The following is a 144179-nucleotide window of genomic DNA, read 5'->3' on the forward strand; positions in this document are numbered from 1 at the left end:
ATGGTCCAGATTGGCTCTTCACGAGTTGCTGCAATAATTTCCACAAGAAGTGGATGCACTACTTGCATTGCCCATTCTCTTCACACTTCACGTCTACATGTACCAATATTGCCATTATACTACTTGCCACAGCATACCACCTATGTGGAATGAACCTAGAGAACCTATCAACTGAATCTTATAAATGGTTACATATCCTCTAGATCTAACCCTCTCTCCTTGAAAAATCTCTTAGTGCAAAGAGAAGTCACATTTCCTATGTGACTAGCGCGATGTTGTCATCTTTGTGTGACACCTCCAAGCACCGTGCCTCTCAGAACTATGGTGCCTTCCTCCTCCGAGTGCATAGCTCCTTCCTCTATAATTCCATATCTCAATAATGCTTTCTTCTCCCAGGTCTCAACTCTATGTTCTCTCTTGTCTGAGCAAAGCACAACACTTTTATGATCAACCCATATTCCATCCCAAGTCTTCATATTTGTTTCACAAATATGACTAACAAGCAATGGATCTTTATCACGCAACTCCTCGAGCCATGTGGGTGCATTGTATATTATGGAATAAATCCATATAAATGCATTTGATTCCAAATCGACCATACTAGCTACTCACAATTGATGGCATCCTCTTCAAGCAATGTCTTTGTGCAATGTAAAATATGCTTCTTGAAATTACGTAGCTGATCTATGCTTTCTATTATGGTTCACATCTCTATCTCATGTAACCTATTTATATGCTCTAAAAATTGCACTCAGAGAATATGGTTAATAACTTTTTATTGCTTCATTGTCAACCCATGCTTATGTATACCATGTGTTGAATCTTCCATGTTGCTTGTAGGAAAAAATGTCTATCGAAAAAAAATATTGACAAGTTTTAAACCCAAACACAAGTTAACATTATATTGAAAATATGATTATGAAAGAGAAACAACACAACAAAAGCCACCTCTCTCTTTAAGAGAGTCTAGGGATTTGAATCTTGGAGTGCCTTGTGAGCACAGGGACCAAGGACCACTCCATAAGCTAGACTTGTGTGGAGGCTAAACACCACATAAATCCAAATGTAAGCTTTAATAAAAAAATTAATTCTAATATTTTTTTTCCAAAAATATTATTATTAAGTTTTAAAATAATAACTAAACTCAATTTAACATCATATTCAAAATATAACTATGAAAGAGACACAACACAACAAAAGCCACCTCCCTCTTTGAGAGAGTCCAAGGATCTGAACCTTGGAGTGGTTCCATCTATAGCTCCCATGCCTTGTGCGCATAGGGGCCAATGACTACTCTGCAAGCCAGGCCTATGGGGAGACCAAATGCCACATAAATCCAAATGTAAGCCCTTTTTAAAAAAATTGATTCTAATATTTTGCTCAAAAAGATTATTATTAAATTTTAAAATAATAATTAAGCTCAATTTAGCATTATATTAAAAATATAATTATGAAAGAGACACAACACAACAAAGGCCACCTCCCTCTTTGAGAGAGTCCAAGGATCCAAATCTTGGACATCTAGCTCCCGTTGCCTTGTGAGCATAGGGGCCAAGGACTACTTCGCAAGCTAGGCCTATGTGGAGGCTAAATGCAATGTAAATCTAAATGTAAGCTTTAATAAAAAATTTAGATTCAAATATTTTTTTCCCAAAAGGATTACTATTAAATTTTAAAATAATAATTAAAGTCAATTTAACATCAAACACAACACAACAAAAGCCACCTCCCTCTTTGAGAGAGTCCAAGGATCTGAATCTTAGAGTGGTCCCATCTAGCTCTTGTGCCTTATGAGCACATGGGCCAAGGACTAGTCTACAATCCAAGCCTGAGTGGAGGCTAAACGCCACATAAATATTTTTCTAAATTAAAATATCTTATTAATTTATATCTAATCCCACAAAAATCTTTATTTAAATTGAAATGTCTTATTGATTTATATCTAATCCCACATATATATCTATTTGAAAATAAATCCATGCTTTAATTTTAATTTAAAAATACAACTTTGTGGCTTTTTGGAGTGGTCCCATCTAGCTCCCATGCCTTGTGAGCATAGGGGTCAAGGACTACAAACCACGTCCATGTTTGAGAGAGTCCAAGGATATAAATCTTAAAGTGGTCCCACTAGCCCCCGTAACTTGAGCATAGGGGCCATGGACTACTCTGCGATCCAAGCCTGGGTGAACACTAAACTCCACATAAATAATTTTTTATTTAAAATCTCTTATTAATTCATATATGATACCACATAAATTATAATCAGATTAAAATCTCTTACTAATTTATATCTAATGTCACATAAACCTTCAATTAAACTTAAATCGATTCTTTAATTTTAATTTAAAAATAGAAAGCCAAATGGTCCCATCTAACTAGATGATATGCGCAAAGTACTACTTCAAGCCACAATAGTAAAACCAAAATCAAAAAATGAAGAAAGTTCTCCAAGCCAATATAGTAATAGAAAGGACATTATTACTATTTCAAAATTTGAAAGGTAACAAGCATGACAAATTTTGAAAGTGTAGGATATTCTTTTACATTATTCTAAACAATATTTCCATAAATTCAAAATTCGAAAGCTAACAAAAGATCTTATAAAGTGCAGGAAACTTTAAACTTTTGAAATTCAAAATTTGAAAGATAACAAGCCTGACATTGCAAATACATTACATTCTTTCACATTCTTCTAAGCATTCTTTCCATTTTCTAAACAATCACGTCACTTTCCTCTTTTTCTCTCCCTCCCTTTCATTCCCTCTCTTCAAAGTTCTCTTACCATACTCTCCTCTCCTCCCTTCAAGTTCACTTTGCTTCGTAACATAAGTTTCCATTCTTTCCTTTCAGAATCCTTTTTTTCAATTCTCTTTATCCCACTCTTTCCTTTCGCAATCCCTCCCTCTCACTCACCTTGTCCTTTCTTTTGCTTTTCTATCCATATGTTTTTTTCCTTTTGATCTCTCCCTTTCTCAATATTTTCTCTACCTCTCTTTTTTTTTTCTTTTCTTTTTCATTTCCTTCCTTTCAAACTCTCTTTTCTAATTTGCCTTTTCATTCTATCCATTTCTTCCTCTCTGTTATTTTTTTTTTAATATATTCCTTTCTCTTTTAAAAATTTTGCCTTTAGATTCTATCCATTTCTTCCTCTCTGTTTATTTAAAAAAATTTAAAACAACAAAAGGAAATATAATAGACGATAGCTCCCCTTCTCTTCTCATCATCTCCCCTCTCCACTCCCATCCCTACCCATTAAAAAATATTAATTAATTTATTTATCTTTAAAAGAGGCTGAGAGGAAGCCCCTCCCCTTCTTGGAGAGTAGCCCTCCCTCATGGGGAGGCAGAATTATGGAGAGGAGGAATTTTGCCTCCCCTTTGATGAAATTCCCCTCAAAGAGGAGGGAAGCCTCCTCCTCCATCCCTCCTCCATGGCACAATTGCGGCCGTGCCATGAAGGAAGAGGGAGCTTTGAGGCTCCCCTCATGGACGAAGGGGGAGCTTTGAGGCTCCCCTACTCCTCTCCTTCCTATTCATGTGTTCTTTCTCCCCCCTCCTCCATCCTTCCTCTTTCCTTTTCCTCCCTCTTCTCCCTCCTTCTGTTCTGTTTCATTCCCTCTCCCTTTCCTGTATGTGTAGAGAAAGTAAATCAAGATGGAAGTAAAAGCTATAAGAAGGTGGAAACTTTCTTACCTGGAATTTTGGAAGCTCCACGATCTTCTTCTTCTTCTTGGATTTCACCTCTTTTACCTCCAACAAAACCTCTAGATCTTCTAACTAAGAAGTGAATATGAAGGAGGAGTCTTCTAAATATATAGTGAGAGTTTAACTAAACATAAACTAATCATTTTCTTTAAACCCTGTTTAAATATATACACTCTCTTATTTCACTCCAACACATACATATGGTGGGTAGTGGTAGGGACCATGGGTGTTCTCGGGCCGGGTCGGCGGGACAGCTCACGGGACCATCATCAACAATGTCAAGAGAGGCGCTGGTGCATTAGGATCAGGGTAGACAAGGTCGAGAGCGACACGGGAGCATCTTGGCCGATCTCTTGACTTATTGAGATCCACATGGGAGCTCAAGGACTAGTTTTTATAGGATCGAGAACAAGACAAGGGCGTGAGCATTAATTTCATAATAGTCATGCCACATTACCTATCACATACCCCTCTCTAAACATAAACCTTCCCTCTCCCATATCCCACTCTAAACATAAGCATTCATTTTATACTCTCATATTTCACTCCAACACATACATATCATCACCATGGAGCAATGAGGTTGAGGGGTGGGATCGACATGAGAGCTTGAAAGGTCAATGCCAACAAGCCTGAGATTGACATGGAATGCATCGAGGCTATTCATCTCTACTTCCTTTCATAGGGAAAATTAGGGTTTCCCTTCCTACTCCTCTTCATTTCTCTCCCCATTACCTTTCTATTTTCCTCTTTCCTTGCACTTTTGTTTATACCATCATGTATTATCCTGAAACCTATACTGTTGAATTTAAATTATAAATCTCATTCGCGAAAACCTAAACTCTTTATTGGAAACCCATAGTTAAAAACAAAAGCCTCATAAATCGATATCACCATGCAATTTAAACTATAGGGAAGTAACTTAATTAAAATTTATAATTAATAAGTAGATTATTGAAAAGAGACTAATGTTCTTTGTCTTTGTTTCTACAGCTTGCTTGCAAAGGAAGCTCCCAAAGGAGATGGATACAAATTTTGTTAATGGGATGGAGGTGATCTTATGTTGCAAAAGAGAAGTAGTTGCATTTGCTACAATCCATGACAGTGATCCAAATTCTATTTGTCACTTTAAAAGACATGGCAAAGATAAGGTGGTAGTTATTGTATCAAAGATTCTTAATGCACATGTTGAGCTAAAGCATAAATGTGGAGATATGGAAATATTTAGAGATGTTATACCCTATAATACTTTCAACAAATAATTTATTGCATGGGACAGAGATGAGACTTTTCCAACACATGTCATCAGGAATACAAAGTGCATTTCTTTGGATTTCAATGGGAGATATTTTACAAATTATGTCATTTGCAAATAAGAACATAGCAAAATACCAAGTATTTAGATTTGAACAAGTGGAGTAGTTGTCATTTGTGCAAATGAGGTTCTCAAAGGTAGGTAAGGATTTGATATGGAGCATATAGCATGTGGTTTCCAATGATAAATAGTCGGTATACTACAATATCTGTGGACTTAACGAATATGCCAACATGCCAAGCTTTGTTTGTTCAGACATGGATGAGTTCATGGATATTGATAGCGCTGGTCTAAAACAAAGTTGTGGAGCTATGAAAATCATGCAAGATGTGGCAATCATCGATGTTCTTTTGGAAGTGGAGGAGTTTCAAGGCTCTCGGTACTCTCAAAGTACAATTATGAAATCCATGGAAGATGCATCAATGAGTGAAGTTCTCTCAAGAGTAGAGGAGTTTCAAGGCTCTCGACACTCTCAAAGTACATTTATTGCAAATGGCCCTAGGATTGTATCAAGCCCTCCAAGTTGTGGAGTTATAAAATCTAAACAAATAAGAAAAATAGGTATGTTTTCTTCGACTTTTCATGCTTTTGATCTTTTTTCTAAGTCTTTGCAAAGTCTACTTTCGATACTTTCACGGTTTTGAGGTTTTCCTAAGTTTTTTCTTTGCAAATACATTCACGCTGTTATAGAGAAAACAAGATCATATTTTGACATTGTAAGAGTTAGCACTTATTTTCTTACAATTGAAGAAGCAAAACTCGGGTTCACCGATTGTGCCACATCAAACCCTCGGTGCTCTACAAAGTTAGCCAAAGAGGTTTTCTAGTTTCATAGAAATGGGCCACCTTGCATACACTGTATCCCTCGTTCTAGGTAGCTCAACCTGTATAGTTGGTATATCCCCTTGCAGCTACTTTGCTACCTTGGTAACTCGGATACTTAGTGACTCGGCATACTATAATATTCCCTTGGCTTCTACTGGTGAGTTCTCCTATGTTGGCTTAACCCAAGGGCCAACACCTTGCCTCAACTTTCAAACATCATGCCCTCATGGTTGGGGTTAGGAAGGGCTCTGAACGAGAAACTGATCGACTGTAGAAGCTCTAGGATTGAAACCACAGGGCTTTTGAGACTTGTTAGGAGGCTTGGGAGGTTGAGGCTTCTCGTTAAACCTACAAGGGCCAAGTTTATCCGTTGTTGCAATACCAGGTGTAAAGTCTCATCATGGCTGCCTTAAAGAGCTTAGAGATAGAAATCAAATCGCACGTTTTTGGCTAGCTTTCCCTATATGGGTTCCTTCATAAATTTCTGTTCCTTCATCCCAAGTATCAAACTTTTGCCTTTCCCCTCACCCAAAGAGCTCCCAGCGCTGGTCCTCCTTCCATCAGGGCACCCTCTGCAATAAATGATACCATCACTGACAAGCAAATGTGTGTGAACGAAAGGCCATGGATATATGTGGGAGATATCAATAAAGGCAATCAGGGTGGGGACGCTAGTGTAACGCCCACATTTCAGCAAAATGATCGCACTCATAATCTATGATGCCAAAATTAGTGTCGAGGTGACACTGATAACACCTTGCCATAGATGGAGTGTTTTGCCACTTGGTAAGGGGATCACCATAGAGCTACATAAAGTTATCGCACAAGGCCTTCTTCTCCAAGATGTCACTACCGATTAGCTGTTTGAGAAGTCAGAGAAGAGCAACATAATACTGTGGAAGGGTCTCCATAGTCGGTCGATCGAGGCCCTTAATCTTCTCGGCAATCCCTTTGCATTCCGTTGGAACATGCTTTGCTACCAGGCTGTGCGATCCCTGATGGAAAGCTCAAAATTTCTCAAGGCACATTCATGAAGTAAGATAATAGGAATGACCGGTCCAACTTATGCATGTAATGGAGGTTGAGCAAAAGATGCACCCGCTTCCTCAGTATTACTTCAAAATATCGAGTGCCGAATGACAAGGTCATGTTGGAATGGTACTCGATGAGTCATTGCAGTAGAATCTCGATCAAGAGAGATACCATCATAAAAAATGGGTTCTAACTCCATCGTATCCAACTCGGCCTGATCAAAATGAGTCAGACTCGTTTGCACACCCTTATCAACTGGCTTGAGCCCAACAACATCGGCCGGGGACACTTGAATACCCAAACTACAAAATACGGGCTCAAGGTCCGAGTCTTCATCATGGTGTGTCTCCACCTATACCCGTCCTAGATTGAGGGTGAGGAGGGTCTGTGCCATATCCTTTTCTTTGGTTCCCCCAGTTGCCGCAATGGCCTTCAACCTTGTTTTTACCTTCTAACAGAAGGCTGACTTCTAGAGTGCAGAGCGGTAACCTGGATGCCTTTCCCTACTACAAAGTCTCCATCACCAGGTTCTCGAAGCTACGGCTGCTTTGAAAGATGCTCATCTCGGACTTGCAGCCGGTGAAGAAGCTATTGGATCTGCTCATACTCCTTTATGGGCTCTACTCAATTCTTATTTTGAATGCGAAGTTGAGCAAGTTCCTCGAGCTCACCTCAGAGCTTGTCATTCTTAACCCGAAATGCTATTTCAATCATTGTCTGCTCCAATACATGCTCCGTAGTAGATAGCGTTGGATGCTCATTGAGTTGAGCCATCTCTTTTGTCACCACTGCCAACTTTGATCTCAGGGCCTTCTCTGACGTGATCAGTTGGGCCCTCAACCTCGGTAACCACTCATTCTCTCATCGCAAGCTCTAGTGCTCAACTATGAGATCTACTTGTTTCTTTCGAAGAGTACTGCCTTCGATTACAAGCTGATCATGAATTGTTCTTTTGTCATCGAGCAACGTCTGAAGGTCATTTCTTTCGAGAACAATAGTGGAATGGTCAACCTTCAAAATGTCCAACTGCTCTCGAAAGAAGGTGACTATTTGCTCTTAATACTAAGTTTGCACAAATATATTATGTCCAAGTACCTATGGAGGGAGCCAATTATTTACCATCCATTCAAGGCCATGACTGCTAGTAGCATGTTCTCCTTGAGGGTTTGCCATTGCACCTCAGTGGCCTCTCTCTCTTGAACCCTATTTTGAAGAAGTAGGGGATTGACTCGTAGGTATTCTGCAGGAGGGGATAGGGAAAGGAATATTTGTGGGGGATAAGGGAAGACTATTGAGGTAGAGTCCTAATTCATTACTTAGGAAGAGGCGAGGGGTTCTACCTTTGGCTCCTCTGCTTGAGGTCCTTCAGCTACAACTAGGGATATCAAGTCCTCGGTGGGTTCACCTTCCAAAATTTAAGTATATCACATGCATTCAAAAGGAGGGGTATTTTAATTCCACTTTTGGAAAAAATTTACTAGGTTTACAATAACAAGAGGAGATTTCTAATTCAACTTTAGAAAAAAATCCATTACTTTATCAGTAAAGAGGGATACCTAGGATTTTTAGTGGAGCACCCCTCGAAACTGGGTCTACCATGCGTCTGTCTTGTGCTGAGACCCTTGCTGTTGATCCTCAGTATCCTCGAACCTCATGCTACTCCATTGTAGCTACTATGTGCGCCATGAACGTACAAGAAACATGTCCTGTGACCTTCTTCAATCCGATGAACTCAAAGATGAAGCAGAGATACTCGCGTAGATCCTTATCACCTGCTTTACTAATCAAATAGCCTTGGGTGGTGGAGTAGGCATCATGTGGTTTGTTGGTGGTAAGCATCAACTTCATGTCTAGCTTCTGAAACTTGAACACCCGACCCAACAAATCTTCCATAAGGCATACCTAAACACCTTCTATGATGTTGATGCTTGCGGAAGCTAGGAGTTCTTCTACCGGATCTGCCTTAAACACCTCTGTCCACTTAAGTTTTGCGAACTTGTATAACCCATTACAGTTCAAGGTAGTGATAAACTCAGTAGAGTAGAGGTCACTAATTGGATGAGGCACAGCCATGCATGTGCATCGTCATCCCTGTTCCGCCATGACGTTGAAGTAGTAGGACTCGAAGAGAACTAAGAGGGAGACGGAAGAGATAAGACACAGATATTGGCGCTCTATAGAGGCAAAGAGCTTACAAGAGGCGAGAAGCATAGCGATAGAAGTCCAAAAGGAGCCGATAAGGAGCAATATCTTGAAATAAAGAACAATGCACATAGTAGACGTTAGGAATTTAGAGTTGGCCACCTATACTGCAATGATTTTGCATTACACCCCCAATACCCCTATTCCTCCTTATAATTAGCTTCCATTAATGACCTCATGGTCTTAGTGAGAATGAGTTTGATAGTTTTATTAGTTAATTCAACACCACCATTTCCTCGAGCATAGTTTGTGGTTGACACAGTGTGCATAATTTTAAACTCAACATTGAGTAATTGCATAACTTCATTCATAAAATGAGATCCTGGATCACTAACAATCTGAATTGGCATCCATAGTTGCAAAACGATATGTTCAAAGAGAAACCGTGCTGTACTTCGAGCTCAATTGTCCCGAAGATCTTTATCTTCAACCCATTTAGTAGCATAATCAATGGCAACAACAACATATTTGTTACTTGTATGTCGATCTCACTTAAGAGGACCAATAAAATCAAGTCCCCATCTTTGAAAAGGTCGAGTAGGCTGCAACGGCATATGTTGATTCGTCTTGTTCACTGGCATGCATCACATTGTTGACATTTCTTGCCTACATCTACAAATAATGTTTCCCACCACAACCCGATTTGCAACACTTTGCAAGTTGTAAGTTCACCTTGGAAATGTCCACCGAAAGGTCCCAAGTGAGCTTCATGTAATACAACAACTCATTCATGAGGAAGAACCCATCGGCGTAACACACTAATTGCCTTCGTTTATCACGGGGCATCCCTTAGATAAATAGTCTACCAATTTGGCATACGCTATCTCAAGAAAATCAAGTGCAAACAGATATGCATTAGGCAACTCAACACCCACTCCAGAAGTCTCTTTAGGTGCGGGTGACTGAGATAAACAATCGGCACCAACATGAGCTTTAGCAGGTTTATGAATAATTTTAAAGTTGAACTCTTGTAGGAAGATTATCCAATGAACCAGTCTCCCCTGGATAACTGTCTTATTTACCAAATACAATAAGGCCTGATGATAAAACATAAAAGACAAATGGATTCCCAAATAACTAATGTCTCAATTTTTAAACACTGAAAATCATGCTAAGAGCCTCTGGTTCCGATACTACTGTAATTGGATTCAATGGGGGTGAGCAATCTGCTCGCATAATAGACTAGATAATTAAGCTTGCCATCTAGTTGAGCCAATATAACACCTAGAGCATAGCCTAAAGCATCCATATGTACATGAAAAATAATATCCCATCTTGGTTGTCTGAGTATGGAAGTAGTCATAGCTCAGTTTTTAACTTCATGGAAAACCTTTGACAGTTCAACTGTCCACTCGAATTCGGTATCCTTCTTTGTCAACTCATATAAAGGAGCTGCAATTTTGGCAAAATCTTTTACAAATCTTCTATAGAAACTTATGAAGCCCACAAACAATCTTAGCTATATCAAGCTATCAAGTTCCGGCATTGCTTGAATAGCACGAATTTTGCCTGGCTCGGTATGAATGCCTTCCTTCGAAATTACATGCCCGAGTAATACACCAACTCGAACATAAAAGATAGACTTGGCCGGGTTAAGAGATATACCTGGATGACGACATCGTTGAAAAATTTTCTCCAAAAGACCCAAATGATTGGCCTCTGAAGAGTAAACACAAAAATCATCGAGGTATATATCAATGAATTCTGTCAGGTAGTCACAAAAAGTTTCTACCATAAATTTCTGAAATATTAAAGGGGCATTTCACAAACCAAAAGGCATCACCGGAGTAGCATATGCTCCCCGCTCGATGATGAATGCATTCTTAGACTGGTCTTTAGGTGCCACAGTAATCTGGTTGTACCCACTATAGCCATCCATGAATGAGTACATCTCAGGTCCTACAACTTAATCAAGAATTCCATATGTAAACGGTATTGGAAATGGGTCGGGTACCATATGGGCATTTAATTTTCTATAATCCACACAAACACAAAGCTTGCCATTCTTCTTAGGTACCACGACAATTGGAAACAACCAATCACTTCAATGAATTACTTAAATAAATCATGCCTGAATAGTTGATCCATCTGTGCCTTGACCTATTTGGCATAGTTGGGATTCATGCAATACCTTTGCTGGCGGATAAGTATCTGGAACAAGTGGAATTCTGTGTTGAAAAATCTCAAGTGGAACTCCCCGGAGATCAAAATAAGTCCAAGCAAAGACATCGTTACAAGTCACAAACAAATCTTTGATGAGATTGAGTTGATCTAGTGTTAAGTTAGCATTGACAACGACCATGCGAGGATTGTCTTTTGTACTAAGCTTAAGTTCCTGTGTTGACTCAAGAATCAATTGGTCAGTACAATGGCAACAGATGTTTTGACAATTTCCCTTTCACCCACATTATCTTCCATGAAATGACTTGGATACATATCCTTTTGTATTGCGATCTGTTCAACCTTCATCTTACATTTTATATTAGTTGCCACTTGATATATGTCAAGTTCACCAATTGGAATGCTATGCAATTCCATGAGTTGAGACTCGACATCTTGGGGAAATTGACAACTATTTGGTATTTTTCGAGGATTAGTGGGAATACAAACATCCTTCCCTTCTAGCTTAATAATCGTTTCCTTAGATCCCCAATCATGCAATACCTTGGCACTTTTTAGCCATGGACTTCCTAACAAATTTGGATAAGCTTCTTGCTCCATTGCAATCACAATCAAACTGATGGTATAATAAATACCTCCAATAGAAATAACCACATCTTATAACAGACCTTTGGGCTCCACTGATCTCTGGTCAACCATTCGAACTCGAAACAGAGACAGCTTATAGTGTTTAACTTTAACCGAGTCGCAAGTTCTTCAGAAATAATATTCAATCCTGACCCACCATCTACTATCACACCTAGAATGGTTTGCTTTTTCACCTTAATTGTGATAATAGGAACCTCTTCATCTACCACAGGTGTGTCAAATGATAGACATAGTGACCAAAGCATCCACATCCTTTCATTTAAAATCAGATCCTTTGAACTGTTTTGTGAAAAACTCTTGACAATATGGAGCAAGACGCATCAACTCAATAAAAGTCAATGTTCATACTTCTAAAGGTTTACCATGCTCAAGCTAGCTCTACGCTTGTAACTGCAACATTTTCCATCTTCTCTACCTGCTTCTGTGACTTTGAATATTCACCTACCTCGGTGATAGTAATTGGTTGCTTGAGTGACAACTCAATTGCTGGAGCTTTACCCAAGCAATTTTAGTTGTGGTGTCTTTTTGTGCCTTCCAATCCAAATCAACAGGCATCGTTTCATCTTTGAAAGAAACTGCAATCCCCTTTGACCGAGTAACTACCCGAGCATCCACATATCTACTTTGACTGCCCTACATGCAGATCTACTTCTCCCCTTTCCATGTTATTCCTCAGAAATTTAGCATGCTCAGCCCATATGGGGCAAACATTCCTATAATGATTTTCTCCACACACAGCAATAGCATTTGACCTTTGAAGGATCAATCTTTTCTTTTCCATCTTTCCCTTTACCTTTGTTATCAGGTTGAGGTAGCCTTCCACCAGTTGTTTTTGCGTCAGTGGTCACTTGATGTGCAGCTACTATGCGATTCTTACCATTGAACGACCATTCAAAGTCATCATGCCCATATTTGGTACAAGTATTGCAGTACTTTGTTTTACACTGATCTTCTTTGTGACCATTTCTAGAATATTTACTACATTTCTCATTATAACCTGGCTTTCCTCGAATGCCCGGTTCTTTCAAGGCTTTCTTTACCCCTACTACACCATTTCTCGTTAAAACCTAGCTTTCCTCAAGTGCCCAGTTCTTTCAAGGCTTTCTTTACCCCTTTCATGAACACATCATCATTATCATTGTCAGCATCCTTTTTATCAATACCTTTTTCTTTCATTTACCCTTGAGACCCTCAGTCTTCTCCACGGCAACTGCTCGATCAAGCAATTCTTCATAAGTTCGAGTTGGATTTACAATTTCTGGCTTCCTCAAGTCAATTTGAGTACATCCAATGATCAACCATACTCGCATAGACTTATATCAGGTACAATTGATGACTGATTGATAAGAGCTCGCATTCGTAACACGAACTCTTGAACAGATTCTCCCTTATTTTGTTCTAACTCACTTAATCAAGTTCAAACATCTTCCTCAATGATCTCTTGTTGGAACCTTCGTAAGAAAGCTCCAAGCATAGCATCCCAATCAGCAAGTATCCAATGGAAAATTGATTTAACTACCTTTATGCACTCTTAACCAACGTACAAGCGAAATCCATGGACTCTACATCTGTAGTAGCACCATCAATATGACACTCATAAAGCACAAGTGCATGAGATGACCATAGCACAAAACATGGCATCCATACATAAAGCATTAAGGCACGTAGTAGAACAAAGCATCATGCATCAACCTACATCAAGCAAAGAAGAAAACGTCATCGACACCAAGTATTGAGAAGCAAAAACCTTGCCACCTTTAGACCACACGTTTGTAAATCAAACCTGACTACCTGAGAGTAGCCAGGTGAGCATCCAGGGGAGGATTTCATCTTGTAATACCCACACTTGACCACCTTAAGTAGCAATGTATGCACTAAGGAGAGGTGATGGAATGTAAACTCACATTTGACTACCTTGCGGTAGCCAATGGATCATGGCACCAAGGGAAGGTGTTGAGATATCGCGCCATGAGCACATATTAGAGGCTAAGGTACGGTATAGGAAAGAATTAAAGTAGGCACCCTAGGATGTGGACTACATGATGTGGAGATGTAAATCAAGGATATTCACAAGGAGAAATGTGGATGAGAGGATCCCACAAGTGTTGACTACTTTAAGGGAACTCTCTATATAAGAGGCCTATAATGTATTGTTGAGTAGAGAAGTGCACATACACTCAATATTATGTTTATGAGTCCAAGCTAATCTATATTGGAACCTAATTGAGTTGAGGTACATGTCATGAGCACTCTCTTCATCATGTTTCCACATAGGTTCCATCCACCTTAGAGCACTCCATAGATTCTGAGGCATGCATGTTTTAACATATAGCACTTGTAATGCTTTAACAGTCTCATTCCGAGTCTTTATTCCATAACTTTTTGCTCTCATGTTTAAGTTTGGAATGTGTACTACAACTTGAAGTATGACCCCCCTACATATATCCAAGGGATTCTTGACCATCGACGGTAAAACAAACCTGCGAGTGCAAATCAGCCCAATTTCAAATTGCATGATAGGGGTCTCACAAGAAACCTCAAACAAAGCACTGCACAAGGGAAAAAAGAGAAAATAACATTTGGTCATCTCATGCATACACAAGAGTAGAGGCAGAACTAATCTTCAAGGTGAGAAAAATGCTAGATGAGGAGGGAAAGAATGGGAATGCCTAGATGAATGCTTCCAAATGCTTAAACTTTTTGGGTATAATGCCTTTGGCTAATTCTACATTCGCGTGCGTGCATGCGTGAGTGCGTGTGTGTGTGTGTGTGTGTGTGTATCTATGATGCTTGCCATCAAGGAGATCTTCCTCAGTCATGCCTGAAAATAGTTTTTCTTTGCTTTTGATTTCCTGTTGAGGCTCTCTGCTTTTTTGAGACCCTCATGTAAATTTTGCTGATAATATAATCATGGATTTACCAAAAAAAAAAAAAAAAGTATGTGTGTGTGTGTGTGTGTGTGTGTGTGTGTGTGTGTGTGTAGGTAGGACTTGGCTAAGCCCTATTTCACTTTTTTTTAAATCCCAAGAAAATAAATCATCAGTATAAACATTGAGAATTTGAGCATAACAAGTGTCTATATAAACACCCATTAAAACATCAAAATTACATGCTACTACTCTAATGACCGTGTTAATTTCAACATTTATTTTAACATAATGTTTGTGCTTCTTTTTTTATACTTTTTCAATGTTTATTTCAAGGCTAATTTGAAATCTAGAAAATTTTACTAAGTCAATTTGCGTCGAAAAAAAACATTGAAATGAGAGTGAATTATAGCAATGTTGCATGCCTTATGATAGGCTTATTGCATCTCTAGAACTTGGTTGTTGATGGCAAGTCAATATAATGGAGGTGGCACAAGCCAGGAGAGGAGGATGGTGGTAGGTAAGATGATGACACATGGGAAAGAATGTCTTGATTATAGATTTTTCCATCTCACTGTGCATGCCCATATCTATTCCTCACGTATGGAATTTTTTGAGCTCAGTGTATGGAGCTTCGGAACACATATTTGTTGCCAATATTTCTTATTTAATCTCTGACGTCTTAGTCGCCTACTCTTATGTTTATTACTCAATGTAGCATAAGATTCACCAGTGTAGCATAGGACCTCGAGTCATATTTGTGTTACACATAGGCTTGAAGCGTGGCACACAGATTCGAATGCAATAGCTATAGCCACGGGACTCCTGCTTGTAGCAGAAAGCTGTCCTACAGAGAATGTGGTAATCAACCTTGCCCACATGCATTACAGGCACTAGTGTAAAAATTGCACCTTCGATCCGAGTGCTCCTTAATTGCCTAGTCAAATGCTCCACTAGATACTTACCTCTGCCGGAACAAACACCAGGCTTTGTAAGTGCTGTAGCTGGAAATGTGCTCCTCTTCCCCAAAATGCATAGAAGACTAGAAACGCTTTGCGGGAGGCTTAAATCCATCATCTGCCCTGATATGAGAAGGACGTAGGTGAGATTGTTACTATTTGAGAAATAGCTTCATTGCAATGGGTTATCTTCCTTACACCCTCATTCATAACACAACAAGGTCAGCATCTCTGAAGTGAACAAATCCAATAGTCATCTCTGAAGTGAAGAAATCCAATAGTCAAAGGATGCTAGGAATTGACAATACTTTGGATAAAGCGTACCTCAAAAGTGCTGGAATGGATTCATCGGGATCTTTTCCCCTCACATCCACCGCTGTAATTTCCTCCTTGTTTTCAGCATTGGTTGTTTCTTCAGCGGCCTTGCGAAACCCATATTGCAGTTCTTCTCCAACGTTCAGCAGCACAAATGAAGGATACTACTAACACGATGAACAATGCAAGAAACGACTCGTTAGGTACATATACTTGACAAAATAATAACAATTCCCCTAATCTATTTGCCACTCAATGGTACAGCATCCTTCAATACTGGAGAAAAATTAGTCGTTGCACAGAAAATAGATTTCTACGATAAAGCCGAGCATTAAAGACCTGTGTCATTCCCCATCGGATAACTGAAATACTTTAATAAAACTCACATTTTGATTTTTATGTCAACATCAAGACTCACATTTCACAAATCTTGTGAAGTTTTTTATTTTTATGTCAACATCTTTCAGAGGCCACAGGCCCTTTTGTCTCCACAACAAGTTCAATCCTAAAATTTTGAAAACCAAAGGTAAGAACAAAAGATCCACAGAGAGAGAGAGAGAGTCCATTTATGTCTACAGGAGACTAACAGGTCTATGGGACAGAAAAATACAGCTAATACATCCGATTAGGGAGGGCACAAGACAGCTCCCAAGGAGGGCAAAAGAGCAAGTCCGTGTTATTTAGAGTACCTACATTGTAATATGAAATTAGAAAGATAATTGACCATACATCACTTAAGACTGAGAGTCATTTGATTTGCTTGATGAGGGCTACACCCTCACAATATACTATCCATTTTCCATCCTTCCTAGCAGCCTTGACCTTGGCTAGTTCCGTTCAATTGAGCTCATATGAGTTCCTCGGTTATCCAAACTTTGGCACCTTTCCGCTCGTAAGATTGGCGAAGGAGGTTGATTCGTGTAAGGATAGCATGTCCTCTAGTGATACATGAAGTGAAGGTAGGGGATCCCATGATGTAATCTACTACACTAGTGCCCCCACCCCCCGTGTGGGAAGCAAGTAAAACCACCTGAAAAGGGCCATAGGTCAAGCCCGTTGTAGATGATGAGATCATGCATCCTGGCCAGATCAAGGAGCACGTGTCCATATGGTGTAACATGCCCGTGTCGGTCCGATGAGGGTCTAGTCATACCTGCTCCGTCTAGGTCCATGGTTGGTGGAAGCCCAGGAGTGGTGCAAATGTTATTCACGATGATGGAACCCTTCTTTCTTTTCCTTTGGCTGCTGCAAAATATGGTCTCGGCATACATTATCGTCCTATATGGCGCACTATTTCTCATATGCTTCAGTATTTTCAGCCAATACCTCCACTAGAGATTGAGGATAGGCTTCAGGATTGGACTCTTCATTTGCCGGGGTCGACATGCGTCCTACAAAGTGGTGGCGAAAGCGTCTACGAGGGATTTAGAACTCTAAAATCTCTCTTCGACAACAGGTTTTCTTGTGGAGAGTCTTGCTAGGAGTTTTTCCATAGTGCGCGCGCATGTGTCTGTGTGTGTGCGCGCGCGCACGCGCATGTGTGTGTGTGTGTGTGTGAGAGAGAGAATGTCCGTACGCCCATACGGTCGCCGTACGGTTTTCGGACGACTGTACCAGCAGCTAGGGTAGGCGCGCAGGCCCGTACGATTTCTCTGACCTCTGTTTTTCCGTACATACGTACACTTTTGTCAGTCCCTCCGTACAACACAGTTTTTCCAACGCCCCGTCAGCTTCTCCGTACAACCCAGCCTCTTCCGTACAAATTCCGTTGGTATTTTCGTGCAATCCATCGTTGTCTGTACAGACTTTTCCGTACAGCCCCGTTGGTGTTACGTACAGTCCATCCCCGTACAGTATCTTCTGTACAATCTCTGCCGTACAGTTCTGGGTTTTCTCCTCTTGTGCTTTTCCGTACAGTTCTCTGTCTACTTCATCTTTCACTCTATATCTCTCCGCACAGCTCTTTCTCCCTTGCCATATTTCAATCATGGCTTTAGGTTCGGATGTTTGTACATATGCTCGAAAAGAAAGACCCGCAGATGCCAAGCGCCATCCTTCACAGCCTGCATCACAAGATGATGAGCTTACTATGGAAGCTCAATATGTGTTTGATACACTTAAGGATGACTTTCAGCAGTCACGACAGGAATGGGGCAAACCAGTTCCAGAGGTCACATACAATTTGAAATTGCCATTCCACGTGAATCCTCTCAAGAAGCTATCTCAAACCGCGGTAATAATTTTCTTTCCAGGAAGAATCCCAGCAGCCAGTGATGTTGCACAGTGGATCAAGTCCATCCTTGGAGGATGATTTGTAGAGGGTGTCTATTTTGCATCTAGAGGCTTTTATGAGGTGCACTTATCAGATGCTTTGTGCAAGCAGAGGCTACTTGAGCTCTCTCCCCTCTTCTACGAGAAGCAGATGGTACATGCTATGCCTTGGTCCCCAAATAAGGATTACCAAAGTCTTATACGACATCATTGTCATGTATGGGTTGAGGTTGTTAACTTCCCAGATTACATGCATGAAGAATTGCCTGGCCTGGCTGCTTCTTTGGGACAGGTCATTTGTCCTCCACGCCCCATGGGAAACCGTAATAGGTTCTGCATCCTCTGGGACACTGATACACCTACCCCTCCTTCTATTGCAGTGGAAGTTGAGGGAGTGCAATTGGGGAAAAAGTATTTTGAATTGAAATCGGGTGTGTTTGCAGGAGCTTGCTTTGCCTGCCACAAGTTTGGGCATCTAGCCTCTCAATGCCCAATGGTTTTGCATCAACCCCCTCCTAACGCCTTGCCGCCCCAGACACGAGAAAAGAATGAGAACTTGCAAGCTAAGGCAGCAAATAGAAATGGAGCAAAGAATGCCAAACCAATCAATTAGGTGCAATCACTTGCTGGAAAAGGAAAAGAAAAAGAAAAAGAGAAGATGAAGGAATCTGTGGGAACAGATCGGGATGGTTTTCAACAGCCTAAGAAGGTGGTTGTATTGAAACAACGCCCCTTTCAATCTCGTCAATGGGATGCTTCTTCTCCCTCACCAGGACAGGCTTCCACTTCAGCTCCTGTCCTTCAAAATTGGGTTGTAGTTTTGTAGAAGGACATCCCCATATGTGATTCTGAAGAAGGGGAGAATGCTATATCTTTCATGGATCATGAAGGCATGCAGCCCATGCAGGCAGAGGCTTTGCCTCTCTGATATCTTGTTTCATACTTATACTTTTCTGTATATATCTCTTTCATGCATCAAACACTCAAGTGCTTTACATACAATGTACAGAGCCTCTGCAATGTCTCAAAGTGGAGGCTTTTTTGGAATTATGTACATAAAATGCAGCCAGCTATTGTTTGTTTGCAAGAGCATAATCAACACTCTAGGGCTGGTCATCATGATTACTTTGGCGGCTATGATATATATTATGCTGGTACCACTAACTACTCATGTGTATGCATAATGGTTAGACATGAGCTGGAGCCTCAGTTAGCCTTCAATGACAGCAGTGGCAGATGGATGGTTATACAATGTAATGTCAATGGTGATATTCTTGAGTTTGCATCAGTCTATGCCTCCCAGACCTCTGCCATGAGGGCTTCTTTATGGGATTCTTTAAGCAAATATCCATGGAGATCTAATGCATTTATCTGTGGAGATTTTAATAATTCCCCTCTGCCGAGAGATAACACCACTTCAAGATCTCATATGCTATCATCGGAAAGGCAGAAATGGGATAGCATGCTTCTTTCTGTGCAGGCTGAAGATTTATGGCTGCTTCTCCAAGGGTCAGTGCCTGGATATACTTTTCATCATAATGCATTTACTACATACTGGGCAAGACTTGACAGATGGTATTTGTTTTACCCACAACAATATGCAAATTTTAGCCCTCATCTCCTCATAGATTTCTCATTGGGCTTGTCAGATCATGCCCCATTATGGATAAATCTGCGACTTGGTATGCCACTGGATGATTTGCCACCTCTTTCCAGTAGATTACTGCGTGTTAATCAGGCTTATCTCCGACATCAATATTTCCAGCAAATGATCAGACTTGCAATTCATCCCTTGCTTTTGCATGCCCAAGAGGACATGGATTATGCTTGGGACAGTTTTGTCTCTCGTATACAGAATGTCATTGGGGAGTATGGCATATGACTAAATGGAGGAATGAGGTTAAATGGGCAAAAAGGACAGCACAACAATTGACTGAATTTTCAAATTTAAGGCCTTTCTCTGAATCAGAAAATGATTCCCTTTCACATGCTCGGATCAAACTGACTAATAATGATTAGAGGAAATTGCACAAATGGCAGATTAGAGCAAGAATGAAGCCCCTCATGGATAAGGGCTGCTCATCAAAAGCCTTCTTCCAGGGCCTGCATGCTACTCGAAAGAAAAACTCATGTCCAAGGGTAAGGAAGCTAGATGGCTCTTGGACGCACTCTTTCTCTGATCTCCAAGATGAATGCCAAAATTATTTTCAGAAATTGTTCTCTGCTCCTGGTTCCCCATCAAATCAAATGACTGCTGCGAGGACTGAATTTCTTCAATATGTTTCTGAGATAGTAGAAATGGATGATGCACTTACATTGGAGAGACCTTTTACTGACACAGAACTTGATAATGCATTATCCCACCTCAGCAAATACAAGTCCCCTGGCTGGGATGGCCTTACGGTGGAATTTTATATTTCTTTTTGGGATGATTTGAAAGATGTCCTTTTGCAAATGATCAATGTTGCCTGGCAAGAAAATCACTTGCCGCACCTTTGGAAGCATGGCATAATCAAACTTGTGCCCAAAAAACATCTGTGTGACCATATGTCAAATTGGAGGCCTATTACTTTGATGCCTGTAGTTTACAAACTCATTGCCAAAATGATTGTGTATAGGCTTCACGGGATACTGAATGCGGGCCTTCATCCTCATCAGTATGGGTTTGTGCCGCGAAGACAAATCCATGACAATATCTCCAATGCATTGACTGCAATTGAATATGCTAAGTACTCGCATCAAGATGTGCTCATATTGCAAGTAGATATTGCTAAGGCATTTGACACTGTTCAATGGGATTTTATCTCTCAAATCATGACAAAGTTGGGCTTTGGTCCCAAGATAGCAAATGCAATTTATTGGCTTTATTCTGGCTCTACTTCTCAGTGCATTCTTGGGGGTCATCTATCTCGGTCATGGACATTGGCTAGATCAGTTAGACAGGGCTGCCCTCTTAGTGCTCTCTTCTATGCCATTGCGACCCATCCCCTCTTGATGTATCTTGATCATATTACAAACACAAGACAGATGACTGGCCTTAAAATCCCTGGGGCTGCATCTTTTTTGGCACAAGCATATTCTGATGATTCCTTCTTTATGCCACAGAACTCTCCTCGGGAAGTTCACATGCTTATGACCACACTATCATTGTATGGATTAGCAGCGGGATTGCATGTCAATTTTGACAAATCTAAATTGCTTCCCCTGAAACAATGTGACTGGCATTCTATTCTCTGGCCAGGTCAGGTAGTGCATTCCAAAGATGTAGTCAGGCATTTGGGATATCCTATAGGATGGCATATCACCAGGAAGCAACAGTTAAAATGGATCTTCCAAAGACTTCAACATAAACTGGAATATTGGAAAATCTCTACTTGGCCACTTCATGTCAGGCTCAGAATAGTACAATGTCCTATGTTCATTTCTTTTTGCCTTTGCTACATTGGTCCTCCAAAGATATTTCAGCCTTTATGTCTCAAGCTATGGAGCTGTTATGGAGGACAAAAACTGCTGTGAAAGCATTGAGACTGATGAAGATGGAAATGGTGTGCTCTCCTAGGATGCATGATGGACTTAATGTTCTCAATATAAGATATCATGTACTTGCAAGGAAGGCGACTATGCTCCATACTTTTTTCCGTCAACAACAGCCATGGACTTGTATGATAGCATCCATGTGTGTCAACATGAGGACATGTGCTTATGGCCATTGGACTACTGATCATTGGGAGGTTGTCATTGGGAGATTTGTAGGGAAGATACCTGGCTGTCCTTTCTCTTCTGCTCTGATACTTGATTGGAAATAAGTACTTTCTAAGGTCAGATGGGCTCCCGATAATCGCTTAGGGACAAACTCAATGAGGAAAGAAAGTATTCATTGGAGTGCCATCTTTGACATTCCACTTGCTTTACAGGAACCTGTTCGGACATATAATCTCATGAAATTGGGAATTAGATACATCAATGATGTGGTAGATGATCAAGGCTATGTCTTATCTTTTCCTCATACCACTGCTTCCTATGCATTGGGAATGCATCATAGGTCGATATGGAAAAAAATTGCTGATTTGTTACTTCCTTTTCTACCTATTCCTCCTATGGCTGGCACAGAAAGGCTTATGGATTGGCAATTGCAACCCTCTGCTACATGCTCTCATCATGTTCCTCTGCCTGCCTTGACCTCCATCAAAGCCTACATGCTTCTTCAGCCTGCTCCATGGATTCAGCAATATGCTAATACTCTGTGGCATATCAGGAAGCCCCTCTCATGGTGGCGGAAGAATCTCCGGATATTATGGAAGTGTAAAATGCCTTTGAAACAAAGACTTTTTCTTTGGAGATGCATGACAGGCACATTGTCAGTGGGAATCACACTTGCCAAGCGTCACATTGCACCATCCACATGTTTACGATGTCAAGCTCCTTCAGAGACTATCCCTCATTTGCTTTGGCACTACCCGGGTTCTAGGAACCTCCTTGGGAGAATTTCAGATCATCTTCGGCTCCGTTTCCCGAGTCACAGATTTGGGAAACACTTTTGGTTATTTGGCAGATTTATGAGGTCTTTGTCTCAATACTCACTATTTCTCTCATGGGTTAGATATTGGGCTCTTTGGACAATCTGGAGTGAGCATAATTTGGCATACTTGGGTCGGCTGATTCACAAGTCATGTGAATCTTTCCGAGCCTCATTGCGGCAATCCTTACATGATGCCTGCCATGAGGGTGATATACATGCTTCTTGCATAGAGCTTTTCTTTCTATGTTTCTGATCTTTGGGATACTCTCCATTCTGAAGACTTCCCATCTTGTAAATTTCTGAGAATATAAATACACTGCACTGGATTTTACTATTTAAAAAATGTGTGTGTGTGTGTGTGTGTGTGTGTGTGTGGCAGCATGATTGCTCAAGCATATGCTGATGATTCATTCTTTACTCCAAAAAATACTCGGGCTGATCTGTCCATGATCATGCATGCTCTTTCTACATATGGATTGGCTGCTGGCCTTCGGGTAAATTTTCAAAAATCAAAATTGTTGCCTTTACATGCACAGGACTGGCACAACCTTTTGTGGCCTGGGGAAATTGTCCCTGCTTCTCAATTCATTCGACATCTTGGTTATCCTTTAGGCTGGGGACTCACCCGTTCACAACAAACTGATTGGGTGCTAGTAAAGTTGAGGGCAAAACTTGAATATTGGAAGCTTGCAACTTGGCCATTACATGTTCGTCTGCGAATTACACAATCCATTTTGATAGCATACATACAATTTTATCTGCCTCTTACTATGTTCACTAAGGCAGATTTAGTTTCATTTATGTCAGCTATCATGGAAATTTTCTGGCGTTCAAAACATGGCAAGAAAAGTCTCAGATTACTCTCCATGCATCGTCTCTGTTCTCCAAAGAAGCACGGGGGTCTGACATTCTTAATATTCAAATGCATTTACTTGCTCACAGGGGGTAAATGATGATGCAGTTTCTACAAGGAGATCAGCCTTGGGCTTTTATGATTCGCTCTCTCTTATTACATCTTCATACATCTGCTTTTGGGAATTGGCAGCCTACTCAGTGGGAATTTTTATTTGGTTCTATCCAAGGCAAGATCAGAGGATGCCCTTTTGTCTCTTCTCTGCTTCTTGATTGGAAACACATTCTTTCCCACTTGGAATGGAAAGGCAGGGACTCTCTCTCGGGCAACTCTTTGAGGGAAGAGAATCTCTTTTGGTCTAAAGTATTCCACCCACCTTTGGCCATACAAGAACCCCGACGTTCATATTTTCTCTCCTTCAAAGGCATTTCATCTGTGGCGGATGTACTTCAAGATGATGGCACAATTTTATCTTTTTCTTTGGCTGCTCGCAAATATCGCCTGGGAGCTCATTATCGTCCTTTATGGCATAAAATTTCAGCAATGGTCCAACCGTACTTGCCGGTACCTCATTTAGAAATTCAGCATCGGCTTGAGGATTGGATTTTGCGTTCTCCTTCCTCACATGTCCGTCCATTGAAGCTTTCACATATCACAGTGTCATCATTGTATAGAGTGTTATTACCTCCACCTTGGATTTCCAACAGAGCAAATACTGTTTGGCATATGGATCGTCCAATGAAGTGGTGGAGAAAAAGGCTGCGTCTCCTTTGGCATTACAAAGTCCCTCTTCGACAACAGCTTTTCCTATGGCGAGTTCTCCTTGGCATTTTTCCATCTGGATAGTTACTCGCACACAGACATATTGCTTCAGCTGTTTGTCACAGATGCTCGCACTCTACTGAATCAGTGCTCCACATCTTTTGGTCCTGTCCAAATACTTCTGATCTCATTGCTCTCATCAGACAGAGGCTTCGACAGCGATTTCCTACTGTTACTTTTGGCAGATTTTTCTGGTTGTTTGGATTTCATCCCCAGAGACAGGGTTTTGATTTATTTTTTGTATGGGTGCGATATTGGACCCTATGGACTTTATGGATGGATAGAAATCATAGAGTCTTTGGTGATCCACTATTTTCATCCTTCCTTTTTTTCAAACCATCTCTGCAACAATCATTCTACGATTGTTTTCAGACTCGTTTGATTGATCAGGATGTGTATACAGCCTATACTGAGATCTTTTCTTGAGTAGTAGCTACTTCGCTTTTTGAAGCAGCTATGAATGTAATTATTCTATAGCAATAAAGATTTCTTCTCACAAAAAAAAAAAGTGTGTGTGTGTGTGTGTGTGTGTGTGTGTGTCTGTTTCCTTCTGCCTCTGCTCCTCCTACTCATGTCTTTCTTCGACGGAAGCATGGTGGTTTCTTTGCCTTGCCTTCGAGTAAATCGGCAAAGCTGGATGTTTCCGATGACCCTTCTTCTTCCCTCCAGCTGGATCTTCTTCGCCAATTGTGCTCTGCCTCTGTCAAAGAAGTTCCGTCATCGGGTTCCCCGCTTGTTTGTTCCTTGGATTCTGCCCTTTTGGTCTCCGGTCTTCGAGAGGCTCAGCAATTTGGAATCTGCCTCTATTTTATGGGCAGGGTTTTATCTTCAGCTCATCTTTGTCATTGGGCTGATGTTGCAGTGGGTCTGGATTGTATTTCTTCCTTTGTCTTTCTAGGAAAAGGATTTTACTATGCCCACTAAGGTGGTAGAGCGCCTTGTCAGTCATGCTGGTGTTCCTAGAGCTGGCTTTTTGGCCTATGTGATGCCCTGGGATCCCTTATTTGATCCATCTGCCTCTCTTCTAACCCACTATCCAGTTTGGATTACCCTCACAGCGTTGCATGTGCCTCTTCTTCAGCATCTTCTTACTCTTGCAGCTTTTGTGGGCAGGCCTCTCCATCTTCCGAGACAGGATTTCTTGCAGGCTACCCGCGATGTTAGGCTCTGTATTTTATGGGATATGATGCAGCCCGTGCCATCTACTCTGGATCTTGATCTGGGATTTGTTCATCCAATGCGCATCAGGCTGCATTTTGCTTCTTTTCCTATAGCTTGTTATCGGTGTCGTCAGGTTGGTCATTTTGCACGTGCTTGCCCTTCTGCTTCCATGACCACTCCTCCTACTACTCCTTCAGCTGTGAAGATTACTTCTCCTCCTCCTCCGGTTTCTGCTAAGGCTTTACTGGATAAGCCTTCTTTTACTGCTCCGAAGCATTACTGGAGGAAGGTAGAAAAATCATAGGCCAATCTTTCTCTTACTGAAGAAGTTCACGATCCGACTCCTGTTGACCATCATCAGCCGCCTCCTCCTCAAGATATGGATGTGCCCCTTGCAGAGGGGATCATACACGATGTTGCACATGCTCCTTCTCAGGTTGATCCTTAGAGTGAAGCTGAAATGCTGAGTCCTGCTTTATCACATGCAGCTCTTTCGTCAGAGGATACAGATGTTGATCTAGCTCCTTTGCCTCTGATGCCTGTGCCAGAGTCTTCTTCTGTTCGGGATGCAAATGTGCCATTTTCATTGGATTCCTTTCATCCCATGTTACAACAGGTTTTTGACCCTGTGATTCAAAATTTTCGGGTGCCCGCCTATATTAAGAAGAATCACAAGGGCCAAAAACAGCTTGTTTTTATTAATGGTGTGGTTTCTACACTGCATCAGTTTCTACAAAGCAATAATCTAAAGCTGGAGGATGTTGTGTTTGATCCTCCTCTAGCTTGATATGTAACTTTTTATTTGGCTGCTTCATGACTTTTGCTCTGAGGCTTTACTTGTAAGTTTTTCCTTTGTACTTATTGGTGGGTTTTAACCGCTTTTTTAGGGTTTCCCACACAGTATAAGATTTCACCAAAAGAAAAGTGTGTCTATTTCAAAGAGTGTCTAAAGAGTGCTTGCAATCTCGTGTCTTTGATCATGATGTATATTTGTCCTACAATAAGATTTTCTCTTGATGTATTATAGCTCTCCCTTTCTGGAATAGCTTTATTTGTAATATAATGACTCAGATTCCACACACAAAAAAAAAAGTGTGTGTGTCTGTTTGGCGAATGATCGCCCAGCCAAGTGGTGGAGGAAAAGATTACATCAACTTTGGGCCTATAAAGTACCGCTTCGGCAACAGGTTTTCTTTTAGTGAGTTCTTTTGGGAGTGTTTCCATCTGGATAGCTATTGGCTCATCGACACATTGCTCCTACACTTTGCCACAAATGTTCTGCTTCTTCGGAGACTGTGCCTCACTTGTTTTGGCATTGTCCGTGCTCTCGTGAGTTTTTTGATCTGCTTCAATAGTGCCTGCAAGCGAGATTCCCATCTGTTCCGTTTGGGAAGTTCTTCTGGCTATTTGGGCTTCTAGCTATTTGGGTTTCATCCATCCAGACCGGAGTTTCATCTTTTTCTTCATTTAGGTTCGCTACTGGGCACTATGGACTTTATGGACATATAGGAATTGCAAAGTCTTTGGTGATCCTACTTTCTCTCTGTTTGGCTTTTCAGGCGTTCTCTGCAGCAATCTTTCTTTAATTGCTTGCAAACCCGCTGCATAGATCATGAGGTCTTTTTGGCAAATGTAATTGTAGCACCTTGTTTTGAGGTTGCTACTCGTGTAATATAATCAATCAAAGATTTCACCCAAAAAAAAGTGTGTGTGTGTGTGTGTGTGTGTGTGTTCGGCTTCGCATAGTACAATCCATTCTTGTGGCTTATATTCAATTTTATTTACCATTGATCATGTTCACCAAGGCAGATCTTGCTTCATGTCTACGATTATGGAAATCTTTTGGCGTTCCAAACATGGCAGAAAGAGTCTCAGGCTGCTTTCAGTGCATCAACTTTGTTCCCCTAAGATGCATGGTGGTTTGAACATCACGAATATCCAAGTGCACATCCTTGCTCACAGGGGGAGAATGTTGCTGCAATTTCTGGAAGGTGATCAGCGTTGGGCTCTTACGATTAGATCTCTGGTCACACATATTAGTATTTTTACCTTTGGTCACTGGCAAATCAATTACTCGGATTTCTTATTTGGTCGCATCGATGGCACTTTGCCTGGTTGCCCTTTGGTCTCCAGTTTGCTTCTTGATTGGAAGCATGTCCTTTCTCATTTGGAATGGCATGGTCGACAGTCTTTGCTGGGTAATTCTTTGCGAACTGAAAGCATTTGCTGGTCAACAGTTTTTCAGTCTCCATTGGCTTTACAGAAACCTCGCCGTTCCTACTTTGTCTCTTTTAAGGGCATCACTTCTGTTACTGATGTTATGCATTTACTGGTCGATAGTTTTTCAGTCTCCATTTACTACTTTGTTTCTTTTAAGGGCATCACTTCTAGCTCTATGCTACCTTTTTCTCTGGCAACCACACGGTATGGCTTGGGCTCTCATTATCGTGCTTTGTGGCAACAAATTGCTGATATGCTTTTGCCTTTTGTTCCAATTCCTCCTTTGCAACTTCAGGACAGGTTGGAGGATTGGACTTTGACTTCCCCAGGGTCCTCTTCTCGCCCTTTGAGGCGATCTCTGATTACGGTGCCTGCATTGTATAAAATCCTTTTGCCTCAACCTTGGGTTTCAGAGAAAGCCAATTCTATTTGGCAAATGCATCGCCCAACCAAGTGGTGAAGAAAGAGATTACAGCAGCTTTGAGCCTACAAAACTTCTCTTCGGCTTCTAGCAAGTGCTTCTGGGCATTTTTCCATCTCTGGACAGATGTTGGCTTGTAGACACATTGCTCCTGCTCATTGCCACAGATGTTTGAGTTCTCAAGAGACTGTGCCTCATTTTCCCGACTATTCCTTTTGGAAAGTCTTTCTGGCTCTTTGGTTTTCATCCACCCAGACCGGAGTATCACCTTTTCTTTATTTGGGTTCGCTATTGGGCACTCTGGACTTTATGGACAGACAGGAACTGTAAAGTCTTTAGTGATCCTATATTTTCCTTGTTTGGCTTTTTTAAGCATTCTCTACAACAATCCTTCTTCGATTGCGTGCAGACGCGTTGTATAGATCATGATGTATATCTAGCATAGACTGAGATTTTCAGCTGATGTATTTTGGGCTGCCTCGTTTTGAGGTCGCTACTCTTGTAATAAAAAGAATCAAAAGTTTTCACTAAAAAAAAAGGGGGGGTCTGAGTTTTTTAGAGCATCGTTAAGGCAATCTTTGTATGATGCTTGTCATCATGATGACTTGGATGTATCATCTTTGGAGGTGCTTTCACACTGCTTTTGGTTTTTTAGAATAGACTTTTCTTTAGACTATTCTCATTGTAAAAACTTTTTCTTCATATAGATACAGTGGTTTCACCCAAAAAAAAAAAATGTGTGTGTGTGTGTGTGTGTGTGTGTGTGTGTGGAGAGAGAGAGAGAGAGAGAGGTGGAAAAAGCGGGCGATGGAGCCCTCCTCCTCTGCCTCACCAGCCTCGTCTTCCTCCCCGTTCCTGTCCGTACAGCCACCTTCGTCGTCTACTTTGCCTTTCGTACAGCTGCCGTCAGCTGTACGGTCTTCCATACTGCTTCCGTGCAGCTCGCTACCCCCCGTACAGCTCCCGGTATAGTTTCCGTACCCCTTGCAGCTCCCCGTATGGCCTTCCGTGCCTGCTGTACGGCCACTTGCGCAGCCTCCTTCCTCCTCTTTTGTCTTCTCTGCCTCAGCGCCTCCATCTGCCTCTACCTCTCCTACTCGTGTTTTTCTTCGACGGAAACATGGTGGTTTGTCCGCCTCACCTTCGATCAAATCGGCAAAGCTGGATATTTCCGATGGCCCTTCTTCTTCCCTCCAGCTGGATCTTCTTCGCCAATTGTGCTCTACCTCAGTCGCAGAAGTTCCTTCCTCGAATTTTCCACTTGTTTGTTCCTTGGATTCAGCACTTTTGGTCTCTCGTCTTCAACAGACTCAGCAATTTGGAGTCTGCCTCTATTTCATGGGCAGGGTTTTATCTTCAACTCAGCTTCGTCATTGGGCTGATGTTGCCATGGGTCTAGATTGTATTTCTTCCTTTGTCTTTTTGGGCAAAGGATTTTATTACACTCACTGCTCTTCAACTGAGGTGGTAGAGCGCCTTGTCAGTCATGCTGGTGTTCCTGGGGCTGGTTTCTTCGCCTATGTCATGCCCTGGGATCCACTTTTCGATCCTTCTGCAACTCTTCTGACTCATTGTCCGGTTTGGATTACTCTCAAAGCGCTGCCTGTGCCTCTTCTTCAGCATCTTCCAACTCTTGTAGCTTTTTTGAATAGGCCTCTTCATGTTCTGAGACAGGAGTTCTTGCAAGCCTCCCGTGATGTTCGTCTTTGCATTTTGTGGGACATGACGCAATCCGTACCATCTACTCTGGATCTTGATTTGGGATTTGCCCATCCGATGCGCATCAGACTCCACTTTGCATCTTTTCCCACTGCAAGTTATCGGTGCCGACAGGTTGGTCATTTTGCGCGTGCTTGCCCTTCTACATCCAGGCCCAGTCCTCCTACTCCTTCAGCTGTCAAGGTTACTCTCCCTTCTCCTCCGGTTTCTGCTAAGGATTCTTTGGTGAAGCCCTCTACTGCTCTGAAGCACTACTGGAGGAAGGTTGATAAATCACAGGCAAATCTTCCTCTTGCTAAAGAAGCTCAGGATTGCACCCTTGTTGAGCACCATCAGTTTCCTTCTACTCAGGATATGGATGTACCCCTTGCAGAGGGCATTTTACAGGATGATATGTAGGCTCTCTCTCAGGATGCTGCTTCTGCTCTTACTCAGATTGATCCTCCGAATGAGGCTCAAATGCTAATCCATGTTTTATCAACTGCACCTTCTTCATCGGAAGATACGAATGTTGATTTAGCTTCTCTGCCTTTGCTGCCTGTGCCAGAGTTTTCTTCTGTCCGGGATGCAGAAGTACCCTTTTTACTAGAATCTTTTCATCCCATGTTACAACAAGTTTTTGACCCTCTGATTCAAAAGTTTCGCGTACCAGCCTATATTAAGAAGAATCACAAGGGCAAAAAACAGCTTGTTTTTATTGATGGTGTGGTTTCATCACTGCATCAGTTTTTACAGAGCAACAACTTGAAGCTGGAGGATGCCGTGTTTGATCCTCCAGGTTGATATGTCACTTTTACTTGGCTACCTCATGACTTTTGCTCTGAGGTTTTACTTGTAAAACTGTTTTTCTTGTACTTATTGGTGGGTTTTTACCTCTTTAAAGGTTTCCCACACAGAATATAAAGATTTCACTTATTCAAAAAAAAAGTGAGAGAGGGTGCGATGGAGACCTCCTCCTCTGCCCTGCCAGCCTCGTCTTCCTCCCCGTTTTCGTCCATATAGTCACCCTCGACGTCCCTGCTGCCTACCTTGCCTTCCGTACAGCTGTCGTCAGCTGTACGGCCTTCCGTACAATTTTCGTGCAGCGTACAGCCCCCCGTACAGCCCCCCGTACAGCTCCCCGTATAGCTTCCGTGCTCCCTCCACCTCCCCGTACGGCCTTTCGCGCCTGTTGTACAGCCATCCGTACAGGCTGTACGGTCAACTGCGCAGCCTCCTTCCTCCTCTTTTGTTTTCTCTGCTTCAGCGCCTCCTTTTGCCTCTACTCCTCCTACTCGTGTTTTTCTTCGGCGGAAGCATGGTGGTTTGCTTGCCTCACCTTAGATCAAATCGGCAAAGCTGGATGTTTCCGATGTCCCTTCTTCCCTCCAACTGGATCTTCTTCGCCAATTGTGCTCTGCCTCTGTCACAGAAGTTCCTTCATCCAGTTTCCCGCTTGTTTGTTCCTTAGATTCTGCCCTTTTGGTCTCTTGTCTTCGACAGGCTCAGCAATTTGGAGTCTGCCTCTATTTCATGGGCAAGGTTTTATCTTCAGCTCAGCTTCATCATTGGGCTGATGTTGCAGTGGGTCTGGATTGTATTTCTTCCTTTGTCTTTCTGGGCAAAGGATTTTACTATGCCCACTGCTCTTCGACTGAGGTGGTAGAGCGCCTTGTCAGTCATGCTGGTGTTCTCGGGGCTGGTTTCTTCGCTTATGTCATGCCCTAGGATCCACTTTTCGATCCTTCTGCAACCCTTCTGACTCACTGTCCGGTTTGGATTACTCTCAAAGCGCTGCCTGTGCCTCTTCTTTAGCATCTTCCAACTCTTACAACGTTTTTGGGAAGGCCCCTTTATGTTCCGAGACAGGAGTTCTTGCAAGCCTCCGATGATGTTCGTCTTTGTATTTTGTGGGATATGATGCAGCCCGTGCCATCTACTCTGGATCTTGATTTAGGATTTGCCCATCCGATGCACATCAGACTCCATTTTGCATCTTTTTCCACTGCATGTTATCGGTGCCGACAGGTTGGTCATTTTGCACGTGCTTGCCCTTCTACATCCAGGTCCATTCCTCCTGCTCCTTCTTCAGCTGTCAAGGTTACTCTCCCTTCTCCTCCGGTTTCTGCTATGGCTTCTTTGGTGAAGCCCTCTACTGCTCCGAAGCACTACTGGAGGAAGGTTGATAAATCACAGGCAAATCTTCCTCTTGCTGAAGAAGCTCAAGATTGCACCCTTGTTGAGCATCATCAGTTTCCTTCTACTCAGGATAGGGATGTACCCCTTGCAGAGGGCATTTACAGGATGATATGCATGCTCTCTTAGGATGCTGCCCCTGCTCTTACTCAGATTGATCCTCCGAATGAAGCTCAAATGCTAAACCCTGCTTGTTTCTCTGACTGTACGGATCAAATGCTACAGCTGCTTGTTTCTCCCTCAGTTTGACACCCTCGAGGTTCCTTTTGACGTCCGTTTTGTGTTCGTACGCTCTATTAGAAAATCCCACCCAAAAAAAAAAAACCGTATTGTCAAAAATCCGTACGATTTTGTCCGTACAGTCAGTACAGTTTTGTCCGTACAGTCGGGGAAGTCCGTACAATTTGCCTGTCAAAAAAAAATTTACTGTCAAAAATCCGTACAACTTTATCCGTACAGTCAGAAAATTCCGTACAGCTTTGTCCGTACAATCGGGGAAGTCCGTACAGTTTGCCTGTCAGAAAAAAAAATTCGTACTGTCGAAAATCCGTACGATTTTGTCTGTACAGCCAGTAAAAAACCGTACAGTTTTGTACCTGCTGTGCTTTTCTCCTTGTAAAGCGTTGCTGCTTCCAAGTTTTTTCCTTAACTCGAATGGCGGATTATTCCAATGAGAAAACCTTTCACAAAGACAAGTCGGTTTCCAACAAGAAACAAAAACAGGTGATGGATTCAGATGATTCCCTTCATGACTGTGCTGAGGCTCAGCTTGTTTATGAGGTTATGCATGAAGGGTTTGAAGACACCCGTAAAGGTTGGAAAGATCCACTTCCCACCACTGGCATTATGGTGAAAGTGGATGATATATTTGATTCAGTTAAGGAGTATGCAAAGCATGCCATTATAATTTTCTTCCTAGGACGAATGCCTGCTGCTGCAAATGTTGGGAATTGGTTGACTCGAACCTGGGTGGTTCTTATGTCAAAAAAGTTCATTATGCAACGAGGGGCTTTTTTGAGATCATCATGGCTGATGAGGAGCACCGTCAAGTTTTGCTGGAGCACTCTCCTCTTTTCTATGGCCAGCAGATGGTCCATGTTCTACCCTGGTCTCCCACCCGGGATTATCAGGCATTGATTCGGCATCGTTGCCCTATTTGGGTAGAAGTTGTGGATTTTCCTCAATGCTTGTCTTCTCTTCTACCTGAAATTGCAGCTTCCCTCGGTAAGGTGGTATGTCCGCCGCGACCCAATGGAAATTCGAATCGCTTCTGCATTTTGTGGGATACAGATCATCCCACTCCAGCTTCATACTCGGTTACTGTGAATAATGTTTCCATGGGGAGTGCCTTTTACAAGCTCAAGTGGGGGCTGTTTGCAGGTGCTTGCTTTGAATGCAAGCAATTTGGGCACATGGCTTCACAATGCCCTTCCCGAGCTCCACGGATGCCAGTGCAAGCTGAAATGGTTCAGCCTTTGAATAAGAATGCAAATGCCTCTTCTGTGGTCAAAAACAAAGGGGTCAAACAGTTTTTCTCTGTTCAAGACAAAGGCAAAGCCCCGACTGTCTCACATGGTAATGCTTCTTTTCCTGTGCCTTTGTCCTCTCCACCTCAGGGGAAGGGGGAAGTTTTTGTGACTGATGGATGGCAAACTCCTCGCAAAGTGATCTCCCCCAGGCAACCTTTGCCTCCTCGGACTTGGAGTGGTGCATCCTCTCATGGGAAAACACCTGCTGAAAACTCTGGTGTTGGCTTGACCTGGGCTGCTGTGACTGCAAATCGGACCTTGTTTCCTGAAGAAGAAGTTGCTGCACTTTTGTCCTCTCCTCAGGCTGATGCTTCATCTCAGGATAGAGGCCCGGACATTGAGGTGGAAATGCAGACGTAGACAGCCTGTTAGTTGCTGTACATACCTGTCCCATACTGTAAATATGCCTGAACATCTGCCATGGTAGATGGATTATTGTTCAATGCCTTGTTCAAGGGGAAATTTTTGAATTTGCATCGGTTTATGCCCCCAAGTCTTCTCGTGATAGAGCTTTGATCTGGGCTGCCATGCATACTTATCCATGGCGACAACATGCCTTCGTTTGTGGTGACTTAAATAATGCCCCTCAATCGGGTGACAACACCTCAGGCCACACTCATATGTTGGCTTCTGAAACACAGGCATGGTCTGATTTTTTGCTTCAGTTGCGCCTGGTTGATCTCTGGAAGGAATTACAGCCCATGCTTCCGGGTTATACCTTTCAGCATAATGCTCAATCTTCTTATCGGGCACGCTTGGACAAATGGTATCAGATTGATCCACACCATTGTGATGCCTTGACTTGTCAAATTTGGGTTGATCATGCTTTCACACATTCGGATCATGCTCCTCTTTGGTTGAGGCTTTCCTTACATGAATTTCCCACTGACAGATTGCCTTGCCGAAGGCTTTTGCTGATTAATAATAGTTATCTGGAGCATGCTGACTTTAAAGCCTTGGTCTTTGATGCTATTCAGCCTCTCTCTCGTCAGATACGCATTGGTTTGGATTATGCCTCGCACGCTTTTGTTGCTCGGATGCAAGCAGTTATTCGAGATTATCGCAAATCCTATATGCAAGCCACAAGGGAGACTGTAGCACATGCCAAATTTACATGTCAGAGTTTGACTGAGCTTGCTCATCTTCGCCCTTTGTCTTCAGAGAAAAGCATGCTCTTATGTCAGGCTCAATTCTCTCTTCAATCTAATGTTCGCAGAAAGCTTGCTAAATGGGAAACTCAATCCAGACAACGCGCATTTTTGGATAAAGGCTGCTCTTCCAAGCAATTTTTTAAGAGTTTACACTACAAAAGACAGGCTGCCAATATCTATCGGATCCGGATGCCTGACGGTTCTTGGTCAACATCTCGTTCAAAGCTTGATGATTTATGTGTGCAGCACTTCTCCACTCATTTTGGGCATCTGGATACTCTTTCTCCTCGGGTCGTGTCTGCACGTCAGCTTCTTTAGCAGCATATTCATCAAATTCTGTCTGATGCTCAGGCTTTGGAACTTGAACATCTCTTCACTGAAAGGGAATTGTCTGATGCACTGAGATCCTGTGGCAGATGGAAATCTCCAGGATGAGATGGTCTCACTGTTGAATTTTTTCTTGCATTCTGGGATCTTCTTAAATTCACCTTAGCTGCAAATGGTAAATACAGCATGGCGAAATCAGCTGATGCCTTTGTCATGGAAAAAGGGTCTTCTCAAGCTGATTCCAAAAAAGCAGCTATGTGATTCATTGGGTGATTGGAGGCCAATCACGCTCATGCCAGTCATTTACAAGATCATTGCCAAAATGGTGGTTGATCGGATTAAAGGTTATTTGCATGATGGGTTGCATCCCTCCCAATATGGCTTTGTTCCACGTCGCCGTATCACAGATAACATTGCAAATGCTTATATTGGGATTGAATATGCCAAATACATGCAGCAGGATGTTCTACTCTTGCAGGTAGATATTGCAAAAGCCTTTGACACAGTTCAATGGGATTTCATCTCGCAAACTATGCGAGCTTTGGGGTTTGGACAAAAAATGCAGCAGGTTATTTACTGGCTTTACAGAGATAGCAATGCGGCTTGCATTATTTCTGGGGATATCTCTGATGAGTGGACTCTTCGTTGTTCGGTCGCCAGGGATGCCCTCTCAGTGCTTTACTCTATGTCATTGCTACTCATCCTATGCTGCAATATATTGATCATCTTGTGGCTACAAGATCACTTCATGGCTTGGAATTAGATGCTAATCGCAGCATGGTTGCTCAAGCTTATGCTGATGATTCTTTCTTTACCCCGAAGAATACGCCCCATAATCTTGGTGCCTTGATGCAGGCCCCCTCTATTTATGGTTAGGCAGCTGGTCTTCATGTTAATTTTCAGAAGTCTAACCTGCTCCCTTTGCATTCCAAAGACTGGCATAGTCTATTATGGCCCGGGGATATCATTCCACCCACTCAGTTTGTTCGTCATCTTGGTTACCCTTTGGGGTGGGAACTCACTCGCCGACAACAAACTGATTGGGTTTTGGCTAAGTATCGAAAAAAGCTTGAGTATTGCAAACTGGCAACCTGGCCTTTGCACGTTCGTCTTCGAATAGTGCAGTCCATCCTTGTGGTAGATATTCAATCTTACTTGCCATTGCCATTCATGTCTGTCTTTATGGAACTCTTCTGGCGATCCAAACATGGCAGAAAAAGTCTCAGGCTGCTTTCGATGCATCACATTTGTTCTCCCAAGATGCATGGTGGATTAAACATCACAGATATTCATGTATATATTCTTACCCACAGGGGGAAAATATTGCTGCAATTTCTGCAAGGTGATCAGCCTTGGGCTCTTATGATTAGGACTTTAGTCACTCATATCAGTATTTCTGCGTTTGGTCATTGGCAACTCGATCACTGGGATTTCTTTTTTGGCTGCACTGATGGCACTTTTCCTGGATGCCCTTTTGTCTCCCGCTTGCTTCTTCTGGAAGCATGTTCTTTCTCATCTGGAATGGAATGGACGGCAATCTTTGCTTGGGAATTCTTTGAGAGCTGAAAGCATTCACTGGTCGAAAGTCTTTCAGCCTCCCTTGGCTTTACAGGAACCTCGACGTTCCTACTTTGTCTCGTTTAAAGGCATCACCTCGGTTGCTGATGTTATAGATGATGCTGGTACTGTGCTCCCCTTTTCTCTAGCAGCCACTACATATGGATTGGGCTCTCATTATTGTCCTTTGTGGCGACAAATTACTTCTATGCTTTCGCCCTTTGTTCCGATTCCTCCTTAGGAACTCCAGGACCGACTGGAAGATTGGACTTTGACTTCTCCAAGGTCCTCTTCTCGTCCTTTGAGGCTATCTCATATTACTGTACTTGAAGGTACGAAATGAAGAGAGAGAGAGAGAGTGCAGGTACAAGACGAGTCGATACGTCAAATCTTAGAACTTGTACCTAGACCTAGGACCAAGTGTCCTAGGTGTCACATAGTCCTATGTGGCCTAGAAGGCACTAACACTATAAGTGCCTACACTTATGCCCACAAGGCACATACCATAGCCTATAGGGCATCACTAGAACGACCAGAAGATGGCCTACAAACCCCCCTCCATGGGATGGGCCAAAGTACTCTAAAAACGTCTCAGAATACCTGGTAGTTTCTGGTCATGATGGCACATGTTCATCCAAAAGGATATAGCCACCTATGAATGTACAAGGAATGTCAGATCATGTAACAAAGGGAACCAAGTGTAAAGCCTGTCGGAAGACTTCGAACTTGGGACGAGGAAGTGCCTTTGTAAACATATCTGCGATGTTGTCCTCTGTGGGAAGATAGGACAACTCTATGTCTCCTGCTGACAACCGCTCCCGAACATAATGATAGTGAACTTGGCACTCTGGCTGTCAGTGTAGACAATAGTGGATGATGTCTGGCAAATACCAAGATCTGTAAGTAACTGTCGAAGCCAAACACACTCTACTGTAGCGGTGAAAGTTGCCCTGTACTCAGCCTCAAAGCTAGACGTGGCAACTGTCGGTTGCTTCTTGCTGAGCCAAGAAATACATGAATTGCCAAGCAAAAAACAATTGCCAGTATGTGACACTCTGGTGTCGGAACATCCTGCCCAGTCACTATCCGTGTAAGCATGCACGGTAAGTAAACCCTGATCACCGTAGAAGAGGGCTAAATCCTGAGTGCCTCTGAGATATCTGAAGACTCTCTTCACTGCCTGCGCTGAATCTGCTGAGCTGAGATACTGCATACTGCAAGTCAAGTCTAGTATGACATAAATAAATAAGCCATCCAGCAGCCTGCTGATAAAGAGTGATATCACATGGTGGGCTCCCATCATGAGCTGAGAATTTGAAGCCAGGGTCCAGTGGAGTAGAGATTGGCTTGCAATCCTCAAACTGAAAACGATCAAGGAGCTGTCCAATATACTTGGACTGAGACATCATGATACCCCCTACCCCCCTCAACATGAGCAAACTGAATGCCCAAATAATAATGGAGCCGTCCCATGTCTGACATGACAAAAATCTGCTGCAAATCAGCCTTGAAAGCTGCAATTTGCTGAGTATCCGGGCCCATGATAAGCATATCATCCACATATAAAATCAGCACTAAAAAATCAGATCCACTCCCACGGAAATAAAGAGTGGGTTCTGTGGGACTATTCTGAAAACCAAAGGATAGTAAGTGTGCATGAATTTTGGCATACCATGCCCTGGGTATCTGCTTCAAACCATAAAGGGCTTTTCTAAGCCGGCATACCTTATTTTCAGAATTAACAACCTCAAAGCCAGGACGTTGTGTGACATAAACTTCTTCCTGCAGATCCCCATGAAGAAAAGCAGTCTTGATGTCAAGTTGGTGCACTTGCCAATGATGATGATGGATGTGGGAGCAAATGTCTCCTCAAAGTCAATGCCTTGTTGTTGGGCATACCCTTTTGCAACAAGACGGGCTTTGTATCGATCTATGCTGCCATCAGATTTCCTTTTTAATTTGTAGACCCACCACGTTCCAATGGCATGCTTGCCAGGTGGGAAATCTACTAATTCCCATGTGTCATTTTTGGCAATAGATTGTAACTCAGCTTTCATTGCATCCATTCACTCTTTGCTGTAAAAAGCATCTTTATGGCACAAAGGCTCTTCACTGCAAGCTGTAGCAAGAAGTGCAAACTCAAGAAAGTGACCATGCTGTCTATTCCCTGATCTTGTCCGGGCAGCAAAAGGCTGATCTTGTTTGCTGTCCCTCAAGGTATCAAGAAGCCATCTGAGAACTTGCCTTTGCTGTCTATTGACAGCTCTTTCTTCAATGACTGCATCATGAGTAGTGGGATCATTTTGTGCCGGAAGAGAAACCTGCAAATCAGCATGAGGTTGAGGCTGGTTATTGCTTAGTGGAGGGCCTGCAGGAGGCTCATGTTGCTGCTCAAAATCCTCCTCTGATGATGGCAGAGGTAACCAAGAGTCAAAGGCATCAAACATGTCAACATCTGGCTTTGCTTTGCAGTCCACAAGAGGAGAAGCTGAATGTTCAGCAAAGATCACATCTCTACTGACAATAATCTTCCCAGTATTTGGTTGATATAACCGATACCCTCTGCTCTCTTGGCTGTAACCAATGAATATGCATTTGATTGCTTTGTCATCAAGCTTATGTCTCAGCTGAAATGGGACATGAACATATGCAAGAGACCCAAAAACTTTCATATGTGAAAGTGAAGGCTTCCTGCCTTTCCATGCTTCATAAGGTGTAATAGTCTTTAATGCCCATGTAGGTGATCTATTCAGCACATAGTTGGCACACATTACTGCATCAAGCCAAAATTTATCAGGCAAAGACTTGGCCTTGAGCATGCATCTGACCATGTCCATTGTGGACCTGTTTTTCCTTTTAGAAACAGGATTTTGCTGAGGAGTGTAAGGAGTAGTGCATGAGTGAATAATGCCCCGTGAGGATAGAAATGCATCAAACTCCTTTGACATATACTCACCCCCCCTATCTGTGTTGAGGGTGACAAGCTTGTTTCCTGATTCATTCTCAACCATATTCAGCCATCTCTGAAAGCATAAGAAAACTTCAGATTTGGCCTTTAAAGGATATACCCAGCAATACCTTGTGAAATCATCAAAAAGAGCCATGAAATACTTGTATCCTCCAATGGCATTTGTCCTCATTGGGCCACAGACATCACTGTGTACAAGCTGCAATTTCCTTTGTGAGAGTTTTGGACAATTCTTTTGAAAAGGAAATCGATGCATCTTACCCAAAAGACAACCCTCATACACATGTTTGGAAACTGTGTGAGTCTAAGGTACATCATTTGCCATCTGTTGTGAATGTAGCTTGAAAGAGCTCTATTGAGATGGCCCATTCTCTCATGCCAAAGATGAGTTTCAGCAAGCTGTGAATCTGAAATAGCCAATGCTTCAATAGAAAGTGCAGCTGAATGATGATCAAGGTAATAAAGCCCTTTTTCCAAAGTGCCACTGAGAACTATGGCATTGTCATCACGAAGATCATATACTAGGCATCTGTAGCCATCAAAAATTACTCTGAAACCTGAAGTAGCAATTGCTGAAATTGAAATCAAGTTGACTTCAATGCCAGGCACAAAAAGAACATTTGTCAGAGTGACAGGATGGCTGGAAATGGATGTGAGCTGCACATCTCCAACTCCTTTTACAGCATATGAAGCATTATTAGCACATGTAACAGTCCCCCCTCGAGGTGCATCAGCTAGAGAATGAAACAACTGTCTGCAAGATGTGACATGCTTGAAAGCACCACTATCAAAGTACCAGGACTAAGCATCATTAGCAGTAAAGAGTGCATCAGCTTTGGAGGGATCAAATGAGCAATGGACAGCCCATGCCCAATCATCCTGAAGAGCATTTGCATGTGAAGCATTTGCTGGCTCATGGGATTCAATGGCATGTGAGGCATTAACTGTCAATCCTGCTTTCTTTTTCTCCGAAGCAATGCGCTTCCTGCATTCTGAAATGTTATGTCCAGGCTTGCGACAATAGTTGCATCTTTTTTTCTTTCCCTTATCTGCTGTATTTTTAGATGCATGGGAGGAATTGCAGTTGCTATGCGTAGAGGAATTGCAGCTGCTGTGCGCAGATTTTGGCTTGCCCATAGGCTTGGAAGCCTTGCCTCTTCCTGTCTGCTGTGAAGCAAATGCATGATCAGGAATAATGGCTTGCCTGTTAGCTCTACTTTGCTCTTCCTGCAAAAGCAAAGTAACTAGCTGGTCAAAAGAATAGTGGTCTGGATTACCCATGGCCACTAATCGAAGGGCTGTAGCAAACCCTTGATATGTATCTGGCAGTCCATTCAATGTGGTACTGACAAGCTGTGAATTTGGCACCACCTCATCAATGTTGGCAAGATGTTCCATGAGGTCCTTGACCTTTGTCAAATATGCATCCATTGAGTCACCTTCATTCATATTCACTTCCTGTAATTGCCTTCTCAAATATGCAACACGAGCTTCATTGCGTATCTGATAGAGAGAAGCCAATTTATCCCAAGCATCCTTTGCTGTCTTGCAAGACCGGATGTGTGGAATAATGATTCTCTTGCATGATAAAGCAATGCATGAATGTGCATTTGCATCTCTTGCATCCCATCTTGACTGTTCTTGAGTTGGAAGAGCAGCAGCAGGAGTGCTAGAGGAAGAGGCATCAGGAGGAGTACCCCCTGCAGAAGAACCAGCAATAGAAACAACCACTGAAGCATTGGCTGGCCTCAGATCAGCCCCAGAAACAATATTCCACAAATGCTTTGCAACAAGAATATGTTTCATGAGATAAGACCACATCGGATAGTTGGTGCCATACAACTTATCATCTTCACGAAGAACTCCAAATAAATCTTGATTGTTCCCAGCCATAGCAACTATGATACCCTGTAAAAGACCTAAACACCCAAAAGCCTCAAGGCTATCACTGCAAAAAGCTGGCTGTCCCAAAAATGACAGCAAATAGCTGCAAATTTCTGACCCAAATCAAAGGGGAAATGCAGATCTTATCCAAATGTGACTGTGACATGCAATGTTCACTGCAAAAACAGCAAATTTGGCAAAAGCCCCATATTGAGGGCAAATAGGCCAAAAAGAGGGCAAATGTAGAAAAGCCCCAAATTTTGCTGAAATTTGCAAATGTGACCCAATGTATGATAATCTGACCCAATGTCCTGCAAATCTGACTGAATGTCCTGCAATCTGACCCAATGTACTGCAATTTAAACAAGAAATTGCAGACTAAATCCCAAAACTCCAATATTCTTGCAAGAAATTGCAATCAAAGGAGGTGAAAGGAAATTAAAGCCCCAAATTTGCCAATGTCCTGCAAAAGCCCCAAAACTGCAAATGTTTGTAGATGACTGCAATGAGACCAAGAACCTGATTCAAGCCAATGCCAAAACATGTACGGAACCTGTGGTGAGACTGTACGGAATATAAGTACAAGTTGTACGACTGAAGGTACGTGTGTACGAGAAGCTGCTACAAGCTGCTGACGACTGATATGTAGGTACGGTGCAAGTACCTTGTACAGAGTTCCTACGCATGTACAGTTGTACGGCGTAGGTACCTTGTACGGAGTTTCTACACAGGTACAACTGTACGGTGAAAGTACCTTGTACTCCTACGCAGGTACAGTTGTACGGCGTAGGTAGCTTGTACGACGAACTGAAGGTACGGCGATGCAAGTACGGACGTGCAGTACGGCAAAGCGACGCGCAGGTACGGACGTGCAGTACGAACACAAATACCAGGCCTTCCGTATGACTGTACGGAAGGGAATGCAGTTACAGCTTTTGTTTGGGAAGCTGGACGCCTGGATCTTGGACAGCAGCTGAAGAGCCTCGAACAGGCTGGGAATGTGTCGACCAGCAGAGCAGAAAACTCCCAATGAGCAATGGAGGACTCGGGGGCTGAGGAGACCTGAAAGACTAGAGCAATACCTGCTCTGATACCACTGAAGGTACGAAACAAAGAGAGAGAGAGAGAGAGAGAGAGAGAGTGCAAGTACAAGACGAGTCGATTCAGAGTAGTCACGTCAAATCTTAGATAACTTGAAAACACACAGGTACAAAGTACTTGTACCTAGACCTAGGACTAAGTTTCCTAGGTGTCACATAGGACTAAGTGTCCTATGTGGCCTAGAAGGCACTAACACTATAAGTGCCTACACTTATGCCTACAAGGCACATACCATGGCCTATAGGGCATCACTAGAACCACCAGAAGATGGCCTACAGTACCTGCATTGTATAAAATCCTTTTGCCTCAACCTTGGGTTTCAGAGAGAGGTGATTTTGTTTGGCGAATGCATCGCCCAGCCAAGTGGTGGAGGAAAAGATTACAGCAACTTTGGGCCTATAAAGTACCGCTTCGGCAACAAGTTTCCTTTTGGCGAGTTCTTTTGGGAGTGTTTCCATCTGGACGGCTATTAGCTCATAGACACATTGCTCCTGCACTTTGCCATAGATGTTCTGCTTCTTCAAAGACTGTGCCTCACTTGTTTTGGCATTGTCTGTGCTCTCGTGAGTTTTTTGATCTGCTTCAACAGCACCTGCGAGCGAGATTCCCATCTGTTCCGTTTGAGAAGTTCTTCTGGCTATTTGGGTTTCATCCATCCAGACCGGAGTTTCATCTTTTCTTCGTTTGGGTTTGCTACTGGGCACTGTGGACTTTATGGACATATAGGAATTGTAAAGTCTTTGCTGATCCTACTTTCTCTCTGTTTGGCTTTTTTAGGCATTCTCTGCAGCAATCTTTCTTTGATTGCTTGCAGACCCGCTGCATAGATCATGAGGTCTTTTTGGCATATACTGAAATTTTCAGTTAATGTAATTGTAGCACCTTTTTTTGAGGTTGCTACTCATATAATATAATCAATCAAAGATTTCACCTCAAAAAAAAAAAGTGTGTGTATGTGAGAGAGAGAGAGACAGAGACAGAGAGACAGAGAAAGAAAGTTTTATGAATGTCTTCGGGAGGCCTTGCAAGCCTCTGAGAGAGAGAGAGAGAGAGAGAGAGAGAGAGTTTAAAAACTTCAAGAATCATATTTTATCCTTTATCATGCATATGGCTACCTGGTATTTAGCAGCTGCAAGAAGTTTTTTTCTCCTTTCCTTCAGGGCAATCTCCAAATCAGACTCATTTTCCAACAGGATCTCTCCGATAGACTCCCACTTTGAAATAGGTTCACCCTACATGATAAGTAACATCAACAATATTCAATCCTGCTAGAGAGCATGACGCTAACTTATAACAACCATGACTAACAAGGAAAACTAATTGGATTTGAGAGAGATTCAAAACATCATGTATCTAAATGCCCATGAAATCAAAATCTGTTAAAATCCGGTCATTTGCATGTGTTTGAAGTTGATACTGCACATACATTTGTAGCCAATTTCTCAACTAGGGAATGATGGAAAGCTAGAGGAAGAGGGAGGGCCTTGTATGCTTCGGGGTGTGATCAAAATCTAGGATAGTGGATGAGTTGGGGAGAGGTAGAAATTAAATGTGGATTGGAGTTAATCATGTAATTAAATATTTGGGTGTTGATGTTTCCACTATTGTTCATGGTGGGCAGCATGCAAGTGGAGGCTGGTGCGGCCTTAGTACTCTAGATGAGTTCTTTTACTATGGATGGTAACTCGGAACCTTTTGTTTTTTATATAGGTTAATTTGTGTTTCTTGGGAGGTTGAGCTCATGCAGTTGCTAAGTACATTCTGTGTACTTCGCAGCCACGTGGAAAGACTCCCGTGGTGGAATAAGTGACTATTTCATCTTCCATCTGCAAAGCATGCTCTCATACTTGGCGGCCAGGGGGAAACATGTTACACTAAATTTTAGTTTGTGTAAGAGGGCGCTTTTAAATGGGTAGTTATAACCCCTATTCGCTATGGCGTCCAAAGGAAGAGAGGGTGTTGTGTGTTTTGGGGTGATAAAAATAAAGGAAATTGGATGAGTTGGGGGGGGAGTTATGTACTTAAATGTGGCTTGGAGTCAATCATGTATTAGGGGTAGGGGGTTAGAAAGGCTCCTTGAGCTCCCCAAAACACCCCCCCTAGCTCCCTTCTCCCAGCCTTCCCTTTAGTTCGCCTTCCCTTTCGCCCCTTTCCTTCCCCTGTTTTCCACCTTTTCTCAGCTCCTCTCCTCCACCTTTGCCTGGCGAAGGTGCTGCGATTGCTGCTTTCCCAGCCCATGTGGCTGGATCGAGGTATGCAGGACACAGTTTGTGCCTCCACAGCTCCCCCTTTGCACCCTTGCCAATTCATGCTGGCCTTTGGAACCTTCCCCTTCAGACCACGAAAATTTTTGGAGGTGGCCTGGCAGTGAGGCGCTGCAGGTCTTCTTGCAGGCCTGTTAGTGCCTTTCCTAGGAAGCCGGCTTGTAGGGTGCAGCTGTTTTCAAGTGGCCAGGGAAACTGTTTAGTGCACTGGGCTATCCCTTCAGCCAGGTGAGCACTTGGAGCCACTCTCTTTTGAGCCTGGCAGCCTTTTCTTTGTATTTTTGAACAGAGTTTTCTTGGGCCCCTTTGCAGCTCACTGTTCTCATCTTGGTGTGGCAACTTTAGCTCCTTTTTGGACAGCCCTCCCTTACCTTTTCTGCCCAAACTCGTGGCTGTCTTTCCTTACTTTCTCCTTTCCTTCTCCCTCCTTCTTCCACCGCCTCCCCCCCCCCCCCCCCTCCCCCCGTCCCCTCTTTGTAGCAGTGTGTTAATTGTCTTGCCTCGGAGAGGAAGTTTCTTGGTGGTGACCCTTGGTCTGCTCAGAGGAGTATAGGGCCATCCTTCCGTCCATTGGTTGCACTTTTGGCAAGATGCTGGAGTCTCCATCAGACACAACATCTTTGGTCGTGGTGAACGACAAGGTTTCTAGACTCGGGCTGGTTGTCAAGAGCCCAAAGTCCCTCCCGCAGTAGATTTATCTTGAGACCCTAGATGGGAGAGAACTCCGTCAGGGAATTGAGGTCTCAAGGTTACCAGGGCAGTGCCTACAGTGTAGATAGATGGGTGTCACCTCGCACGTGACTGCCCTATAGGAAACAGAAACGGGCCCCTCCCCCCCCCTCGCAAACTCGACCGAGACAATAGAGGGAGTGTCGGGCAGATAGGGCCCAACGTCCTCATAGGCACCAGTAGGAGTCCCAAACTCCTTGGGTGGATCCTCTGAGGGAGTTGAAAAATGAAAAAACCAAACAAGCACACCACGAACAAATGGGTAAGAGAATTTTGCATCCTGAACTAAGGAATGTGATGATTGCTTTTAATATTTTTGAGAAGTGGGGAATTGATGCTATCGGTCCAATGCCTATGACTGCCAGAGGCAATTGCTAACTACTTACCGCTATGGATTATTTATCTCGTTAGGCTAAAGCAAGAGCAGTACGGGCTGTAAATGCTAAATTTATTTGTCAGTTTGTGTATGAGGACATCTACTGCCGCTATGGGATGCCTTTGGAGTTGGTGTCTCACATAGGGCCTGGCTTTAGGAGTGAACTCATGGATTTGCTTTGTGTCAGATACATTTTTTGTTCTATCATATTTTGCCCACTCCCCCTGGCTGCAGACATTCATGTCTTGCAGTTCCAAGAACATATGTTGCAGTTCATCTGATGTATCTTCATTAACAAGACTCTCACCTTTGTCCTTCATCTTCATAGCAGGTCCACATGTGCTCACTTGCATGATCCACACAAAATATTTCTTCAACCTTAAGCCATTCACCCTGTTTCTATGCTGGCTGCCATCCAAGTCTGCCAGCTGATATGAACCATTACTTGTTCACCACACAAATAAAACCCTCCCACTTAGTCACAAACCTTTTCCTAGGTATGATCAAGCTTACTGTTATAACGAAGGACCATGTCCCCTTCCTTGTTTCAAATTAGCCCTCAACTGGTTACTTTCCTGAGTTAAGGCATCCTGTCCATTTCAGCCTCTTGTAAATCCAGCAGCCTATTCTTCAAGGCTGAATTTGGCTGGTCATCCATTTAATTAACATCTGCAAAGCTGGTATCTCAACATCTAGAGGTATGAAAGCCTCTTTCCCAAATACCAAATGAAAAGGGAAGAATTGAGTGCCTTCCTTCACAGCAACCCTGTAAGCCCATAGAGCAACATGCAAAGCAAGATCCCAACTCTCCCATGCAACCTCATCATTTTGCCTATAATATTTGAGACTTCACCATTGAAATGCTCATTCATTGCAAGGCACTGAGGATAGTGAGGAGTGGCATACATGTGCACTATCTTGTAGATATGGGTAGGCACTCAGAGTATGCACTGAGCCAAGGGATAGGCTTTGGGGGCACTAGGAGCTTGTTTTTCTCATTTGATCATGTTGGACATAAATATTTCGAAAAAAAAATAAATATAATGTGTTTCTTGCCGGGGCTTGAGGGACATGATGAGCATAAGTGATATCGCCAAAAAGATGACAACCAAAAAAAAAACACTATCTCTACTTTAAAGCCAAGCCAACCAATTAAAGCATCCATCATCTAGTCTTCAATGAAGATTAAAAAAGCTGTGATCCCATTTAGAAACGAAGCTCAAAAAACAAGGGTCTCATTCGGGATCAGAAAAGTGATGTGAGCCCAAGGTCTCCAATGTATAGGGTTTTTTTCTTCCAAAAAGATTACTTCATCAAGTATGAATGAAAGCCGCAAGAGCAAGCTCAGATGTGGGAGTACATCATGACATGCATGAAAGAAAAAACAGCTCAAAAAGAGCTAACAAAAATCCAAGGTGGAGGCTGAAAATGCCACCTCAACCCTGAAGAAGACTCAGAGAAGAAAGGAGACCCTGTCCAAACTCTGAAAAAAATATCTCTCCTTGCTGTAGCTACTCTGGAGGATCCCTGCAAGCTCACCCAGATGGCCATCAACGTGTGTATAATATCAGTACAAATACTGGCCATAGACTGGAAGGGTGTAAAAATGGTTTTTCGTTGTTTGGGTGTTGGTTTGTTAGCTAGTATGTAAAAAATGGATAATGATCTATGTGTGGGGTGTGTTATTTTGAAAGGGTTAGGTACCTTGGAGTTTTTCTTGTCAAGGACATGTTTGGAGGGGTGAGAGGGGTGTTATGGGTTGTGCATGGGATTATTACGTGACAAAAAAATGCTATCTTGGTGGGTGTATGTGTTGATGGCGTTCATGAGCTTGGGTAATGGGGAGAGGCTTCTGGATGATGAGTTGGCAATGGTACATGGAGCATATGTGTGAGATCATTCCAGATAAGAATTGGAGCAGAGCAATCGCCTGGGTGTGAGGTACGGGCTGTATGCACACAGGAGCTTTGAGGCTTGGGAGAGGGATTACGTATGGATCTCTCACAGATTGGAGCATCATGCTGGTGTATGCTTGTATGACAAGCTGTACGGATTTGTTTTTCTGTGGTACGGACTGCTTCCGTTGGTTGGTACGGATGGCTCACATGCTTCTTCGGGTCTGATTCATGGTTGTGTACGGACGCTGTATGTTGCTCGCACAGCTTGGAACCTGAGTATAGTTGTACATAGTGCAGCCACTTTGCATTGGTGACCACCTGTATGTAAGGGGGGAAGGGAAGTGGAAGAGAGCAAGAGAGTGAGAGTGAGAGAGACACACTAGTGCGGGTGTGAAGTGATAGTGAGCCACACCACAAACTCACTTATGTTTTATTAGGATTAGGTTTACCCTATGACTGTCTTAAGACAGTCATAGGTGTCCTATCTTTAATTCTTTAATTAAGGGTTGGCAATGTGCCTTTACCCCCAACACTGTATGTACGGACAACAGTTTGGCTTTTTGTGTTGGGTTTTTTTGTGTGTTACACAAGGAGACCTTGGACTGTTACATCACTTTTCTCATCCCGAATGAGACCCTTGTTTTTTGAGCTTCATTTCTAAATGGAATCACAGCTTTTATAATCTTCACTAAAGAGTAGATGATGGATGTTTGAATTGGTTTGACTTGGCTTTAAAAGTAAGATAGGTTTTTTTAAATCATCTTTTTGGCGATCATCACTTATGCTCATCATGTCCCTCAAGACCCTGCAAGAAACACATTATATTCTTCTCTTTGTTGAAATATTTACATCCAACATGATCAAATGAGGAAAAAAAACTCCTAGTGCCCCCAAAGCCTATCCCCTGGCTCAGTGCATACTGAGTGCCTACCCATATCTACAAGATAGTGCACAAAAGCCAAGTACAGTTTTTGTCCTATCAGTGCCTAGGATGATTTAGAGTAAGCTCTTAGACCCTCATCAGATAGTACAGGCAGAGTTCGCCATGACAACTCTCTAGGTTGATGCCACTTTTCAAACACCGACATTTATCCATAGAGTTTGGGCCTTACCCCACTAGAGACTACCGAGGCTGGATCTAGAGTCATCATCTACACGGCTAGCACAAAGCGGGTTTGATACAATATGGTTTGCATGCATATCCACATGATTTGCAAGTCATTGTATTCATATGCACCGGATTCCCCCCTTTCAGTACAGCATGGATGCACCTCTGGAGTCGAACCCACGAGACCATATCATACGGTTAGATCTAAATCCAACTTCTTACGCTCGGACTTCGGGGAGGGAGACTAGGAGTTCCCCACCAAGATCCAGTTCTAACACAACCACTTCTTGAGAGTATGAGAGGATGGATTCATCTTCAAACCCCAGTATCTCGAGGACAGAGAAGTCTCACATGCACTGAGGATTGCCATTGGACAGATGCGGGTATCATCCCACCAGCTGAGGATTGAGGCAGGGAGAGTTGCACGTGTAACCAGAGAGCAACGGATCTACAGGTTATGCACGTTGGGGGAGGTCGAGATAGAGGAGCATTTTCTATGTGTCTGCCCAGCCTACTATGAGCTCCACGGACAATTCCATTACTTCTTTCAGGAGGGGCATGGCTTTGGTCCACACTCATGGCTCATCCACATCCAGGACCACGTTTGCATTCGGCTTTATCTGAATGAGATGCAACAACACTGAGAGATCCTATTGCGTCATATCAAACAACAGGAGGAGGAGACCGCGCCACAAGATATTGAGGTAGACCCAGCACAGAGACATGTCACAAACTTTTATGCATTTAAGTCAGCTCCAAGACACAATGGGTGCAGGACGAGCTAGCTGATATGAGGCTAGTATGGATCAACAAAGATAGACATGACGCTAGCGAGCAAGGGATGCACAGACCACACATGACACGGAGAGTGACCAGAGCGCACACAATCGAGGTTCGTCCTATCTCAGCTCTCCTCATACGAGACAGCCAAATGAGGCGGCCTCTTGACATTCTCATCGGATCCATAGCACGAGACAACTCGATAGACACAAATAGGGGAGATCTTCATAGCCCAATGTAGAGCCACTACGATGCCGGGTTTCGGCTTTTGAGTCTTAGCTTTCAGTTTGCACTCGCCAGCTGAGGATCAAGGCAAGGAGGGCCGCATGCACACCTAGAGAGCAGCTTACTATAAGATCTGAGGACGATACCATTGCTTCTTCGGGACACTCTCCCGTTTGATCCATTTCCACGATCACATGTGTGTTGGCCTCTTCCTGGTGGTGATGTGGGACAGAGAGAGTCCCTGCTACACTAGATCAAATAGCAGGAGGTGACAATACCACAGGACACCGAACGGGCACGGAGACACATCACCGACTTCTATGCCTTCGAGTCAGCCTCAGGACACAAAGGGGAAGAGGAGGAGGACATGGCCCACATAAGGGCAGCATGGATCAACGGGAAGACACAACGCAAAGCAACGGAGAGTGAGCCACAGAGGATAACCGAAGCACGCGCGATGAGGTCCAGCCCATCGCTGCACTACTCAGAGGAGACCGACCAACCCAAGGTGTCACCCTTGATATGGCTCATTGTATACAAAGATCTTGGAGACCACGCCCCCCGCCCACTGTGAGAGACAACTCGACAGCTAAAGATACGTGACATCTTTGCGTCTCATCAGAGGGCTACACGACTCCCGGATATGTCCTTGGAGCTTTTGCACTACCTACTGAAGTCGCCTAAGAGTTTTTGAGATTTTGAGATTATTAGCTTAGCTTAGAACTCAACAAGGGCCTTAGTGAGCCCTTTGCTTCAGCCCATGGTAGCTTGTATGAGCTACTCTGCTAATTGTACTTTGTCTCATCCTTTTCTTTTCATTGTTACATCCAGATGTATTTGATTATGTATGATCAGACTTTGGATTCAGCACGGGTGATGATGCTCGTTTCAATAGCTCCACCCTTACTGTGATTTGTATCAGGTTTTCTTTCAGTCTCATAGACCCATCGGTCTTCCGAAGACTCTAATAAAATTTCTTTCTTTCTTTCTCATAGGCCCGCGAGGCCTTCTGAAGACGTTAATACCCTCTCTCTCTCTCTCTCTCTCTCTCTTTCTCTCTCTCTCTCTCTCTCTCTCTCTCTCTCTCTCTCTCTCTCTCAAATGCCCTTACTATACTCACATCCGAAAAGCATTTAGCTCTCTTCTCGAGGGACATAACAGACTGGCTGATATGCTACATAGCGGGTCAACCCCAGCTTTAGGAACGTTTGTCTATAAGCTTTTCAAGCACAGGAACTCACCTAAGACATAAAGGTAGTTTCTCTTAATACCCTCCCCTCCAAGGGAGGAGTCTTTGTGTACGAGGATTTTGTATTGCTCAGGTCCCATAGGCTGATTTTTGGTCTTCAGAGGACGATAATATCTTCTTCTTCTTCTTCTTCTTCTCTCTCTCTCTCTCTCTCTCTCTCTCTCTCTCTCTCTCTCAAATGGACACATGCAACGTCCACCTGATGGCCAAGATGTATGGGTCTGCTCTTGAAATGCACATCTATGAGAGGGAGGACATGAGAGCAACTACGCAATGAGGCTTTGGACGAGACCAATCCACACTAGATCACATCTTCACTCTCAGAGCCATCATCGAGGAGGCCAGATATCAGAAACAAAAAGTCTATGGATTCCTCTTTGGAGATTCTGACGAGCATTTTGGTGTGGCATATCAAGAGAGTCAGATGCACAAAGGCCTTGGATCATTCCCACGTCCACCCCTCTCACACTTTGGCCAGAATTTGGTCAGATACTATAAATACGTTGATGGACACTTGGATGTGCATGCAAGGGTCCTCCCGAGCGGCCTCTGCTAGGAGGGAATGGAGTGGCTCCCCCTTCTTCTCGAAGTCTTCTATAGGGTTGAGATGGCATTTTCAGCCTCAAACTTGGGATTTTTTTCTACCTCTTTTTTAGGAGCTTTTTTGGGTCATTTTGAGGCTTTATTTCATGCACTCCATGTTGTATTTCTGCTTTGAGCTTTCTCTCACAGGTTTTGTTCATACTTAATAAAAACATGTGTCCCCACCTTATTGCGCAACTTCGAGCTTTAGATATTCCATAAGAGGTTATATGGGAAGTCGTGGCCTTATATAAGAGTTACAGGCAAAGTACGAAAGACACATGACCGTCAAAGGAGGTAAGCGACTCCATTGAGGTGAAATGGGGATGCCTCCTCTGCCCAACCTACTTGTACATTGACGAGTTGGCCTCCTTTGTCAACACACTAGGAAGCCACAGCTTGACTTTGGCACAAACTGCCATATCTGTATTGCTATATGGCAATGATTTGTTCTAAACTCTGACAAAGCAGAGGGACTACACATGCATTAACAACATTGTAGGACTTTTGCACTACACATGCATTAACAACATTGTAGGACTTTTGCAAGAGTCAAGACATGAAGGTCAACCAAGGCCATGGCCTTTAACACCAATGATGCTCAGCTTCAGCATGAGACATTCCCATCTGCATGGGAGACACTTGAGATAGCCAGATCCTATGTATATTTAAGATGCACCTTCATAGGTCCCAAGTTCATCATGAAAGCAGCAGCGCAGACACTTGACTACAGGTCACACTTCACTGGAGAGACTCATAAGTAGTACTTCCCATAAAGTCACTCTTGTTTGATTCATTAATCCGACCAACTGCCCCAAACACAGTGGTTTTTGGGCAGTAGACCTTAAAGAGGATGAGTGGACCGGTTTTGATGGACTACAAGTCACTATGTTATCTCACGTCATCCGAGGGAAGAGCTGCACTCTGCATGACATTATCTTGGCAAAGTTTGCTGCGAGACCCCTCGACACAAATGCCTCATTCTAGATTATCAACTATCTGGACCGAGTCAGACAACTCAGCTAGACTGATGTAGGCTGATAGAGACTCGCATGCAAGGCCCTATCATTATCTATGCAGCTTGCAGCAAAGGGAGATGAGCACTCCTTGTAAGGGGGGAAGGGAAGTGGAAGAGAGCAAGAGAGTGAGAGTGAGAGAGACACACTAGTGCGGGTGTGAAGTGATAGTGAGCCACACCACAAACTCACTTATGTTTTATTAGGATTAGGTTTACCCTATGACTGTCTTAAGACAATCATAGGTGTCCTATCTTTAATTCTTTAATTAAGGGTTGGCAATGTGCCTTTACCCCCAACAACCTCCCACCTAAAGGCCAATGTGCCTAAAGGGGAGAAAAGAATAAAAATTACAGCAATATACAGTTATTGTATACAAGACCATAAAGTAAGAATGGTCTCATCCTAATCCCATGATGTGGCGGCAATGTGCAAACCGCTCTGTAGGCAAGCTCTTAGTGAGCAAATCTGTAGGATTATCATCAGTATGTACTTTCACAAGCTCAAGACACTTGTCTTCCAGTACCTCCCTGATGAAATGATATTTCACTTCTATGTGCTTGGTCTTCTGATGAAAGACCGGATTCTTTGCCAACATGATAGCACTCTGACTATCACAATGCAAAACTGGCATATCTCCTGTAATGCCCAAATCTCCCACCAGCCGAGTAAGCCATATTGCTTCCTTGCAAGCCTCAGTGGCTGCAACATATTCAGCTTCTGTGGTTGACAGTGCAACGCATTTCTGCAACCGAGACACCCATGATATAGCACCTCCTGCAAATGTGAAAATATAACCGGTAGTAGACTTCCGGTTATCTGCATTCCCTGCATAGTCTGAATCTGTAAAACCATGCACCAATGCATCCTGCCTACCATAGCATATGCACAAGTCTTTGGTACCTTTGAGATACCTCAAGACACCTTTCACTGCTTCCCAATGCCGCTTGCCTGGATTTGCCATATACCTGCTGATGACTCCCACCGCAAAAGCAATATCCGGACGAGTGGCAACCATGGCATACATCAAAGATCCAACTGCAGATGCATACGGAACCTTGGCCATTTCAGCCTTATCATCATCTGATCTGGGGCTGTCCTTACTGCTGAGTTTTAAATGTGGAGGCAACGGGGTACTAATGGACTTTCCCCCCTCCATTTTAAACCTCTGCAGTACTTTGTCAATGTACTCTTTCTGTGACAAAAACAAAAGTCCCTTGGACCTGTCACGAGTAATACGCATGCCAAGAATATGATTTGCATCACCTAAGTCTTTCATGTCAAAAGACTTATGCAGTTGTTTCTTCAAAGCACTAATCTCATGCTGAGATTTACTGGCAATAAGCATGTCATCCACATATAGAATGAGTAGCATCAAACTACCATCCTTTGCCCGTTTGGTGTATAAGCAATGATCGGTCTCACACCGATGATACCCTTGGGACTGCATGAAGGCATCAAACTTTTTGTACCATTCCCTTGGTGCCTGCTTGAGTCCATACAAGCTCCTCTTGAGCTTACACACAAGCTGTTCTTTCCCTTTAACAGCATATCCCTCTGGCTGACTCATATAGATCTCATCATGAAGATCTCCGTGAAGAAAGGCTGTCTTCACATCCATCTGACATAAATCCATGTCATCATGAGCAACAAGAGCTAACACTGCTCTCAAAGTAGTCATCTTGACTACAGGTGAAAAAATCTCATCAAAGTCAATGCCCTTTTCCTGCTTAAATCCCTTGGCAACCAATCTGGCTTTATACCGAGGTAAAGCATTTGAATCCACTTTGACTTTGTAAACCCACTTGCATGGCAAAACCTTTCTGCCTGCAGGTAACTGCACCAAGTCCCATGTATCATTCTGAAGTAGGGAGTCCATTTCTGACTGCATGGCTTTCTCCCACTTCTTTTTCTCTGTTCTTCCCATAGCTTCCTTGAAGCTAGAAGGCTCACCACAATCTGTCAGCATGATAAAATCAGCCACATTATTGGCTCCTGGAACAAACCTAGCAGGAGGCCGTTGTGCACGGGTGCTCCTCCTCACAAAATGTTCCGGATTAGGCTGCTGTCCAGCCTGTTCTTCATGCATGACGGGTGGCTGTACCACCATATCTGGCTGTTCTACAGCCCCATCTGTTGGCACATCCAGTGGTGCATCATTGGCAAAATTATCTGGCTGATTTTCAGCCTGTATACCCTCTTGAACAGGGTGATCTGCAGCAGGCTGCTGCTGCATATAAATGGGCATTCTTTGCTGTCCAGCATCATCATAAATAACCCTCCTGTATTCCACAGGTTGCACGGGTTCCTTGTGTACACTATCTTCTTTAAAGATGACATCATTGCTGCGTATAATCTTCCGTTTAACGGGATCCCATAACCTGTACCCCATTTCACCTTCGTCACCATATCCCATAAAGATGCATCTGTAGACTTTGGATCCAGTTTGGTGCGTAGATCTTTGCGTACATGAGCAAAGCACTCGCAGCCAAATACCCGTAAGTGCTTATATGAGGGTGGCTTGCCAGACCACACCTCCTCTGGCACTTTCAACTCCAAAGCCTTATTTGGTGACCTGTTAATAATGTGAACTGCTGTTTGCACGGCTTCTGCCCAAAAGCCATGGGGTAATGCAGCATAAGACAACATACATCGAACCTTCTCCTGAATAGTTCGATTCATCCGCTCACTTGCACCATTTTGAGATGCATTATGAGGGGCTGTGAGTTCCTGTTTGATGCCCTTAGCTTGGCAAAACTGCACAAAAGCATGTGACACATACTCACCCCCATTATCGGATCTGAGGCATTTCAGCCTACGACCTGTCCGATTCTCAACCTGAGCGACAAACCTCTTGAAAGCATCTAGGGCATCTCCCTTATGCTTCAAGAAATAGACCCACACCTTACGTGTGGCATCATCAATGAAAGTAATAAAATATTTTGCACCCCCTAGTGATAACTGTGGCATCTCACACAAATCAGTGTGCACTAGATCAAGTGGTGCTCTATTCTGGGGAGATCTCCTCTTATGAGGAGTCACAGAATGCTTGCCAAAAATACAATGATCACAAGTAGGCAAATCTGAAAAAGAGAGAGGCGGCAGATAACCCAAACGTGACAGTTCTTGCATTCCTTTAACAGACATGTGTCCCAACCGGCTATGCCACAATGAAACCTTTGGCAGCTCGGTTATGGCAACAACATGATTACCCACACTGGAAACATAAAGAGGGTACAAGGTATCACTCTTAAAACCCTCAGCCACTACTGTCTGGCCATCAGTAATCACCCATTTGGAATCCCCAAATGTGGTGTGGTAACCACTGTCATCTAATAAGCCAGTGCTAATCAGATTTTTCTTGATTTGCGGCACATGGCGAACACCATCAAGCATAAATGACTGTCCATCAGGAAATACTATCTGTATACTGCCAATCCCTGCAATCTGACATGCATAGTTGTTCCCAAGATGAGCAACTCCATGAGTACCTGTGTAGGAAGTAAACCACTCCCTATGAGGTGTAACATGAAAAGAGGCACCTGAATCCAAGAGCCAGGTGTGCATGTCATGGCCATCAATAACCAAAGCATGTGCTATTACAGCAGAAGAGCATAAAACATCATGTATGTCACTGTCACTGTCCTCTGCTGCAACATTCACTGCATCCAAGTCATCTGCCTTGGCCTTGCCTTTGCCTTTGCTTGCATTTCCTGCATCCTTTGTTTCAGCCTTCTTGGCTTTCTGATCCCGTATGAACTTGAAGCACTTCGACTTCACATGTCCCTTCTTGCCACAATAAAAGCATTCAATGTCCTTTTTGCCACGGGACTCACTACGGGATTTGGACTTACTAGCAGATCTCCCCTTCTGCTGAGTCCTGTCTCTGTCCTGTACCTGCAAAGCACTTGAAGACTTGCTGCCCGCATTATTCTTCCTGCTCATCTCCTCCATAAGGAGAGAGCTCTCTACATCAGCATAAATAAGAGTGGCATTTGAGTTTGACAGGGTGGTCTTGAAAGTGTCCCAACTCTCAGGGAGGGTACACAGCAAGAAAGTAGCCTTGAACTCCTCATCAAGGTTCAACCCCTGTGCAATCAGCTGTGTAAAGATAGCATTGAACTCACTCAAGTGTGAGGTCATAGCTGTACCTTCCTTCATGCGAAGATCAACCAGCTTCTTCAGCCAATAAACCTTACTGGCTGAGCTCTTTTGGGCATATAATTCTTCTAGTCTTTGCCATAGACCATAAGAGGTCTTTTCAGCCTGTACATTGAACACAAGAGTGTCTGAAATAGTGAGCATGATAGCTGCCCTCGCGGACAAATCAAGCTCTTCCCAGTCATCAGCTGCCATATCAGATGGCTTGACACCCTTTACCCTTATGGGCTTAGCAATCTTCTTTAACAGAAGTACATTCAAGCACTGTTCTGCCCATAATGCATAGTTATGTGCTCCTTCCAGTTTCTTTATGTTCAGAATTGAAGAATCACCTCCTCCTGATGCCATATCAGATGAGGAAAGTACCTGACTCCCTGGAAGTAAAAAGACTGAATAAAAGTTCTGATTTCTCAGAAAAGCCTGCTCTATTCAAGAGCCAGAAGCACTCTCAATGGTGCTGTTTTTACTGTCAGTAAAATCTGCAGCAAAACAGTAAATGTCCCTGCAAATACTGTACCTTCTGACAAACTGTTCTGAGCTCAAAGAGGCATAAAAACAGTAATTTCAGACTGCTGCTGCTGCTCAACAAGTGCTTAACAGTGCATAATCATCTGACAAAAAAACACCAACACTGCTGTAAACACTGCTGTACTGACTGTACTGATCACTTCTCCCACCTCAGATGAGGTATTGCACTGAGTTAAATTGCAGAAACCACTTGACAAACACCCCAAAAAAAACAGTAAATGACCCTTCAGCCTGTCACAAAACCTGCAACAGTAAATGGGATAAATCCCAAGCAATCACCCTTATACCAAGGGGAGAAAATGCATCTGAAGATCTCTGTCGGTAACCCAAGTGCTATCAAACAAAGTGTGGGCAAAAGCCCCTTGATCTGACACCTGAATCAAGTGGAGAACACCTCAACACTGAGGTAGCATGCAATATGAAATCTCTTTGACACTTGTACCTGACAATGTGTAATGCATAGGCTGCCCCTGTGTACTCAGTAACAACACAAATCACAACGTACAGACACCAAGAAGAAAATCTTTTGAGCACTGTCAACGATGGGCAGTTAGGGACCGAGTAAACTCGATGCGCCCTGACCAAACGTGGCTCAGCTGAGATTTTCAAAGTGCGCACAAAGAATGTGACCTGCAACAAATGTCACCAAATGCACTGCGGAAATAAAGCAAATGTGTGCTCCCTGGCTACACACTGCCTCAAGGCATATACTGCAAACACATCCAGGCAAAAGCCCTTTGATAAGATCACCCAAAACTGAGAATTGCACTCAGTAAATGCATAGAAGCTTCTGCAAGCATCTGACCTTCCTGAATGACAAGTAACTGCACAAACACCACCACTGTGGCACAAGTCACCTCAAGCGTGAGTGACACGAGAGTACCTGCTCTACCTCAACAAATGCACAGTATACCGCTGAAATGCTTCAGGAATGCATCAGAATGCTTCATGTACTGCGTGAACATGCACAAAGCAGAGTGCTTCAGCACTATTTCTCTTCCAACAAAAAAAAAAATGTCTGCTGTACTTTCCAGTACCTGCAAACAACCTGCTGTACTTCTGTCCCTGTAGCAGGTACACTTCCCCCCAAAAAAAACGAGTCTTTGCAGCAAAAACGAGTCAGCAAAAAACGAGTCCTTGCTGTGAAGGACTGTCGTCCGTACAGTTGTACGGTAGGCCGTACGACTGTACGGCAGTCCGTACGGCGGTCGTCCGTACGGCTGCCCTTGGAGGAGATGGCGATGCTGTGCGACCCCCGAAGAGCGTAGCAGCTTATGCAACTGCTGTGCAGCTGCCTTAGCAGCTCCGCCCTGACCTACTACGCCGCTTGCGCTCTGGTCTGCTGCGCCGCCTGCGCCCTGAACTGCACCGCCCTGTAGCTGCCCTTCGAAATGCAACGCCCTGTGTCGCCGCCCTGCAGCCTACGAAAACGCCGCCGCCCTGCAGCCTGCGTCGAGCCCATCCGTACGGTTGTACGGACGACGTACGGCCGTACGGATCTGTCCGTACGTCCGTACGGATCTGTCAGAGGAGGCTGGGTAGGAAAAGGGGGGGGAGCAAGGTAGGCTCTGATACCAGTTGTAAGGGGGGAAGGGAAGTGGAAGAGAGCAAGAGAGTGAGAGTGAGAGAGACACACTAGTGCGGGTGTGAAGTGATAGTGAGCCACACCACAAACTCACTTATGTTTTATTAGGATTAGGTTTACCCTATGACTGTCTTAAGACAGTCATAGGTGTCCTATCTTTAATTCTTTAATTAAGGGTTGGCAATGTGCCTTTACCCCCAACACTCCTAGTATGTACGAGTCTCTAGATGGTTCCATTCATGGGGTATGGACATTGATAATTACCACGATATCAATATTCACTTGATACCAGTTGACACAACAAGAAACTCATCAGATTATCTAGGATCATTACCACCATATCAATACTCACTTGATAGCCCCTTGCGTTTGACACAGCAAGAAATTCATCAAATCATCTAGGACCATCTATCGCAAGTATACATCCATCAGACCCTTGTAGCTACTTGCAACCAAGATGGCCTTCTATCGAGAGCATTCCCTTCATCTAAGCAACGATGGCTTCATCTAGACACCCGGATACCTACAAACTCACCTTTCTCATGCAATATGGATCATCATGGGCCAGCTCAAGACCTCACCCCACACGTTTCAGATTGAGACATGGCATGAATTATGAATACTCAACACCGTAGAGACTTAAGGCTCTTTATAATTTGTAACACACATGAGGTGGAGACAAAGAACCATGATTGATGCGATGTTCCATATACTGTGATATTTACAGGAGGTATCATTGCCTTCATGGATACAAACTACACCGACCATAGATGTGCTATACTCTTTGTAGTACACCTTCACCTGACTCAGGTGTAGACTCATCATGGGAGGACGGCCATAGATAGCAAGAGATCACAAAGTTCTTCACAGCTTGGAGATGGTCAGAAGACGCCAAGATCAAGGCCCTAACTTTCAAGCACATCCGATCAATATGAGACTCGATGGAGGCACTATGAGCACAAGTCCCATCAGGGGGTACCATCATTGCAGCATCTAGGCCCAGCAGCCTCACGAGAGAGAAGTCAATGATAATAGTAGTTGATCTTAGATATGCTCCAAAGACATCAATATTCCCAATGGGACCCTAGTTAGGCTCACACATAGTTGACACTACTCATGACTTGTGATCTCAAGTAGTAACCTAAAGTCTCTACCACATGAGGTCAAGGATAGGACTTTCTTATGTGCTCCAAAATAGGAAGTTGCCTCATGCTGCCTACATATGGTCTAAGATGCTCTAGCCAACTCATGGTTGCCTTTCAAAAAGGCCGAATCCACCTTATGATAAGCCTTTTCAAAATACAAAGAGGCTAAGGGTGCTGCTATGCTCAGAGCGTGGCTTCCCAAAAAGTACCGATGTTGTTAATGAGATAAAACACATTAAATCTCAACCAATTCAATGACCGAATTCCTAACACAATTACCATAAAATGCATCCTTCTTTGTGTTGCTATAGTTTAAAGCAGAATTCAAACAACCTAAAAAAGAAACCTCCCCTATTCAAATTAATTCCTTTTAAGGAAAATGCTCAAAAGACAATAATGAAGTTGCATTTTGTCAGTCTTAAAGGTAACGAGTAGAGAAGACTGTGCTTACGACCTCTGTCATCAATACACTTCATTTTCACTAGCAAGCAACCCTCAATGTTTTGCAAAGATTAAACAAGGGAAAAGAAGTCAAAAGCTCACCTCTTTGATTTTCCTTGCAAAAATGTCAAACTTCTTTACCGCTTCGGCTTTTAATGGATCCAAAGTTCTGTTTACATACAACAATAGTTTGATAACACCAAATTTAAGTTGTCAATGTGCTAAAATTTACATTAAAGTGCTAAATTTCCCGCATAGCTACCTATCACCTCTCAACATAGCACAGCAGTTAGCTAAATATATACATGCAGCAATAGCATTTTAAGCGATGTAACGATACTGGTCACCAACCCCATATATCATAAAGGGTCTCTAGAGGACCTTAATACAATCATATCATAACCTACCTCTCTCTCTCTCTCTCTCTCTCTCTCTCTCTCTCTCGTTCTCTCGTCAAAGGCCTCTATGAGAGAGAGGGAAAAGAGAGGGTCAATAATAATTTTTCCATGAAAGCTGTAAATGATGTCATAACAGAGGAAGATGTGGGAAAGGGTTTGAAAAAGCTCGCAAACGGAAAGGCTCCAGACACACAAGGGCTAGTGGCTGAAATGCTAAAATGGGAGGGTGAGAAGACAAAGAAAATGCTCACTACACTCATGAATCGAGCCTTAGAGGAAGGCTTTCCCAAGGAATGGCAGCTTAGTAGGATCGTACCAATCCATTAGAGCGGGGACAGCAAAGTGGCCAAAAACTACCGCACCATCATGGTGAGTAGCCTAATGGCCAAGTTATATGGCACAATAATTGAGTAAAATAACAGAGCCAAGGCACCATCCCACGCAGGGTTTCGTCCTAAACATTCGACAATAGACCACTTGGTTGCCATATGGAAGGGGGTCAAGAATACGAACGAAGTAGTCTACTATTGCTTGTAGACTTTAAGAAAGCATTTGACACAGTTCCACACAAAAGGCTATGGGAAAGATTGGAAAAGCTGAAGTCCCTTGGGAGATCAAAGACGCCACATACAGGTTATATGAGAGAGTATTAGCTGCATTAGCGCAACCACTTGTAGATGGCTCATGGTCTTAAGGAAAAGTCATCATAAGCAATGACATAGGAGTCAAAGCAAGGCTGCCCCCTCTCACCAACTCTCTTTGTTCTATTCATCGATAAATTGGAAGAGTGAATGAGAACACACAGCGGCGAAGGTGTCCAGCTTGCAGGCTATGCCCTCTTATTGCTTATTTATGCAGCTGATGTAGTCTTCTTCGCAAAAAGCAAGAAAGAGATGCAAACACATTTGGATACACTGGGAAAATTCTGCAAACACTCAGGAATGCAAGTCAACATATCCAAGACAAAAGTGATGGTGATTGGGACTCGGAATAAACACGTTGATTTCACTTTTGAGGGGGAGCCTCTGGACAGTGTCACTGCACACAATATTTGGGGCTGGAATTTGCAGACGCTTACAAGTGGAATGGATGTGTGGAAAGAAGAATCTTGGGAGGTTTGAAAGCTTTATATAGCTTCCAAAACAAGTGCAAAAAGGCACACCTATGGAACTGGGAAATGAGAAAGTTTTTGTATACCATGCTCGTACAAACAGTGGTCCTTTACAGGTGTCCAGCCTGCGCACCTGGGCTCTCTAGGGCCTACTGGAACCGAATAGAGACTTTGCATAAACGATTTCTCATAGAAGAGTTAGGGGTGAAGGCACAAACACCGTACCCCATCTTGTTGGCTGAGACAGGTATGATACCTCTCGAAGGAGAGGCATTGTGCCAATTCATGGCATACCTCAACAAAGTTAGAAAGATGGACACCAATAGGATACAACACAGAGCAATGGAAGCTATGCGAATTGCTGGATGGCACAAAGAGGGGCTGAAATGGATGGAATTATGGGGTATATCCGCTGCTGATATCCCCGAAGATGCATGTGAAATCAGGGAGTTAGTGACATAGAGAGAGCTACAAAAGCTATGGCAAGAACCGGGGGCAAAAATGCAGTTTTATAAGCAGGAAATCAATCCGATGGACAGCTATGGAATGCAGAAATACCTCGGGGAAGACATATCAATAAAATCAGAACCAGCTCACATGATCTTGAGGTGGAGAGGGGAAGATGGGCAAGACCCAGGGTACCAAGAGAGGAAAGAGTATGTAAAATCTGCCCCGCAGGAGAAGTAGAAAATGAGCAGCATGTACTCCTAACATGTCAAGCGTATGCGCAAATCAGAGAATAATATGGGGGCAATAGAAGCAACCTGAAATCCCTACTGGAGTGGCCAGTCAAAGAGCTAGGCAACTACATAAAGGAAATTTTAGAATATCGCAACAAAGTACTTGGTCTAGCACACAGGCTAGCACAACAAGTACTCACTGCATAGCACATTTATGCTTTTACTTATGCTATTTTCTTTCAATGGATGTAAACAATCACTACTTGTTGATAGTGATCACTGTCCCATAGATCCTAAAGGGTCTCACGAGGACGTTAATACAATCATATCATATCATATCTCTCTGAGAGAGAGAGAGAGTGGGGGTATTAAAAGTCTCCAAAAGACCAAAGCATCTATGAGATTGAAAGAAAGTTTATTATAGTCTTCGGAAGACCGATGGGTCCTTGAGACTGTGAAAATCTTGGTACAAACGAGCTGTGAGGGTGGAGCTACTAAATGAGCATTCACACCAATGCAGAATGCAAAAAATGCAGAATGGTAGTACTAAGTACTAAGTGCATCATAGTCATGTCAGTGGTCGACTACATATCAATCTCATCATCATCATCATCATCATCATCAGAACATCAGGGTGGATGAGGCAATAGAGGCATGAAATCGGCGATGGAGTGCTTTCGGCCACTCACGGGTGCGCCATGTGATGTCTCCTAGTCATAGCTCTATGCCTAACAAGGGGCTACAGTAACCCCTGTCGGCCAGGCTCCGACTCTAAACAGGTAGGGGATATCCCCAAGTGTAATCTATGCATCAACCCTCTGTCTGAGCTGTCGAGTCACTAGCTCTGGGTCACGATCATGTCAAGGCCTCGTCTCGTGGGGATCCATGTGATCTAGCTGAAAGAACTCCATGATAGAGCTCTGAGAGGGATCTGCCAAGAAAGAAGTATGCTCCTATCTCCGTGACAAACGTATCCTCTCGCAGTAGTATCTCATGAATGAAGCCTCCCAAGCATCTCTGGTCTAAATAGAAGAGAAATAGGGACAAAATCCCATAGCTATCTTTGAAGAGGCAGTAGAAACGCCCTCGGATCTCATAGTAAACATGCTCCTCTGTCTCAACCTCCTGCATGTCACATTATGTGCATATGTGCCTCTCCCTAAGTAGGCGCTCTGCCGTGCCGCTCTCGATACGAAGTCTATGTGAAGAGACCCAGAACTGCCCGATAGAGATCCTCAGTGAGTGGGGTAAGTGGATCTGCGTGTATCCTGGTGGGTCAATGAAACCCACCTCTATGATATGTAAGCACTGATCTCTATAGAAGCTAAGCTTCACTGGGAGTTCACTCGGTCCCAACCAAGTCCGGAATGTGTGTAGCTGTAAGAGATCCTCACGGATTATCTCGTTGACCTTGCGTGACAAGAGGGGAGAAAACGGGACATCCATGCTGTACTAAAAGGAAGGGAGTCTATCCATGTGGAGCCCTAGTCACTCAAACCATCTCTTTGCACGTGCATATCAGCATCTCTGGTCACCTCCTACTGAAAGTGCCATAGAGAAGGACAATGGTAGCCATGGTAGTTTGCTGCGTCTAGAAGTGTAATCCCCATACTCCTTGACTGGTATGCATCTAGCTGTAATTGGGTTTACCCAAACTCAGCCTGAATGATATGGTGAGGAATGGATGGCTTACCACGAATCATCCGTGATAACATGAGAACCTGTAGCCGCTCCACATGAGCCAACTAAAATGCGACAAGTTTGGCCTTCAACAAGGCCTGCCATAAATCCCCACTGGGTGGACCAAGGAGTCCAAAAGCAGCCCCTTGGTCCGTGGATCCTGAAAGTGTGAGCGGAAGCACTGCCTCTCTATTCTAGCCAATGAAGTGTATCCTCTGTCTAAGCGTGCCTACATTGGGGGTCTCATAGAGAAGATGGGTCGGAGAAGACAACCCCAAGATACGTGTATGATGAAACTATCTCAACAAGTGACCCATCAAACGTGAATTGCTCCTGGCGCATGATGGCTCGAGATGTATTGAAGATCATAACCTTGGTTTTATCCAGATTGACCTTCAAATCATGAGACTCGCAAAAATACTGTAGTGCATCAAGGTGTCTCTGGAGCCCCTCTGCTCAGAAACACAAAAGAGCCACATCATCTGCATAAAGCAATATCCAGATCAGCATGCCAGCAAGAGTGCAACCATCCCCCCCATGTGTCTGCATCATTGTCTCGATCTCGCCTATGTAGACGCCAAATAGGGTAGGTGATAAAGGACACCCTTGTTTGACGACAATAGTGTGAACAAAAGGAGAGCAAGAGTGAGCAAGAGAGTGAGCTGAAGTAAGTCTGCTGAATAGTGTACTGAAATGAAGTAAGCACAAAAGAGAAATGAGGGGTTTTGTCTAAGTGAAAGAAAGAAAGAAAGAAAGATATATTAACATCCACGGGAGACCTCGCGGGCGTATGGGACAAAGCGCACAGAAAAGCGAACTCAAACAAGCCTCACTAGGCTGAAGCAAAGGGTACACTAGGACCCTTGCAGAGTACTAATCTATGCTAACATAATCATAATCATATCATATCAATCAATCTATCCAGGCGCTGGGACGAAACCGAAGCCTGGTACAGTGATGGCTCTCTGGTGGGCTGCGAAAATATCTCGTATCTGTGTCTATCGAGCTGTCTCGAGCTATGGCGGGGGGCGCGGTCTCCTCGCTCTCTGGACTCTCTAGGCTATGTCTAGAGTGATCCCTCATCTCTGTCGGTCTCCTCTGAGGAAAGTTGTGATAGGTCGGACCTCAATAGAGCGTACTCTGGGGGCTCTCTGTCGCACATGTGGCCTCTGCATCCCTCTCTCGATGGTACTGTACCGGCTGCTCATCCAGACTGCTCTCATATCGGCTAGCTTCTCTTCCTTCACTCCAATGTGTCCGAAGGCTGACTCAAATTCTGTCTATGACATGCCACTGTGCCCAGTCACCCTCTATGTCTTGTAGTGGTCTGACTAACCCATGCTGCTCTTTGATCTGTCGTAGAAGCGCCTCCATGTGTCGCCGCATCTCCATCAAATAGAGTCCGATACAGACCTAGTCATGGAAATGGATCAGTCGTGACAAAGGACCGAAGCCATTCCCCTCTAGGTAGAGACAGTGGTAGTGTCCTCGAATCTCATAGTAGGCTGGGAAAACACAAAGGAAATGCTCCTCTGTCTCAACCGCCTCCAGCGTACATAGCGTGCAGATCCGCTACTCTCTAGGTATACCCGCTACTCTCCCTGCCTCAATCCTCAGCTGATGGGATGAAACCCGCATCTGACCAATGGCAATCCTCAATGCATAAGATACTCCTCTATCCTCGAGATACTGGGGTCTGATAACGAATCCCTCCTCTGATACTCACAGGAAGTGGTTGCGATAGAACTGGGTCTTGGTGGGGAGTTCCTCATCCCCCCCCCAAGTCCGAGATGTGTAAAGCTGGAGGAGGTCTAACCGTATAATACGGTTGATCTCATCCTGCGGGATCAACTCAGGAGGTGCATCCATGCTGTACTGAAAGGGGGGAAGCCTATCCATCTGGATATCGTGCCTGGCAAGCCATGTAGATATGTGTGCATACCATGTGTCTATCCCGCTCTCTGCGAGTCGTCTGGATGACTCTAGGGCCAATCTTGAAAGTCTCCAATGGGGTAAGTCCCACATCCTATGGATGGAAGTCACTGTCTGAAAGATGGCATCAACTTGGAGAGGTGTCATGGCGAACTTTGCCTATACTATCTCATGTGGAACTGAGGGCTTACATCGGATCATCCTGGATCCCATCGTCACCTATAGCCACTCGAAGCTCCTCCAATCTGTCCTCAGAAGATCGCACCCCAAGAAAGATGCTGCATACATGACAGTCGATCGCACTAGTGTGTCGAAAAACCAGCCCTTCGTTGGTGGATCCTGGAAGTGCCCCTGGAAACACTACTGCTCTAGTCTAGCCAAAGCACTACGCCCTCGTGTGAGTCGTGCCTGGACTGCATGTTTCATCATGAAGATGGGTCCTATGAAGACTACTCCCAAATATGTGTATGACTGCACTATCTCCACCGGTTCAACACAATAGGTGAAAGTGAGTCCGTTAGTCACTGCTCGTGAGGTGTTGATTCATAACCTTAGTTTTCCCAAGGTTGACCGTCAGATCTCTCTCTCCTCTAAGGCTTCCAGATCTCTCTGTAGTCCCTCCGCTGAAGAGGATATGAGCACTATATCATCAACATATAACAGTATCTGTATGAGGAGATCCCCTAGTGATGAGCCCTCACCACCTATGCGATCTATGAAAGATCTGATCTCATCAATGTAGAGTCCAAAAAGAGTTGGTGAGAGAGGGCAGCCTTGTTTCACCCCACAATGGTGCTCTCGACCCACTCCGATAGGCCGCCTGGAGCACGGACCCTGCCTCTGACTAACTCATATAAGCTCATCACACCCCAAATCAGTATCTCTCGGATCTACATCTCCTGTAGTCTCCTCATCATGCGGGATCGTGGACCAATATCGAAGGCCTTTCGAAAGTCTACGAAGCATGTGTAGACTTTCTAATGTCTAGACCTTGCCTCCTCAATGATAGCCCTCAGAGTAAAAATGTGGTCCAAAGTAGAGTGCTGCCTCCTGAATCCTGCCTGCCCTAGTGCTCGTTGCCCCCGTGCCTCTGTGTGACTGCTGATCTCTCTCTCTAGCACCGATCCATAGATCTTCGCCAGTGTGTGGCCAATCATGAGGGTACAATAGTTCCCGGTGTCCATGGGGTCTCCTGCTTTATGTATCGGTACGATAGTAGTGGTGCTCCATGCTAGTGGGAAGCCGTGGCAAACTGCAAGGTTAAACATATGTGCAAGGATCGATGCTAGGACCTCCTACCCATGTGCGAAGTGCTCTGTCCGAAGGCCTTTGTGATCCTGTGCTTTCCAGTTGTGGAGCCGGCGAAGTGCAGCCCACACATTCTAGTGAATAGATGACAAGTAGTTGGCCTGGGCATAGTGGACATGTCTGGCGATGTCTACCTCGGGACGTCATATAAGGAGCATGCATAGGTGTGCCACACGCCCGGATCGGTGATGGGGATGGGTGGCTTTCCCTCCGCAAGGAATCCCCACCCAATGGTTGGGTCCCCTCTGCAAAATGATCTGATGATCTCATCCATCCTATGTGTGAGGAAGGCTCGTCTCTTGCGGCGTGTCGGCCACTGAAATATCCTGTGTGCCTCATGTGGCGTCAACTGACCCAAGGCTCGCTCCCGTGTGAGGTGGGCTCGCATCTCTCTGCACTCATCATCAAACCAGGGGTTCTGAGGCATCTTCCCATCTCGTACCCGTGAAGATTAGGTCGTAGGAAAGGATCTGGTAGCAGCATCCTGTATCACTGTGACAAGGGTAGCTGAGGCGTGGGTGAGGTCTAGATAAGCCTCCAATAAGGCCGGAAGCTCTCTTACTAAGTGGCACACATACACTGGATCAAGAGCACGGTCAAAGTGAATCTGGGTACGGGTAGCGGTAGGAACTCTCCCTGTGCCTGGTGTCGTAACAAGAACATCGAAGGCCAGGTATGAGTGGTCAGCTCCAAGTGGGGGGGGGGTAATGGTGAGGTCATGTATCCGTGAGACAAAAGCCAGTGGGCCTAGTAGGTAGTCTACTGTGCCAGTCCCACCTCCATGTGGGAAGCATGTGAAATGGCCATCTCTGAAGGCCATTGTAGATGATGAGGTCGTGGACAGCTCCCAACTCAAGCAAGTGTCGCCCATATGCTGTCACATGCGAAGTAACTACAGAGAGTCTCTGAGTCCCAAGTTCTAGTGCATCTAACTCTGGCATCATGTGGGAATCTCTCTCATATGTGAAGTCAAGTAAGCCCACTTGCCTATCGCTTGTCCTTGCAATAAAATCCCCCAAAAGGAGGATGTCTCCCTGTCTAGAGAACTCTATCATATCCTCATGTATCATCTCACAAGGGCTGTGCCCCTCTGTCGTGACATCATGGGCATATGATGACGTGTGCGGAGGGAAATAGCATACTGCAATGAAGATAGGTCGGGCATCTAGTGGCTGCACTCGTATCCACATGTGACGTGCATGTTCCTCTCTTCGTACCACAGATATGAGTGGCCTCAAGTGTGTTTTGAAAACAGCTACACCTCCAGAGCCTCGTACCCCACTCTCTCTCCTCATTTCCTTCCTATGGGCAGACTCCCACGCGTATCCTATCATTGTGGACAGCCCTCTCTCTCGGCTCTCATGTGTCTCAGTGTAGAAGATGATGTCTCTGCCTATATATGCCTCCGAGAAGCCACCTGGGTCGAACCAAAGTGTGCCATTACAGTTCCATACAACCATACTCAACTTGTTTTGTGCACTCTTCTCCCGGCTCTGGCACCGTCTTATCCACTAACCGTAGTTAGGCAGTAGACTGTGGTTAGGGAGAAAAACCTCAAAGAGGGAAAAGTGCCCGTAACCCACTTATTACATTACATTGGCCACTGCCTAGAATATGATAATAATTCTAACACCCCCCTGCAGTGCCAATGTGGTGTACAAGGTAGTGATCAATCACCAAAAGGAGATAAGTTTAGGGCACTGCAAAATGCCTCAAACTTCTCTGGTGGAAGTGCTTTGGTGAAGATGTCTGCAACATTGTCATGTGTTGACACATAGATCATACTGATCTCTCATGCATGCAACTTCTCTCTGACATAATGTTAATGAATCTCAATATGCTTCGTGCGAGCATGAAACACAGGATTCTTTGCCACTGCTCAGACTATCAGTGAGAATTGGAGAAGGACCCTCCAATAAGAGACGAAGATCAACAGACAAACATCGCAGCCAAACACATTCAACTATCATTGTGAAAGCTGCCCTATACTCAGCTTCACATGAGGAAGTAGCCACGGTAGATTGTTTCTTGCTCAGCCAAGAAATGCAAGCTTTGCCCAAAAAGAAACAATTACCACTAGTGGACCGCCTAGTATCATAGTCTCCAGCCCAATTTGAATCACTGTAAGCATGCATCTGCAAGTCACCCCCCTGGGAAACATCAAGCCATAAGACTTTGTGCCTTGCAAATAACGCAAGATGAGTTTTACAGCATGCCAATGTGTTGTCTTTGGGCTGTGCATACATCTGCTCACTTGAGATACTGCATACTGAATATAGCATAAAAACAGCTTTCCTTAATGGGGACTTGCAGGAAGAGGTTTATGTCAAACAACCTTCTGTATTTGAACTTTCTGGCAATGCACTTCAGGTTTGCAAGCGAAACCAAGCTTTGTATGGGCTGAAACAAGCCCCACGTGCATGGTATGCCAAGATTGATGCATTCCTGAAAAGTAAGGGGTTACGTAATAGTCCCACGGAAAGCACCCTCTACATCAAGAAGGATGCGGGGGGATATTTTGGTTATTATTCTTTATGTAGATGACATGCTGCTCACAGGGTCAAATGAGGAAATAATTGCATATTTCAAAGCTGAGTTGAGAGATGAATTTGACATGACGGATTTGGGAATGTTAAATTTTTATTTGGGAATCCAGTTTGTACAAGACAAGCATGGCATCATTATGTCTCAATCCAAGTATGTGCAGAAGCTCTTGGATAGGTTCAACATGCATGATTGTAATCCTATAGCCACTCCCATGGAGCCGGGGCTGAAGCTTACTATGTATGATGCAGGTGAATCAGTGGATGCCACACTTTACAGCCAGGCTGTTGGATGCCTCATCTATCTGTGCAATACACACTCACACAAGACTCACACATAGAGACTAGTACTAGATCACCTAGTACTACACACCAACACTTCACACCAATACACTTTTTGGCTATGATATCTCCAACAAAGCAACTCTTTCTTGATTGTTCTGTGTACCATTTTGTGCAACAATCACCCAAGTTGACAACCCCTACGAAAGCACCAACATCATACAATGTACCAAGCCATGGTCACAACATCCTGGGTCACCACTAAAGCTCTTTGTCCACAAACAACCTGGCTGAGCTACAATAAAGGAGCTTACGTCGCACACTCTTTATAACCAGAGCCATCTGCTGCTCTCAACTAAGATCCAATCCACCTAGTAGCCTAGATATCTCACCATCTAACCTCTAGGTATCTACCTAAAGCCAAGATCCTTCCCCCATGTAAGCACCTCCTTTGAAACTAGGTGGAAGACAAATTGATTTGTTCCAATTGAACATGGTCCTTGATCAATAGTCACCCTTGGGAGGACTGCCTATGTAATTGGGTCGACTCCACCAGCCCAGAAGTCAAGTAATGTCGACCGAGATTGGCTACCTAGACTAGTCAATTCTTATTTTCGTTTTGATACCCCATGAAAGACCTTGCCTAAGCACCAACCTTGTCTAAAGTGTCTATGCTATCTGTGCCTTGCCTCTTCTCAGAAAGGGCCTACACATGGGCATCTAATAGACAAACATATCCAACCCATGGGCACTTCTAATAGAGTGTTCTTCACGAATACACAAAACTCAAAGAATAGTAAATTACTCAATCTAGGAATTCAAGATGACAACATCTACGAGAAAAACTCGAGGATCCAGTGGCTGGAGATGGTAAACCCTTAGCAAAGCCCCAAATTTGAGGACAAGAAAACTAATGTCGAAAGGAATTGACTATGCTCAATCTATTAGCAAAGATATGATATCCCTTATGGGCAAAGCGAGGTAACTATTCAAAAAGGTTGGAGGTTATGCAAAATGCATATCCAACAAGAAATACACCAAGAAATCCTAGCACTAAAGACATGCCTAATGTTTGTAAGGCAAAAAGAAGAGACCCCATTAGTGAAGATCAGTTAAGGATTAGAGAGTTGGAAGGTCAACTCATTTCAATTGGAAACATAATACTTGTTAGAAAGCAAGTAGATAGCTCATGCTAAGCATATAGCGATCAAAAAAGTGCCAAAAGAATGCCCCATACCCGTTTTTAATATAGCTTTGAAATCGGAGTGAAAATGGCTTTGTCCAAATGAGATTGCCTCACATGAAGGATTTTGCTATAGCTGCATGTTTGCAATGCAATTCTTCCAATATAGATGCATGCCTCAATTATAGCAGCTTCAGGATTCTCTAGTGGCGTTTTGCCTTGATGTAAGAGCACCACTCCTAAGCGCTCAATCGGCAATCCAAATATACTAGAGTGCTACGCTTTGCCTCATATGCGATGCTTGATGGAGCTTGATCCTCCCCTGCAAAGGGTCTCTTTAAAATTTAAAGCATGATTTTTCGTGGGAGTTGAACATGGTGCCAACAGCAAATGTGTTTGAGCTCCTTTATCAAACTTTTCTCTTTTCTTGATTTCATACATCTGTGCAAAGTGGCAAGTTCCAATCAAAAAATGAAGGCTCTTCTACAAGCTCTAAACTCACTAAGTTCTCCACTCTCAATACACCAAGATGGAGAGAGGGTTGTTTCCTTTATAGTATTCTGTGATCTCCCATCAACTATCAAATCTAATGAGAACGTCATTCTCACACCACATCAAAATCTTGGATCAAAAGAGGATAGATTGAGAGAGACCAGATAGGCAAGATGTGCAATACTAACCTCACATTATCAAAAATGAATATTTGTAAAGACGATTTTTGTGATATGAACCATCCAATAAACAAATAGCAAGGTAGCAATTCTAACATATCCCACTAAATACTTACAATGAGACATGATAAATAACCCGATTCTAAAAGAAGTAGCCATTACATTGGAAAAGACTTTCTCCTTCCAAAGGTCACATGGGTCTCATTCTTCAAGATGGAATAAGGAGTTTGTACGTTGGCTCACAGTTCCTACCAGTAAAATCTGTTGTACCATCTCAGCTCTTTTCAATTGAATACTCTTGGTGAGTCCTAGAGCCCAAGTCTCATTCCACAGTAGACAGCTACATACAAGACAGCATATTGTACAAGAGTGTCGTCCCTCATAATTTTGTGGGTGTGACCTAGATTTTGCTTGGTTCAGAAAAAGAGGGGCAGGCAGGGAGGGGGCAGGGCAATGTTTGATTGGGGTAAGGAAAGGTCAACCTCCACGTCATGTATTCACAGTCGAATGACCAATTATGTTGCAAGTCAGCTTACCAAAAAGGGTAAGGGGGGGCTGCTGGGTGTGGGGGAGTGGGGATTAGAACCACCAAAACATAAGGGCTGTAGCCATACATGGCTAGCAGAAAAAAACTTGAATTGAATGATCACACACAAACCAAAGGAAGCTAAACAATCAAATCAGGCTATGCACAACAAAGTTACATGCAAATTATTGAAACCACATTAGCAGTAGTTGGGTAGAATAAAGACGCCTACATCCAAGTTTCTCTTTCAATTAGAAAGATATGATATATTATAAACATAATCAACAGATTAAAATGCGGCTAATGACATGTTTTCAAGTCTTTTGTTCTCCTTTTCATCTTAATCTTTATGGAGGACAACTTACACAATTTTGTGTTTTGTCTTTCCTTCTGTACGCTGCTGCCCAAAACCCACAACTTTCTCCATCCGTGCTTGCATCCATATTTGCAGCCCTTGCCTAAATTAACACATCAAGGAAAACCGAATCCATAAATTGATTTGTTAGTAGAGCGTAAACATAAAGATAGAGAAAGCACTAAGAAAAGCATCAGTATATATTAAACTGTGCATATCCAAAGACCAACAAATGTCTGCAGTTCCAATTCCAGACCAGCTTTACCATACATACTATACTATCGGACTACAATGTAAACTCTACCTTGCTCAAAACAAGATTTTCAATAAGTCTATGTACTTTATGGAAGAGCAAAAGATTCGCATGCAAAAGAAAATTTCCTGATGAGATGATGTGTAGATCCAAAAGTGTGATTTTTTAAAGGGGGAAGGTCAGTCCCGCAAAAGGAGAGGTGGTTACAAGCGGGTGGATTGCTTGTGAACTGCATTGCAAAGCTGTATCTCAACCCTCTCCATTAGATATGAAAACTAGCATCTCTAAGAGCTTGACCAATGACTCCTAGATCCCTAACCCACAGCAACTGATCCATGTCAAGCAGATCCATGTCACAGCAACCGATCCATGTCAACCAGTTCCATGTCACATGAGGCACGCTTCAGTCCCACCGTCACCATAGGACCCTATCCCTAAAATAGAATCAAAGACTAGCCCGTTTCTAATGCTCCAAAGGGCCTAGAAACCACAAGCCCTCAGGTAGGGCCGCACAGCCGCCACACTAGAGGAAGAACCGGTGGGGACAACCTAACAAAACCACCTTCCAGTTTTTCATGCAGGAGAGATGTCTCGTTAACCAGTCTTTTGCACTACATTCTAAGTCTAGAACCACAACCCTCTAGCCACCAAAAAGAATGAAAGAAAGAAAGTTTATTAACGTCCATGAAAGACCAAAGCGTCTATGAGACCGAAAGAAGTCGGCCAGCAGGGGGTCGGTTCATCCCCCAGCTGGGTCGGTTGATTTTGGGGCAGCCTAGCCCTATAAAAGGAGGGGCCATAGGCCCCATTTTGGCATCCAGCAAGCAGCCACCGATTGAGCAGGAAGGAGCAGCAAGAAAACCTCTACTTGGGCCTACATCGAGCAGGTCAAGAAGGGTTAGGGGAGCTGCAGGCTTAGCTCAGGAGAGGCTGAAGCCTAGGCTGTATTCCAAGGCAGTAAGGCGCTGAGATCTGGACAGAGAGTATACATAAGCTCGAGGTGGAGCACGCAGCCTTAGGGATCTAGATGTGCTAGGCATATAGTAGGAGAACCTTTTGGTATTGTACCTTCTCTAGTTTGTGGACGGATGGAAACATAAAGTGTTGCTTCTATATTTGTCTCTGAGCACAATCTATTTGCGAGTCTGCACATACACATGAATGCTGTTAAGTACACACACTTGATGAAGCATTGATTCCATACTGAAACACTTCCGCGTGTAATTCCTAAGCTAAATATCATTCTTTTGCTGATGTGGGATACCATCTGTGCGAAAGTTCGCTTTTCTAACATGGTATCAGAGCCCTAACGAATATTCAGAGGAAGTGGAACTTGAAGGCAAGGACCTTGATTCATTGCTCGGAGGAATTAGCTTTAGTGTTTGAAGGATTGTACCCAAACGGGATGCTTAGGTTCAAGTAGCCACTTGCACCCAGGTGGGAGGCTCAGGTTCAGACAGGTGTACGACACTCTAAACCATTTTACTATTTCAGTTTATTATCATGGCCCATAGATACCAGATCCCAAACTTTGGTGAACCGTGAGACAGGCAAGCTCAATGGGACCAACTACTACCCACAAAGTTTGGGACAGGCAAGCTCAACAGGACCAACTACCCGTTGTGGAAAATGAAGGTCCCGAGCCACTTGGTGTTGAGGGATTCGTGGGGGATTGCAACGAGGATGGAGCTGATACCTTAGGCCACTGTGACTACTCCAGCCGCAACAACCTTGGCGACAGTAACAACGTCAGCATCAGACCTTATCTTAGCAAGAGCATGGCATATCTAAGATGCGGAATTCTTGGCTATCATAGTGGGTATGACAGCGAACGCGGTGCTGCCGCGTATTCATATGGCGGACACTTCTTTTGAGGTCTCAACAACTTTGAGGGATATGTAAGAGCTTGACAACGAGACAAGAATCTTGGACCTCGAGATGGAGCTGTACAACAGAAGTATGGATGAGGGGGATCGGTGCGGGAATACATCACCAAGATTAAGGTCGTGCGGGATCAACTGGTGGCAATTGGTCAAAGGAGAGCTCGACCAGGACGGTAAGGCTGTTGCTGGGAGTGCTCCTTTGGAGCTACAATAGTTTTGTGACTACGATGATTGCAGGGCATAGGGCGACATCAGTGACTTTTGAGGAGCTGGTTCCATTACTGTTGCAGCAAAAGAAGCTCGGGAAAAGAAGTATGATAGTACAAGCAAGGGATGATTGCAAGGCATAGGGCGACATTAGTGGCTTTTGAGGAGCTGGTTCCATTACTATTGCAGCAAAAGAAGCTCGGGAAAAGAAGTATGATGGTACAAGCAAGAATGACGAGGCCCCGATAGCTCAGGACAAGAGCAAAGCCAAGGGCAAGGGTAAGCCTAGCAAAGGCAAGCCCAAAACTAATGACATAGCGGACTCTTCAAAAGAAGACACCAAGAAGAACAGAAGTGCTTCTACTGCGATGAGCCAGGACATTTTGTGAAAGATTGCAAAAAGAAGAAGGTTGATCAAAAGAACAAGGGCACCAGCTCAGAGTTAGAGGAGTCAGCTCAAGTAGCAATAGGGGAATTTTTCTTGGTGGCCACTCCGTGTGCTGCTGAGATTCGGTACATGGACCCCGATGTTACTGTCAGGATGTTAGACATTGAGGGATGGTCAGAAGAGGAGTCAAGATCCTTTGTGAAGATGATGGACAGAGACGAGTGCCTGGAATCATCTGGGTGCTTGACTAGCATCACTGAAGCAGAGGGGGGCTCTTCGACAAGACCTGAAGACTTAGTGTTAAACGGTGGCTATAACTTAGAGGGGGACAACAACACAAAACTGCAATTGGAGCTTGACGGTCTAGGTGAACTGGATTTTGTGCCTGGGATATGATGTCTCATGTATGGTGTTTGGTTGCAGACCTAGCCAAGTGGAGGACGGGTTGAAACAAACCCTGAGAGCTTGGTGCTTGGAGGACTTCAAGCTGTTCACCCATCATGAGGGGGACAGGTGGAGGATGCTTGTACTTGGAGAGCTCGAATCCAAAGGCACGTTCGTGACAAAAGGTGGTGGTGCCATCAGGTGCTGCCAAGTATGTACCTTTGTAACAGACTAGTGTGCGAAAGTAGAACCGGACATGGCAGAGCAAGAGCCACTGGTTGAAAAGCCAAGGAGAGACTATGATGACACTGGAATGTTTGTCGAGGAACCAGAGTATCATCATCAACGTGTTGGTGTTAGGCCAGAAGGGGTCGGTGAGAGGGGTGTTGGCAATCGTTAGCTCTCCTGCCCCTGATCCCCTGTTGTCCCTAGCACGAATCACTGGAGAAAAAGTCCATGATCGTATCTGACTCGGCTAGGCCAGTCCCTCATGTGCTCTCATCTGTGCTCATATGAGCTGATCTCTGTGTCTCTGAGCCTCAAGAAGGAAAATAGCCACCCTTCACTGATCTGGATGTGCTAGGAACTCTCTGAGTCGGCCGAAACCGGTACGGAAAGGATAGTTGTGTCGTCCATAGATCTCACAGAAGCATAGTGATCATTTGACTCGGCCTCCTACATATCACATAAAGTGCAGATCCGTCTCTAATATGGGATGTCCTCTGCTCGTCCTGTCTCAACTCCTAGCCTATGTGAAGAAACCCGAAACTGACCCATTGGCATCCTCAATGCATATGGGAGATGAATCTAGATGTAGCCTGGCGGTTCGATGAGGGTGGATTATGCCTTAACGCATTCCAATCGTGCCCCCTTATGGTTGATGATTTATTTTCATGAAATGCCAGATGATAGGCTGCCCCAAAGAAGGCTGCTCATTGTAAATAACAGTTATTTGGAGCATGATGCATGCAAGGCAATGGTTTATGATGCTTGTCAGCCTCTTTCGCATCAGAGTTTTATTGATATAGATTATGTATGGGATGCTTTTGTTGCTAGAATGCAATAAGTTATTCGGGATTATGGCAAAAATTACATGAAGACCTTGAGGGATGCTGTTGCTCGGGCCAAAAACACTTGTCAATATTTGGCAGAGCTCAATCATTTTCGGCCTTTGTCTAGGGAAGAAAGCACATCTTTCTGTCGGGATAGACACTGTCTACAAAGTAATGATCATAGACAAATCACTAAATGGGAAACAAGAGCAAGACAGGGGGATTTCTTAGATAAAGGTTGTTCATCCAAAGAATTTTCCAAAAGCCTACATTACAAGAGACAATCTGCTAGTACTTGCTGAGCCCTTATGCCTGATGGTGTTTGGACTTTCTCTCAAGCTCAACTGCTGCAGCCTGTGTTGCTCATTTTTCTAGACAATTTGGGATTGCAGCATGTCTCTCCTATTGTTTCTCTGCACAAGCTTTGGAGCTAGAAAGTTCTTTCACTAGAACAGAATTATCTAATGCAGTAAAATCTTGTGGTGGTAGATGGAAATCTCCAGGATGGGATGGTCTCACTGTTGAATTCTTGCATACTTGGATATCCTTAAATCAACTTTGCTGCGTATGATCAATACTGCTTGGGAAAATCAACTAATGCCGGATTCCTAGAAAAAAGGGCTTGTAAAACTTCTTCCCAAAAAGCAAATTTGTGAATCCTTGGCTGATTGGAGGCCTGTCACTCTCATGCCTATTATCTATAAGATCATCACTCAAATGGTAGATGATCGTATCAAAGGGTATTTACATGATGGCCTTCATCCCACGCAATATGGGTTTGTTCCTCACAGGCATATCACTGATAAGTTGCAAATGCCTATGTTGGAATAGTATATGCCAAATACACAGAGCAGGAAGTCTTATTATTGCAAGTTGACATTACCAAGGCATTTGAAAACAATCCAATGGGATTTTATATCGTAGACAATGCATGCATTGGGTTTTGGCCACAAATTGCAGCATATTATTTATTGGCTCTACAGTCACAGTAAAGCTACTTGCATACTATCTGGGGATATTTCTAAAGCATGTTGTTCAGTTCGTCAGGGCTGCCCACTTAGTGCACTTTTATATGCCATAGCCACACATCCCATGCTTCAATACATGGATCATCTAGTGGCAACACACATGCTGCATGGGTTGGAGATTCATGGAAGCCATGCTCAAGCTTATGCTAATGATTCATTTTTTATTCGTCAGAATATTGAGCAAGATCTCTCCTCCCCGATGCAAGCTCTATCTTTATATGGTTTAGCAGCTGGTCTTCATGTGAATTTTCAGAAATCTACGTTGTTGCCGTTGCATTCCAAAGACTGCTTTATATGGTTTAGCAGCTGGTCTTCATGTGAATTTTCAGAAATCTACGTTGTTGCCGTTGCATTCCAAAGACTGGCATACTCTTTTATGGCCGGGGGAAATTGTCCAACCCACTGAGTATTCAGCAACTAAGCAATCCCCAATTTACGGGGCAATCAAATAGCTCACAGGCCAGCCAAAAGGCCAGCCCTCTCAGCCAAACAAATGGCCAGAAAGTCCAGCTGGTCTGGCCGACCAGAACTGGCCGACCAGCTGGCAGGCCCACCGACCAGCTGGCCGACCAGCTAGGTCTGGCCTATAAAAGGCCTCTGCCCTCACACTTCTTGGGACAGGACAGGACCTGCAGCTGCTCCTCATCTCCTCCATCTTTTGCTGCAGGCCTGCCTGCTCCATCTACCTCTCCACTTCTGCCTCCTCTGCTGCCTCCTCTTCTGCCCTCCTTTCTGCTCCAGATCTGCCCTCCTTTCTGCTCCAGATCTGCCCCAACTTCTACTCCTCTGCTCAGATCTGCTCCTCTACTTCAGATCAGCTCCTTCTGCTCCAGATCTGTCCCATCGTACTCCAGATCTGTCCCCTTTTGCTCCTCTGCTACAGATCAGCTCCTTCTGCCCCAGATCAGCTCCTTTTCTTCATCATGTTGCTATTCCAGATAGCCTGAAGGTTCCTTCCTCAGAGCATGCTGGTTTCAGCCATTTCCTAGGGCAGCTCCAGCCCCCATCATCCTCGTCATCATTGAGCTACACGGAGGACTGCGTTACGCTCCCTCTGCTGCTATCTTTTCTACTGTCTCTCTACATGGAATTATCTTTCTGATTCACCTCAGCCACGGTCCTTCAGACACGACGGCTTGAGGTTCCTGTATTCAGTTTTTCATATTACCGATAGGCACTATGTTTTCTGAGTTCCGTTCTTCAGTTGTATCTGAGTATTGTCTATTTTCTGATCGCTCCACTGCAAACCCTATCGCTTTTCTATCGTTTCTCTATATGGTATCAGAGCCATGGTGATCTAAAGACCCCAGATCTCAGGTGATCTAAAGATCCTGCTTCTTCATGGAGGCCATAGGTACAGGGAGCATCACTCCTATGAACATATCAGTTTCCTCTTCATTCCGCTGCGCACTAAGGGAGAGAACTCCATCTTCTACTCCCATCCCTCCCTCCCTTTCAAGCAATCCATCTTCTACTGCCATCCCTCCCTCCCTTTCTTACCTCCATCTTCTCCTACCATCCCTCCCTCCTTTTATAGGTTTCTGGCTTGACACTCCCCATTCCTTCGAAAGAGGGGGTCATGATCCTTCACCTCTACCATCATCGGCATCGACTTCCAGGATCTACAAGTTCTCCCAAGGCGGGACCCTTTCAGTTCAGATGTGTCTTGATGACTGTTGCTTCGAATCTTCTACCTGCATGGAGGCGGGGATAGACTCCTCTCTCCCGAGGTCCAAGATCGAACACACACTGGCTCACTGTTCAACTCCGACCTCTCTGGATTATCAGTACTGCTACGACAAATTTGTTCTTTCCCTTTGCACTTTCCTCCACCTTTCGGCGGTGAGAGAGGGTGGCTTATTCTCTCAAGCTTCACAGTGTTCTTATTTCTATCTGGTATCATAGGTGTACCTACGACACTTGAGGAAGTGAACAATTCCCTTGCAAGGGCACTCCTCTTGTGATCTTCTATTGGGCATTTCACAGGGATAGCCAGCACCACCATCGACATCTCTACACAAAGCTCCAAGCACACAATGTTTGCCCCTCAAAATTGGCAATTGAGAGGGGGTATTCAGCAACTAAGCAATCCCCAATTTACGGGGCAATCAAATAGCTCACAGGCCAGCCAAAAGGCCAGCCCTCTCAGCCAAACAAATGGCCAGAAAGTCCAGCTGGTCTGGCCGACCAGCTGGCAGGCCCACCGACCAGCTGGCCGACCAGCTAGGTCTGGCCTATAAAAGGCCTCTGCCCTCACACTTCCTGGGACAGGACAGGACCTGCAGCTGCTCCTCATCTCCTCCATCGTTTGCTGCAGGCCTGCCTGCTCCATCTACCTCTCCACTTCTGCCTCCTCTGCTGCCTCCTCTTCTGCCCTCCTTTCTGCTCCAGATCTGCCCTCCTTTCTACTCTAGATCTGCCCTTCTTTCTGCTCCAGATCTCTGCTCCAGATCTGCCCTCCTTTCTACTCCAGATCTGCCCCAACTTCTACTCCTCTGCTCAGATCTGCTCCTCTACTTCAGATCAGCTCCTTCTACTCCAGATCTGTCCCATCCTACTCCAGATCTGTCCCCTTCTGCTCCTCTGCTACAGATCAGCTCCTTCTGCCCCAGATCAGCTCCTTTTCTTCATCATGTTGCTATTCCAGATAGCCTGAAGATTCCTTCCTCAGAGCATGCTGGTTTCAGCCATTTCCTAGGGCAGCTCCAGCCCCCATCATCCTCGTCATCATTGAGCTACACGGAGGACTGTGTTACGCTCCCTCTGCTACTATCTTTTCTACTTTCTCTCTACATGGAATTCTCTTTCTGATTCACCTCAGCCACGGTCCTTCAGACACGACGGCTTGAGGTTCTTGTATTCAGTTTTTCATATTACCGACAGGCACTATGTTTTCTGAGTTCCGTTCTTCAGTTGTATCTGAGTATTGTCTATTTTCTGATCGCTCCACTGCAAACCCCATCGCTTTTCTATCGTTTCTCTATACTGAGCTGGTTCACCATCTTGGTTACCCCTAGGGTTGGATGATTACTCGCCGCCAACAAATTGATTGGATACTTGCAAAACTGAAGAAAAAGCTTGAATACTATAAATTAGCAACTTGGCCATTGCATGTCATGTTATGAATTGTTCAGTCTATTTTGGTGGCATATATTCAGTTCTACCTACCTTTGATTATGTTTAGCAAGGGAGATCTTACATCTTTTACGTCCACTATTATGGAAATCTACTAGCGCTCAAAACATGGCAAAAAAAGTTTGAGATTGCTTTAGGTGCAGCATCTCTATTCACCAAAGATGCATAGGGGTCTGAATATTCTTAACATTCATTCATGTGCATATTCTTGCCCATAAGGGAAAAATGATGCTGCAATTCATGCAAGGTTCTCAACCTTGGGCCGCCATGATGCGCCATTTGCTCCTACAACTCACCACCCATGATTTTGGACACTGGCAGCCCACTCAGTGGGACTTTCTTTTGGGTTGTATTGATGGCAAGATTAAAGCTTGTCCTTTGATCTCCAGCATGTTAATGGATTGGAAACATATCCTCTTGCATTTGGAATGGCATGGCTGGGATTCATTGCACGGAAATTCTATGAGAGCTGAGAGCATACATTGGTCAAGGGCTTTTTCCCCTCTGCTGGCTTTGCAGGAGCCTAGACGTTCCTATTTCCTTACTTTTAAAGGGATCCACTCAATTGCAAATGTCATTGATGATGATGGAACCCTCCTTTCTTTTCCTTTCGCTGCTGCAAAATATGGTCTTGGCATGCATTACCGGTCTATATGGCACACTATTACTCATATGCTTCAGCATTTCCAGTCAATACTGCCACTAGAACTTGAAGGTCGGCTTTAGGATTGGACTCTTCATTCACTAGGGTCGTCACGCCGTCCTCTAAAACTCGCATTATTGTCTTCTTTATATAAAGTTCTCTTGCCCCCGCCCTGGGTTTCACATAGGGCAAATCAGCTTTTGCAAATGAATCGTCCTGCAAAGTGGTGGCGAAAGGGATTGCGGCAGATTTGGAATTCTAAAATTTCTCATCAACAAGAAGTTTTTTTGTGGAGAGTATTGTTGGGAGTTATTCTGTCTGGGCAACTTTTGGCACGTAGACATATTGCTCCAGCTGTTTGCCGTAGATGTTTGGCTCCGCGGGAGTCTGTGCCTCATCTTTTTTGGCATTGCTCCCACACCCGTGATTTCTTGGGTCTCCTTGGGCAACATTTGAGAACTAGATTTCCTATTTTGGGAAATTTTTCTGGCTTTTTGGGATTTACTCACCCATACAGCAGTTTGACATATTTGTCACTTGGGTTCGACACTTGCACTTTGGACTCTATGGAAGAATAGAAATCATAGTCTTTTGTGATCCTACTTTCTCCTTTTTCAGGCGTACGTAGAAAGAAACTAGATTTCGTTCGCCAGAACGAGGAGGAACTACTAAACATTTTGTTTAGTAACTACTCTAGTACTTTTGGCAAAGATTTCTAGAGGGATGGTCCCCCTCACCTCTCACTAACACGCAGGTTTGGCATAACTATGCATGCACACTATATGACATCCCAAATCAGCCAGTCCCTTACCTCACATTTACCACGCCCCACTTCCTGCACCCTCTTCACTAGGGGGGAGTGAAGGATGCCGTAATGAAACTTCATAATGGCCAAGCAAAGGATCATGAGGGGCTATGCACTTGTTACGCTCAAGTTGAGGCAACATGACCTCGAAAGGGTCAGTCGAAATTTTCCTTTAAAGGATCAATGTTTGTATTATATTTGTTTGGGCTTCACGTAAATGATCAAAAAGGAATCAAGGTCAAGGTCCTTGGTGAGGGTGGCATGGCACAAGACTAGGTGGATCTCAGGCTAAGGGGTCTAAATGCATTAAATGTGCCAAGGGGCAAATGATTTCAATGATATCCCAAGAGAGAGGTAAATGATGCATTGAGGAGATGCCCTCAATTGTAGACATGTGGCATACTAGATCCATCTAGGGAATTTTGGGCTTTGGTATTTAGCATGCAGGTACTTCTCACATGTTAGATTTTTTTCGATGAGCTTGCTGTACCAGAGATATGGCTGGGCGGTTATTCATCGTGCCGTCACCTGTTATCTTGTATTCGTCAAATTCATGGTCTTGGCTGAGCTTGTAGTTTTTGGTTGTTATAATTTGGTATCAAAGCGATCAGGCTAGATCGTGGGTTCATCGTAAGATGGCGTTGAATGCAATCGATACACTAATATGTGATGTGCCGGCGAAATATTAAATGAAGGGGAGACTTCCAAGTTATATGCGTGACATTGATTCCTGGATTAAAAAAAGAGAATAGCGATGCTAACTTGCGCTTAAAGCAGGAATTGGGGATAAACGCACAATAAAAGGAACAATCTTCGACCAACGGGAAAAAGGAGAAAGTCGCCTCTTTAGATTTGAAAACTGAGCTGTCACTGGGAATAGCAGGTGTAAAGAAGGTCGAAATCAATAAAGCTTAGAAAATTGCGATGGATAAGTGGCCACTAGTGTGGATTGACCTTGAAATGACAGTTGCTCTTGATTCGAATTCAACTATCCTTGGGGACCCCTGGGGTAGGTTCGCATCAGCTTGTACTATCCTGAAATGCGCTGGAGGTTCTTTGTGATCAGATGGGTCAGTTATAGCTGTCCCATATGTACCTGGGGCAAGCCTACTATCTGCAAGTGGTTCCACGTAAGGGCCTGGAGTAGACCCGCTATCTGCCTAAACTAGGTGCTAGAAGTAGGTCAAGGCAATTGACAAGGTTTTTGCTGAGTTGTGGGTTGCACCTCGATGTGTTGCAAGTAGCCTTGGCAGAGTTGATCGTTATATTTTGGGCAGAGTTGATCACTATAAAGGGTTCTGTACGGTTGCAGTTAGCATATGACGCACCATCCATAAGACCACTCTGGCGTGTGTTGATCATGTGGAGATACCAGGGGGCTTTCGATTTCTTTTTTCCCTTTGTTTTATTTTGTGGTTAAATTTCTAAAGTTTCAAGGTGTGTGAGCTGGATTGGGAGCAAGATTATGCTTTTGGAATTACGGATTTTGGAAAGGATTTGAGGTTTCTGAGATTGCATGAGTTTCCCTAGCACAGGGAAAAGCAGTTTTGGTTTGCACTTTGATCTATGTCTGGTTAGCTGTAATTTCGGGAGTTGGACTTTCGATTGTAAAAACAATTCAAGTGTGTTTTTAGAAGCTTCTAGGGTGGATTCCGTAGAGTCGGGAGTCTGGCCGACCCCGCCGGTGTCGCGCCCAGCAGGCCATACACTATCTAGTAGAATTGCATTATTAGAGGATGCCTTGCAACAGATTTTAGCGCAACAAATACAAGCAAATGTAGGGCAATCCGAGCTCAGGAAAATGGTTCATAGTATGTCTGCTCGACCATCTCGTGAAGAGAAAGGTAAATCTCCAATGGGGCCTGAAACCAGTGTTCATACGGGCGACCTAGGAGGGCTAAGGTACCTAATATTGCTAATTATAGGCCAGAAAAGTATTCTGGTCGGATGTCTAACTGTAGTACAGAAGGTATCCCATGAGGATGGCAATGAACATAAGAGAAATATTGCCTTAGTCTCCACATCAAAATTCATCTTCTGAGCCTGAAACTGGCTGAAAATAATATTGAATTCATTCAAGTGAGAAGCAATGGAGACCCCTTCCTTCATCTGCAGCTCAAACAACCTCTTCATGAGGTAAACTTTATTAGAGGCAGTTTCCTTCTCATAAGTGGCACACAGTTTCTTCCACAAATCTTCCATAGTCTGCTCATTTACTACTGAAATAAACTGACTCTGCAAGATGAAGTCTAATAGTAGACTTTGCTAATGCATCCAACTCCATCCTCAGACATATTTGCAGGCTTAGCTTCAATCTGCCAAGGGTTTAATCTGCTTCTTTTGAATAAGCACATCCCTTATTTGTTCTTTCCACAAAGAAAAGTTTGTCCCATCAAACTTTTTAATGCTGAAAAACTCCTTTTCAGACATGGAAGAGGATGCCATGATGCAAATGAAACAAAATCCCAAATGCTAGTGCCTGCAAGAGAGAATCACACCAAATACCAAGTGCACCCAAATATCATGGAGACCTAGTTACACAAATGGGACGAGACTTTCGCCATTTGTGAAATCATGAATGATATGAAGAAAATCCACAAGGCCACCCATATGTTTAATGAGGCAGTGGATAGGTGGTGGATAAAATAGCAGAAAGATGGAGTGGCATCTACTACTAGGGAGGGGTTTAAAAAAGAATTTAGAAAACACTTCTTACCTCCTGACGAAGCATCCCGAGCTTGGGATCAGTATCGAAACCTTCGTTAGAGAAATTTATCAGTGGCGGAATACACTGATAAGTTCAAAGAAAGTGTAATGAAAGTTTATGAACCTCTACCTCAGTCAATCCAGGTAAAAGATTTTATCTTTGGATTGAATGATCGGATCAAGATGAAAGTTCGGGCTAAGTATGCGAACACGCTAGATGAAGCAATTGCCATAGCCCTGAACTATGAGGATGCAAAAGGGAACAGACCAAGTGGGTTTGTGTAGGTTGAGACTTGGTATGAGTACCCAAAGAAAACCGGGTTTAAGAAGAAGTGGATTAGCAAAGGGAGTGTCTCACAGCCTAGTGGTCAAGCCAAGCAGGCGAAGCCAGTTGAGACTCCTAAACCAGGTAAAAGATTTTATCTTTGGATTGAATGATCGGATCAAGATGAAAGTTCGGGCTAAGTATGCGAACACGCTAGATGAAGCAATTGCCATAGCCCTGAACTATGAGGATGCAAAAGGGAACAGACCAAGTGGGTTTGTGTAGGTTGAGACTTGGTATGAGTACCCAAAGAAAACCGGGTTTAAGAAGAAGTGGATTAGCAAAGGGAGTGTCTCACAGCCTAGTGGTCAAGCCAAGCAGGCGAAGCCAGTTGAGACTCCTAAACCAAGTACCACCATTGGAAGGAAAAGAAAAGTAACACCAATGGCAGCCCGGGCTTGGTCGAAGTCTTCTTTGAAGCCAGAGCAAATAGAAAAAGCAAGGAGAGAAGGCTTGTGTTTTGGATGCCTTCAGCCTCATCGGTGGAAAGATTATCCACGAAACAAGGATCATCGGATGGCTGAGATGGTAATCTCAGAATGCGATGTGGAAATGGAGGGAAGCCCCAAAGCAAAACAGATGCAGATTCAACTAGCGGGATCTTCTCAAAGGTCGGTACCTGTTTTGTTATGTGTGTCTGTTGCTAAGTTAGTAACTAGTGCACCTGATAATGTCCTGTTAGAGCCCGCAGCAACGGGGTATACAACCTTTAACGATACGGAGTTAATTAGGATGAAAGGGCAAGTAGCCAATCATGATGTCATTGTGTTATTTGACTCAGCGTCACGCACAATGTAATTAACTCCAAGCTTGTAAAGAGGCTGAAATTAAAAACTAGCCCATCTGACTATGCATACACAGTCAGAATGGCAGACGGAAGTTCAATTGAAGTATGGGACCAAAGGGTTACCCAGTTCGAACTTTGAATTCAGGATTATGCTGAGCAGCTTAATTTTGAAATGACAAAGCTTGCTCATGCAAACATAGCCCTGAGTAAGGCTTGGCATTCTAGGAAGAATCCAACCATAGATTAGAAAAAGCACATTTATCAATTCAAGATAAATGATGTGCTATATGTCTTACGAGGTGAAAAAGATATACCTCAAGAACCGTTGGTTTCCGTAATGGAAGTTCGAAAAGCTCAAGAACAATTTTTGTTTCTTTGTACAGCATCGGTAAAGCCGATTGATGGTCCTTCGGCTAGCACTAATGTTGCCCAAAATGGAGAAATGGTCAAGTTGGCTGATCAAATAGCAGAGGAGTTCTCTGATTGTTTTAGGGATGAGTTACCTTATGGGTTACCTCCAAAGCGGAATGTTCAGCATAAGATTGAACTAATCCCAGGGACAAAACCTGTAAATAGACCTCCCTATAGGTTAAGTTTTACCGAAGAAGCAGAGGTACGAAGACAACTGAAAGAATACCTCAAGCTGAGGCAGATTCAACCCAGTTTCTCACCTTTTGCTTCACCAGTGATATTTTTTAAAAAAAAAGATGATACTTTTCGCCTCTGTATAGATTACAGAGCATTGAATAATATCACTACTAAGCACAGGTATCCGATGGCTCAAATCAATGATTTGCTAGATGCGTTATATGGGGCCGTAATTTTCACTAAGATAGATCTTAAATGTGGCTACCATCAGATCCGTATTAGAGCCGAGGATGTGCATAAAACCGTTTTTAGAAGCAGATTTGAACACTATGAGTTTTTGGTAATGCCGTTTGGACTTACCAATGCTCCAACTACATTCGTCATGCTTATGAACGGTTTACTACGTCCGTATATCGGAAAGTTTGTAGTACATTATATTGACAATATTCTTGTGTTTAGCAAAAGTATTGCTAAGCATCACGAACACTTAAGAATAGTGTTCAATACTTTGAGGAAAGCCAGTCTTTATGTAAATAAAAAGAAAACTGTACTGTGTATGCTAAGACTTAAATATTTAGGATTCATTATTACTCCTGAGGGGGTAGAAATGGATCCAAAGAAAGTGGCTGCGATACTAACCTAGCCTATCCCTCAAAGTTTGACCGCTTTGCGATCATTCTTGGAATTTGTCCAATTTTATCGAAGGCATATCAAAGAATATTCCGAAATAGTATCGCCATTGACTGATCTGACCTCAGATAAAGTATCTTTTATATGGGGACAGAATCAACGGGAGAGTTTTAACACCATATAACAAGCTGTGGTCTCAGGAGCGGTGTTAAAAATAGTTGATCTCCAGAAACCGTTTTTCCTTGAAACCGATGCAAGTGGCAATGCAGTAGGAGCAGTTCTCCTCCAAGAGGGAAGGCCAGTAGCCTTTGAAAGCAAGAAGCTTTCTCCCTCTCAACGAAATTGGCCAACTCATGAATTAGAGTTGTATGTTGTTGTCCATGCTCTGAAAACATGGAGACATTATTTGTATGGGTCAGCGTTTTATGTTGATGTTGATCATGATACTCTGAAACATTTTTGTAAACAACCTAACTTGAGAGGCCGCCAAGCTAGGTGGGCAGAACTCATGCAAGAGTTTAACTTGCTGATTCGGAACCAAAGAGGGAAGGATAATAAAGTTGTTGATGCGTTGTCACGCATTATGCATAATATGAGTTTCACGGTATTAGAAAGTGCTTTAATGACCAAGATAAGAGAAACTCAAAAGATGGACGAGTTCGTCCAGAGCCTTTGGCCTAAGGCTCATGTATTTAAACCCGGGGAAAAGGGTAACTTGGCATCCAGAAAAGGCCAAACTTATGCAAGATATATCATAAGAGATGGTATGCTGAAAAGAAATGGCAAGGTAGTGGTACCTAATCAGAATGATCTCAGGCAGAGTCATTCAACAATGCCATGATAGCCCATGTGCAGGACATCCACGAGTCGAGAAAACATATGATCTCATGAAGCAAGATTTCTTTTGGCCAAAAATAAAAAAAACATATTCATGAATATGTGACACGTTTTTCGTGTCAGGTAAGTAAGGCAGAACGGGTGAAGCCACCCGGACTTTTACAACCTTTGGAAATACCACTAGGTAGGTGGGAGAGCATTTCCATCTACTTTATTGTAGCTCTGCCTACGACACAAGGTGGATATGATTCTATCCTTGTGGTAGTTGATTGTCTTACCAAGATGGCTCACTTCATTCCAACTAGAGAGTCTGTTGGTGCCCCGCAACTGGCGAACTTGTTTATTAAACATATATTTCCTTTGCATGGATTACCCAAATCCATAGTGTCAGACAAGGATGTCAAATTTACCATTCATTTTTGGACTACAGTGTTTGAGACACTAAGGACTGAATTGGAAATGAGTAGTGGGGATCATCCAGAAACGGATGGTCAGACGGAAAGAATCAACCAAATTTTAGAGGATATGCTTAGAGCATATGTGTCATTGAGGCAACATACATGGGACAAGTGGTTGCCACTGTTAGAATTTGCCTACAATGATAGAAAACATTCCTCTACAAGGTTCAGTCAGTTTGAGCTGAGCTTGGTTATAGACCAGCGAATCCAACTACAGTTGGAGTACCTCAGAAAGTGCCTAGTGCCGCGAACTTTGTGGTTCAGATGCGGGAGATGCTAGCACTTGCGAGAGCTAACATCCACCATGCTATGGATAGAGCTAAGATGCATGCAGATGAAAACAGATCCGTTAGAGAATTTAAGGAAGGAGAAAAAGTTTTCTTAGAGTTCCTTCGCACTCTAAGTCTTTGACTGCAGGAGAGTGTGCTAAGTTATCACCTCGATATTATGGGCCGTGGTTAGAATAGGCAAGGTAGCCTATAAATTAGAGTTACCACAGGGTTGTAAGGTGCACCCAGTGTTTCATGTTTCTCGTTTAAAGAAATTTTTGCATACAGGTGAGAGTCACTAATCGAGGGTGTTGTTTTGTTTCAAGAGATAGAGGATAATGCAAGACGCAAACCAACAAGAATCCTGGACCGAGGAACAATGCAAGTACCTCATCCAAAAATATTCTCGTTTGGAACCTTCTATGGCAATTGCACGTACCTAAACCTCTTGCAACTCAAATTGTTTCGGAAGATACCCACGGTATTGGTTGCATGGCATGCTTTACCTCTATCAGAAGCTGCCTGGGAATTTGTATACCGGTTACGGTGAGTGTTCCCAGACTTTATAATCGAGGATGTTGATGCCTCAAGAGGGAAGGAATGTTACGCTCAAGTTGAGGCAGCATGACCTCGGAAGGGTCAGTCAACATTTTCCTTTAAAGGATCAATGTTTGTATTATATTTGTTTGGGCTTCACGTAAATGATCAAAAAGGAATCAAGGTCAAGGTCCTTGGTGAGGATGACATAGCACAAGACTAGGTGGATCTAAGGCTAAGGGGTCTAAATGCATTAAATGTGCCAAGGGGAAAATGATTTCAATGATATCCCAAGAGAGGGGTAAATGATGCATTGAGGAGATGCCCTCAATTGTAGACATGTGGCATACAAGATCCATCTAGGGAATTGTGGGCTTTGGTATTCAGCATGCAAGTACTTCTCACGTGTTAGATTTATTTCGATGAGCTTGCTGAACCAGAGATATGGCTGGGCGGTTCGTGCTATCACCTATTATTTTGTATTCGTCAAATTCGTGGTCTAAGCTGAGCTTGTGGTTTTTGGTTGTTATAGCACTAAGTTCATTGCATACGAGATTAGCAATCTCTCTTTGATTGTCTGCAAACTCATTACATAGACTCTGATGTATACTTGTCATATAGTGAGATCTGCTACTGATGTACTTTGGCACATCCCAAGTCTCTTCTTCAAACTATTTCTCATGTGCAACAGCTTGGTGTTTGCCTCTATTTTATGGGACGAATTATGACTTCAGCTTCGTTGTGTGCTTGGTCATCGTTGCAGTTGCTTTTGATCGAATTAATTCATTTGTTTTTCTAGGAAAAGGTTTCTACTATGCCAATTGTGCTGATGTGGATACTGTTTATAAGATCATAAATAGGGCAAGGGTCCCTCATGCGGGTTACTTTGCTTATGTTATGCCTTGGGATCCTCCTTTTGATCTAGCCAAGAATCTTATGAGATTTTGCCCGATCTAGGTCTCTTTGAAGTCCTTGCCAATACCTCTGCTCTCGCATATTTCTGCTATTGCAACTTTATTGGGGAAAGTGCTACATCTTCCCAAGCGAGAATTTTTAGTTTCCAGCAAGGACATCCGAGTTCGCTTACTATGAGATATGGATCAACCCATACCTTCATGTTTAGATATTGATTATGGTTTGCCGCATCCTTTTACAATTTGCTTCTTTCCCAAACACGTGCTACAAGTGTAAGCAGATTGGTCATTTCACTCGATGCTTTCCTTCATCCTCGTCTCCAACTCCTAACGTGAAGGGCAGTGTGCCTCTCCCTCGGGTTTCTCCTCCTCTCCAGTTGTAGCGGGAGATAGACTATCCTCACTCTCTCCTGCCCAATACTAACTGCAACTGCATGATGATGCACTCAATACACAAAGTGAGCTGTGGATGTAAGTGAGAGAATCAGAGGGAGAGAATGTAGTGGAACTCCGAAGAGAAAATAGATACAACTGAATAATGAATGCCCAAAGGGCTGAATACAACTGTATGGAGGGGCTGAAACCCTTATTGCAAAACTAGAAGACTAGACTACCTAGAGGAGGTGAATCCTTACTAGATCCCTGAAGAGGCTGAGGCTACCCTGCTGGTCTGCTGCGGGGAGGCCTGACTCTTGCTGCTCTAAAGGCTTGAAGGCCTTAGGAGTGGATGAAGAATGAGGGCCAAAGGCTGCCCTTTTATAGGCCGATAGGTCAGCCAGGCCGACTTGGTCAACACCGACCGTTGACCTGGTTAGCTGGTCAACGCCGATCGTTGACCAGGTCAAGAAAAGTCAACATTAACCAAAAAGTCCACCCTGACTTTTGACCAAAATCAGCCTCAACCTCAGCTCAGTTTCAGCTCCACTTCCATCCACAGCCTCTACATCCGCAGCTGCAGCTACTGGCACTGATATACCCCTACCCATGACATCGATTGCTCCACCCTCCCCTATAGGGACTTTTGACCAAAAAGTCCGCGTTGGCTTTTGACCAAAAAGTCAACTTTACACTTTTTGACCTATGATGATGTGGCGCTAACTGCCTGTTGACTGTGTGCTGATTGCTGATTGCGTAGGGCTGCCTGAATGGTTGTACGGACGTCTACGTGGCCATTGACTTGGCTGCCTGCACTGGCACTAGCTAGCATGGCCACGGGCATGTGGATGCTCGTGACATCCCCTTCTGCTGAAACTCAAACTAGGGTACGAAAGAGGCTTCCCATCGTGCTGACGGAGGTGACTGTCTGTGGTATACCTGGATGATAAATCTTAATCCGAATGCCTGGTTCCTGAATCCGAAAATGGTTGCTGAACTCATGAAACCTGATCTGCAAGTACTGAATGCCTGGATTTGGTGTTAACTTCTGGTATGGATATTTCATGTGGGTTAATATTCCAAGATAATGCTCCCTGTGGTTTTCCTCGGAGCATATAGGTGATAGGGACGGAGGAAGACTCGGTTTGAGACAGGCATCCCGGTCTTGGTGTAACCCTGTTGCCTGCTGTAATACTATATCCTGTTGTAACACTGTATCCTGCCGTAATACTGTGTCTTGTTGGCGTCGGCCTCGAACCCCTTGAATGACTGATATCGAAGGTCAAGGTGAAACACCCTTACTCCAATCGATGAACTTGGACCCATGGCCTGGGATTTTGACATCCAAGCCTTGGTGCTGATAATCTGGTTGGACTTCGAACTGGTGCCACCATCGTGCTCCCAAGATGACGTCCGCTGCCTGAGTAGGTGCGACCCTGAGTGGTCGACTGTGTACCCACCCTAAGATCTTCACTGTGGCTGAAGCTACCTGCATGTTGCTCTCTATCTGCTGCCCTGGAAATGCACCATTCAAGGTCATTGGTTCCATTGGCGTAAGAGGCAACTAAGCCTTTTTAGCTGCTTTGGTGGAGATGATGTCCTCGGAATTGCCTAAGTCTACTACGATCAGGACCTTCTGACCACCGACCTATCCATAAAACTGGAACATATTGGGAAACTGACAAGGCTCCCCTTTCTGCTGAGCTTCAAGCTCCTGGATGACTACTGAGGTTGTCCCTGTAGTTTGTTGTTCATCAAGCTCCTCAATGACTATTGACGTTGTTGAAGCTGTTGTTGCTGAACCACTTGATGCGACTCCTGCTGTGAGAAGCTTCTGGTAATGCGAGCAATCTTTCTTATTATGACCCCGCACATGACAATGGGAGCATCGGTTCTCCTTGGCATAGAGTGCTCATGTCGTATCCAAGTACCCACCATAGCCATTGCTATCCTTCGCCATCCAGCTCTTCTTCTGCTACCCATTCCCACCATCACTTGGTGTGGAATCTTGGGACTTCTTACTATTGACTTGCTTGGATCCTTGACCCTTGTGCATGAGCTCAAAATTCTGAGCAAGCTCACACTCATAATCCTGTGGCCTGAAACTTCTGACATACCACTGGATGTCTATACGCAGCCCATAAAGAAATTTGCTCAACTTCAGACTGTCCTCCAACCGCAACTATACAAACACCTAAGTGAACTTGTTGGCATAATGATTCACCATCTCGGTGTCTCCCTAGCGTAGCTCGTAAGACTGGACTCTGGAGCCTATCCAGGTACTGCGGTGGCAAGAACCGTGATCGAAAATCTTTCACGAATTCCGTCCAACTGTAGAGAGGTGTCTCCTCGTCTACATCATAGTGGTCCTTCTGCCACTTGAGCCACCAGGCGCCTCGCCTGTGAGATGCATGGATGCTAGGATGCACCGTTCGTTGTCCTTCGTAGGCATCACTGAAAAATAACTTTCAAACTGAATCCTGATTAAGCCATGAAGTCAACACTAAGGGTTCCTGCTTACCATCGTACCGTGTGAAGTTGAGCTTCCCAGGAAAAAAAGGCTTGGCTGGAGGTGGAAGTCTCTCCTTTTCTCCCCCCTCTGGTCGAAGTAGAGAAATGAGAAGCTACCAATCCCGTTCTTCCTTCTCTTCACGAGCAGTACGTTCTCGGAGCTCCTTGGCTTCTCTAGCCTCTCAATCGCGTTTGTCTTTCGCTTCTCGAGCTTCCCAATCGCGTTCTTCTTTTGCTTCCCAAGCCTCCCGATCGTGTTCTTCTTTGGCCTCCCGAGCTAGCCTTTCACGCTCTCTGGCGGCCTGCTCACGATCTTTTCGCATCTCCTAAAGTTGGGCCATGCGGGCGAAGAGAGCCTCGGACTATTGCTGCTGCATCTGCATCATAGCCTGCAACATGGCTGTCATGGCAGACATGGAAGTATCTGCAGGATTCTGTGGTGGGGGTGGTGGTGGTGGTGGTGCTGAACCCTCACCCCCCCCTCCGGTATTGAACTGCTCACTAATGCTCGTGGTATCCTTGCCGGATCTAGTCTAGACCATAAACCAATAGAGCTGCCCCTAAATTGACCCTCCCTATCTCAAGAAAGAAAACTGGCTGCCATGGCTGTCATGGCAGACATGGAAGTATCTGCAGGATTCTGTGGTGGGGGTGGTGGTGCTGCTGCTGCTGAACCCTCACCCCCCCCTCCGGTGTTGAACTGCTCACTAATGCTCATGGTCCTTGCCGGATCTAGTGTAGACCATAAACCAATAGAGCTGCCCCTAAATTGACCCTCCCTATCTCAAGAAAGAAAACTGAAGCTCTGATACCAATGTAGCGGGAGATAGACTATCCTCACTCTCTATCCTGCCCAATACTAACTGCAACTGCATGATGATGCACTCAATACACAAAGTGAGCTGTGGATGTGAGTGAGAGAATCAGAGGGAGAGAATGCAGTGGACCTCCAAAGAGGAAATAGATACAACTGAATAATGAATGCCCAAAGGGCTGAATACAACTGTATGGAGGGGCTGAAACCCTCACTACAAAACTAGAAGACTAGACTACCCTGAGGAGGTGAATCCTCACTAGATCCCTGAAGAGGCTGAGGCTACCTTGCTGGTCTGCTGCGGGGAGGCCTGACTCTTGCTGCTCTGAAGGCTTGAAGGCCTGAGGAGTGGATTAAGAATGAGGGCCAAAGGCTGCCCTTTTATAGGCTCATAGGTCAGCCTGGCCAACTTGGTCAATGCCTACCGTTGACCTGGTTGGCTGGTCAACGCCGACCGTTGTCAACGTTGACCAAAAAGTCAACACGTTGACTTTCGACGAAAAAGTCAACTCTGCACTTTTTGACCTGCGATGACGTGGCGCTGACTGCCTGTTGACTGTGTGCTGATTGCTGATTGCGCAGGGCTGCCTGAATGGTTGTATGGATGTCTACGTGGCCGTTGACTTGGCTCCCTGCGCTAGCACTAGCTAGCATGGCCACGGGCGTGTGGATGCTCGTGACACCAGTCTGATACATTAGACGAGTGCGGCCTAAAGAAAATGCTCCAATCACAGTGTCTCCTTTGACTCCTTTGTCAAATCCATTCCACACTCTTTCATTCCAAGATACCCTTGTGCAAATATCTCCAAGTGGCTCCTCTTGATGATCCTTCTCCACCAGCTCTAAATTACCATCAGTAACTATATCCGAAGGAGATATAGCCACCTCTAGCTCAAAGAGTGTGATTCAATGACTGGAGTCTAAATGTGGATTTGAAAGAGCAAGATACCCGGGTGCGTTCTCCTAAATCTCAAAGTAATTTCTCTCTCCAGGATATGCATCCTATGTTGCAACAAGTTTTTGACCCAATGATTCAAAAGTTTCGTCTTCCTGCCTTTGTAAAGAAGAATCGCAAGGGTCAAAAGAAATTGCATATTATTGATGGCACCACTACTTCGCTCAAGGGTTTTCTGGTACAACAAGGGATTACGTTAGAGGGTATTATCTTATGTCGCCACATGTTGGCATGTAATTTTGTATTCTCCTCCTTTCCCTTTTGCTACTTTTTTCTTGATGTCCTGTCTTTTTTGGTAGGTGTGCTTTGTTTATTTTTGTACTTCACGGTGGGTTTTTACCTTCTTTGAGGTTTCCCATGCAGTAATATTTAGTATTACCCCCAAAAAAAAGTGTGCGCGCAACAATTTGTTTAACAACTTGTATGTACATACTACATCTACACCATGTAGTGGATCACATTGACCCATATTGCAGCATGTGTATAATAACACCCACAGAGCAGTAAAATGTGTTATGTACACAACCAAGTCAAATGGGTTTAGAGGGGCCAAAACAGCCAAATAGCGAGTGAGATAACAAGTGAAAATTTTCACACCTTTTTGCAATGGAAGTGCCTAGTTTGATAAATTTAAGCAGCCCTCCAAGAGGGTAGCTTGGGCTCACCGATTCATACCTGTGTGAAAACCAATGACAGGATTACATTCAAAAGAACAATTAAATATATCAACTGAATATAGTTATAACCATGTACAGCCTTTAAATTGCTTGTGGGCAAAACTCTCATTTATTGACATGGAGAGCAAACTAAGACTAACACCTTTTTACCCGTCTACCACTCTTTACTTCCCATCTTTTGTTAGCAATTAACATGAAACCCTTCAAAGCAAATATTAATAACAAAAAAGTCTCATCACACCTTTAAAATCAAAGGTTCTATGCATTTTGGAATTTTATGCGCAACCCAAAACTCTACAGCTGTAAGGGTTTTGTGACAGTGATTTGGGCAGGTAGCAAAGGCAGAAAATCTAGTATAAGCTACACTTTTTCACACTAGGTATTTCATGGGTGAGCAAGAAGCAAAACACTTTTGCTCTTTCTTCCACTGAGACTGAGTACATGGCAACCAATGCAGTAGTAGGTGAAGTTCAAAGTTTACTTTGTGATCTTGGCATAACACAAGAGGGTCTAGTCCCTATTGGTTGTCACAATCACTCATGCATTGCTTTGGCCAAAATTCCTATGGATCATTCCAGGACTTGGCACATAGTTATTAGATATAAGATACATGTGCCTCCGGTGGTGGACCACCATTCATTATCCATTTGCAAGTCTTCATTGCTTTCAGCTTACCATCTCCTCTCTTGTTATCCAGCTTCCTTCCATCCCGCACCCAGTCTAGAAGAATATAACAAGAAATTTTGGGAAGCCCTGTTGCTAGTTAGTTCCTATCGGCATGTTCCATTGTCTGAGCAAGTAGAGAAATATTGATGTGGATTGCGAAGGAAATCTGAGACTTTTCCACTAAGTCCAATAGCCTTTACTTAAGCCTTCACTCCCTAGGGCAGGCCAACAATGTTTAACACTGATATGTCAAAATGTACAAGAAACAATATCAATCACCAAGCGGATGTACGTTTAAAGCTTTGCGAAAAGCGTGAGAGTTTGGACTAGGCAAGGGTTTGGTGAAAAGATCTGCCACATTTTGATGTGTAGAAAAAAATACTAAGCCGATCTCCCCTGCATGTAGCCGCTCATTGATGTAATGATCATCTATCTCTATGTGTCTCGTACATGCAAGAAACACAAGATTCCATGCCACGAAAATGGTGCTCCAATTGCCAGTGAGAATTGGAGTGGGCTCCTCCAATCATGCATGTACATCTCCCAACAAGCCTCTCAATTAGACACATTCCTTGAGGCTGTGAAAGCTGCCCTGTACTCACACGATGTGGTAGCAACCTGCAATTGCTTCTTGCTCAACTAAGAAAGCATGAGTAACCAAGAAAGGAAAATCACCACCACTTGACTACTTGGTGCGAAAGGTCAACAGTCCAATCTGAATCGTTGTAAGCATGTAAATACAAGTTACCTCACCTAGGACGAAGCAAACCAAGAGATCGAGTACCTTGCAAGTGTGTGAAAACGCACTTCAAAGCATACCCATATGAAGTATTTGGGCTATGCATAAATCTACTCAATTGGAATACTGCATACCAAATGTCCTGCCATGTATTACACCGGTAAACTAGGCATCCCACAGCCTAGCTATAAATGATGGCATGAAATGGCTCACTCACATCATGCATGGAGGATAACTTAAGCCCTACCTCCATAGGACTTGAAATGGGCTTGCAATTCTAGAATTTGAACTGTTCAAATGGTTTCCCAATATACTTGGACTGCAACAAACCAATGCCTTTGTCATCTTGCACAAATTAAATGCCTGATATTTTTGCAGCATTAGTACCCGTGAGAAGCATGTCATTGACATACAAAACAATAATCTGTAAATCAGCCCCTTCTTTCTTGACATAGAGGGTGCTTTCATTTGGACTGTTCTGCATACCCTGGCTCATCAAAAAGGCATCAATCTCTGTGTACCACGCTCTAGGAGCCTAGTTCAAGCCATACAAGCAAAACTTGTCTTCCTTGCTAAGTACAACAAAACCAATTGTTTGAGACACAGAAATGTCCTCCAAGAGGTCCCCATTCAAAAATGCAGTCTTTATGTCCAACTGACGGATATTCCATTGTAACATGCAACGGTAATCTTATCGTGTAATTCACAACAAGACCCTCTTTAAACCTTTAGCAAGGAATTAGCGTTGTACACCATAGAGAAAGAAAGGAGATGAGGGTAGAGAGAGAGTAGAGTCAACAGATTGGGTTGTTGTACCCACTGAGGGCCCCCTCCCCCAATCAGGGGAGAATTTGCTTTATTCTTGGAGAACTGAGAAATAAAACCTTGGAACTCCTTCTAAACCTTGGAACCTCCTTCTAACCCTAAGACCTCTTCTAAACTCTGGAACCTCCTTCTAAACTCTAGAACCTCCTTCTAACCCTTAAACTCCTCCTAAACCACCCTGCAACCTCCAATGAAGATGAAAGTCTTCATTACCTCAATCATGATGACACACATTCCTTTTTACACATGCATGCACTATGTTTGCTTACCACACTTAAGCCTATGTCTCTCAATGAAACACGACTTGAGGTCCTAAGCTACACGCTCTTTGAGAGAACACGGAAAACGTGCTTCTGAAGAGCTCACTGTGCACACATATAGCAGACCCAAAGAGCTGAGAGGCAACGCTGACCAATACCGAGACCTTGATGCTGTCCACACTGACGATGTAGGACGCTTCTGCAAGGCAAGGGAGAGGCTTGTGCTATCCACCGGAATGTAAGGTTACTGCGTGAGTGAGAGAGTGAAAGCTACAAATGATAGATCCTATAAGAGAGCTGAGAGATGACAGAAATAAAGAGCTGAGAATGAGCTGTGTAAACTGTAAGAGATAACTGAAAAGAGCTGCTGAAACACACCCCAAACCTTACTCGTCTGATGCGCTACCTGAACACCTTCCCAGAGGGCTGAACTGATGCCAAAGGCTGAGGCTGGTCAGAGGGCCATTGGGGGTGAGTGTCAAGCTGTTCAGAGGGGGCTGAGGAGGAGCTGTAGGAGGCTGAAGTGCTTGGAGAACTGAATGAGGAAAGAGGGCCTGGAGGCCCCCTATTTATAGGGCTTTTGCAGCTGGTTGGCTGGTCCCTTGGCCCTGTAAAGGCCGCCCTAGGCCCCATAAAGGCCAGCCCTAGGCCCCATAAAGGCAGCAATAGGCCCCATAAATGGCAGCCCTAGGTCCCATAAATGGCAGCCTAGGGAGGGGGGTGCAAGGTAGCCTATAAAGGCAGCCCTTCCCCTGCCATTCTCTTCACTTGTTCCAGCCTTGAGGGGGCCCAAAAGGGCTCCTATAATAGGCTGGACCTAGACCTATCCCTAAACCTAAGACGGAAACACTACCCTATGGTTCTCCAGTGGGTACTAGTGAACAAGGACTGATCTTCCGACCTTACCTAAGGCTGAGAGATTGACTTACGTGGCTTGTGCCTGACTGTCCCTGGACAAGGGCTCACAAAGGGGTCACAGCATACGACAAAATCTCCTATTAGGGAACTATTACGCACTTCTCAATGTAGCCAGTGTGTCACTTTGCACCCAAGTGCAGTGGCAATCACACACATAATGGTAGTCATCCGAGAAGTGGAAGCAATGGATCGTCACTATCTATGGCCTTCTTCTGCGCATTAGCCATTTGCAACAAGGCGGTCTTTGTACACATGCATCCGATCTATGTCACACCTTACTTTCTTGCCCACAATCAAGTCCACCAAATCCTAATGTAGTTTTTCTGAAGGGAGTCAATCTCCACTTGCATAGCTTGCATCCAATGCACATTATCGCATGCATCATCAAAACAATCAGGGTCATCCATTTCCAGCAAGTTACCGGCCCAAGCTGAGTCGCAACAATTGGCATCCTCAGCATCTCTAGTGTGTCACGACAATTGGAATCCTCAGCATCTCTAATGTCACCACGTGTGTAGGCTAGGAGAGGTGCAGAGAGTTTACTCCCCTAGGAGTTACGGAGAAGCCAACAAGGGATTATCTTAGCTTCCTGCAATGCTGTACTTCCTCGTGCCATCGCATCCTCAACTTTCTTGCTGAATGACAGAACCAACCACAGGCTGAACTGAGGCAATATCATCTTGTGAAACCCGCTGTAAATTCTGATTTTCAACGAGCATCTTAGCACCAACACCTTTATCTCAAGAGCAAACTTTGAAAGAACTTTCTCTATGACATTTAATAGGCATGAACCCTTGGAACAAAAATTGATGCCTTTTACGAAAAGATTCCTTAAACAAGCTATCTCAAGAACAAACTTCACAACTTAGTTCTCTATGACTTTTAATAGGCATGAATCCTTGGAAGACGAACAAAATTGGTGCCTTTTAAAAAAAGATTCCCTAGATTAGCGTTAGGAAGAATTGAATATCAGCATATCAGCAGTCAATGTGTCCTAAAGAATCTTCAACAAACGAAGCAAACTACTTATCACTATAACAACAAAGGCTTGACTTTGTAAGATCTATAGGGTTGACTTTGCAATGTCCTTAAAAATCAATGACTTTGTGTCCAACCAAACCTTTTCTCTACCTTTCAAGCGATCACAATATGATTCCAGATTCCTCTAAGCATTGAGAAGCGCACTCGTATCTTAGGCGACCTCATATAGAATTATTATATCTTGTCATAAGATCAAGGGAATAACTATAGTAATCATAAGCTCCAATAGGAGAGCTGCCAAGGCCATTCATTTCAGAAGCATCACCGACAATGGTTTCAATTGAGAGCAATGTAAAATACTTTTTGGAAGATCTGAATTTGTACAATTGGATAAGATGTTTAAGCAAATAACCCAATAATGAACTTATTAGCAATAATAAACATTAGCAAGCCACTCAATGATAAACTTATAGTGGGTAGATTTCCTTTGCTATTCATAAGGTTTGTCTAGTTGAGGATTAATCTGTTTCTGCCTGAGCTTGCCTTTATCTCCTTCATTGTTGCCACATTATTGCCTCTTTTACCCATATATAAAAGAGCGATGCTTTAAAAGCCTTAGATTAGGGGTCATCTCGTCGGACCGTGTATTAACCTACCATAAGTTAACAAGGATCATGCATCAAACTTGATAATGCTGCTTTTTCCCAATTCAAACTTGAACTATCGTACATCTATCCAAATGCTCTTTGTTGTGCATTGTCACGTGATGCGCACAAACCAGTCCATGCTCAATTATGAGGTCAAAACAACCAATAGCTTTTAAACATGATTCAAATAATGAAGACATTGCAGCTTAAGCATCATAAAATTATTAGAAGGGTAGCTTCATCATAAAATTCTTACACGTTTCTTGTTGACATGCGTTTGACAAGTCATTCATACTAGCTGGCGCCATGCTCAAGTCAAAACAACCAAGAAACTTTTAACATAATGGTTCTCCTTATGCATCAAATAAGGAGATGGGAATGATAGCTTTGTCTCCGGGGTCTAAAATTATGCTTTGAAACACTTGAATGCAGTAGGACCATCTGAAAATCAATGTTAAGATTATGCCTTGAAGCACTTGAATGTACCAGGGTCCAGGACCATCTGAAAATCAGCAATATTCAATGTTCATGCACTTGGACACGTAGGAGCTCTAAAGATGCGTTTACTATGCGGGTGAAAAACTGACTAAATCCTATCTACTCTAGAACCAGAATAACTTCTGGCCAAGCTCGTTCTTACGCCTTATAGTTCGTGCCACTGTCGCATTCACTCACTGTGCTACTTACTACGTTTCACAACGCGTCCGAGTAAATAAAGCAGGCTAAGAGCTCGAAGACAAAAAGATTAGCGACGATTTCCGGCAAATCACCTCCGAGAAAAAACCGCAAATAAATAAGCATGTTATATTTCTGGTCTAAAAGGACGTTTGAGATCATGTTACACAAAAAGCATTATATTCACAACCTCTCAAATGCGCCATTTGTCCCATATCAATAATGTATTTCGCAGAAACAGACTGGAATTGAGATGAAGCAATGCTGATGCTACGAATTACCAAAACTGAACGCAGGAAGTGGGCAGTCGTGAGGAACCAAATCTACTACAAGCTTAGCTAAGCTTTCTGCATGAAACTGGAAACTTACTTGGTGGAAAGAGGTTGATGATAGTTGGCAAATACCGTAGATGCACTAGTCCTGGAGAGCACCACCATGCTCATCTTGCCTGAAAGAGCTCTGCCTAGCAACTGAGTGTTCTTCGTCGATAACGTTAAGTGGATAAAGACGCTTACTCTAAGAAATTTCACCCTAATTTAACGGCCCCTAACTTTCACTTCATTTTCATTAAGGCACCGTTCATCTCGGGCTTTCATTCAGCCTAGCTCCCTTCAATTGTGATGCTTCACCCATGAAAATGGCTATAGTAGCACCGACAGTGAAAGATGGGAACATATAACCATGGATTTTGTGTCGGGATTTCCAAAGACAAGGACACAAAATGAGCAAACCTTACCATTGCAGATAGACTCAAAACCTTACCATTGTAGATAGACTTAGTAAACATGCCCATTTTATCCCATGTAAGAAGAACATCAGTGGCATAGAAACCGCTAAGTTATACATTAAAGAAATCTTTAGATTACATGCATTACCTAGATCCATCACATCAGACAATGATCCCAAGTTCCAAAGCCAATTTTGAAAAGCTCTTTTTAAGAACTTAGGAACTAAATTGCAATTCTCCACTACATATCACCCATCGACTGATGGGACAAAGTGAAATAGCTAACCAAGCTATTATCCAGTTGTTACGTAGTTATGTCCATGACAATCCTACCCTATGGGAATTATATGTACCTCTATTAGAGTTTGCATACAACAACTCAACCCATTCTGCTACCCGCAAGGCACTGTTTGAGATCATCTATGGCCAAGTCCTTCCCACACCCATTGCACATTTAGGAGAGAGGATTTTGGCTGATCAGTTTGCTGAAGATGTGCAAGAAGTACTTACACAAGTTAGATCACATATTCAGCGAGCTCAAGAAGTCTACAAGAAGGCTAGAAATAAGATGCGAAAAGATGTACAGTATGAGAAAGGAGATAGGGTTCTTTTAAAGATCGACAAAAGGCGTATAAAGACAATTCGAGGAAATACCAAGTTTGTAAAGCTAGTAGTGAAGTATTATGGACCCTTCCAGGTTTCAGAGATTATACATCCAGAGGGAACTCCAACATCATACAGGTTTACATTGCCTACTAGCTGGAGTATGAAGAATTGTTAACATCTTGAAGCCATTTAAAGGTGAACCATCAATGAGGCCTATTGAAGAAGAGGAACCAAAAGTCGAAGAGACGGTAGAATTACTTGTTCCGGAATGTAAACTATTTCATGAGGTCAGGAGTTCAAGGAATAGCTATAGATTTTTTATATTTGGTAAAGTTTAAAGGATATCCTATGGAAGATGGTCAATGGTTCGGTGAAGATCACTTGAAGGATTACCCTACACTTGTTGAAGATTATTTGAAGGCACACAGAAGAGGACATCTGCTTCCCTAAGCAAGAGGGCATGTCATGGCATGATTATTGTATTAGATCCTAGTGGATCATTCTAGGGAATCTGGCGATTACCCTATGGTTGTAACATTGTAAATTGGCCAATTGGATATAATAAAGCATGCACATATGCATTATGTCCTAGGATGGCTAGGAAACGGTAGTATTTGCATGGGTATTGCATTAGTCAATGGTAGGCATAAAAGAGTCTAGGCTAAGGTAGAATAATGGGATATGCCCAAAAGGCATGAGGGGTTGTACCCTCTCACATCATTCATGTTGTGTGGTATGAGCATTTGCATGCATATGGATTTGTGGCTTGCAATGAGCATGTAGGAAGAGTCTAGCAAAAATACACTCACATGGGCACTCCTTCCACCCCATTTAGAGGGACAATGCTGCTCAATTTCTGCATCATTATCCACAACACATGAGCATCCAGCATGGAAGTTTGTGACAGTAAACCAAAAACAGGAATAAGGAGATAGGGAGCAAAAGAAGCTAACAAAGACATAAGCAAGGTTCATGACATGCTGACAGAACTAGTGGTGACCTTAGGGAAAGGTCGGTCAAAAAGAAAGAAACTAGGACCTCTGGGGAGGAGGAAGGACAAGGTTGAGGTGGGCTCAAGTAGTGATCCAAGGATAATAGGAACACGAACTACAGAAAATATAAGCCGCAATTGCCAAACAAATACACTGAAGACTGGAGTCTTTAGCTGCTGTAAAGAAATGGATCAGGGAGATGGAAGATTACTTGGAGATGGTGGAGGTACCTGCATGATACCAGTCATCAAGCAATTGTACCTGCATGATACCAGTCATCAAGAGAGGCCTACAATTGGTTTCTAGCCGAGGAGGCTCACGATGAGATAAGAAATTGGAAAGAACTAAAGACAAGAATGAAGGCATATTTCATCTCTCAGAATGAAGTGTTCAAGATTCGTGATGACGAGTGGGGAGGCCTTTGTCATAATAATGGGAAGCTTCATGAATATGTGAATCGTTACAACCAAGTAATGATCCAAGCCAATGACATGATGAGGGTAGACAAACTACATGGATTCTTGTATGGTTTGCAAAATTGGATGCGGTGCAAGATACAAAAACAAGAACCTGAAAAATATGCAGTAGCCTTGAAGATGGTTGAGAGGATAATTGATCTGGAGGACAAGAAAGCCTTCACAAAGACTAATAGTGTGGGTGGCTCGTGGATGAGCAGATCTGCTCCTAAGCCAGAAGGTAGGACATGGTGTCGCGTCAAATACCAGTGTGACCAACTCTAGTGGAGCAATGGTGTCCCCCCAGAACCTAATGAGAGGTGCCTTCGTTGGGAGAGGGGGCTTTGTAGGCAAAGGTGTCAGCTCATCCGGCACTAGACAGGCCCCAATAGGGGGTTACTTTGAATGTGGGAAAATATCACTATGTGAAAGACTGCCCAGAGCGTGGTAGATTTTCAGAGGCCCTGCATTGCATTGGCCTAGGCTGAGGAAGTCAGGGATCATAAGACGACATGGGAGGGGGAGTACAAATCACGGAGATTGAGAAGAGGGACCCATCACAAATGGAGGAAAAGTCTAGGATAGGGGCATGTAGGGTAACTGTGAGGTGCATGGCTACCATAGTGGCAATAAGATTCCCCAACATCTATGTCGACAGACAAATGAATGACATCCCTCAAAGGGTGATGATTGACTGGAGACCACGCACAACATGATCATCGTAGAAACAATTAAGCGCCTAGAAATTACGATGACCGATCTGACAGATATACAAGTGGCATTTGGGAAAGGAAAGCAAGATTATGTTAAAGAAGCATGGAATGTCCCATGCTAGATTGGGGAATGGAAAGCGAGGATAGACTTCCTGGTAGTCCCCATGGATTCATATGAGGCAATTTATGAAATTGAATGGTGGGACAAGTACGTTATTGCAATCATGGTGGATAAGGGAGTATGTTATTGCAATTTACGGAATTAAATGGTGGGACAAGTATGTTATCTTAATCATGGTGGATAACGGAGTGGATTAGACATGTAGGGACGTGGAGTCCAAGTGAGGTGTGTCAGATTGAGTGTATCACCAAAGGATGCTAGACGTGGAGTCCAAGTGAAGTGCGTCAAATCGGGTGTATCACCAAAGGATGCTAGAAGTTTGCTCAATGATGGGAAGAAGCCAGTGGTGGCTCAAAACTTAGCTACCCAAGCAATAAGTAAGATGCCTGACAAGCTGAAGTGCAAAACAACTGAACAAGGAAGTGAAACGAAGGGCATAAGTGCACTTATTGATGATGTGCACGGTGGATGCTTACCACGGCAAAGGTAGTGTTGTTGCAATGCATCTAGGGCCAATCAACGGATGAGTCTCAAGAAATTCAATCGATTGGATGTGATCCTGGAGGAATTTGGCGACATGATGCCAAAAGAGCTTCCAACCAAAAGGATTACCGCCATCGTGGAGACATGTCAACCACAAGATTGAGTTTTCCCAGATAGCATGCCCCCAACAAAGGTGCATACCAAATGAATGATGAACAACTAAATGAGTTGAAGAGGCAATTGAACGAGCTAGTTGAGAGAGGATTCATAAAACCAAGTAAATTGCCATATGGGGCTCCAGTCTTGTTTGTGACAAAGAAGGATGGAACTTCCAGATCATGTGTTGATTACAGAATTCTCAACAAAATAACAATTAAGAACAAGTATCCAATGCCACTATTCGATGACTTGATGGATCAACTAGCCAAGGCTAAGCACTTTAGTCATATCGACCTGAGATCTGGGTATCACCAGATAAGGATTGCATATGAAGATGTGGAGAAGACGGCTTTCAAGACTAGGTATGCGAGCTACTATGAGTCCTTTTGGCTTACCAATGCTCCGACCACATTATGTACCATGATGAATGACATTTAAAGGGAGTACCTGGATTACGTCGTCATTGAGCTGCCACAGGACATGACACCAAAATTCAATCATCAGTTCTATGGGCCCAAGGGGAGACCCCAGGTGGCAATTATTTAGGGTGAAGCCTGGGGGGGTTATTGGCTGAATTTGAGGGGCATACAGCCTCATCCAGACTTCCCACAACTAAGAGAAGGGTGCAGTACCTCACACATAGGGCTAGACACCCATAAATTGGGGTGTATCAAACATTACTCTCAAGGAGAAACTTTGATAGTAGTCTTATTGGGACAACATAACCCCATATAATGAAAGCCACAGCATGGGGCAACCATGTACATCTATTGCCACAAGTATTTTGGATTAGTTGGAAATTGCCTTGAGAGTGGGCTAAGATTGGGAGATGCAAAGGATAAAATAAAAGTCCCTATAAGGTCAATGATCAAGATCATGTATTACAAGAAAGACCTTGTTTTTCAAAGATGTAGTCACTTGTTATTAAATATGTGAGATTTTCTCGAGGTTAGGTCAATTATTGCCAAAAGATCATAGAAACATCCCAAAATGGGCTCTTACTTCATAAGACCATTAAAATTGGTAGCTCCTCACAATTAAAAACAACTATATATTTTTTAGATTGGCTAAAACTGCATTTTTAATGCCACAATGTAGTGCTCATGTCCCACACTAAGGTGAATGCTTAAAAGGAAAGCCAATGAAAGAGAACATAAAAAGAAGCACAACCAACCATGTTCTTGTATGACAGCATCATTTGTAAATTCCTTCAGTTTTAGGAGGTTGGACTCCATGCCCTACTCACTTTCAGCATGAGCACCTTGCACCATATGCTTGAACTTGTGGGAGAAAATGCATTTTAGCACATGTCACAATGCTTGTGAGATGGGACATAAAACACACTTGTATCTGCCACTTTTTTGCCCTCAATGCATTACATGTTCTTCTGAACTAGAGGCTCTAGATCCTCAAGCATTGTCGACAACTCGGTGCCTGTAAGAGAGACGCCTTGGTCGCGCATGAGGGCACTCGTTACTAGTTTCTTGGCTAGTGTCATTTGGAGGTGTCGTGGACCTGTTACAGTCAAGTCCTTCACCATCGCTTTAGGCCTTAGTTATTAGATAGGGGCTTTAGGCCCTTAGGGTAGGGAGTGGAGTGGCCGGTGAGGAGGGGAGAGAGAGAGAGAGAGAGAGGGGGGGGAAGAGAGAGAGAGAGAGAGAGAGAGAGAGAGAGAGAGAGAGAGAGAGAGAGAGAGAGAAAGAGAGAGAGAAGAGAGAGGTGAGTGAGGGGGGGTGTAAAGAGAGAGAGAGAGAGAGAGGGTTGGGGGGGGGGGATGGAGGGAGGGGGGGGAAGGGGGTGGTGGAGATGGAAGGGGGTGGTGGAGATGGAGGGGAGGGTGGTGGAAAGGGGGGGTGGTGGTGGAGGGGGGGTAACACAAACTCTGCCTACTGAGCACTAACTAGTATGGGATATCTTTGCATGAGAGTCATCTTGGCACTTGGTTATGTATTTTGAGTACTTAGTTTTGAGCTTATTAGCAAAGCACTCAACAAGGAAAACCTCTACTAGCTTCCGTAAAAAGTGCCCCAGCTCTACATCTACATGATCACCTGGCACTGTCATAACATGGGACCTTACAATTCCTCAAGCTATCTTGGTTTTGGCCATAGTCGTTGGCACAAAGTAATTGATGTAATTTCATGTCTGTCATACTCGTTTTCATCTACCCCGAGTAGGCCACCTGAGGGTGTGGATGTAGCACCAAACTCACAACATTGTCAAAACTATCCAAAACAGAGGCCTGATCTTGGAGGGCTTGTATTTCACTCTTCAAGGCAAAGAAAAGAGGGCTTTCTAGGTAGAAATAAAGCTGGTATACTAGAGAAGAGCCACTAAAGAAGAGAGGCAAAATGCCGCGTCACGTCGCCATAGCCAGGAGCTTGAATGTCGATTGGTTTTTCATCTGTTTCTCCCTCCCTGGTGGACCATTTCACTTCAAATCTAGACAGGGGCTAGCTCATCCTGTTGTGCAAGCTTGGCTCAGAGGAATTTTGGAATGGCTGCTCCAACAAGTCATATTGCATGAAATAGTGTCAAGAAGAAGGTAGTTGTTGCACGGGTTTGTGGGCACCATTGCCTAATTGCTCTGACGTGGAAGGTCGCCCATATGAAGGGTCTCTCTAGCCAGAAGGACCCTAGGAATGGTTGCTTGTAGGTAGAGAACTCAGCCCTCCAAGTGTTTGGGCAGAAAGGGGCAAAATGGAGAGGAAGGTGAAGAAGAAGAAGAAGATGATGATGATGACATGGCATAAATGGGCTCAAGAAGGATCATAGTGCTCTGATACCATGTTGAAGAAGTGAAAGGAAAGCATGAAGCTGAACATGAAACAAGAGAATGCTTGCTTGCTTATGGAACGAAGAAAAGGTGAGGTTCATATGTAGGCACCTCTACATGAGCCACTAAGCTCCACAATCATCTCCTCAATCAGCTCCTAGAATCTCTCAATCATCCTATGTGGCATCTACCACCACCTAACAGTGCTTATGGGCACCTAACTGTGCCTCTAGCACACACACATAGAACCCAAGGTGTGCCTGGGGCATACACCTTGAGATATCCCATCAAATACTTCCTCTTGTTGTGGCCCCTTTAGTCTCTCCATCTCCTCTCTTTGCCTTTCTAACTTAGGCTTGGTCGTCTAGGTGCTCCATGCTAGGACCCCATGGAGGAGGGAGGGGCATGACAATGGTTTGTAGTTGTTCGTGCTCATGGAACTTACTGATCCATTGATCACGATTGATGGAACTATTTTTTCCCTTTTCGGAGTCTCTACTTCCACGGTTAGTTGTGTGGAAGGACTAAGAGGACCCCTGATCGTGCTGGAATCCCTCATCATCTTGATATCCCTGGGATCCCCTATGAGAGTCTAATGGTGTGGATTCACATTGCTGGGACTCTTGATTATGAGAAGTTCCTTCAAATCCTTGCTGATCATTGCCCTATTGGTCACTAGGGCTCGTAGTGTGTTCGGAGGCCATGGAGTTGTGAGGAGGAGAGCAGGTAGCGTCTAAACAACGTCTAATGGGTCTAGCAATTTGTTTAACTCGTGCCATAGAAATGAGGGATTTTTGGGTTTTGAAGTGCTTTATATAGTCTTTTTTAAATAACTTTAGGGTTTTTAGTTATAGGCCCTTTTAAATTAGGGTTTTTTGAGTGCCCCACCCACCCCTCCGCCCTACCATGTCGCAGATGCACATTCACATGCAACTCTGCAATTTCCAAACAAATTTGTGAATTTTGGAATTTGTAATTGACTAGAAATAGCGTTAACTTTATTCATCAAACATTTTACATTTGGGGTTCTCTTAGGACCCAACGCCTCCCTTGTCTGACTCTATGTTGCAATCAAAGCACAACCCCTTGACTCCCTATTGAGGACTTCCAAGCAGCACATCTCCTTGTCTTCTTGACATGTTAAACTGCTTTTGCGAGACTTGAGACATATACCTTGTCGCACTTGAGAGTCCTGGCCTCTAGAAATCCATAAAACCAGTCAAACATTTCATGTAGTGCATTGCTTTGTGCGATACCACCCCCATGCCTTGTATTCTTGTAGTAGGCTGTCTTTCCTTTGTAGTGCAATTTCTCCATTCCTTGAGTATTCCAAATGGGTAGAGGCCCCGATCGCTCCACAAACCGCGGTGCATGTGCATAAATAATACTCTATAAAGAAAAACATCGTATAAGAAACATAAATTGACTCAAGGTTAATGCACAAAGTTTCAACCTAAGGAGGATTACCATGTCATGTGTAATATGTAACTCCCCCCATGCTTCTACCATCAATGATATGAATTCTCCCAATGGTGTCCTGAATCTCTCGTAAAATAAAGCTCATCCATTTGACCTTGTCTAAGCAACTTTATAAATGCATCAAGCTTTGTCCACAGTTTTTCTCTCAAAGTAGCAATTTGCAAATGTGAAGCTTGATTTGTAGTGCACTCACACACAAATCTTTCCAGTACTCCCAATCTAGGGTGATCTGAGCCAATGTATGTTTTTCTTTATCAGCATTGTGGTTGGACAAGAATCTCCTTGCCTTGCCTCCACCCATGGACACTTTATATTGAAGATATTTTGTCTTTCTTGATTGTTTCTTATCTTGATTAAGCTTGACATTGCCTCCATGAAGACCCACTAGTGAGAATTTTTCTTCAACTTTTACAATGCATTGTGTAGAGACGTGGCTGTGACCTCAAATTCCAAGCATAGACTAGATGAAGATAGAGTAACTTGTCAAGTATACATAGTTCAGCATGCAAAGTACACACGTGTACCTGCTCCAATGGAATTAGTAGAATGGGGTCCCACTTAGGGTGCTTTTGGTGACGATCAGGGGCTGCACTTTGGTTGCAAGAAAGGATGTCATTTTCCCACTGTAGGCTTCCCTTTTGTATCTTTTGAGAGTGGGTGCAATACAAGCATGTCCATTTTGCATCTGCACCTATTTCACAACCTTCAAATCACCAGCTAGATGCCATTCAACTTGAACCATTCCATGTCCATCCACTGTCAATGTTTTTCCTGCCTCATCTTTGAATAATCGATGGGATGTTGGTTCTCTCCAAAACCCACTTCAATGTCTCGTGGCACTCCTTTGGGGTCTCAAAGGTTGCAAGCCACCATATGTCCTTCTCAGATTGGACTAAGAAACCCTGCTCAGCTTACTCATCCCCTTGAGCAAAATGCAAGGTGTCATTCATAATATAAATGCTCGCCCTCTCTAGCTTATGCTCTTTAATCAACCGAGCTTCATCCATTTTTATAACAAATACTAGCTTGCCATCTGTACAATGAAAGAGAAATACAATAAGGATATAGAAATGAGAAGAATTAAGGTTGAATGCAAAGAGGGCATTTGTCTTACCTTCTTCTCTCATCCCATAGAATTTGACCATGGCTCTGTGCAAATTCTCTACATCCACATAAACATTATTGAAAGCATTCATCTCAAACGTTTGGATGCTAGATTTCTTTTTACTCTTCCAAGTCATTATGCCACTTACACACAGTACGCTTTTCACTAGCACATTGGTTTGTTTCTTGATGTGCAAGACTTACAGACCTGGGTGTTGGCAATGGCATTGTAGATATCTTATACTTTTCCTCCATAGCAAACTTGAAAATTTTAAAAACAGAGTTGTAAGCTTCACGACTTACACCAGTAGCATCACAAGCTCCAAGCACCTCCTTTGCCTGCACGAGGCCTTGAAGTCCTTCATCACCTCCCGAGAGACGTTGACGAAGGGCTAAGGATTTTCATAGCAGAGTACTCTCATCTTGTTGGGGGGACTGTAGTCTGAAAGGAGCATTTGTGCAATGTGCACAGTCTTCGGCCTCTTCATCGTCTCCTCCATTGTCCCCTCCACTGGGTTGGCCGCAATACTTAGGTGTACAAATATTCTCTTGCTATCAAAAATCAACAATATTGAGTTGTACAAATATCCTTTTGCTCAATGAGGCTCATAACCATTCAGTAATGGCTGGATGTAATCTTTTGTTCTCTAAGGCTCTCAATGATCTTTTTTCTTATTGGATGTAATTTTTTGGTATCTAAAGCTCTTAGCGATCTTTTGCTCATCGCTGCATGTAATTTTTTGGTGTCTAAGGCTCTCAGCAATTGTTGAGTTTTTACAAATGCAATCTCTTTGTTCAATTTGAGGCTCTCAGTATAAATTATTGCTAATTTTTATATAAACCACTTAGCAATTGAGTGGTTATGCTCACTAGATGTAATCTCTTGGTCTCTAAGGCTCTCATCAATTGCCAAGTTTTTTTAATGTAAGATCTTTTGTTCAATTTTTGCTCAGTATAAATTGTTGTTGATTTTTATATAACCTTTCATTGGATGTAGATGTAATCTCTTTTGATCAATTTTTACTCAATGAATTGTAGTTGATTATCTCGATGGGTGCCTGTGTTCCCTTTGCTGCTGGATGGATGGGCCCCACATAGCCAATCCCCCATTTTTCAAATGGTTTTTGTGCAATAACTATTGTTAGGGGATTGAAGTCTTTGTGTTGGGTTTTAGTGGTCCATTGGCATACATCACAACCTTTGACATATCCATAGGCATCTGCCCAAAGTGTTGGCCACCAATAGCCTATGAGGAGGACTTTTCTTACTGTGGCTTCCCCTTGGAAGTGTCCTCCTGCAATGCCTTCATGGACTTCACTCAGGATTGGCATGATCTCATGAGGCATTACACATCTTCTTAAAACTTGGTCCTTTCCCATCTTGTGTAGTTGTCTGGCAATGAGTTGATAGGGTGCAGCTTTTAAAATTAGTTTTTTGGCATCCACTGCTTTTATTTCAGGGGGTGGTCTTCCTACCATTAAGTACCCAAAGATATCTCCACACCAATCTAGAACAACATCTTTTTAAAATAGTGTGACATCTGGCAAGTCATCTTCTACTCTAGTGGCTTCTTCTCCTGACTTTACATGCAACATGTGATCGGCAATGTAGTGTTGGGCACCTTTGCGGACCACTATTTTGAAATTGAATTCTTGAAGCAAGACTTCCTGTTGTACACGAATGATTCACAAGATAAAGCAATGCTTGATGGTCGATGTAGAAGACAAAATCATTTGCCAATAGATAGTGCTAAAATTTCTTAACACTATACACCATTGCTAAGGCTTCTCTTTCTGTGGTGGTATAGTTTATCTCCACATCATTGAGTTGTTGACTGGCAAAGTAGAATGGGTTGTGTTTCTTATGTTCACCAAGTTGACAAAGTACACTCCCAATTGCATACTTGGATCCATTAGTATGAACATGAAAATCGATATCCCAATGGGGACCCAATTGGAAGATATAAGGATGGGTGTTGTGATTAGGTGCCACTTTAAAAGCTCAAAGGCTTGGTTGCACTCTTATGTCCATAAGAATTCCACTACTAGTAATTTGGAAAGTGGTTTGGCTACCGCAAGATAAATCTTCGATAATAGTTGGCATGTCCCATAAAGACCTGTATGGCTTTGGAATTTATAGGAGGAGGCAATTCCATGGTGATTTTGATTTTGTCCATGTTAGTTGCAATCCCATGTTGAGAAACGATGTGTTTCAAAACAACTCCAAGGTTACCATGAATTGGCATTTTGTTGGATTTAGGGAGATGCCATACTCCCTGCATTTGATTAGAACTGCTTCAAGACATTTGAAGTGGTCTTTTTTGTCCAAGTGGATGCATAAATCATCCAAGAACACTTGTAAAACTTTTTAGAAATGACTTGAAAGCTATGAACATCACTCATTGGAATGTGGCTGGGCATTACAAAGGCCGAATGGCATGACTCTATAGGCAAAAATACCCCATTCTGTAGCAAATGTTGTTTTTGATTGGTCTGCAGGAGCAATTTGCACGTGGTTATAGCCACTAAAGCCATCCAAGAAGCTATATATCTCAGAACCTGCCACCTTTTCCAACATTGTTTCTATTAAGGGTAGGGGATAGTGATCCCTAATTGTGGCGACATTCACATTCTTTAACTTTACACATATTCTTAGCTTCTTGTTGCATTTAGGCATGATTGACAATGGCCAATTAGTGTGCTTTATCTCATAGATGAATCCGACATCTAAGAGTTTTTCCAATTCGTCATAAACCATGGTGCCATATTTTGCATTTGTTCGATAAGGTCCACATACCTTAGGATGGGCACCTTCTCTTATAGGTATCGTGTGTACTACTATGTCTAGTGAAATTCCTTTCATCTCTTTGTATGACCATGCTAGGCAGTCTCAGTATTCCATTAGGAGTGCTCTGAGCTTGGTTTCATCTTCCTGTACCAATTTTTCGTCCTCCCCTTCAAGGGTGAGGTTTATTGTTTGAGTTTTTGCCAGTCCCTCATAGATTGGAGTTTCTCAATGCTATCGGTTTCTTGAACGAACTTCAGATTCTTTTAGTGGTCTTGGCATTACTATGGGGACACTGCCACGTGTAATTCTTGAAGTACTCCAACACTTCTCAAAGATCAGCCTCTGATGGTGTTGTACTAGCCTGACATGTGCGATGGGTACTGAGTGGCATAATATCATTAACCAATTTGTTAGGCTCTTGGTGACTTTCTTTTTTTGAAGTCTCTTGATCGGAGCTTCATCCACACATGTGGCTTATACTTTTGAAACTTCTTACGTTAAGAATTGTGGGGTAACTTTTCCACTGGTAAGGTGTTCCCAAGTAAGGGTTCATTTGCTGTGCATACTCCTTCAAGTTCATTAGGGGACCATTCAAGAGGAGGTGGTTCAGATTTTGAGGGAGCTAGCTTGGAAAGATACAATTCGACGATCCTTGTTTGGGCTCGTTCGAATTCATTGAAGTATTCAGCCTTGGCTTTTCGGTGATGTTTTCCTTCAGCTTTCTTGCGGGATCTTCTACTGTTATTCAACTTTGAAGGTTCAACTTTGGGAAGCTCGACCACCATTAGGGCATGCTGAATGGCTAAGTCATTGTCAAAAACTTGATCTTCAATTTGAGCATTCTCAGCCTCATTTTCAAGGTCCCAAGGAAAATCTGAGTCATTATTGGTATGGGTATCTTCTTCAAGTTCATTATTCCACTCAAGGTCAGCCATAAAGAATGGCACCTCTAGATCGATTGGTTCTTCATGTGTGAGTGGAGGATCTACCTACATGACCCTAGCACCTATCTGCAAGAAGGTGAGGTCTAATGAATGGCAATTGTCGATGGTTGCCAAGGTTTGTATCCAATTATTGACATTGCTTTGTGTATCGCCCACTATGGCATGCTGTTGCAGGGGAGTTGATTTGCTTGAGATCGTCATTGAAGAGGTTTCATCCAATGCTCTAGGCACAATTGGTTTTATTGCTCCTGTCCCCACATTCACCTTGACTGTGGTGTCACAATTTTGGATTGTTAGTCTATTAGTTTCCAAATCATGGAGGACTAATGTTTCCCGTAACCAAGGATGTCCTAGAAAGATTTGATAGGATTTCTTGGAGAGTTCCAAGATTGTGAATTGAAGGGAAAAGCAGATTCCTGCAACTTTTGTTGACATGCCATTCATTATGCCCAAGGGTTTTGCCCGTGAATCATGAGCAAGGCGTGTATTGAAATTAGCCTTTTGCATTGGTGGGAGACCCCATTCATCATAGAGCTCCTTGGATAGGACATTTACACTTGCTCCACCATCCACTATGACTTGGACTTAATTATATGCCTTGTGGATCAAAGGCATAGTGATGTTGTGTATGTCATCTCTCTCACCTATCCGCATAGGGATATATTGTATGTCTTCCATAGGTGGAGGGGGATTGCAAGTTCAAACCAGCCTTTGAAACTCTCCTAGATATTGGGACAATTCCTTAGTAGTATTTCGATGGGAATTGACAGAGGACAACTTAGAATGCTAGAAAGTGTGGCTCCTTCAAGTTGGCGGGATGGTATATTATGTTGCGGATTCTATTGTTGGAACGAAGGCTCAAGTACAGTATCAATACTCGATGGGGCCAAGTATGGGATTGGATCTTGTGCTTACTTCTCAACCTCAAATTGAGCTTGTTCCTTTTGTACCCATTGTTGAAGTGCCTGAGATTGAGCCTTCTCCACTTCTGCATTTGGGTATGAAGCCTCTTTTATTTGAGGCTTGGGAGCTAATGTGGATGAACTTGGCTGCTCATTGCTTGGCAGAGGTAGAGGCACTTGTGCTTTCTTTTGAAGAAGTCATTTTGATTGAATTATAGTATAAGGGTCCTTGGTGGCATCTTTTTGCTGGCATGTAATTACATTCACAGGTTGTGATATTTCACTTACCAACCCTAGACCACCCCAATAATGCTGATTGGGACGTCAGGCTTAGCCTCAATTTGTTATGGGAACTTATTTTTCATGGTACAATCCATACAGGCATGGCCTATGCCATAATCTCCGTAGAGTGGTTGGAAAGTAGCGGGGCTACCACGATGAGGGCACTCTATGATCCAGTGATTTTCTCGACAAGCGTAGGACTTGATTGGCACTTGATATGTGTTGGGTCAAACTTGATTTGCATAGACTGGTATTAAACCTTCTATGCCTTTTACATAGTACACTGGGTGCTTGGCTTCATACTCAAATGGTGAGTCCACTTCCTCGGCTTGCACTTGTTGTTGTACTGCCTGAGGAGCTAGATTTGACACTCTTGGACATGGTCGTGGATTTGGATTCGTGAGTAATTGTAGGACGTGTTTGAACAGGAATAGGATATAGCCTTAGATTTGGGGGCACTTATGCAAGTGCCAGTTGCTTGTACACTGGTATGGGTGCCGGTTGATATTATTGAGGTCGAGGCGGGTTGTTGTGCATGATGTTAAAGATGCAACTATTTTCATCATGGACATCGGCTACGCAGATATGGCACCACAACCTTGGCAGTGGATTTACTTGTGCAATGATCCTAGATCTTAGGACCAGGCATTCATTTGCTATATGATTGGCCAAGCAGTGTGGGAACCATACATTTTCTTGCCGTGGATAAGTCTGAGGTGGTGGTGGCTAAGACATGTGAAGCTTTTGTTCCATGGCCTGCATCATTTCTTCTTTTGGCTTCATGGTCATGGCTTCTAGGCGATCTTCATTAGACATTTCGGCAGTGGACTTGGATTTTTTCTTTTTAGAGTGCTTGTCTCGTGCATTGGATCTTCCATCATCATTGCTGGTGTCAGAGTCAGTCATGCCATCCTCGATGTCAAAGGTTGCCACATGAGCAGCACTGAATGTTTCGTAACTGCTAATCTTTTTCATTTCTTTGCAGATTTTCTTCCTTAGTCCTATAATGAACCAGGCCATGAGGTACTTAGCATCAGGGCATGGGTCACATTTGGCAATTAATCATTTCATCTTGCCTAGTTACATGCACACATCAGCAGGTCCCATGTGGCTCTTTCTTCCACTAGGAGGTCTAGGTACCACATTCTAAGGCTTCATCAGTTAAGGCAATGGGGAACCAGGAGACCTTGGTTTCATTAGATTGATCTCCACCCGCTCGGCATGCGACATCAAAATGCTGGAGGAATTGGGCTGGATTGCCCCTACCATCATATTTGGGAAGTTTGAGTTTGCCTAGGGGGCGCCTACCTTGATTGTTATTATTGTTGCCAAAATTGTTGCGATTAAAGAAATTGTTCCCCTCTGCATCGAGGTCAAGATCTCCAGCATCGCGACGGTGCTCGGTCATGTGTCATGGAGTTAAGGGATTTCTTGAATTTCAGGGGGGGGGATCGGGGAAGAGGATTGTCGGAGGCATTGGCCGGAATGGAGTTGTATGCGAATTTGGTGAGTGTTGGTGTTGGAGGCATTGGACGGAGCATAGCTGCATGCAGATTTGGTGAGAGGTGCAACGAGTGTCTGCTGTGCAAGTGCAGGTGTTGATGTAGTTATGTTAGGAGGGTTACAGATGTGCTAGTGTTGTAGGTACCATCATGTTAATAATGTGCCTAGGATTTTCCCACCTATGTAGGGAAATGTGCCAGTGCAGATGGATCATCAATCGGAGGTCATGGTGGAAATATATGAGCAAATTAGTGCGAAAAGAGGCCCACACAGGGGTGCAAATTAACAAGTTCTAGGGATGACCAAATGGTTTGTGAAAAGGGGTGGAAAAATGCCCCATAGCATGGTGTTTCTGTGTGTGAAACGGTGCTTCAAATGGGATCTAGTTTGGGTCCCATATGAAGGGTTAAAGTACGGGTTAATTGTGCCCTTTTGTGTGTTTGAGGGGGGGAGTTCCCTTGGTCTAAAGTGTGGTGTGAATGTGCTTAAGTCTAATTGAGGGAGAGTAAGTGACACTCAGTCCAGTTACTCTAACCTAACTGTTGGTGGTTAGCCACAATTAGTTCAGTTACTCTAACCTGTCTAACTAATCACAATTATTTTAACTAAGTCCAATTAGTCTACTAACTGAACCTATGCTAAACTAACCTAAAGTTAAAACTAAAACCTATGCTAAACTAACCTAAGGCAATTCTAACCTAACCTAGGTTAGAACTGGTGAGGGCGAAGTGAGGCGGGGGACGGAGGGGGGAGGCGAGGTGGAGGGGGTTGGCGGGAGCGGGGCAAACATTGCCAAGTGGCAGGCACCACAGTCGATGGCGGGCGGAGAGCGGGGCCACCGAGAGTGGGGCCGAGGCACGGTGTAGCACCACTGGAGGCCAGTTGCCTTGGCCTTCAGGATTTAAGCCTTAAGCGAGTAGGTAGGGAGTTCAAGGTGAGAGGGGGGGGTGGAGCTGGAAGGGGGGGTGTGGAGGGGGAGGGGGAGGGGTGGTGGTGGTGGTGGAGGGGGGTTGGGGGTGGAGGTGGAGGGGGGGTGGGGGGAGGTGGAGGAGGAGGAGGGGGGGTGGTGGTGGAGATGGAGAGGGGGTGGTGGTGGAGATGGATGGAGGGGGGGTGGGGGGTGGGTTGGGGGGGGGGGGGGTTGGAGGGGTGGTGGTGGAGATGTAGGGGGGGAGGGTGGAGAAGGAGGAGCAGGGGGGATGGGGGGTGGAGGGGATGGTGGAGGTGGGGGGAGGGGGGTGGGGGGGGGGTGGAGCAGAGGGGGGTGAAGGGACTGGGGGGGGAAGGGTGGAGGGGGGAATGCTGGTGGAGGAAACTTGACGGACGGAAAACTTTGACGGAAATCCAAAGGGAGGAAGAGATGGTCACCTTAACACTCTCCAAGTCTTTCTCGATGTAATAGGATTGTTGAGGGTGAATGGACGGTGGGTGGATGGCTAAGTTATCGCTACAAGAAGGGCTTGAAATAACTCACCGTGTAAAGATAGTAGTAGGGTGGTGGTCAATGGAGAGGGAGGAGGGTCTTGCATAGGGCTCGGAATGGTGGGGATGAGGATGGAGGCTAGATGTGAAAGAAGAAGAATGAGGGATAGGAGTGGGTTTTTATAAGAATGGGTGTAGGGTTAGGGTCAAAACGTAAACTCTTCCCAAGCCATAACCTTTCATGGTTAGCTTGGATTGCTCTTCTGTAAAAAGGTGAAATGATCAAAATTGCAAGCTCTACACATTTGTGTCCATTACCTAGCTTAATTTGTTCTTCAAGTGGCTTCTTTTTAAGAAATAAAGAAAATTTCTTAAGGTAGTAACCCAAGGTTGATGCTTGGGGTTGATATGTTTGGCTAGAGTTGGGAAAAAAATTTACTCTCCTTGCCCTTGAGTGTTATGTTTGTGAAAATTCATTGTAGTTTGTGTTTTACACATACTTGCATATGTTTACTCATTATGTGAGACGCTAGTCTCCATGGCAGTAGTGATGCCAAATGTTGGCTCTTTCCTATGGCTTCTATAGAAAGAGCAAGGTATTGCAAGTATACAGGGTTCTGAGGCTTTTTGTCACCTACAGATACATCAGTGTGGTCATTGTAGTATAAGTGTAGCTTAGGTCCTTGGGTCGTATTCCAGTGAGAGATGTAGGCTTAAGTGTGGTAAGCAAAAATAGTGCATGGATGTGTTAAAGGAATGTGCATCATCATGGTTGGAGTAATGAAGGCTTTCGCCTTCATTGGGGGTTGAAGGGTGTAAGAGGAGTTTAAGGGTTAGAGGGAGGTTCATAGTTTAGAAGGAGGTTCCAAGGTTCAGAGAGAGGTTCTAGAGTTTAGAATAGTTCAAGGGTTAGAAGGAGGACCCAAGGCTCAGGGTAGAGTACATGGTGGAGAACTCATCTCCCTCGTAGATCATGGAGGTCAAAGGTTGAGAAACTAAGGGTTTAGGGGAGCATAGGTGTGGGAGAGGAAGAAGGTATAAGAGCACGGGGGGGAAGGTGAAGGGAGGAGGAGGGAGGAGGGGAGGGGAGGAGGAGGAGGGAGGAGGAGAGGGAAGGAGGAGGAGGGAGGAGAAGGAGGGAGGAGGAGGAGGAGAGGGAGAGGATGGGTTGCAAGGTTGGAGGAGAGGGGAGGAGGAGTTGCAAGGTTAGGACATGCTTTTGGACGTGGAGTGCAAGGAAGCATGGACACCTAGAGACAATTGCTTGGAATACCAAATTAGAACTCAACACAATGCCCCAAAGAGTCCGGGCTTCATTCCATTATGGGGTATTTATATAAGTTGGAGAGCTTCTCTCTCTGCATGTAGGAATTGTAAGACATTCTCTCTCTACATGTAGAACTTGCATATAGAAGTTGCATGTAGGCATTGCAAGTTGCATGTAGAACTTGCATGTTGCATGTTGAATGTAGGAGCTACATGTTGAACTCGCATGTAGGAATCGCATGTAGGACTTGCATGTAGAACATGCATGTACGAGCTGCAAGTAGGACTTGCATGTAGAACATGCATGTAGGAGTTGTAAGTAGAACTTGCATATTGAGGATTCCTAAGAGAGATTATTCCTAGCCTTATGCAAGTACAAGCGGAGCTTTGCTGCTACTCTACACACATTTTGTACTACCTAAATCCATGTTGGCACAGAGACAACAGTCGTTGTTTATCTCTCCATTGTTTGTCACTTCGTTTGAACGTAGAGGAAAAACTTGAACTCGCTCCCATGTCTCCACAGTTGCAATGTTCTCACAATTGTCATGATCCCTTATGATGCACACACTGTAGAAACAAGAAAGTTTTCTTGCTTTGATCAGGTGGTTGTTTGAAAAGCCCCATATGCTTTGCAAACCATGAACTCCTTTAATTTTCTCACAATCATGCCGGCTTCTCCTTTGCGATTCATCCACTTTAACTTCATGGAACATTCTGCACACTACACTATTCTTAAGGGTCTGTTTACTGTAGCAATCTGTTCCTTGTGCCTTGACCAAGGGCTTTAGCTGTCCTGTCTTCTAGCCTCTCTTTGCTTCTCTTGCAATCCATGGTGAGCTACATGTTGCCATTGATGCCAATAGACCCAAAGAAGCTAGCTTGTCAGGCAGACAAAGAATAGAACACTTACCTGAAAGAAGACAATGCCAAACCAAACTCTGTGCAAGGTCACATTGTGATGCATACGGGTCCCAGAGTGCTTACAGGGCGGGGCCAGTTTGCAAGTACTTAATATTCCAAGATTCAATGGGCAAGAGGTGTGAAAATTCACAATTTGTAGGAGTAGCAAAATTTTGAGCCACCGGGTTTCCCCCCTCTAGCGATACACATTAGTAGAATTAGATATCCCAAACAAGTGCAATGTGAGCTAAAATGCTTCAAAACATAAATAGGCCAAAGGGCATGCTATTGGGTTTGATGCTATGTATTATGAAAGGCAACTATCTTTGGCATGCTTATGAGCCATATAGCAAGCAAGTGCATGGAAAAAGAAACAATTCAAAATTATAAATAGTGTTGGATTCTTTGCACATGCACAAATTTCACATTTTTAATTTCTTCCATTTTAGGGTGAATATATATACCAATATTAACAACTATCAATGTTTTAAGACCACCATGCAGTAGTCCCACTAGTTTGGATTCCAAATTTTCAATCCGTTTTGGTTTTCAACAAATCAAAAGAAAGTTATGGAGTGTGCCCTCAAATGTTTGAGCACAACATTGGAGGCCCGTTAACCCATACCTAATGTTCTCATTTAGGTGTGCCCTGAGTTGAGGAGAAGCTCACATAGTGTAGTTTTGAATGATTGCTTGGTTGCATGTATTGACAGTAAAATTTTGATGTTTTGAATAAATTGCTATTTCCTATACTCTTCAAGATGCATGCTTCACATGCAACGTAGTACTTGTCATGCTTTAACGGTCTCGTTCCAAAACATTATTCAATAATTTTTTGGTCTCATGTTCAATTTTCAAATGTGTACTACAACTTGAAGACAAAGATTGCTAAATTACGTTGAGCGTTATGGATCATGCAAGATACCTATATACAGAGAATTCCCTGAACCTCACCAAAAATGGCTACACCCAAGCAAACAATGACCCAGCCAAGGGAGATGGGGAGTTCAAATTCAAATATCACACCTTTCACTGGACCACTATTTAAAAATCCAAGATCAAAGATGTCCTGTCTAGTCTCCCACAACCACTTTTAGAAATGGTTCCATTTGCAAACTTTAAAATGGAAAGTCAACATTTAATACTTATTATAATAATTATTTTTTTAATGGCATTTGAAATAAGTTAATGGTGCATTAGTTTGTGGAAATATAATCCCAAAGATAGGGAGGGAAGAAAGGGACTTCCAAAGTCATAAATGTCCATGAAAGAAAGATGTGGACTTTTAATTAGCATTTCAAGAAGGAAATCCAACATTGGTACTTAGTAAGAGTGGATGATGGCTTAATTTCAAATGTACAATCTAACTTGGCTGCATGAAAGTCCAATGATATTCCATCAGTTCAAAGCATTGTCTGTCATGTTGAAGTCCCATTCTATAATAATATTGTCAAGAAATGTTCTTTGAGAAAGATAATGGGAGAGAAAGAACATGGCAGCTAGGGTAGGGAGAGAGGATGGGGGAACTAGCGAGGCAAAGTTGAGGAGTAGGTGGAAGAATGGAGGACTTCATACCATCATCGAAGAGATGGAATCGTCATTGGAGGTCTCGGTTGTAAGGAAGAGCGACCGTGCACAAGACATTGACAAAATTTGCACCATACACATCTAGGGATGATCTTCGAGATGGACATTATGATGCTATCTAGGTCATTTCTTGCTTTGGGAATTCCTCCTATCTTGCTTCCACATTATGTTTGCATTGCACACCTCGAGGAGGCCACTATGTAAAAACCTCATATAGCACATGCAATCAAGGGGTATTAAAAAAACCCCTTACCTACAGATTGTTATAACCTACATTTACCCCTTCTATAAATTTGATATGATTAAAGTATCCCTTACGTATGAAAATTTTCACTTTTTGAATTTAAAAACTCCTTATGTATGTATATTTTATGTAACTCATAAAAATATAAACCTCTTCCCTCATAAAAATATAAAACCTCTTCTGTTGATCGCACATGCTATCTTATAAATCTCTTAGTGACCCTCGGGTTGCACACACACTTGTTGCTTCAGGTCTCCTTCTATAGGAAGAACCATTTTATGATGAGCAAGAAGCTCTGGCTCCTTCCAACAACCTTTATATTGTCATCTGCTATTCAAATGCTATTCAAATCCACAAATTGTAGCAAATCCACCTACATTCTTACCATTTGGGCTTTGAAATAGCAATTCAAGTGCTCAAGTACAAAAGGGATCTTGAAGTTTTCGATGACAAGTGGTAAAGGTTGCATTGAATTTCGTTGGGCTCAAGCTTTTGAGAGATGATAGATCCTTATGCAGTCTCCTCATTGATCATTTTCTGAGAGGCTACTATGAATTTGAGCATCATGCGTCCTCCCAAGGAGCATCATCTCTCTAGAAATCAAGTTATACTACATCCTAGAGTTCAGCACAACCTTGCAGCTGTACGTATTATTCACAACTTATGAACATTTGCAAATCAAGTGGTTGTTGCATGCAACTCCCAATTGTGGTGCATTGTAGTATTTTACTTGAGTGAATGGTAAGAGATAATTACATAAAATTTGGGACTCTGTGAAAGCGGTGCACATTATTCACACTGTGGGTGGAGGAGCAAGCAATTTAGAGAAAGAATGCCAGTGCAACTTATGAACATTTGCAAATCAAGTGGCTGCATGCAGGGAGAAAACAGCATGGTTATGAATGTCAAGACTAGCTATACATAGGTTTTGGTGCAAAAATTTTGGAACTTCTAGTAGCAATCTAATCTTAGGATGGACTGGAATAATCCACATATGAGAAGCCTTTGAAATTTGAAGAGTTGGAGGCTTTAGTTTGCTCACTTAAGGGCTCATTGTAGGACCGCACTACATTATGCTGATCATCTTGGAGGAAGAAAATGGAGCAAACACTCATAAAATCACGGAAAATAGAACTGCATATGATCATGAGGAATTGGATTGGGAGTTTATATTGAGCAAGCCTTCCATAATCACGTTCTTCTTGTACTCACTTGACTATATCGATCTGTATATCAAAATGGCAGCTTGGTCTCGCAATCTGGGTGTCTAATCGGAGGGGTCTTCCAAGGAGAAGATTTGGGTTTCTCGATCCCCTTGGAGTGCTTGGCATAGTGGCAATTACCTTATTATTCAACTTATGGCATTGCTTGGCACGGTGGCAATTACCTTGTTCTTCAACTTAGGACATTGCTTGGATGCGGCTGTTATGGCTTTAGAATCTTTAATCGCAGTCCTCATCATAGGAGCCAACACAAGAAGATGGGATCCCATCAGAGGAGCTATGGAGGTAGCTTCCATTTTGGGGAGCACTGGGTGATTGCAGGTTGCTCCTGCTTCATCCCTTAGCAGTAACGAAGAAAGCCAATGCTAATAGAAGGGGAAGTCTAACAAAAGTTATGGCTTTGCCTTTGGCAGAGGTTCTACCTGTGACTCCATCGATGAAGGGAAATAGGATAGATAGGATTTGATCTATCTACATGTGGATCTATTGCCCCCTCGAGCTCTCCATGGCCACTCTGGCAGCCTCTTCCCAAATCCGCTCCTTCACAACTCTGGCCCATCCCATCGGTTGGGTCCCTTCTAGTTGTAGGAGAGCGCGTGTTCGGATAGACATGCTGTAAGTCTGTACTTGCAAGAACAACGCCTCCAGTGCCCAGCAGAAACTCTCCCAAATGTGTACATGTGTGTAGTTCCTCAATCGATACTCGCCCCGAAGCCCCTACTCTAAATCCTCCTCCATCGTTGCCTGGCTAGCTCCATCAATCGGAAGAAACAGGAAAATCCTCTGTGAGCATGCACTTTTCTCCACCATCATTTAAGAAGTCATCCTCCACAAGCTGCGCACAGCAGAATAGCTTATGGATGGATCATTTTATGCTCCCAATCGATGCTGTTGTAGCTTTGAATACGAAGGAGACAAAGACACAGGTCCACTTCGCCATCCACCAAGTCGGATAGCGGAGTGAGAGCAAAAAACTGACTGTGAGCAAGAGTTGCGAGCGAGTCACAGAGTAGACGCACAAGAAGCACAAGATGCACAAGACCAAGATAGTGCACGCAAGAGATGCATTTCCAGTACGGAGAATTTGCATGGCGATAGGCGCTACACCCAATGCAAGCCCATCTTGAATCACCTCCCACGTCCTACTACATAAATGGTCATTCAATACGTCCCTCATGATAAACAGGAACGCAAATGAGAAGTGGAAGCACCTGCCCTTTTAGATCTGCCATGAAGAAAGAAGTGGATCCATGTAGATTCATAAAAGATCCAGAAAACTCCTCTAGTCTTGCCACCCGCATCTACTTCTTGACGATATGGAACAAGGCCTCTCCACATCTCCGCACGATACGCCATAGATTCTTGCCTAGTTTGTGACCACATGTGGAAGCTAGGCACAACTCTCAGTAGTTCCACAAGGTGCATTCCATGAACTTCCACAGCGGTAAGCATTGTTTCTTGAGAATTCACATGGCCTGCCGCACCATAGTGTGGACACCATTAGGCCGACTATGTGCAGCTGTTCATGCCTACCCCGAATATTTTTAATGCCTTTACAAGGTCCCGTGCAAAAAATTGTGGGTATGGTTGGAAAAGCTCACCAAAAAGTTGGGGACTATGAAAAAGCTCACCAAAAAATCACACCCAAAATGAGAGAGAAGAATGAGAAAAATAAGAGTAGGGGAAGGAGAAATGCAAAGCAAAAGAGGACACTTAAAGAAGAAAAGGAGAGGAGAGAGGAGGGAAAGGAAGCTACAAACCTTTGACAGAAAATAAGAAAACCAAAAAATGGATTCTTACCTCTTACCATGGATTAGATGAGTCCAATCCCAAGGTTTTTCAATTTTCAAAGACTTAGTAGAGAGGGGGTTGAGAGTCTATTGGAGTGGAAGATGGGATGGATGGAGGGTAGTGTGGAGGGAGGGTGGCCTAGAGGGTGAACCTTTCCCAAAGGAGGAAGAGAATAAAGAAACACTACTAGACCAGGATGCCTTGCACTTAATCTGATTGTCCTAAACCAATCTGGGGCTGGTTCAAGACAAACATCAATTTTACTGATTGAAATTGTGAAATTCGAAAATGAAAAGCAATATATTATTATTTTGTAATTGTAAAATGTTATTTTCTCATTGTGAAATTTAGAAATGAAAAGCAATATACTTGTTATTATCTAATATGTGAAGTTGAGACCGTCGTGCTAAACCAACCCGATGGTTTAAATTGTGACTGTCCTAAACCAGCCCGATAGTTGAAATTGTGACTGTCCTAAATGTGTCCTAAACTAGCCTAGTGGTTGACTGTCCTAAATATGTCCTAAACTAGCCCGATGGTTGACTATCCTAAACGTGTCCTAAACCATCTTGGTGATTGAAATTGTGACTATCCTAAACCAACCTCGTAGTTGAAATTGTCACTGTCCTAAACCAGCACAGTGGTTGAAAATTGTTTTGCTTCATTATATACTTTAATTAGACTACGTTTTGGCACGTACTGTGTTTTGTCTTGTTTTAGTAGTGCAAAAAGGGGGTTCACTGTACTGTTGTTCCATTTAAAGAGGGCTCACTATTCTATTTTTCCCGCATGTTGGGTCAATAGATAGAGTTGTATCTCAAGTTTATGCAGAGGAGCTTTAAGCATTGTAAGCCCTGGTATGTCAGGAAACTCAAAGACAGGAATGTTTGTTGTTACAAAACACACATAGACTTTGACCTGTCTCAGTAAGCTATGAATGACTTGAGATAATTCTAGGGATACAATCAAGTATCTATCGCTACACAGGATCAACATAAAACTACCTTCACAACTGAGTGGGGTGTGTATGTGGCCAAAGTAACGATATTTGGGCTTACCAATGTGCCCATTACATTTCAGTGGTGGTTGATGATCACGGTCTTCAAGGAGTACCAAAGGTACTTCGTAGAAGTCTTCTTAGATGACACGTGTATGTGTACTCAACATGGGATGATCACCTGAGATACCTAAAACTAGTACTTGAGAGATGTAGGTTGTACCTTTGGAAGGTATACCCATTGAAAATCTGAAGAGCTATTGTCGATGAATTTGAGAATAAGAAACTGGATTAGTTTAAATACGGATGATGACCCAAGACATGAGCACATCTCCAAAGTGAAACACATGTCACTATTTGATTGACACAAACCAAGTCTAGAAAAGGCTTTGTGGAGCAGCAAATAAGGAGTAAGCTCCTTAACAAAACCCATAATAGGGCATCGGCAAAAACTTTTAACTCCTCTGAGCATAGCTCGTCAGCAAGCTATGCTTGGAGGGGGGGAAATTTTTATAATTCATTAAAATGAATGCCCGCTCCCAGCATAGCTCATTACTGAACTATGTTGATAAGGGTTAAAATTTTTCATTGCCAATATGACTAAGGCCATTTTTTGGTCACAAGGCAACGTGATGAGAATGATTTTTGGGTTGCTTCTACAATTATGTGTGCTTGGCAGGTATAAGGAGCTTCCATTTCCAAGAAGATGTCGAAGTGGATATGGACATTGAATGAATGATTTATAATAGAAGCCAAAGAAACTGTTGATGAAACTTTATGTGCTTGTGTAGATCCTAATCCAAGCAGCAAGGGTCCTTATATGTACCCAGAGATTACCAATTCAACCCTACAAGATAATAGCAACTCATAACTACTGGCTTTAGATGCTTTAGACATGAGGTTGCTACCATCTTCTGGAATCTATCGAGCCAGGTGAGTCACTTCACCTTATTGGATGAGGTTCATAAGCTTGCATGTCAAAGGCTTGCTGGAATGAATCTGCTTGTGATTTCAAGACTAGCAATAATGTTGGTATATAATCCTTGTAGTCTAATACATCGAACTAACAATTGATATATCCACCCGAATTTTGACGTTAGGCTCTCTATATGCTTCGATCCCCTGTTCTTGCCTATGGATCCTGAGGTCTATGGGCCACCAAGCACAGACTTACTAATATCTACATGACTTGCTACATACTATTTGCTACCTCTGTTTGTAATCTCGACTCAGAGGGAGGATCCTTAGCTCTTTGGCTATAACCACCCATCTTAACTCGAACTTATGCATGACAACACGGAAGAAAATTATGGCCAGCATCGGGATAATTATTAGCAATAGCAAATAAACTACGCCAGTGCTCATTTGTTTTTGGCCCTCCTTTGATGTAGCTCATCAATGAGCTATGTCTACGGGTGCATTAAAGAAAGAGTTGCATTGCACCAGATGCTACTTGCTTGGACACAGAGCCGTTGAACAAGACAAAAGAAGATAAGAGTTATGAGATTGACTAAACTTCTAATGGCATCCTTTGACCTATTCACAACGACTCGCTCCATAGAATTTAGATAATCAAGTACATTAGGAGACTTCTTAAGAGATCCCTCGACCTTCACAGGAATGATTTGCTCTTACAAGTCCTCACAAGCTTGTGGTGAGACATCAAGTACTTAGCTGTTGTCTCTATGCCAACATGGACTTAGGTAGCACAGAATGTGTGTGTCGAGTAGACGCAAAGCTCTGCTTATACTTGCATAAGGCTAGGAGTAATCTCTCTTAGGAATCCTCAACATGCAAGACCTACATGCAACTCCTACATGCATGTTCTATATGCAAGTTCTACATATGACTCCTACATGCAGTTTGTACATGCAACTCCTACGTGCAACATCTACATGTAACTCCTACATGCAACTTCTACACACAACTCCTACATGCATGTTCTACATGCAAGTGCTACATGCAACTTCTACATGAATGCTCTACATGTAAGTCCTACATGCAACATGCAACTCCTATATGCAACTTCTATATGCAAGTTCTACATGTAGAGAGAGAATGTCAAAAAATCCCTACATGCAAAAAGAGAAGCTCTCCAACTTGTATAAATATCCCATAATGGAATGAAGCCCACACTCTTTGGGGCATTGTGTTGAGTTCTACTTTGGTATCCCAAGCAATTGTCTCCAAGTGTTCATGCTTCCTTGCACTCCACGTCCAAAAGCATGTCCTAACCTTGCAACTCCTCCTCCCCTCTCCTCCAACCTGACAACCCCTCCTCTCTCTCTCCTCCTCCCAACTCCTCTCCTCCTCCCTCCTCATCCCTTCTCCTTCCTCTCCTCCTCCCTTCTCCTCTCTCTCCTCCCCCCCCCATGCTCTTACACCTTCTTCCTCTCCCACTCCTAGGCTCCCCCTAAACCCTTAGTCCCTTAACCCTTGACCTCCATGATCTACAAGGGAGATAAGTTCTTTGCCATGTACTCTACCTTGAACCTTGGATCCTCCTTCTAACCCTTAAACCCCTTTGGAACCCTGGAACCTCTTCTAAACAGTGGACCCTCTTCTAAACCCTAGAATCTTCTTCTAAACCTTGGAACCTCCTTATGAACCCTGAACCTCCCTTTAACCGTTAAAACTCCTCCTAAACCCTTCAACCCTTAATAAAGGTGAAAGCCTTCATTACCCCAATCATGATGATGTATGTTCCTTTCACATATACATGCACTATGTTTACTTACCACATGTAAGCCTACATCTCTCATCGGAATACGACTTGAGATCCTAAGCTATACTTATACTACAAACGATGACACCGATAAATCTGTAGATGACAAAAAGTCTCGGAACCCTGGATATTGAGAAAACCCTGCTCTTTCTGTAGAAGCCATAGGAAAGAGCCAACATTTGGCGCCATTGTCGAGGAGACTAACATCTCAAGTAATGAGTAAACATACACAAGTATGTGTAAAGAAAAAACTACCATGAACTATCACAAACACATTACTCAAGGGCTAGGAGAGTAAAACAAATTCCCAACTTGATCCAAAAATATCAACCCCAAGCATCAACCTTGGGTTATTACCTTAAGAAATTTTTTATTTCTTTCAAAGAAACCACTTGAAGAACAAATCAGGTTATCTAATGGACACCAATGTATAGAGCTCGCAATTTTGAACATTTCACCTTTTTACAAAAGAGCGATCCGAGCTAACCATGGAAAGTTATGGCCCTGGAAGAGTTTAGGTTTAACCCTAAACCTAAACCCATTCCTACAAATACCCACTCCACCCCCTCATTCTTCTTCTTCCACATCTAGCCTCCATCCTCTTCCCCATTTTGAGCCCTACGCAAGACCCTCGTCCCTCTCCATCGACCATCACCCTACTCTCATCCTCCTCATCGAGTTGCTTCGAGCCCTTCTTGCAGTAGCGATAACCTAGCCATCCACCCACCGTCCATTCGCCCCAACACACCTGTTACATCGAGAAAGACTTGGAAGAGCGTTGTAGCTGATCATCTCCTCCTCCCTTTGAACTTCCATTCATGAAGCCCCCCCCCCCTCCACACATCCCCCCCTCCCCTTCCCCCTCTACACCCCACCTCCGCGCCCACCCCCTCTTCCACCTCCACACACCCCCTTCCACCTCCCCCCTCGCCTTCTTCCCCCCCCCCCCTCCACCACCCCACCCCCTCCACCCACCGCCACCCCCCCCCCTCCACCACCCCCCCCCTCCACCCACTGCCACCCCCCCCTCTCCCCTCCCCCTCCCTCCCCCTCTCTTAAGGGCTTAAGGGCCTTAGGGCCCTACAGCCAAGGCAGCCCAGCCGATCGCGACAGGGCTAACTGTCGAGACGACGATAGTCGACGCCCTCTACCTCCACCCGTTCCCTTGCCCCCATCTGCCCGAACGCTGCCCCTACCCCGCCATCACCTCCTCCATCCCCCTCCACATCCCCGCCAGCCCCCTCCATCCACCTCATAGCCCCCCCATCACCTCCTCCACCTCCCTCATAGTCCGACGACCGTCGCCCCCCCTACAAATTTTCCTTTTTTTTAAAAGCAAAAAACAAAAACCTCCAAACCCTAGGTTAGTTAACTATAGCTAGGTCAATCTTAACCTCAATTAGTTAGGTTAGTTTAGGCTAAGTTAGGTTAGGTTAGACTAATTGTAATATAGCTAGTAGACTAATTATAGTTAGTTCAACTAGTTGTAATTAAATTAGACCCACAGTTGGGTTAGGTTAGACTAAGTTGGGTTACAATAACTGATAGTCACTGTAACTGGCAGTTACTTTAATAAACAAAGTAACTGGCCAATTAACATAACTAGATAGTTAGGGTAATTGGCCAGCTAGACTAACTGGGAGTACCCTAGTCCAGTTCCCTCAAATCCTAGGGCCATTCACACCAGACTTTTGGCCAAAGGACCACATACCCATCCCAAAAAAAGGCCTCATTTTGACCCACTTTTGACCCTCTATAACTCCATCGTTTTGTGATCGAATTGAACCGAGTTTGAACCACCGTTTCACACACGAAAACACCACGCTATGGGAATTTTTCTAGCCCATTGCATACCATTTTGGCATCCCTAGCACTCGCTAATTTGCACCCCCATGTGGGCCCCTTTTCGCACTAATTTGCTCATTACATGCAACTCCTACATGCATGTTCCACATGCAAGTCTACATGCAACTCCTATATGCAAGTCCTACATACAACTTCTACATGCAAGTCCTTCATGCAGTTCCTACATGTAACTTCTACATGCATGTTCTACATGCAACTGCTACATGCAACTCCTACATGCATGTTCTACATGCAAGTCCTACCTGTAACTCTTACATGATGCAAGTCCTACATGCAACTTCTACATGCATGTTCTACATGCAAGTCCTACATGCAGCTCCTACATGCAACATGCAACTTGCAACTCCTACATGCAACTACTATATGCAAGTTCTACATGTAGAGAAAGAATGTCTTACAATTCCTACATGCAGAGAGAGAAGCTCTCCAAATTGTATAAATACCCCATGTTAATGCTATGGCAACAAGGGCCAGAAGTGCAGTCTACATGCATGTTCTACATGCAACTCCTACATGCAACTCCTACATGCATGTTCTACATGCAAGTCCTACATGCAACTCCTACATACAACTTCTACATGCAAGTCCTTCATGCAGTTCCTACATGTAACTTCTACATGCATGTTCTACATGCAACTCCTACATGCAACTCCTACATGCATGTTCTACATGCAAGTCCTACCTGTAACTCTTACATGATGCAAGTCCTACATGCAACTTCTACATGCATGTTCTACATGCAAGTCCTACATGCAGCTCCTACATGCAACATGCAACTTGCAACTCCTACATGCAACTACTATATGCAAGTTCTACATGTAGAGAAAGAATGTCTTACAATTCCTACATGCAGAGAGAGAAGCTCTCCAAATTGTATAAATACCCCATGTTAATGCTATGGCAACAAGGGCCAGAAGTGCAGTCTAGGACAACATCTATGACACCATTGTGTGTGTAGAGTAGCCACAAAACTCTGCTTGTAATATCTTGAGCCTGAAAGATGGTATCATGAATCTTAAAGGATGATGATAGCAAAAATCCTCTCTAGAAAAGATCCAATCATACTTGCAGAATCTAGAGAGAGAAAGACTAAAAGCCTGCACTTACTGAGGTCCCTCCACTTTGTATAGAGACCCAAAATATGCCTCCACTTTGTGTAGAGACCCAAAAGGTCCCCCCACTTTGTGTAGAGACCCAAAAGGTCCCCCCACTTTGTGTAGATACCCAAAAGGCCCCCCCCAAAAGTAGAGGGACTCCTGTTCAAAAGGTCTCCTATAAAAGAGGTCCCACCACAAAGGTACCTACAGATTGTGTAGAGACCAACATGTATAAATATCTCTCAATGGAATGAAGCTCCCACTCTTTGGGGTTCAGTTTTCAAGCTCACTATTGTGTTCATGCAATTGATCTCCATTGCGTCCATGCTCTCTTACACCATTGTGTTCTAATATGCCCTTACCCTTGCACTATCTAGCCTTGTACTCCGTCCTCCTCCTCCTCCTCCTCCCTCCTCCTTCCTCCCTTCTCCTCCTCCTCCTCCCTCATCCTTCTCCTCCTCCTCCTCCCTCATCCTTCTCCTCCATTTCCTCCTCCTCCCTCCCCCCCCTCCCTCCTCCTCCTCCTCTTTCCTCCTCCTCCCATCTCCTTCTCCCTTCTCCTCCTCCTTCCTCCTCCTCCCTCTTCCTCCTCCTCCTCCTCCTCCCTCCTCCTCCTCCTCCTCCCTTCCTCCTCCTCCACTCACCTCTCTCTTCCTCCTCCTCCTCAACCCTTATCCCTTGAATCCGTGAAGGAGACTAGTGCTCAACCTTGGACTCCTACTAAACCTTGCAACCCCCCTCTGAACCCTGGAACTCCTAGTTAGCTCTCTCTACCCTATTCCCCTTTCGAACCCTAAAATCCCCTTCTAAACCCTTAAACTCTCGTGGAGGCAAGATCCTCCACCAATCATTATGATCGATCCCTCTTTCTAACCCACACGTGCATGAGATTGGCTTTCCATACTTTAGCCTACACCTCTTATCAGAACATGACCCAAGGACCTATGCTACACTTGTGAACACCTATGCTACAACGAGTAATGACATGACTATAGGTGACCACCAGCACCCTCGAAACCTACACACTTAGGGAGAAACAATGACAACATTTTGGCACCATTGCTAGGGACAGCAAAGTGGAAGCCATGGCCCTAAGAGTCAAAGATGAAATGATGTAGGCCATCGAGCAAAAGCTGCGTGTCTCTCAGCCACCACAGTACCCATGGAAAGAAAATGTTTGGTGCCCCCACTATATGACTAACCATATAGCCAATGAATGCCCAATCTTGAGGAACAGACTAAACCCACTAGAAGTGGCTCAGTCCCCACAGTTATGGTGTCCCATCTGCAATGTTGCAGGGCATGATGTAAATACCTGTTTCTACAATATGAGAGTAGCACAACCCTAGCCCCAACAACACCAACGGCTGCCAATCCCAGTGTATAGACAACTAGCACTGGCACCTAATGCACAAGTGCCATGTCTCAACCCACTCTCAGTGAGAACACAAGTGCCTCAACTAATGAGGAATCCCAATCCTCTACAATATCCATGGGCTCCAAATCTCACTCCAGTATTTCCGGTGTAACAACTCCAACCTGAAGAGCTGGAACCTCACTATGAGTATTGAAACAGAATACCCTATGTACTACATGGATGGTGCCGAAGGACTCATCTCGGTGTATGCTAATCAAGTAAGGCCCACCACATATCAAACACCCATCAAATGTTTTGGTTGTGGAGAAAACCATTGCATAGAATGTCCACACAAGGGTAACCTCATTACATTCCAAGCTGTGTGTAGGGAATGCGGAGTTGGGCATGCTTGCATGGATTGCCCACTAAGAACAAAGCCTCAACCAACCATGAAAGTAAAACCTAATGTACCCCTGGGGATGATAAGTGTGGAAAATCACAGTGTGCCAACACAAAGTGTGGCATCACAGCCAATCTTGATCATAACAAGATAGCAGAAAGAAGCGGCATGGAAAAAACTCCTTTCCACTCAAAAAGCAAAGAGCCCTCTAGCAAAACAAGCCATGCCAATCCCACAACACAGTGAGGCCATGCCTAGCACATCCACAGAAAGTGCCATCCAAGGAGTCAAGGAAGCATACCCCCATGTTGAAACTTAAAAGGCATGTTACCACGCCTTGAATCAATGGATACAACAAGAGCAATAAAATTTTAAGGCAGACAGGATGGCAGTAGCAGAGGTTAGAGCACCATTAGCACCCAGCATTGACACAATGATTGGTCCCAACAACTTCCAATGGGTAATAGGGCAATGTGCAAAACATCCCCAATTGGATGGCATGGCACTAGCAAGCTTGATAAGCTACCCCATCACAATGCCAATTGGGAGCTTACTAGGAAATTGCCCTACAATGTGGGAGAGTTTCAAAGGATGGATCGAATATTTACAATACTCCCTCCCACCTGAAGAGGAGGAAAAGGTAATTTCAGTAAAATTCGGTGCTAGGGATGACATAAAAAATGTAATTATCCCGCTAGAGCATAAAGCCTTTGGTCAATAACCGACAATAGTGGACAGTAAAACATTCTGGCAAGAGAGCTATATGACGAATGGTGCCTACCTCTAATGCAGAAGGCCACATTTAACATCTGCCTAGCCGACCGCATGAAAATGAAGCCATTGGGTATTGTTGACAATGTGTCAATAAAAATTGCTGGAGTAAGTTTCACTCTCTAGTTTACTATCTTGGATCTTCCCAAGGGAGCCACAGCATATGAAATATTGTTGAGAAGACCATGGCTTCGAGAAGCGTTGATACTCCATGATTGGGGCACTGATATAATCACTATCAAAAATAGAGAAATCGCCATCAAGATAAATCTAGGAACAGGGGAAATCAAACCCACTATTCCTAGAAATGTTGAAGAAAATTCCTCCACTACAACAACCAGTCATGCATCCCCTTACCTACCATTGTATTAAAGCCCATAGAAGGGGATACACAAAGTGACATCAATAATTGGATACAGACGTTGGCTACAATAGATAATTGTAAAACAGCACATCTAATACTGCCAGATGTGGATGCCCAAATGATACAACTAGAAGCACCAATTTGGGATGATGAATTAGAAGTAGTGGAAATGCCAGTCTTCATGACAAGTTTCGAGTGGGACAGTGACCCTAAAGAGTCCATAATAAAAGGCTACATTGCCGACATAGATTGGGATATGGAAACAGAAGCTGATAATGCAACCTTGGAGGGCTAATTATTTGACAATGACGGCAATCCTACAGGCACTCATGGCCATAAAATACCCCAAGATCGACCCTCCAGCACTATCCAATAGCAATCGGTCCAGGAAAAAAAAGGAGGGTGTACAGTGCCAAAAGACCAACCAAATCGAAAGAATGCAGACCAAAGTGATAGAATTGTACTTAACTAAGCCCATAAAAGCACCTAAGTCCCCAAATTTTAAATGGGATCCTAAAGGGCTTGAAGGTGTTTGTATGGCTGAAGAACCACTCCTTGGGAGTGCAACTCCTTAAAATCCATCACTGGTCTTACAAAGCAAAAAGCTTAGAAAGTTCAAACCCAATGTGAGAATGAAGAGTGAAATGGTGAATAGTAACAAAAAAGAAGAACAAGGGAACACAGGTGAATTGGAACAAATATCTTCCAATGGAGCTAGCAGCCAAGAAAGCACCTCAAAGTGCCATGAAGGCCTAAGGGAAGTTCCCGATTACTTCAAAAACTACACTAGGGGAGAAGACACAATAGCAATGCCTAGGCCAGTCAGGGAATTAGAGCTTAGATAAACAGAGAATATTGAGGATTCCCCAGTTTATGAAGGACCAGCCAAGACAAGGAAACTAAATCTTGCCTTGGATAGAGAAGAAGAAAGCCTATATACATCGGTGAACAACTCACTCTAGAAGAAGAAAAAGAATTGAAAGCATTGTTGATGGAATATAGAGATTGCATGGCTTGGTCCTACAAAGAAATGAAAGGGATTTCCCCATAGTTACAGTACATACCATACCAATAATGGAAGGATCAAAACCAAAGGAATGTGGGCCTTACATGACATATCCCCAATATGGCACCCATGTCTATAAAGACCTAGAAAAATTATTGGATGCTGGTTTCATTTATGAGATCGAGCATACCGATTGGGTGTCACCAATTGTGATTGTTCCTAAGAAAAACAAGAAGCTTAGAATATGTGTGAATCTCAAGAACGTTAATGCAGTGACAATTAGAGATCATTATCCCCTACCATTGACTGAAACAGTTTTAGAAAGGGTAGCGGGATTTGAAGTGTATAGCTTCTTGGATGGGTTCGGCAAGTACAACCAAGTACAAATTGCACCTCAAGATTAGGCAAAGGCATCGTTTGCCATAGAATGGGGCATTTTTGCGTACATAGTCATGCCATTCGGCTTATGCAATGCCCCATCTACTTTTCAAAGGGTAATGTACACCATTTTCAAGGAATTTCTCAACAAGTTCCTACAAGTCTTTCTCGACGACTTGTACGTACACTCAGAAAAAAAGGATCACTTGAAATGCCTTGAAGAAGTCCTTTAAAAATGCAGGGAGTATGGAATCTCTTTGAATCCTCTAAAAGGCCAATTCCTGTTCAAACATGGAGTTGTCTTGGGACATAGTCTCTCGACATGGGATTGCAACAACTGACATGGACAAAATAAAGATCATCATGGAACTCCCCCCCCCCTAAATGCCAATTCCTAGTCAAACATGGAGTCATCTTGGGACACGGTCTCTCAACATGGGATTGCAACAACTGACATGGACAAAATAAAGATCATCATAGAACTCCCCCCCCCCAAATGCCAAGGGAGTCCAAGTCTTCATGGGACATGCTGGATACTATAGAAGATTCATACTAAGGTATGCCATGATTGCAAGGCCCCTATATAAGCTCCTAGTCAACTTCATCTAGACAGACAAATGCGAACAAGCATTCGAAACCCTCAAGTGGAGATTGATCATAGCCCCTATTCTAATGGCACCAAATTGGGACATAGGATTTCATGTACATACTGACGATTCCAATTATGCAGTCAGGGAGTGTACACTTTGCAAGTAGACAGCTAAATGATGCAAAGGTGTATTACACCATAATAGAAAGAGAAGCCTTGGCAATGATCTACAGCGTGAAGAAATTTTGACACTATCTATTGGCTATTGACTTTATCTTCTACACAGATCATCAAGCCTTATTATATCTTGTGAATCAGCCATGTACCATAGGCTAGATCACTCAATGGCTTCTACTGCTATAAGAATTCAATTTCAAAATCGTGGTGAGAAAAGGAGCTCAACATTTCATTGCCGATCACATGTCATGATTGAGGACAGGAGAAGAACCAGAAGGAGTAGAATATGACCTACCAAATGCCGCAATATTTCAAATAAATGCTGTGCTTGGTGTGCAAACATCATTGGGTACTTAATGGTAGGAAGACCACCTCCTGAAATGAAAGCAGTGGATGCTAGGAAACTAATTCTAAAAGCTAGACTCTATCAACTCATTGCACGACAACTATACAAGATGGGCAAGGACCAGGTTTTAAGGATATGTGTGATGCCACATGAGATAATGCCAATCCTCAGTGAAGCACATGAAGGCATTGCATGTCGACATTTCCAAGGGGAAGCAACAGTAAGAAAAGTCCTTCTCGTAGGATACTGATGGCCAACACTTGGGTCAGATGCCTATGAATATGTCAAAAGTTGTGATGTATTGCAACGATCTACTAAACTACAACACAAAGACTTCAATCCCCTAACGACCGTCACTGCACAAAAACCCTTTGAAAAATGGGGGATTAATTTTTTGGGTCCCATCCATCCAACAGCAAAGGGAACATAGGCACACTACATCATTGTGGCCACTGATTCTTTACCAAATGGGCTGAAGCTAAAGCAATCAGAAAGGCAGATGCTAGAAGTAGCACAAGGTTCTTGTATGAGAATATGATCACCCAATTTGTATGTCCCATTGAAATTGTGTCAGATAGAGGGACACATTTTGTCAATGAGGTCATCTAAGAACTGTTGTCTGGCTTTATAATGATCCATAGAAAGAGCACACCTTACTACTGTGACACCAAAAATTGATATTTTTAATTTGGCATTAGTATTGTTTTTCTCTATGTTTGATAAGGTTTTGAGTATCAAGTGATAGCCTAGCGGCTCTCACTTATTTCTATTTTCTATGATATTGTATGGGATTGAGAGGATGAGTGGAATGGCTCATTGTAAATATCATAGGTATGAATTATAAATACCTTGGTATGGGGTGAGAGTTATTTGTGTATGGGATATTATGAGTTTTTTAGAAGATAGAAAGAGTGAGTCATATAAAGAGGTGGGCTCATGTCCATGTGTTCCAATAATATAAGAGAGGCCACATGCCAAGCGTGTGGAAGGCATGTGGAGGAGTGTGAAGTCAAGAGGAATCCTTCTAGAACTCCTATGTGGAATAAGGAGGATGTGGACATGTGGAAAAGAGAGGGTCCCTATGGGCTCCGTGTGAGGAGACTCTTGACTTTCTCAATATTTTAAGAGTCTTGAGCATCTTTTGATGGGACACATGGCAAGAGTAGCCAAAAAGGACATGGATGGTGACATACGTGCTTATGTGATTGATGGGGAAAGGAATCTACAGGCAGCAATTGTAAATGGGTGAAGGAGGGTAACAAAATCTCTATAAAAGGAGCCCTCCTCTCCCTTGTTCATCAGAATCTCTTCCACCATTGGGCCTTATGTTGCTGTAGCTCTAGTCTCCCCAAGCCTCTTCCATGAGCCTTCTGTTCCTCTTGTAGATATTCTCTTATGTAGACTCTTGAGTCCTTCTCTCTCTAGTTTATTCTCTCTCTATGAGTAGTCTTGGAGCTTCCGCTCCCTCTTGTATGTATGAAACCTCTCCTTCTCCCTTGTGTTTGTAGTGTTGAGGTGGATTCTCACTTTATTTGTAATGAAGGTCACTTCAGGTTCTCTCTCTCTCTTGAGTGTCTCTTCCCTTTTCTTTCTTTCAAAGCCTTAAAAGTTCTTTCTATTCGGCTGCTCACTGTGCACACATGGTCCATTTGTTTCCCGAGCCACTATGCAAACTTCTTCCCCTCTTCTAGGCAAAATCTATGAGGGGTGGATCGTTGATAAAGGTGGAGTCTTGAGGGAGCATCCTGCTCAGGCGAAATTAGCCTGGCTGGAGGGTAGTTTTCATGACAGTTTGACCCCCTGTTAGTTTTTTGCTCATAACTTTTTGCTCGATAGTCCGATTGTAATGAAATTTATATCAGCGCGAAGCTCTCTTCAAGGCGCATGTTTTATGTGATCAGATCTTGAATCAGATACTGCTGCAAAAAGTTATGAGTCTCTATGTTTGACAGTCTGTTTTCATGGCAGTTTTTACCCCCTTCCAGTAAACTATCCATATCTCTTCAACCGTCTGTCTGTTTTCAATGAAACTTATATAAGCACGAAGCCCATCTCAAGGCGCATCTCTTTGTTTACTTGAATCTTTGATGTCATGTCTCTACTGAAAGTTATAGGCCTCTGTGTCTAATGACAGTTCGTAGAGTGTTTTGAGCTAAGTGTAAAGGTGTCTATGAAGGAGGTGCAATGTTTCCTCGGAATCTACCCATCCGACCTAATCAGCCCCTTCAAACTCCTCGATATATATCAGTTCATGTCATGTTGAGCCGCAAGATCTTCTTTCAACAACATATCGCTCTTCTCTTTGGTGCAGACCGGCTCGCTGAGATTATGGCCTCTGCTGATCCTTTCCTTCTCCCTATGCTTGACTACAACATCACTTGGGATGTTACCATCTTCATTCTCATCTAAGGGAGGAAAGTATGTTGTGGTATCTTGGCATAAAAGCTTCTTTCTAATGTCTCATTCTCAATGATAAGTATCTTTGGCAGTCAGTTCGAATGCTGTAGGAAGTGAAGAGGTGCGTGAAGTTTATTACCCCCAACTTCATGTCACATCTTTTGGTGGAGACGCCGGGTATGTTTGGTATTGGATTCATCCCACCTTACTAAATGGTCTCGGGTGTACTTGATTGCATGTTATGCCTAGTATAGGCATTTGTTTTCTGATGTGATAAAGAAGATGCCTGGAAGAACTCCATTAGAAGAGATTGCAGCCCGTTTAAGAGAACTTGAAGATTGTGAAGGTGATGCTCAAGCTATTCGCACAGTCACCATGATCATCTCCTTTATGTTTGCACTGTTGAATATGTTGGTGAATCGACAACGCCGGCAGCAGGCACAATGATAGATTGGGGATTGTTCCATGCACTAGCAGCTTGGTGTGAAGAAAAGTTGAGTCTTTGGGTAGTTTTTGACTATAACAATGGAGTGGTGATTCTCAATGCTTTCAACTTCTTTTGCTATGAAAATTATGAAGATTACAATATCTTGAAGCTTTTATGTGCACTTCCTATTGTGAGAAGGGTGATTCTAGAATGCATGTATACACAATGTTTTCATGGTGCTGGTTGGTCACTTATTTTTGAAGATTTTGTTGAGGATCACATTGTGGAGGGTTTTCAACAAGTGGTTATGCATAATTAGTTGGTCTTGGTATACTAAGGCTCTGTGGGATCTTGTTCGGATCTTGTTTGGGATATTATTTGGATCTTGGTGTTTCCTTTTTGTGTTTCATCATGGTGAAGATTCCAGTGTTTCGAGGGACCCAAGGGGAAGACCCGGAGTCTTATCTTCGGGATTTTGTTCGAGGATGCCGGCTTTCTGGATGGTCCATGAAGGATCGGGCGGAGATTTTGCCTGATTCTCTTGAAGGTGTAGCCTTGAGTTGGCATGAGACCTTGCCGAACTCTACCAAGGAGGACTAGGACCAAGTGGTGGCAGCAATGAAGCAGAGATTTGGGGCAGTGGAGTCGCCAAATGCTTTGATGTTGCAGTTGGACCGGTTCTGTCAAGGAGAGGGTGAGTTGGTCTCTGCGTTGGCAATCCGATATGAAACTTTATGGACAAAGTATAAAAGGGCAGCTTTGCGAGCTGTGGCATCGGCATCATCGGCCCCTCAAAGTCTCTCAGGAATGGAGCACTTAAAGATGAGCAAATTTGTTATGGCTTTGGAGCCTCGTCTTCGCTCAAATGTAATGAGTAAAGATCCAACAACATACGTGGAGGCGCTTCAAATTGCGACCAAGAAAGAAGCTTCTCTTAGGATCGAATCCTCTTTTGTGTCTTCAACAGCTTCAACTTCTAAGATGGAGGTAATGAGCACTCCTCAGGTACCAAAGTCCTCTGAGTTAGATCATAATATCTCCCAATTGATGGCAGAGTTTGCTGATTTGAAATTGCATTTGGTTAATGCACGGCAACCTAGAGCACCAAAGAGTGAAGATAGGCCTCGAGATAGGAGTGGGGTCACTTGCTATGAATGTAATGAAAAAGGTCACTATCGCCCTGAGTGTCCTAGATTGAGAAAGAAAGAAGAAAAACAAGTATCCTTGTTAGAAGCTTCTTCAGGGGATGAAGAAAGAGAGGTAATGATGGCTAAACGGGGGCGTGGTAAACCAAAAGAAGAAGAAGAAAGCAAGGAAGAAGTAGATGAGGAACATCAGGAAGAGGAACACCGTAGTAAGAAAAAGAAGGCATCTAGAAGGAGAATTAGCCAGTCAGACTTTCCTTTAGGACAAGGAATTCAAAGCTATGACTTGTTGTCCGACCTTAAAGAAAAGGAAGCTCATATTACCTTTGGTCAATTACTTGCTTTGTCTCCAAAACTATGGAAGGAATGGGGAAAACTAGCAAGCACAAGAGTGTCGAAGAAGAAAAAGAAGAAAAGTGCCATTCTTGTTGTTCAAAAGGTAGATATAGATGTTGGTGATGATGTACCTGTGGTTGATGTGATCATTGATGGTCAAGTGATTTCTAATGTGTACATTGATGGAGGTGCATCGATTAATGTCATGAGTGAGAAGACCATGATTGATGCTGATTTAAAATACTCTAGTACTACCTCTCCTTATCGCATCAAATTGGCTGACAACACTAGGGTTAAGACCTTGGGAGTTGTGAAGAATCTAGAAGTGGATGTATGTGGAATTTCTGTGCCGACTACTTTTCAGGTGATCCCTACCAAGCCAGATGCACGTGCCTATCCATTGATTTTGGGAAGGCCTTGGCTACGCAAGGTGAAGGCTGTTCAAAAGTGGGATACTGGAGAATTGATTTTGCAAGGAAATGATAAGAAGGTGCGCTACAACATCAGAAGCCGCAAAAAGGAAGTTGTCAAGGAGGAGTCTTCAACATCAGAGAGTTCAAGCTCTGACTTAACCGATGAAGAAGAAGAGACAGGGTGTAGCTCCCAGGAGTCCAACTCAGAGGGTGAGGTGGAAGGAGTGGCCTTTGGTCTTTGTCTTGGTGCTGATCGGGATGAGTCAGGAAGGAACAAGGTGGTGGTGCAAGAAGATCCTGTAGAGACACTTCATGTGGAGGATGTGGAGCACATTAAACGACGCCAACACAATGAAGAGCTTCTTGGTGATTCTCTATCAGGTAGTGAGAAGCTCCAGTACTTAGATATGCTAGATGATTTTCCATGTCTCTTTGCAACAAGCTATTCACAGGTTCGACCATTCTCTCTTGTGGAGCACAAGATTGAGTTGAAGCCAGAAAGCAAGCCAGTTGTGCAACGCTTAAGGCGATTGGGGGTGATCCAAGCTGAGGCACTAAAGAAAGAGGTAACACAACTACTTGAGGCAGGATTCATCTTTCATGTTGATGATTCAGAATGGATATC

At 43.6% G+C, this 144179-nt stretch overlaps 1 protein-coding gene across 1 annotated transcript; it reads right to left on the minus strand.

Moving 5' to 3' along the window:
- Positions 1 to 15509: 15509 nt before the first annotated feature.
- LOC147883994 (uncharacterized) lies at positions 15510 to 102935 on the minus strand. Its single transcript, XM_087399034.1, has 7 exons — positions 102664 to 102935; positions 96504 to 96581; positions 73433 to 73525; positions 60856 to 60922; positions 43782 to 43898; positions 15998 to 16152; positions 15510 to 15796 (listed from the first exon to the last, which is right to left on the minus strand). The coding sequence occupies exons 1-7, from the start codon at positions 102735 to 102737 to the stop codon at positions 15757 to 15759; spliced, it is 624 nt and encodes a 207-aa protein (XP_087255160.1). The 5' UTR covers positions 102738 to 102935; the 3' UTR covers positions 15510 to 15756.
- Positions 102936 to 144179: the final 41244 nt, after the last annotated feature.

The sequence above is a fragment of the Dipteris shenzhenensis genome, chromosome 27, assembly GCF_047967505.1.
Source record: "Dipteris shenzhenensis isolate YYH24624 ecotype China chromosome 27, Dip_SZ_1.0, whole genome shotgun sequence".
NCBI classification, from domain to species: domain Eukaryota; kingdom Viridiplantae; phylum Streptophyta; class Polypodiopsida; order Gleicheniales; family Dipteridaceae; genus Dipteris; species Dipteris shenzhenensis.

Bases quoted from the DNA above. Each gene is read 5' to 3' on its own strand.
- LOC147883994 (XM_087399034.1), bottom strand. From the start codon at position 102,737: ATGAGCATGGTGGTGCTCTCCAGGACTAGTGCATCTACGGTATTTGCC. The intron at 60,923-73,432 runs GTAAGTTGTCCT...GTATGTAAACAG, and splicing joins AAGACAAAACACAAAATTGT to AACTTTGGATCCATTAAAAG. The intron at 16,153-43,781 runs GTAGCCATATGC...TCGTGTTAGTAG, and splicing joins TTGCAGCTGCTAAATACCAG to TATCCTTCATTTGTGCTGCT.